This window comes from Chrysemys picta, chromosome 3 (genome assembly GCF_011386835.1).
Source record: "Chrysemys picta bellii isolate R12L10 chromosome 3, ASM1138683v2, whole genome shotgun sequence".
NCBI classification, from domain to species: domain Eukaryota; kingdom Metazoa; phylum Chordata; order Testudines; family Emydidae; genus Chrysemys; species Chrysemys picta.
The window spans coordinates 166,376,894-166,520,695 of NC_088793.1; the positions used below are offsets into that span (position 1 = coordinate 166,376,894).

The 143,802-nt window shown below is 43.8% G+C and overlaps 5 protein-coding genes across 13 annotated transcripts; 2 read left to right on the forward strand and 3 right to left on the reverse strand.

Moving 5' to 3' along the window:
• Positions 1–11,890: 11,890 nt before the first annotated feature.
• Positions 11,891–42,744, reverse strand: FLVCR1 (FLVCR choline and heme transporter 1). 2 transcript variants are annotated; one of them, XR_254584.4, is made up of 11 exons: positions 41,992–42,740; positions 28,964–29,108; positions 22,873–23,013; positions 21,827–21,894; positions 21,470–21,573; positions 20,063–20,173; positions 17,883–17,988; positions 17,520–17,631; positions 14,579–14,646; positions 13,654–13,738; positions 11,891–13,246 (listed from the first exon to the last, which is right to left on the reverse strand). XR_254584.4 is itself a non-coding variant. In XM_005278909.4 (10 exons), exons 1-10 carry the CDS (start codon positions 42,637–42,639, stop codon positions 13,172–13,174), a joined length of 1,578 nt encoding a protein of 525 aa, XP_005278966.3. In that variant the 5' UTR covers positions 42,640–42,744; the 3' UTR covers positions 11,891–13,171. The 2 variants fall into 2 exon arrangements, 1 of the variants encoding a protein (XP_005278966.3); XM_005278909.4 differs by lacking the exon at positions 13,654–13,738 and having other exon boundaries at positions 41,992–42,744.
• Positions 42,745–60,082: 17,338 nt separating this feature from the next.
• Positions 60,083–82,782, reverse strand: LOC101941041 (putative deoxyribonuclease tatdn3-A). Of its 5 annotated transcripts, XM_042860228.2 has the most exons (11): positions 82,570–82,674; positions 79,481–79,505; positions 76,070–76,102; positions 74,584–74,657; positions 72,526–72,607; positions 69,340–69,402; positions 68,442–68,551; positions 67,086–67,141; positions 65,859–65,971; positions 62,140–62,220; positions 60,083–60,427 (listed from the first exon to the last, which is right to left on the reverse strand). In XM_042860228.2, exons 2-11 carry the CDS (start codon positions 79,487–79,489, stop codon positions 60,284–60,286), a joined length of 765 nt encoding a protein of 254 aa, XP_042716162.2. In that variant the 5' UTR covers positions 79,490–79,505; positions 82,570–82,674; the 3' UTR covers positions 60,083–60,283. The 5 variants fall into 5 exon arrangements, with proteins under 5 accessions (XP_042716162.2, XP_005278964.2, XP_042716159.2 ...); XM_005278907.5 differs by lacking the exon at positions 79,481–79,505 and having other exon boundaries at positions 82,570–82,772; XM_042860226.2 differs by lacking the exon at positions 79,481–79,505 and having other exon boundaries at positions 60,246–60,427; positions 62,135–62,220; positions 82,570–82,782.
• Positions 82,783–84,683: 1,901 nt separating this feature from the next.
• LOC101939950 (putative deoxyribonuclease TATDN3) lies at positions 84,684–98,475 on the reverse strand. Of its 3 annotated transcripts, none has more exons than XM_005278903.4 (10): positions 98,325–98,475; positions 97,195–97,227; positions 92,691–92,764; positions 91,036–91,120; positions 90,317–90,379; positions 88,094–88,203; positions 87,647–87,702; positions 86,426–86,538; positions 85,299–85,376; positions 84,684–84,909 (listed from the first exon to the last, which is right to left on the reverse strand). In XM_005278903.4, exons 1-10 carry the CDS (start codon positions 98,382–98,384, stop codon positions 84,766–84,768), a joined length of 816 nt encoding a protein of 271 aa, XP_005278960.2. In that variant the 5' UTR covers positions 98,385–98,475; the 3' UTR covers positions 84,684–84,765. The 3 variants fall into 3 exon arrangements, with proteins under 3 accessions (XP_005278960.2, XP_005278959.2, XP_065445557.1); XM_005278902.4 differs by having other exon boundaries at positions 85,299–85,379; XM_065589485.1 differs by lacking the exon at positions 85,299–85,376.
• On the forward strand, positions 98,461–117,028 carry NSL1 (NSL1 component of MIS12 kinetochore complex). The gene is made up of 6 exons (XM_005278905.5): positions 98,461–98,734; positions 103,981–104,065; positions 109,620–109,750; positions 111,310–111,364; positions 115,024–115,091; positions 115,805–117,028. The coding sequence occupies exons 1-6, from the start codon at positions 98,507–98,509 to the stop codon at positions 116,078–116,080; spliced, it is 843 nt and encodes a 280-aa protein (XP_005278962.1). The 5' UTR covers positions 98,461–98,506; the 3' UTR covers positions 116,081–117,028.
• A 20,037-nt stretch (positions 117,029–137,065) lies between these two features.
• On the forward strand, positions 137,066–143,258 carry BATF3 (basic leucine zipper ATF-like transcription factor 3). 2 transcript variants are annotated; one of them, XM_042860233.2, is made up of 3 exons: positions 137,066–137,470; positions 140,004–140,108; positions 142,026–142,600. In XM_042860233.2, exons 1-3 carry the CDS (start codon positions 137,399–137,401, stop codon positions 142,239–142,241), a joined length of 393 nt encoding a protein of 130 aa, XP_042716167.2. In that variant the 5' UTR covers positions 137,066–137,398; the 3' UTR covers positions 142,242–142,600. The 2 variants fall into 2 exon arrangements, with proteins under 2 accessions (XP_042716167.2, XP_005278956.1); XM_005278899.4 differs by lacking the exon at positions 142,026–142,600 and adding an exon at positions 142,614–143,258 and having other exon boundaries at positions 137,085–137,470.
• The last annotated feature ends 544 nt before the right edge of the window (positions 143,259–143,802 follow it).

Here is a 143,802-nt window from a genome sequence, read left to right on the forward strand (position 1 = left end):
TAAGGAATCCTTGAGGGGGCCACTTAGGGATCCGGGGCAAAATCAGTACTTGGTCCTGCTAGTGAAGGCGGGGGCTGGACTCGATGACCTATCAAAGTCCCTTCCAGGTCTAGGAGATAGGATATCTCCATTAATTATTATTATTTATTATTATTACCTGAAATGGGATAAGTGATTTTGCAGCAAACATAAATGCAAGACGAACGTTATAATGAAGGTGTTTATTGAAAAGGACAGCACAATACTTATAATGCTTATACAGCACTTTACAAACATTAAACTACTTCATCTTCACTACACACCTGTGCTACACCCATGTTAGAGATGAGAAAGCTAAAGGCTATCTGAGCGTTAAGTAATGGTACTAAACATGGAGACACCCTGAGGCCACAAAGGAACACTGCTGCCAGAACCAGGATTAGAACTCAAGAATAACTATCTCCCAAGCCTGTCATAACATCAGACCATGGCTCTCACCAGTAAACCAGGTTTCAGCAATTCCTCATATAACTTATGAAAAAAAAAGCACAGCAGACAGTCTTTAGTTGCTGAAATTAATTTATTTCTGAAAGGTGACTTCAGCAATAACTGCTTCTTTAAAATGTTCATTTAGGGTAAAATAATTTCTCCCTCCTAATACCAGGCAATACCAAAATAGCTAGATTACAAATTGAAAACATTATATAGATAACCTACCTGTATATGGCTCCATCTTTGAATACAAGTTCTTTCAGTCAGGTAGTACATTCCCTTACAACGGCTGTGTTCAAGATTGCCAATAACATTTTACTGAACTGAAGTCAATTACAAAGTCCCTTTTTCATGTGATTTTTATTCAATATTTTGCTAAATACAGATACAACACAAAGAGAGTAAAAACAGTATGGAATTAGTTACAATACTATTATATACATCATAAAACAAACTTAGGATGCTCTTCTTTCCATTCCTCAATTATACACTTTTGTTTAAAATCAAATCCCTCGGGGATGCACATTCATTCTGTTGTCAAGCTGATGAATTTGGACCTTAATGAACTGTATGCTGTGATTATCATTTCTGTGCTCATATAAGGCTTCCTTAGACTAGTATTTAGAAAGTGAATCCCACCTCACCCACCTGTGCAGCATCAATTGCTTTGTAGACTCCAGTTTGCTGTTTCCATCGCTCCTACCACAGGAAGACCCTTATCCTGACTAGGGCCCTCAAGGTGTTACTGTAATACAATTTAAAAAATTTACCCAAACATTGTTAGAAATGCAAAATTTTCAGATCCAGAAAAGTCTTATAGCAGGATCCTGATCAATATATGGTATTGTTTCCTATGCTGACGGCATCAGAGCATGCAGGTAAATCACATTTTCAGTAAGCTTTCCACAGACTGGACAATATATCTTCAACCTACATATGTGGCATGCTCACCTCTCCCATACGTGCAATCAAGTATCCTCATGATCTAGGAGAAACACAAGAGGTTATCTCCAGCCCTATCAATTTCAACAGGCTTATTCAAGGGTCGTATTTTGGTCTCAGCCTTGTACGTGGAGCTCTCATGAAAGTCTCAGGAATGGCTCACAGGCCAGAATTTGGTTCTACATGAATTTTTGGTTAGTTAAAATACACAGCTATTGCTGGCAATGCAGTTTAAACAGAAACTTCCTACCAGCCTCCCCTGCTGGTATGTGCGTCCAGCAGTGCCAGTATTTGTAGCAATTATTTTTTAGGGAGGAATCCCCGAAGCAGGTTCCTGCACCTCAAAGCTTAGGATGTTATTGTTTTGTCTTCCAAAGGATGTTGTTTCATTGAAGCTCTAAACAATTGATTTTGATAATGGTTGGATAAGGCTGTCTCATTGTGATCAAACCCAGCAGGCAGGAAATCCACCAAGCTCCTGAGAAATCTTTTCTGCCTGGGAAAGAGGTGTTATCATAAAGCACCTGCATAGTTAATCCCTTTGCAAACTCCCTTGCTTTATGAAAGGGATAGAATTGGTTGATTTTGGATACACAGAGTCAACCTCCCTTGTGGAAAGAAACATAAAAGACTTTTTCACACAAGAATTACTTCAATTTACCAGTCAGGATGAACCCATGACCTCATTCATCCAGTGGGGTTTCTGGGGCTTAGCTTTGGGAAAGGCAGATGAGCTGGCAAATATGCATTTGGACAGTAGTGACCACCCTAATCATTACCTGTCCCACCGGGGGAATGTTTAAATAAGAGCACTGAACAGGAATGCAATATGAGGCCTATCACAGCAGCATTATATCAAGAATATGGTCCCTACATCACTGGGTAAAGAAGAAAAAAAAATTGCCAACTCATACAGCATGTTCTATCCTAGACGATCACCATGGCCACATAACCTCGGCTGGATAGCCAAGTTACTCCATGGCAAGGGGGAAGGATTCCACTCCAGTGGATAAAAGCCTCGTGTCTCCCACGTTCTGCAAACTCCATTAGCCTCATTATGTGAAGCATCTCCCCTAGATAACAGCCCTTACAAATAATTCACAACTATTTACACTTGTGTAGTCATCCTCACTGGCATTAAATTACAGTAATAAGAAGGGCTAAAGGTATTCCATTATGTAACAGACGATGTGCCCCTCTGAAATTAAAAGGCAGAAAATTTACAATGACGATAAAAGACAGAGAGGTATTTTCAGAAGTGCTCAACATTGGCCTAACTTTGCTCCTACTGAAGACGAATCCAGTTTCACCGTTGACTTGAATGGGAATAAAATGAAGCCACCGTAAGCTTTTTAATGGTGAAATGTTTCCCCCCACAGAACAACTTCAACTCAACTGGAGGTTCATTAAAACAGCATCTGCCTACTGCAATGCATGGAAATAATCTGAAATTTTTCACTGTAAGACTTCATAAAATGTATAGTCAACCCATGGAATTCACTCGCATATGAAATATTATCATGTTAAAGGATACACTAACAGAATTGGATTATTTTCTGACCATTAACAATATATATATTCTAGCTGAAACAAGATGAGGAATTTGAGTTTCAGTTTACAAACTAACAGCTTGTAGGGGTCAGGAAGGAAGATTTTTCCCTACCCATGTACAACATTGCATGCTAGAATAGGTATGGGGATTTTAACTTTCTCCTGAAAGACTGGAATTGGTCAGTATCTGAAGCAGGATATCAGAGAAAAGATATTTTAATATCCCAAGGATAACACAGACTTGGGCAGGAAGTAGAAACTATTTGATAATGGGATCTTCAGTCTAGCAGACAAAAGTATAACATGATCCAATAGCTGGAAGCTGAAGCTAGAAAAATTCAGACTGGAAATAAGGCATAAATTGTTTAACAGTGAAGGTGATTAACCACTGAAATAATTTACCAAGAGTTATGGTACATTCTCCATTGTTGGAAATTTTAAAATCAGGAGTGGATGTTTTTCTAAAAGATCTGCTGTAGGAATTATTTTGGGGAAGTTCTATGGCCTGTGTTAGACAGAAGGTCAGACTAGATGATCACAAATGGTCCCATCTGACACTGGAATCTATGAATTTGTTCAGACTCTTAATTTTTACATTTGTTTATTACATTAGAAAATGGTGAATGATGCATTTCTTATTTAGTAGATTAAGTTTTTACTTGTCATTTTTGTCAAGCTCTAATTGGATGGAAATTAGAATTCAGTTTCTATTTTTTTCATTATTAAATAAAAAAAACTATCTTAAATGTGTTGGTTACATAAGAAACAAAGTTTATCAAAACATGCCTTGCATTTATAACTGACTGATTATTAAAAAGAGGAAGTATTATTATTCTCTCAATCATGACTAGGGCTCATCAATGCTACGATAATGCAAGTTAATAATAAATTGTCTCTAGTTAGTGAATTGAACTCATTGTTTCTGGTCACAATTGTCCTTCAAGATTTTAGAAGGAGTAAATCTCATCCTCAAACACCCCATTTTTATTCAACACTGAAAGAAGAAAACAAGATTTCCTGCTTTTTCAACTCAAATCAGTTTCTTAATTTTGAATGAACTAGTCATTGAACTGAACTAGTTGAATAAACTGAAATGAAGAAAATATTCTCTATACCTGTAAAAGAGGCTAGTACTGTCAAGAGATGGTTTAGCACTTCAGCAAGCTCTGGTTTCTGGCACTTAGCCAGTGACTTCAACCAACTGAGTGGTTTAACTTTCTTTAATTTTTAAAATTTCATTTAATTGATTTTAATAGATTATAGTAAGTTTAGGATTTAATATAGGTTGACAATTTCAAAAATTATTTTAAATAGGTTTATTTTTAAAAAGAAAAATTTATTATCTGATTTTTCAAAATAGATTTTAATCTACAATGGATAGAATGCATCTTAAGCAGCCCTCTAGTACAACAGCTGATGGATTTCATAATAATAGAAAATCCTGAACTAAAAAAGATTATTTAGAAGACATAGTTTTTGGTGCTTATTTTTATTATTTGGTGCTTATTTTTACCCTCCCCCCCCCACACACACACAATTTTCCCCATTCTTTCCTTACCTTTATCAAAACAAGCATTTAAAAACAGTGACAGTATGAGGTTCAGACAAAAACCCACACAGTCACTCACTTTTGTTTAAAGATATTCTACCATACGCAGTATGGCACTAAATTGCATAAGAGCAGATCATGGAAACCTGTGAGATTGAGTCCACGTATGAGGAAGTGTTTCTGACACATTTTAGTTATGGTGGTCTACCCCAGAGGTATTTCAGTGACTGGCAAGTTGTTCCTCGCATATACACAGTTTGTAAAATACTTTGGGATGCATCTAGATTAGAAGTGCTACTATTAGGAATTATTGTGCCACCGAGCAATGGGAGAGGAGCCTCATCAGAACAGCATCAACATAAATGGAGTGAATTCTACAGACAAACAACTGAACTCAAGGTTATTACATTTTAGGTGTTAAATTCAATACTATAATTAAACATTATCAAATACAACAATTCAAAAACATAATGCACTAAAAGCATACAAAGACAAATCTAGGGAACCAACACAGGGGGAAAATGGGCTATGAGAAATTAAGGGAAATGCAAATGAAGGATCACCAATGGCCATACAAAAACCCATCTTCACCAATACACCCATATGGATCATACTAAAAAAAAAATAACTAGAGAAAAAATTAGGGGGTTCTGAAACTGGGTCATTTGACTGAAACATACGTTGAAGTGAGTGCCACACTACAGTGAAGCCTAAACTACAATAAAGGCCAATTGCCTTATGACCCACGGCCTCATGTACATGGGGACACTCAGGAAAGTTCAACTAAAGGCATGAAGTCAACGTGGATAATTTAGAGCACATTGAACCAGTGTGGATGCGCTCATTCGGGAGTAAAGTAGCCTTAGTTTCTGTAGCTTAATTCTACAGTGAACTAAGGCTGCTTTACTTTTGAATGAGGGCAGCCACACAGCGGTTTAATAAGCTTTAACTAGTGCATTGACCATAGCTTTAGTTGACTTGTCTGCACAAGGCCACTCAGGAAAGTTAAGACAAGCCCTAAAATGCAGTAGTGGAATCCCTAGAAATTGGATGAGATTTGAATGAAGTAATGGAAAAGGTGGCACCGAGGCAGTGAAATTCAGTTACTTAATAAATAAAGCTTTTGATAATCAACCTGTTAAGTGTGATACTCAGTAACTATAACTGTAGCTTTCTCTGATAATGTCAGCAGTGACACAGGTTGAAGGGAATGCAGATTCCGGTGAATAAAGACAAAATGATGCTATGGCCCTGGGGGAAGGCTGCAATCCAGTTTGAGAAGGTCCTGTTCTTGTAGACCTTGTAAAGTTCACGGACTCTAAGTACAGGATGCCTGAGAGTCAGGGTATGCCTACACTTACAACGCTGCAGCTGCACCACTGTAGCACTTCAGTGTTGACGCTGCCTACACCGACAAGAAGGGCTCTCCCATCCATGTAGGTAATCCACCTCCCGGAGAGGTGGTAGCTAAGGCCAGTCTATACTACAAATTATGTCGATGTAACTTACATCAGCATACAGCCACCAGAGTTATTAAATCGCTTGTGTGTGCACACACTTGGCAATGCGCATCCTCACAAGGAGTGCTTGCATTAATTCTATTATCAGTGTGGGGCATTGTGGGATGGCTCCTGGAGGCCAGTAACAGTTGATGTAAGCAACACAGTGTCTATGCTGACACTGCGTTGTCCTAATTACATTGACCGTGACTCTACACCGCTCGAGGTGGTGTTACTGAATCGGTGTAGAGAGGTACTTATGTCAGCGGAATCCACATTTAAGTGAAGACACTTGCACAGCTAGGTCGACGCAAGGCAGCTTACATCGACCTAACCCCGTAGTGTAGGCCAGTCCTAAATTGATGGAAGAATTCTGTAGCGCTGTCTACACTGGGGGTTAGGTTGGTATAGCTACGTCTTTCAGGGGGTTGAAATTTCACACCCCTGAGACACATAGCTATACCAATTTAAGTTCCTAGTATAGACAGACCAGCCCTAAATACTACCAAGGGCTTGTCTACACTTACATTTTATAGTGCTCTAACTTGCTGGCTCAGGGGGGTGAAAAGCACTTGGGGTAAGCACTTGGCGATCTAAAAAGCAGCCCACTTCTATTTAGGAACTCAAATATGGGCATAAGGCTCCCAACTTTCAGCTCTCAGTTTGAACACTTTAGTCCTTGGCTTTCTTAGGGTATGTCTACACTGGAAACTTCAAAGCGCTGCTATGGGAACGCTCCCGCAGCAGCGCTTTGAAGTGCCAGTGTGGTCGCGTGTGAGCGCTGGGATAGAGCTCTCCCAGCGCTCCTGGTAATCCACCTCCACAAGGGGATAGCGCTCGGAGCCTGTCTACACTAGCGCTTTAAAGCACTCAGACTTGCTGTGCTCAGGGGGTCAGCACTAGTGTAGACAGGCTCCGAGCGCTATCCCCTTGTGGAGGTGGATTACCAGGAGCGCTGGGAGAGCTCTATCCCAGCGCTCACACGCGACCACACTGGCACTTCAAAGCGCTGCTGCGGGAGCGTTCCCATAGCAGCGCTTTGAAGTTTCCAGTGTAGACATACCCTAAGAAAGCCGAGGACTAAAGTGTTCAAACTGGGAGCTTGAAGTTGGGAGCCTTATGCCCGTATTTGGGTTCCTAAATAGAAGTGGGCTGCTTTTTAGATCGCCAAGTGCTTACACCTCCCACTGAAATCACTGAAAGCCTCAAGTGCTCACCACATTGGAGTGGGGTGGGGTGACAGGGAGGGGGAATCAAGCCAGATTTATTTAAGAGGCTAACCTTAGGTACCCAGGTTTGACTATTTTGGCCAAAGTTAGCAGCTACACCCTGTAGTGGGGTGGACACCCGCTCCTGCCCTGGAGGGCTTGAAACCAGCCCTGAAAGAGGGCTGCAGGGGTTAAAAGCAGCCCTGCAGAGGGCTGTAGCTCTAAAAGCTGGGCTGATTGGGAAAGCGGCTGCAGCTGGGCCACGCCCCAATCAGGCCACAGCTGGCCTGTATATAAAGGCTGGGAGCCAGGAGACTCAGTAGTCTCTCTCTGACTGGAGAAAGAGATAGGCCTGGCTGCTGGGGACCTAGAGTGAGGCAGGGCTGGGAAGCCCTACCAGTAACTCCCCAGGCTGCAGGGCCTAGTCTTAGGCCCACCTAGGTATTGGGCTTGCAGAGGGGCAGCCTGAGGGTGGGTAAAGGCAGCCAGTCCAAACCCCTTTGCCTATGATGAGTGGTTGATACTGCAGTCTGCCCCAGTGAATGGGGGCTAAATGGAGACTGGGCAGTAGCCAAAACTGAGGTGAAGTGGGGATAGTGGGTGGGGAAACTCAGAGAAAGTGGGGTATTGCCAGGGGGGCAGTACCCAGACAAGAGCACTGGGGTTCTGTGAGGGACATGGGGGGCCAATGGCAAGCGGATCACGGGCCTGCAGAGGGCGGTCCTGGGTCAAAGAGCTAATTCCCAAGGACAACCAGCAGGAGGCGCCGGAGGGGTGAGTCTGTGCTGTGCTACACACCCCCTGCTAGAGAGCTGGCTATAAAGGGGGGTTTCAAGGCCCATTTGATTAAACAGAACCTGGGCATGAGGAGGATTCTCTTTAAAACTGTCCCTCAAAGGGCTCTAGACAAAACCAATAAAATCTGATATTCACAGATTGAGTAGAATTGCCTAATTAAAAAACAAACTGTTCCAGCAATCTGCTTGAGTCTCCATTTCATCTGTCTCATTTCAAACAATTTAGATAGACAGGTCAGATAGCAAGTTGGTATTTTATAGAAGCTCTTTTGTTTTGTTACCGGGGTCCATACATGTAATAGGCTTTATCTTTGCAAGGAAATATTTGGCAGATAAACTTTTATGCTCCTTTTTGGAGGTGCATTTAGTTCTGTAATTAATCCCTCATTACGTGGGAATATTTTCTTTTCAGGAGCCCAGCAGGCACTCTGGCATGTTGAAAACTGTCGGCCTTTTCAGAAGGCAGCCAAGCAATTTGGCTGAAGATAAAACAAAGGGAACAAGCTGGGCTAGAACATTTATTGGTAATGAACTGAATGCCAGAAGGAATGAGTCTAACCTCTTAAAAGGACATGCTGGCACAATGGAGGGAGGGGAAAAAATCAGTTCTTGGTCATTTGAACTTTCTTGACAGGTCTTTAGTATGGGTTGTGTCCTGCCGAGGGTCTCCTGTGGCAGGGGTTACAAAACGGCAGCACAGCCTAGGACTAAAACTATCACTGGGAGAATGGGGTTGTAATACTGAAGGTTTTTAATGGAACAAGTACACAGCAGCTGCAGACAATGACCAAGATACCTGCATTTTACAATATCTAGATTAAGGGGGGGAAATGAACTGGTGAAACTGCACCATTTGTGGAATGGCAGAAGCCAGCCAGAATTATGCAAGGGCAGCTTCCACAAGCACATTTCTGGAACTTTCAATTTGCTCGTGCAGGTCGGAAATGTTGGTATCACCAGATTGTATTTCAGTCAAAAAGCATGGGAGCAATTCACCTTGGAACAAGTAATTAAATCGCTGAGGGTGGCATAATGGAAGCATTGTGCCCCCATTCGCTCCCCAGTATCTCTATGCCAGCTGAACAATTTGATACCTTTTCCCCCCATCTCTCCAAAAGCAGGAAAGTGAGCCTGTTTCCATCCTGCACCATAACTGGCAAAAAAAGAGTGTGGGGCCTGGTTTGGAAGAGGGCTGCTTCAACACACGCTGATCTTATTCAAATACTGTCTATCTCTAATGCACAGTTCTAGTCCCAGCTCAGCCTGTGGTTTTGTTCAGAAAACTGTACAGACAGAGCATTTCTTATAAAGCTAGCTGACTCCCTAAAGTTGAGGGGCTTCTGGAAAACTGTGGTGGCCTTATGTAAAGAAAGGGCAGAGTAGATTACTTATCAGTGCCATTTACCCTCAGGACTGGGGGTTCTACACTTAGCAAGTCTAGAACGCACAACCCTCACTCTAACACTCCCTGGAAGTAATGTTGCAGGATATCCCCTCCTTATTTGCATATCGCCCTTGGTCCAGGTCAGGGTTCTCCATTCAGACATTGTGTAGGGAAGGAAGGGGAAGAATTTAAACTGTGTCTGGGAATAACCACTTGGGTAGCTTTTAGAGGCCATAGGCTCAACAATATCAAATCTGTAGGCTCTCACTGTAGGTCTTTTTTGTAGCACAGACAGGGGCTTAGAATTAATTTATGTGGTTCTTTATTTTGCAACTGCTTCAGTTACTGCTACTTTGTTTGGATAGTATCAGGGGGTAGCCGTGTTAGTCTGTATCTACAAAAACAACAAAGAGTCTGGTGGCACCTTAAAGACTAACAGATTTATTTGGGCATAAGCTTTCGTGAGTAAAAACCTCACTTCTTCGGATGCATCCGAAGAAGTGAGGTTTTTACTCACGAAAGCTTATGCCCAAATAAATCTGTTAGTCTTTAAGGTGCCACCAGACTCTTTGTTGTTTTTGTTTGGATAGAGATCGTGTTTTCAAATGCACTTAGTCCCATTTTCATCAGCAACTTGGGCACTTAAAAGTACAACCACAGAGAGTTTTTATAACAGGGCCCAGATAACAAAGAAGCATTAACTCCCTATCCCAAACTAGGAACCTTTGAAATCTTCACAAGAAATTAAACCCTTAAGATGCTAGAATGGATACTGTGCACTAGACTAGAATGTGCAGTGTTTAAAGGGGAAAGGAGGAGTCTAAACACTACAATTTCACTTAGAAAACTTCACAATACAAACATCCTCATTTTGTCCCTTCTTTCCTCCTTTGATCCTTCATTTTCCTCCTCCCTACCCATCAAATGCATTTGTTACTGTTAAATTTTAATTCCCTGCATTTTGTTGGGTTACGGCACAAACTGTTTGATTCACAAAGGAACTTATGTGAATAACTGACTCGTTGGGTGCCTAATGCCAACATTTAGGCACTGCTGACATTCACAAAAATCACTGCTCAGCTGCTGCCTAGCCCTGAATGTATCTATTCCCATAAGCAAGCAGGTTTCCACTAGGGGACATGTGCAAAGCCCCCTAAGTCCTAATGCTGCTGTTAAGCTGCTCAGAGCCCTACCTCATGCCTAAGGCCCACCAGGGATTCTCGAATGTGTCAGTCCCTTATCTATTGCACCTGCAGGACCCAAGGTGATAAAGCATGCCTAACCTGCACAGAAGACAGCCAGGGAGGCAGTGAACAGGTCAAAATTTTAGGGGTGGGCTGGCTGGCATATGTGCATCCCAGAATACCTAAAAACCCAATGGGTAGGGCACTCACATGGGATGTGGGGAAACCCAGCTTTGAATCCCCAAACCGCCTGATTTGGAGCAGGGACTTGAAAGCAGGTCTCCCACATCTCAGGTGGATTCCCTGACCACTAGGCTATATAGTCACTCTCGCTTTTGCTCTCTCCCTCCCAGACTATTTCATTATTAATACAAAGTGGAACAGCTCTAACAAAGAGATCCACCCAAGAATAGCCAATAGCCTAGCGGTAAGAGAGTCACCTGGTTGGTGGAAGACCGGGGGGTTCTACCTCCTGCTCCAAATCAGGCAGAGTAGAAATTTGAAAACTGGTCTCCCAGGTGGATGCCATAACTACTGGAATAGTGGCAATAATGGGGTGGCCTCTCTTGCTCTCACCAGTTTTTCCTGACAATGGGCTCATGTGGCCTAAATCCAGGAGAGGGGACACAGCAAAGAATCCCAACCTGAGATAAGTGCCTAGCAACCAGGATCAATGGAAGTTAGATGCATAAATACTGAGATGGAGCTGGGCCCTGAGCACCACCCCCTTCCTCTGCATTTCACTCCTGGCTAGTTTACGCGGGTTCCCATTCAGCTTGCTGCCTTCTGAAAATCCCTTTCTTAGGGATCTAACTCTCCCAATGCAATACATAGGATGCCTGGGCAATTAACTCAGGGGCTGTTATTTCCACTGGCAGCAGGATGCCTATTAGTTAGGCATTGCAACACCTAATTCCCCTTTATATTTATGGTCAATACTATGACTTGGGAATGGAAATATTCAGTAAATTTCACAGAAAAGGCGTGGGCAAAGTGATAAGTCACAGAAAGCTAATCAAACAAAGTTGTTTTCGTTACATCAACACATGCAAGAGCACAGTGAGGGGTGCTGAAAGGCGAGGCCCGGGGGAGTTACAGAGTGAGCTCACCTCACAGCAGCAGCTCCCCACTCCAGCTGTTGTGACTTAGTGCATTTAGCTCACACCAATCAGCTATGGTCCATCTGCCCCTCTGTAAATGGAGAAAGAAAGGCAGATGAGCCAAACCTGAGTAGCACTGTGATCCTGTGCACCAGGTCGCAAGGCCACTCTGCTTGGGGGCATAATCAAATATGTTTTACAACCATTTCCAAGATTTCACAGACTTTATTCAAATTCATGATTTCCATGATCACTGTGACAAAAATCAACCTTACTTATGACCCACAGTACAAAGAGCAGATGCTCCAACTGACGCCGTGAAGCACTTCCCTTTCACAATTTGTTTAAAGCTATACGGACTGAAGGACAAATGTGTTTTACTTCTAAGCAAGTTGTTTGCAAGTTACATGATAAACACAAGCATTTAACTAGAGACTATCATTACAGTTCATGATGCAGAGACATGGTAAGGATGGAAGACATTTTCTGTTAAGTCAGCAAATACACAGAGGAGGTGTTTAAACATGTACAGTGGAATTTCCCCAACAATGTAAGACAACACAGATATAACTTAGATTGAGCCAAGGCTCTTGTTTACAACGTTCAGCAATAAAGGCACAATCTTTTTGTAAACATGTACTCATCTCACATCAGCTATCTAAAGTAGCATTCAAAGCATTTTATGGAGGTATATCAAGTCATAGCACTCCATTGCCTACGAACACTTTACCTTTGTAAAAGAGTGTCAATATTCAATAGATCACTATTAAGTCTCCCCTGTAAGTATTATGATGAATTTATGCAGAAAGTGTTTCCTCTTGCCTGTATCGGGGTACCAACAAGTTTCATATACTGTGGTTTTCCCCAAGGCAATTAAAGCTTCAGATTTCACTCATTGACACATTCATGCCTGCAAATTTATTTATTTTTTGTTCTATGTATTGTGCTAAAGACAGAATCCCTCAAACAGGAGGACTGGTTTAAAATTTGCAACACTTTTATATTAAAAATACAGTTAAAATATCAATCCCTTTCAGTTGTGTGTCTGCTCAGTCCATCTCTCCCCAGTAACAGATTGTGCATTAGGAAAGTGTGACTTTGGGCAAATGAATTAACCAAATGTATTGACTTCATTAAAAACTGACCGGCCATTTGTTATGACATTTATATTTTGAGATGCAAGTTTCTTTACCATGAGGTTCTGAGCATGCACTGCTTTCGGGAGGGTGGACAACAGTCAAAGAAACCTTTACCAATGAGACTACCAAATTTGAAAAATGCTATGATAAATATTCAATATAAAGTTAAAACCGTTTATGCCTTAGGCAAAATGAATTGTGCATCTTCCAGTAATACTGCACGACTCTCACACCAATATTCTAACAAAATTCTTACTACTCATACGTACAAATCCAGTGATTATGCTAATCAGTGCAGTTCACTATTACATGAAACTTGTGCGTTTCTAGAGTATTTTCCTTCTGCCTCACATGGCTGATTCTGGCTGTTTTTTTAACACAGTGTTATTCTTTTCATGTTCTGTAGGACTGTCAACTGGTACCTGCAGAAAGAATTAAGGGATTAAGTAGTTATACAAATGAAGCGGTCCCTGACTTCAGTTTGCCTGGGAACAATGAGACTAATCATTAAATTCTACAGTTCATATAGCCAGTTAGACTATATTACTGTTTTAGAAACTAGATTTGGTGAATAATTAGTTTGAGTTAGATGATAATAGAAAGGCATAAAAAACAGATTCCCTTCCCCCTCCAATTTTTGATTAAAAGTCATATGGAATTTAGATCTCCTATAAATTATATAATTTTCCCATCTATATTACAGATGGAGTGTTGACATGGATCTTACTGAGATTAACATTCAGCTCATCCCCAGTGTATTTAAATACAATAGAGGAGAATCTTGAAAATAAGGAAATCCTGCTGTAACTTATAGGTACATGTGAATTACCTAAAGTAGGCAGAAAACTGGGTGATAGATGCTGTTACAGTAAGACTTCACAAAGGCATCTTCATTTCCTTGAAGGTCAAGAAAACTATAGGATGGAAAGATTTCAATGGTTTACCCTCATTTAAACAACTAGTGACTATGTAATATATTGCAAAGCTAACAGCTGGGGTACACATCTTGTGATCTACTAAAGAACCTAAAGCAATGCTTATTGCTCAACTTTCCCTCACTTCAAAAGGAACAAAGGGATACACCAGGGATTGGCAGCCCATCAGGGAAATCCACTGGTGGGCCGGGATAGTTTGTTTACCTGCAGCGTCCGCAGTTTCAGCCGATTGCAGCTCCCACTAGCCGCAGTTCTCCATTTCAGGCCAATGGGGGCTGCGGGAAGCAGTGGCCAGCACAGCCCTCGGCCCGCGCCGCGCCACTTCCCGCAGACCTCATTGGCCTGAAACAGCGAACCACAGCTAGTGGGAGCTGAAATCAGCCGAACCTGCAGACTCTGCAGGTAAACAAACCATCCCGGCCCGCCAGCGGATTTCCCTGACGGGCCGCGTACCAAAGGTTGCCAATCCCTGGGATACTCCAAAACCGCACTCAATAAATTCGTCATGGCATGAAACTCTACCATGCCTTTCTTTAAGACACACGTGGACCGCACTTAAAGGGAAGACCATTATATCACTGAAATGCCAAATATACAGCATGTACCCTAAGCCATGTAATCCTGCTAAGAGATATACACATATCAGTCACATAGAGAAATAATCAGATAACTGAGGGCAGGTCCTGAAGTGTATCAGTTGCTCTAGCTGAATTAGGAAGCAGTCACATATTGTATTTTGATGTTAAATACTCATGAAATTACAAGTCAAATATTTAAGTGCAATAATACAACCAAAATAAAAAAGGTTAAATCACTTACAGCTTTAAGGTCTGTGATCAAAATCCCGGAATTTACAGTGTGTCTCCGCAAATCAGATTTGATTAAGGCTGAAACAAAGAAAACATTTATAACCCCCAACTTTCCCATAACGCGACCATTCCAGGAGACTGACTGTACCACTATGGCACAGTTGTGGCAATTACTTTATCACTTGTTCAAAAGAGATTTCTTTATTTGCACTCTGACTTATTCACCTACCCATATTATTCACAAATTTTAAACTTGCCCCTCACAGAAGTCATTTAACAACAGTTTTTACATATGACATTTTCTTAGCTGCATTAAGCCATCGGTAAGGGTGTGGTGAATGTTGACGTTTTTGGCACATACTCAGCTGTTTACATGTGTACCGGGAAGTAAGTCCCAGGTATAAATTTGTGAACCAAACAGTAATTTCTCTAATCTGAGAATGTTAGAGCTGCCCAGAATGAAATCTTGTCAGACTGTTTGCATGTCTCTAAATCCCCACAGAAGAAGGCCCTCAGAATAGAAGACTTATGTACAGAATCTCTTTTATGAAAGAAAAACAGAACAGTTTCATTTCTAGAGGGAAAGCATCTACTTCCATGCCCCAGCCCCTCTCCCATGTTCCCTCAGAGTGCACAATGTCCATGGATTTCTTACTAAACATCAGACCACCAGAGAAGAATGCTATCAAGCCACCCACTGGGGAATGAAAGCATGTGAGTGGGATGCAGTATCCCAGGAATCACTCTCAGGTAGGATTCCTGCAAGTCAGTTCCTCTCTTCAAAGCAACATGCTTTGACATTCAAATGCATTAAATTACAAGTGTGGTCCAGTGAACCAACCACAGGCGCGAGATCAAAAATCCCACACACTAACCATGAATTTGACTTGTTGTGGCACATTGAGCAAGCCACTTTATCTGAGACATAGATAAGCTCCTGTCTATAAAACAAGCGTGATTTGCTTCAGTTTCTTTGCACCACGTTATATAAGTACTATGGTTATTACAGTATCAAAAATGTTCTGGATTACTACAAAAGTGAAGCAATGCTTATTCACTTTTATGAGCTGATACTGTATATAGGCTATAAAGCTTTAACAACCAAATTTCTAGTTCTTCATTGGATAATTTACCTTTAAAAAAGGTCTATAAGCCAAGGAATCAAACTCAAGCTAGTGAGGGGAAACTTTCACATACACATAAAATGCCATTATTTCCTCACTAGCCAATTGACATCCAGCATTCCTCATAATCAAAAGGTTCTTATCTTAAGCACACACTCAGTGGTGGGTATTTCTAATTGGCTAACAAGGTTAGTTTTTCTCCTTATTATATTCCATAATGGATGGTTTTGCCTTTAACAAAGAAGTTGCAGACAAAAAATAAATGTGAAGAATGCCAATGCCATCCAAAAATTTAACAAGTCATTAAAAAGCGAATGCCTAATCAGTTCTCAAAAGCCAGCTAGAAGATGACATGAATGTTTTGCACATTAATAGCATACCGTTAAAAACATTTTAAAAAAAAAATAAGTAATTTGTAAGACAATTACTAGTAGAATTGCTTATGCCCCACATATATAGGGCATCAGATAACACGAGATCTTATAAGACAGCCTTGCAAGCTTGTCAGTAACACCTACAGGCAAAAATCTCTTATCCCACTCAAATACCAATATGCACAAGAGCCCCATCTCCCAATACACACACTAGTGCACATGTGGATATGTGCAATCCAACACTCTAGGGATGAGGCACATAAAACTTTGAGCTTTCTTGAGCCATCAGGTTTGGGCAAAGCCCAACGATACATTAGTTGCTCTTGTTAGATTTCTAGAGGATTAGTTTTACAGATTTTAGCCAACTCCTTATTCTCATAATTTTGTAAGTAATAATACCCCTCTAGCAGTCAAATCTCCAGAGAATGAGATAGCTGCCATCACTGATGGCTAATACCATAACTAGGCAATTCCAACCCTTTTCTTATGGCAGCTGGAAGGAATTTGTGGTTTCACCTCCAAACTGGCAGATCAAGTTCATACAAAGAAACCTCTTTTTCGCAAAATAAAGCTTTGTGTTGTCTGTTTATACAACTATTGGATCGTTCTATTCTAGAAGAGTGATCATCCCAGGCAACTACTAGAGATAGTCATTCACTCCAAAAACATTAAAATCAATTATTAAAAAAACCTGAAGTTTTGCATAGGCCAGAAAGGACCATTGTGATCATTTAGTCTGACCTCCTGTATAACACAGGCCATACACACAAGGCCAAAATAATTCCTAGAGTATATCTTTTAGAAAAAACATCCAATCTTAATTTAAAAATTGTCAGTGTCAATTGAGAATCGACCATGACCTTTGGTAAGCTGTTCAAATGGTTTATTACTCTCATTGTTAACAATTTATTTGTTATTTCCAGCCTAATCTGCAGTTATTTGCTGAGCAATGTATTTGATTGGATCTAAAAAAAACCCACATATTTAAATAATCACTCTGGCTTGTAAACAGACAGACATTGCTGGCGAAACTAACTTCGCCCAATAAATCCATTTAACCAAATTTATCCAAAAATCTCTATACCTTAAATGTGCTTTTTCATACTTTGGATTTAAAAATAAATCCAGTTTAATGTACTCATTTAAACTGATGTATGTTTTTCTCATTTATGTTTACTGAAGATAGTCAAATGTTCTAAATTTATGAAGACACTGTAGAATTGCAGCCAGGAATATGACTGTATATGTAGTTGCGGTGTTGTCCTTAGAATGAGGTATGCATGCAGTAAATATGAATAACGATTCTTTAATCAAGAAATAATTTTCCATAGATAAGACAAGGATAAGAAAACGGTGTGTTTAAACTCTATTGCTTTGTTGGAGACACTGACTCAACAACAAAGAACAAAAATATCTACATAAATAAAGATAAATAGCAAATGTGATTAGTTACCTGTTAAAATAATGCCTACAAACATCCATGCACAGAGGAAAAGGTTTCCCGCACGAGGGTCATATACTGTTATGAGCTTTCCTTGAACCAGCGTAAAGAGAATCCCAAATATCTGTAATCAATCATCATAAAACATTTCAGATTTTATTAGACTCACTTAGTAAATCTCTTCTAATTTAGCTTATAAAAATCCAGATCAGTGTATTGCAGTTTATCTACCAGTCTAGAGACTGGTAAATAAACAAACACTATAGGAGCGCAATAAAATGCCAGTAGCCAAATGTAGGACTGTTTCCCCAAAAATTCAGGCAGAGAGGCTTTATTAAATGTTACCCTCATATACAAGAATAAGCCTGCAATAACCTGTGCTGAAGCATTAAGGAGTCCTGATGAAGTGCCTTCAGACTCTGGGTATGTAATTTCCACAGCAAACTCAAAGCCAAGCGGGAGATAACCTGTCATGAAGAAGCTGAAGGGGGGGGGGAGGGAGGAAGGACAAGAGTATCATAAGTGTGGCTCTAATCCATTGTTATGGATATAAAAAGCAAACCAGAACAAAGGTCATTTTAAAGTATCAGGTTACAGTGTCATGTGCTTGATTTCAAGAATTTATATAGTTTAGGGCTTAATCTGGCCCTCCCTAGTTATCTGCCCTTGTCTTACAATTTCATTCTCATATTCTTCCACCATAGATTCTAGTCCTGACACGTTTGTCTTATTCTCATTGATCTGGAAAAAGGGGTAAACACTGAGGTGGCAAAATTTGCAGATGAATAATTTTGTATCAAGATAGTTAAGTCGCAAGTAGACTGCGAAGAGCTACAAAAGGATCTCATTGGGTGACTGGGCAACAAAAATGGCAGATGAAATTCAATGTTGATAAATGCAAAGTAATGCACACTGGAAAACACAATCCCAACTATACATATAAAATGATGGGGTCTAAATTAGCTGTTACACTCAAGAAAGAGATCTTGGAGTCATTGTGGATATTCTCTGAAAACATCCACTCAATGTGTAGCTGCAGTCCAAAAAGTAAACAAAATGTTGGGAATCATTAAGATAGATTGGGAATCATAAGATAGATAATAAGACAGAAAATATCATATGGCCTCTATCTAAATCCATAGTACGCTCACATCTTGAATACTGTGTGCAGATGTGGTCGCCCCATCTCAAAAAAGATATACTGGAATTGGAAAAGGTTCAGAAAAGGGCAACAAAAATTATTAGGGGTATGGAACAGCTGCCATATGAGGAGAGATTAATAAGACTGGGACTTTTCAGCTTGGAAAAGAGACAACTAAGGGGGGATATGATAGAGGTCTATAAAATCATGACTGGTGTGGAGAAAGTAAATAATAGGCAGCAGGTTTAAAACTAAAAAAAGTAGTATTTTTTCACAGAATGTGCAGTCAACCTGTGGAACTCCTTGCCATAGGATGTTGTGAAGGCCAAGACTATAACAGTTCAAAAAAGATAAATTCATGGAAAATAGGTCCATCAGTGGCTATTAGCCAGGATGGGCAGGGATGGTGTCCCTAGCCTCTGTTTTCCAGAAGCTGGGAATGGGCGACAGGGGATGGATCACTTGATGATTACCTATTCTGTTCACTCCCTCTGGGGCACCTGGCACTGGCCACTGGATACTGGGCTAGATGGACTTTTGGTCTGACCAAGTATGGCCTTTCTTACGTTCTCCCATAACCATCTCTGTGTTTTGTTCCATGCCACCCTCTATATATAGAGCTCCCTTCTGGAGCTGGTCCACAAAGCCACTACCCTCTCTTCACTAAAATCCCTTTACTAAAAGGCCAATTTCTTGCAAGTGCAGGACTTAAACAGGCAATTTAGTCACCAAGCTGTTCATTTATGCAGAGGAACGGGATTGACCATCAGTACAGACACTAGACCTGCAACTGGGGATTGCTGTGGAAATTGGGCGAACTAAATGATGGAGGGCAGATGGGAACTCAGTGTACTTACTTTTTACAATTATAACTTAGACTTAACGCCTATCATCACCACAATTGCTTCGCTTATATATCCCTTTCCTCACCTCTCTGGGGTTTTTTAGATTATACGCTCTTGGGGGCAAGGACTGCATCTTCCTCTGCATTTGGGATGTGCCTAGCATATTTTGGATGCTAGGAAAATATAAATTGTACATATTAGCAAGTAGTATTAGTGAGCTCAAATGCCCAACCCCACTACTTTTGTTTATTTGGGGGGCTGATCCAATGACCATTGAAGTCAATGGGAAGACTCATTTGTTTCAATGGGCTTTGGATCAGGCTCTCATAAGAAAGCTAAATCTGGTCTTCATCACACCAGTGAAAATTGAGAGTAAATCTACTGACTTCAGCAGAGACTAGAATTTGGTCCACTCACCCATTGTATCTGTAGCAGAAGATAGGTTGTATGTATGGAAAGGGAGTTTTACAGGTATAGTCTTTTAGTTTAAAAAAAAGCCCTTAGATACCTTTAAATACAGTTTTTAACTAGAATTACAACCTGTCTTCCTTTCCCCTTTGATTCCTTACCCAAGCACTCCTCCAGTCACAAACACTATTACAAGGTTTCCAATGTCCAGGGTGAAAGTAAATATGGTCATTCCAACAAATGAGAGAATGTAAACGATTAAAGTAGTCTGTCTGCAAACAAAACCCAAGAGAAAATACCCATTGTAAACCAGAGAAGACAATACATATTGTCAAACATGGAACAGTCATATAAATATTACATATTCTCTTTGCTACAACTGAAATATCAGTTTTAAAAATCTGCTTCAGGTAATTCCAACTCAGATATATCATGCATTTCAGTGAGGCTCTGTCCGTCCCCTTCTCCTCATTCCCTTAGTTATATGGCTGCTTTATTCAAGCCACAATGGAGGGGAATGACTTGCTCAGATTCACAGAGGACAAGTAGTTACATCAGAAGATGACGTCAAGCCCTTTGTAGTTCCCTGCTCTATTGTATTCTCTGAACGACACTACTGGATTACATGCTATACTACATCAAATCTCAAGCAGCCAAATTGAACACTATTTCCAATAAAAGTGAAGAGTCAGATAAAAAACAAGCCAAATCTGATTAGAATGAACTATTCATTTTACAAATTGTATTACAGACTGAGCAACTGAGGCACACGCTTGTTTTATTAGCCAATCACATGCAGCAGAGCAACCATCCTACTGCATTACCATCCACTGGGGTTATTAAAGCTATTGTACATAATTTATGATAAAGAAACAGTCACTGAAATAAGAACTTCACTCTAAGACTGAGAGTTCTTGTTTTGAAAAATCAATATCCCCTATTTCCCTTGTACATGTTTGCTAAATGCCACAGCATGTGCATACTACAGAGCCTGTAACAGTGTTCTTCTGCACAGACATGCCCTGGATTAAAGGTTGTGTTGTGCTTATTTAAAGATCCAGCAGAGGATGCAAAAATTTGAATTAATAAATTAAGCTCCTAATTTACAATATGACAATGTGGTGAAGCCAGTATGCTCCACCAAAGGAAGGACTTGTTGGGTCAAAGCTGGAACAAGATAAAATGGAGAGCGGTGGGACTGCTGGAACCCAAGATGCCTTTCCTATTTTGCTAACATCATGCATGCATTCTCCAGCCACAGGGATAGACAGAAACCCCTACAAATTCACATCACACTATAGTGGACTCAGCCCAACCTTGCCAAAACCTCATCCTGGCCAGAAACCAATGAGATTGAGTCTAAGACTCTTACCACAGTCTCAGTCATGGCACTCCCTCAAGGACAAAGAAAAATCATGGACATACTGATTTTTTTTTTTTTTATCATTTCCCTTCTGCCTTCCACAAAGGTGCACTTGAATCTTTGCATTTTTATAGAAGACTTTTTTTTTTCCCTAACACAATTGCACATCCGCCTACCCCTGCCCATCCCAACTCCACTCACTTACTTGTATGTTTTGGTGTAATCCAGCCACAAACCGCAAATAATGGAACCCACCATTCCTGCTACCACCAGTGTCAAGCCAATCCTCCCAGCATTCACTTCTTCTCCCTTTCAACAAATATTTATATGGTTTTTATTAATGACTCACTTCCACTCAAGGAGTCAGGCTCTCAGGCCTCTTGACAGTTATAAGTACAAACACTAGTACTTATCACCTCTATAACTGTATGGAGCATGCAATTTTAAGGGACTACAAAGGAGACTCTGAATCCTTGATCACACAAAAATGCCTACAAAACATCTGGGACACTAACTCTACAGATATACAAATGAAAAAGCAAAGGATTCAAGAGAAACTTACCTTATAATATGTCACTATCATTTGGTTCAATAATGTGGAGACAGAATAAAATGCCCCAGTCATCATACCTGCAATAGAAAAACAACATGATGTACCCTCCATATCATAAGTGTCAATAATAATCAAACGTTTACATTTAAAGAAGCTACGTTCCCCACCAGGAAATTCAGTAAGTCACCAGCTCGATGTCTACTTATCGCACTTTTTTTTTTTTTTTTAAGATTTCTCTGTATCCTAAAGCGCCCCCATCCTCCCCCTATAATCTGTGCCCAGACTCTCAAGGGCTAGCATTCAAGCCACCATCTGTCTGGATGAGGAGAATTCGAATGATAACTTTAGAGATCTATGTTAGCTACTCCTTAAAAGGAGGCACGAAAATTAAAAATCACACATGTCTGAATGTATTTTACCTATTCTTAAAAATGATAATTAAGATAATAACTTAAAGAGATTAGAGAAGATATATTTATGTTTTCCTCAGTGGGTTTGCTTTGTGCATTTAAAAGCATTTTGTACACAGCTTCATTGTTCCCACAGTTTGTTTCCCTAGGTCTTCCACACATCAGAGAAAAACAAAGCAATAAGCAATAAAGCTACTTTCCTCAGCAAGGCTTGCTCTCCCAGGCTGTGTCTACACTAGAGACATTTACCATGCTAAGTGACATTTGTCCCCTCAGAACTACTCTCTCAATCATTTAGCAGCTATAAAGACTATGATTTGTCAAGGCTTCACATCAATTAAGCTTCAGTCATTCCAGGCCCAATTTGAATGCCAGAAGTGCTAGTACAAACAGTGTAAGTAGTCCTTCTACTATAGTGGGTGAAGGATGTCAGGAGTAGAGCTAATGACAGCCTTTCCTCTACCTGCTTCCTCCAAAAGTACCATGATGCACTGAATTCTGCTCATAGTTTTTGAGAAGACCACAGGCCACCCACAGTTTTTGATCTCAAGCTGCTAAACGAGTGATGGCATGGCAAAGATCAGATGGACTCTAGGAACGTATCTCGCCTTTATTACCAGCCTAAAGACAGAAGGCAACACTCACCATAACTGATCAGCAAAAGCACAAAAGGAATATTTCTGAACAGGTTAATTATTGATTGTTTATAAGAGTAATCTTCAGGAGGAATGTCCTGGAGAACTGCTTGAGCCTGGCTTGGAGGAAATTTAGGCTTTTCATCAAACACTAGAACAAACAGAAAAGAACAACATTAAAAGGATTTTTCACCCTACTTATCTTTATCAGTTTGCCTTGAGTAATGGCTTGGGATTTTATGTGAATACAAAATGTTCTGGTTTAAGGAACATTGTAAAGTAGATTTTTATGAAAGCATAAACAAACATCTTCCATTCTGACTTTATCCTCCAATGAGGGCTAGCCAGTCTGAACATGCCACCTCCATTCACTCTGGTTGGAGCGCTACTGACAAACATATCCTAGAGACATTTTTTATCTGTCACATGTTTGGGCCCTTAAAACTTAGAATATAATTAGTCCAAGCAAATGCCAAAGTCATGCTGTGGCATAAATTAATTGGCACACTATTCAGAGCACTATGTCTCTCTCTTTTCAAGATGACTGAACAGCTTACCCACACCAGCGTCAACATATTCCACTCTACTTGGACCTGGTCCATTTTGTAGTTGGAGTCCCAGAAGTAAACAAGCCAGTGAATCAGCACATTCCTAAATACACCTTGAGCTAACTTCAGTTCAGAAAGAAGATGCAACAGTTCAGATCCTGAAACTGAAGCATTAATATTGGTAAGCCTCCACCATAACTTCTTTTTAAAGAGCTTGTTTTCCTCCTGGTTGAGTGTAAAGGACCAAGATTAAGGGCTTGTCTACACAAATGATTAGTTTTCAGTAGCTGGGGTCTGAATCTACCCCACAATAGCCTGCTGTGAACTAAATGCCCATGTGGACTCTGCTCCGCACATAAACAATTCGTTAGCACTCTTTGATCTAGTCCTCTTTGAGATGGGACTAGATTAAAGCGCATTAATGAACTGATACGGTGGGTCAGCAGGGTCCACATGAACAGTTAATCCACAGCAGGGTAGGTTAGGATATTCACACCCCAGCCTGCTGCGAACTAAATGTTCATGTAAATAAGCCCTAAGAGTCCTTTACTCTGGATATACTTCAAGGGAGACCATTTTGTTTCACTGGAAACTTGTCAAGTTACAGTAACTCAGTTCTCTTCTTTCTGATTGGCCCCACAGATAACTGAAGAACAAAACTTGAGAAAATCTGATTTGTGTTGTTGCCCCTTACATTAAAGCTGTGATTTTCAACTTTTTCTCATTTGCAGACCTCAAAAAAATTTTAAATGGAGATGTGGACCCCTTTGGAAATCTTAGGCATAGTCTGCGGACCCCAGGGGTCCACGGACCACAGGTTGAAAACCACTGTTCTATAGTAACAACAATCTTTTGCAGACTGCTTAAATAACCCCTGCATTAGAGGACTGGCAAAAAAGAAACAGTGTTTAAACTGCTGATTGCTCCTTCTCATGCTCTATCTTGTCCTTGTACTAAAGAGGAAGTCAGCTGACCTTCCTTGAAAGCGTCTTTGAACCCTAGTTAGATGGGAGATATTCTTTTTGGCTAACATTGCTAACACAACCTATGACAACCTATATTAAGGTCTAAACATACTATAATATATTAAAATCGTTAAAAAAATAATATTTCATCAGTACATTTGCTGCCTACTTTTTAGAGTCAAACCATTCAACTGATGGAAGTCACTGGCTAAGTACCTGGAACCAGCGTTTGTTGAAGTGCTAAACCAGCTTTTGACAGAAGTAGCTTCTTCTGCAGATGCAGAGAGAATATTTTCTTCATTTCAGTTTATTCCACTAGTTCAGTTCAATGACTAGTCAATTCAAAGGTAAGGAACTGACTGGGAGCTGAAAAAGCAGGAAAGCTTGTTTTCCTCTTCCAATGACTGAATAAAAACAAGATGTCAGAGATCGACTAGCCCTAAAATCTTGAAGGACATGCAGACAAGAAACAATTACTTCAATTCACTATCTACAGACAGTACTTCCTTTGATTAATAAATCTGTTTGAATGCAAAACATGTTTTGATTAACTTACTTGTTTTTGTATGTATCCAGCATATTTAAAAGTAGTTTAATAAAAGCAATTTTAAAATGCTGTTTCTGTGCGTTTAACTGAATTTAAATTTCCATTCAAATTCAGTTTGCCACAAATCACAAGTTAAAAACCAAAAACAAACAAAAATCATCTAATAAACAAGGAATGTGTCATTCTTCATTTTCTAACACAATAAAAATATAAAAATTAAGAAAATCTGAACATATGTTACAGTATAAAATTGCTAAAATAAATGTGAATAGATATAGTTTAGTAAAAAGTAGTACCAAAAACTTAGGGTAAGGGTTATATTTAATAGCAAATCAACATATTTCAATTGTTACCAACCAATGAGACTCAGCTATTATTTTGGAAAATAACTAAAAAGTACAAAAGCAAAACAAGATTAGAAGTGATTATTTAAATCAAGGTTTTCTGCTTGCTGATTTATATCATGATTAAAATCAATCCACTCTGGAATGAAGCAGGATCACATTAATCAGATCACCTAGCCCTTAAGTATTTAGATGTTCTGCTTACAGTGGCAAAATGAAGGTCAATCTAGCTCCCTTATTTAGTAATAAGGCCGAAAGTGCATTGCTATGCTAACTCCATTATAGCTCAGTATTACAACATTTGTGACATAAGGTCACAAGATGGAAAAAAAAAAAAAATCACAACTTTGTGCAGAAGACCTGTCAAGGACCTCTATACTGTTTATGCACCATTTTAAAGGGCTTAAATGGTACACAGAGTCTTCATGCAGACCCTCTACAGAAGGATGAATTTCACCCCAATCCTTAAAGATTCTACAATACACAAACACAAGAGAATAGGGCAGGGGTCGGCAATGTTTGGCACGCGGCTCGCCAGGGTAAGCACCCTGGCGGGCCGGACCAGTTTATTTACCTGCTGACGCGGCAGGTTCGGCCGATCGCGGCCCCCACTGGCCACGGTTCGCGGTCCCGGGCCAATGGGGGCGGCGGGAAGCCGCGCCCAGCACATCCCACGCCGCTTCCCGCCGCCCCCATTGGCCCGGGATGGCGAACCGTGGCCAGTGCAGGCCGCGATCGGCCGAACCTGCCGCGTCAGCAGGTAAATAAACTCGCCCAGCCCGCCAGGGTGCTTACCCTGGCGAGCCGCATGCCAAACGTTGCCGACCCCTGGAATAGGGCAAGAACAGACTTTCAGTGGTACCTGAATTTACATGCTTTGGTATGGGTTTGTATCAGACCCTTAACAGTCTGTAGCATAATTTCTTTTATTTACAGTATTAAAAGTTGAATTTCTGTAAATATACCATTGGCTCCGGAGTTTCTTTAGGGATCTTTTGGATACAAATAAGCCAATGAACCCTTTAAAATCTTTCTGACCTTTGTATATATCTCTAAAGACATAGTAACACCATACTAGCTCAATATCCTCTGGATATAAAAACAGTGTCAATAATTGTTCAAGTGCCATTCAGCTGTATTTGATGCTTTAACATTTTTCCTTTTTCACTGTAGGTGGAACCACTAAAACAAAGCACATAAAGACTTACGAAATAAAGTCTAAACACAAATCCTTTCTAACTTGCTATTTAACAATACTTGAAAGTGTTTACATTTTAATCTTAGTAGGATTCAGTTCTCATTACTTTGATCTATTCAATTAGTATTTTTCCCCTACCACTTCCTTAAACTTTAGTCATCCTCAGGTTAGATAAATCCATACATTGATATTTGGCAATCACTAGACACTCAATCACCAATTTGCAGTATTGATCAGCAGCTTTCACATTGACTGTGAGTGAGAAACGTGAATTCAATATCGAAGACTGAAAAAATAAGAGCAGCTCACCAGCTTTATAAAACCACATCAGATGTTCTATCCATCCTCCTGAAGCTTTAGCAAACCAAGCCCTGCTAAAACCTCACAACTCCTTCCAATGACAGGTGATGAGGTTTTATCAAGAAAACAGGAGATAAACTATCTGGTGTAGGAGGAAATCAAGCTCAACTTTAGGTAAACGTTATACATGAGGAACATGGACATATTTGTCCATGTGGAATAAAGCAAAGGGAGTATATCACCTATGAAAGCCTGCAACTCATTCATTTATCATAGATGTAACTGACCTTGGGCTTGTCTAGATGGGTTAGAGCCTGGCAAGCTGGGGTGTAAATCTGCTGCACACTAGCATGCTACACACAGTCTGCGTGCCACGGATGCTGCCGCTGTGCCCTGGTTTCTAGCAACCAGCAGAATAAAGAACACTATCCCCAGGGTTCAAAAGGAGTACTCTTAACTCTGGCACCATTAAGCTGAGATCCTCTTTCTGAACACTTCTTTGAACCGACATCAGTCATTTAGGGAATCTCCTGGTGTTGGGATGGCTGAAGATTTTACAGTTGTCAACTGAAGGAATGGCAGAAAATCAAGAGACTTCAGTTATAATAACAAGTCCAAAAATAGACTAAGAGGGAGCAGAGCATGAAGACATGTTATCTGCTGCCAACAGAGATAACCTTTTCCATACCTGGTAGTAACACTGGAGGATTTTATGCAACTTTACTGGACACGCTAGATCAGAAGCTGATGTCTCATAATCCAAGCTGCAAGATGAAGAGACTTTGGCCTGGGGATGCAGAACAAGGCTGTCTTCCTGGGCTAGGCATTCTGAACACACCGAAGACAGATCCAGAAGATGCACATACCTCTACTACTTGGCCCAAACAGGAGGGATCAGAATGACACAGGCCTTGTCCTGTCTGATCACCAATGTACATACAAATCCACAGAATAGGAGGATTCTGCTCCAGTCCCAACAAGAACACATCTCTAAATGTGTTTCCATCGTTCTCTGCTCTGAAGCAAAACTGAGGGAGCTTTGCATTGCTACACCTGCAGCTAGCCACAGAAAAGGAAGATACTGAAGCAACTGGGGCCAGGCTCTTACAATCTCACCTGTGAACATTCAGTGCCTTGAGGGGATGCTTGTGCAATCCCAATGCCCACTGCTTTTTGAGCAAGTTCCCAAAGCTCAGCAGCACCTTGGAGCACAACCCACAAGAGGTAACATGCAGAAACCACCTCAAGTATTATCAGTGTACAATTTATAGAAGCTTATTCTCAATTTTTTTGCTCCAATGGCATTTCAACTGGTTTAAAGTTAAAACAGGAATCTGAGGCGAAGTCTACTCTTAAAACATCTTCTGGTGTTGTAACATCAGTTAGGGTTACTTGTGGCACCTTAGAGACTAACAAATTTATTTGAGCATAAGCTTTCGTGGGCTATATATATGTTCCATTCTATGCATCTGAAGAAGTGGGATGTAGCCCACGAAAGCGTATGCTCAAATAAATTTGTTAGTCTCTAAGGTGCCACAAGTACTCCTGTTCTTTTTGTGGATACAGACTAACACGGCTGCTACTCTGAAATCAGTTAGGGTTGTGATTTTTCTTTTTAAATAACGTTTTATACCAGCAAAAGCTCTAGCTTAGATGCAGTTATACTGGCCAAAAAAAAAGGGCTTTTGCGGGTACAGCTCATATAATTATGGGGAACTGGTATTCGCTATTCTGACAAAAGCACTTTTTCGTATAAGCTGCATCTATACTAGGAGAGTTTGCCGATACAGCTATTCCTGCAAACCTTTTTTAGTGCAGACTAGGCCTAAGTCTATTCAGGTCTTTTTCTACAGCTCAGGGCCAACACACAACATGGCATAGCATGGTTAAATGCAGGCAAACACTATTTTAGCCAAACAAAACTTGCACATGAATTCAACCTATCTACTTATACAGCCCTTACCGTTATAAGCAGTACCTCCCAAGAACAAAAAACAAGCAAATTTAATTCACCACTTGCTAAGAGTATCTCGACAGAAAGCAGATGTATGGTGTGACACACTGATAAGTGTATTCCAAGGAAAGCTAAGTCAGAGAGGCGGGGTTTTCAATTTTTTCTAAAAGCTAAAGGTCATGGAATTTAGAGTCACTATTAGATTGCTCTGCTCACACAGTCACTATACGAAATGTTTCACTTACCAACTCCTGTTAATAAGAATAAAAGTGTGGATACTGCTGCTGTTCCATAGAACATGATGCTGATATTATGCCCCATTAGATCAATATCATCAACTGTGTTTGGAACCAAAACTGGTGGTAACAAGAAGCCAATTGCCGTGCCAAGCTGTAAAAAGACAAACAAAAAACAAGTACATTTTCCTGTGAACACGAGCAATCAAAAGAACAAAGAAAAAAAGTCCTACACTGTGGAATATGGAGCTTATATTATAGCACAGAAAGTGATTAATAAGAATTACAAAGGAAAAGTGTTTCTGCATTGTACTGAAGGGCAGTAGTTATTGATCTGTCAATCTTCCTGACAACCCACATCCAATATTTCCATAAACCAGTTTTCCTACTCTTCACTGCAATGCTACAGTTGGAATGTTACACACTGACAAATAAATATATGGAAATCCTTCTTTACGGAGGAAATTTCATACGAGAACACTGCTTTATGCAAACACATTTACTTGGCCTGTCATTCTGTGACTGAATGTACAGTAGATCTAGACAGGACACACGTTTCTCTTACAGACCAGTCTTCACTCATTCTTGATCATAATCCTGCATTTGACTTCACAGCCTGATGTTATAAAAGGGAAGTTCAGCATTATATTTTCACTGCAGGATTAATCAGGAAGAGAAAGGCAACAGGGAAGGGACATGTAGAAACACATGCCTTTGTAGAAACACATTTTCAGTTACTATTAAGCCTAATACGAAGTGCCATAAAATACAAAAGTAGCACGTTTATGTTTTGGACCAGTTTCAATTCAGACTCTAATTCAAGAAAAATAGAAGGCTGTGATTTAAAATTTGGCTCCTGGTATGTAAAACATTTGAAAATTTCTGCAGGCGTAAGCATAGCATAGCTTCTTTAAATTTCTCTTGGTTTTGTCTCGTTACTTCAGCAAAAATAAACTATTTTCTTTTTCAGTAAAAAGTGAAACATTGTCCGTCAGGCTAGAAACCCCAGTGACTATTTCTAGTTTAATTTCTATAATTATGTCCGAAAATCTTTGTTAAAAAAATGCTAAGGATTCAAAGTCAAGCACTCAAGCGAGGAAATGCCAGAATTAAGGTTCCTTGTGCAATCTTAATACAGCCCCCATGTGCATATACATTATGATACAGTCTTTAATTATATGCTCATATGCTACTTTTTCCACAAGACCTGCATTAAATACAGAACTATTAATTTCTTTATGGATCTTTTTAATATTGTTCTTACTGTAGTACCTTAGGACCATGTTTACACTACAAACTTTTATCCCCACAATTTATATTGGTGTAAGGCTGCCAGAATTAGTATGACGCTGCTCGTGTGCATGCATACTCGGCTACTTGCGTCAGCACAGCACGTACTCGCAAGGAGTGTTTATGACAATGCAAAATTGGTGCACCAAAAAGGAGGTATCCCAGTGTGTCCTGCACTGCCATCTGGTGCGATGCCTTTTGGGAATTTTTTGCCATGTGTTATGGGATAGAAATGACTCACCCAGAGAACTCTGGGAGCTAGAGATCAAGTTCCCAATATGCAACATTCTCCATCCCATAGTACCATCCATCTCCCATAATTTTCGCACCTTATTTTAAAATCTCACTAACCCACACAGCATTTTTTTTGCTGTTCGCCATCTCTGACATAAGCATGGAGCCTGCAGAGCTCTACACTATTCTCATGAATGTTGCCAATACAGGACACTTGAACCTCTTGCACATGGAGGCCTAGAGGAAGTACCACAACATGGTGATTTCCCCAAGGACAGTCTGCTGAGGGACATAACGCAAAACAATTTAAGGTTGTTGGTGCCGTTCACCGAGCAGCTGCAGAGATGGTGGAGCACTGCTTCTGGACTTGAGAAACGAGCACTAACCGGTGGGATCACATAATACAGATTTGAGACGAACAACGGCTCTGAAACTTTCAGATGCAAATAGCCACATTCCTGGATCTATGTGCTAAGCTCACCTCAACTGTCCAGCATAGGGACTCCAGAATGATAGCTGCATTGACAGCAAAGAGAGTAGCGATCGCACTCGGGAAGCTGGAAATGAAAATAATTTTGGAAAATCCACAGTGGGAGCCATCATCATGCAAGTGCGTAGGACATTAACCGTGTCCTGCTATGCAGGCCTGTGACTCTGGGAAACATAAGGACATAGTAGATGGATTTGGAGCTCCTGAACTACAGTGGGTGATAAGATGACATACACACATCCCTATTTTGGCACCAGTCTACTTTGTCACAGAGTATCGTCACAGAAAGGGCTATTTTCCTAAGGTAATGCAAGTGTTGCTGGATCATCAGGAACGCCTCACTAATATCAATGTTGGCTAGTCAGGGAAGGTGCATGAGGCTCGCATTTTTAAGAACACAGGACTGGTCAGAAAGCTGCAAACAGGAACATTCTTCCCAACCAGCAGATTACCATTGGTGATACTGAAATGCCACTACTGATTCTGTGGGCCTCAGACTTCCCCATCTCATGAAGCCATACACAGGCCACTTTGACATCACCAAGAAAAAAGATTCAGTTATCGGCTCAGCAGGTGCAGAATAACAGATTAATGTGCATTTGATGGATCCCAGGGAGAAAAATATCCCAATGGTTATAGCTGCCTGTTTGGCCCTACATATCTGAAAGACAAAGGAGGAAAACCTGGCACCAGAGTGGGGATGCAATGGCTGTTTGCTGAGTTTGAACAGCCAGACAAAAGGGCCACTACTAGAGCTCAACTTACTCCTAAGGGAATTCTGCACCAAAAAATTAAAAGACTTTACACACAACATTTTAAAATTCTGCAAATTTTATTTGTCAAAACAATATAAATCACTCCAGTCTTAATTATGTTGGTAATTTATTTCAAAATACCTGTCAACAAGTATGTCTGTAACAAACAAAAAAGATTCAGGAAATGGTTTTAGACAAACAGATTCCTTACTAGACATATTAACACAGAACTTTGAGTAATAATTCATTTAAACTACAACACAGAAATTTATTTCCCACACCCCTCAGAAGCAGTGCAAAGGCTTGAAGGAGTCAGGAGTAACAGAGGAGCTGAGGAAAAGGGAAGTAATTGCTGGGGAGGAGCCTGGAAGTGAACCTAGAGGGTTGTTGGGTGTGGGTGGGAAAGTATGGAGCAGGGGTTTTATTGGGGGGGAGGGGTTGTTAGGGAACCTCCTCTATCAAGACCCTGGCTGATCCCTAGCTTCTCTCATTCAGTCAGGCACACCTGCCCCTGTGTCCCTGTACCCCCACTCCCCATTCAGCCAGGCATATCTTCACGTCTCAATGTCTCTCCACCCTCACGCCCCGTCCCCATGTGTCCCTGCACCCTCACTCAGCCAGGCATAGCTGCCCTTGTCTCCCTGCACCACTACTCCCATTCAGCTCCTGCCTCAATGTTGTCACTCCTGTGCTTACACCCCCATCTGCCCCCCACCAACCCTTCTGAACCCCCATCTGTGAGATTCCCCCACCAGCCCTGTGTGCCCTGCACTGTGTCCCCCACCACCCCCATATCCCATGCCTCCTCACCTGGCCCTGTGGGCAGAGCCCTGTAATGAAGGAAGCCTCTGCCCCTTTGTGACATTATTGATATAATCTGGGACCATATAGAACATGATAGCAACCAAAGTCCTGTAGTGGCACCAAATCTTGTATAAAGGGGGTCAAATGAGGTGTCTAAGACAAGGTTATGGTTTACTGGTTATGATTATGCTGTCTATATGGGTGTATTAATTTTGTAGTTGAAGTTATGAATATTGGCTCTATACCGTCTGTATTTCAAACTTATGCTATGCTTCTGGGAGATATCCCAGACAAGTTGGTGTTAGTTCTGCCTAGCATGCTTGATGGCCCATTAAGGACCATCAGCTATACAACTGACCCATTGAGAAAGGCAGGTACACCTTGTAACTCAAAGTATGCAGGAACTTGCCCATGTGACTCCAGACTCCATTTTGCTGTAATTTTCCACAGTAAGAACAAAGAGGTCATGGAAAAGACTATAAAAGGCTGATGCCTCGTCTCCATCTTGTCTTCAATCCTGCTTCTTATCTCTGGAGGGACTTTGCTACAAACTGAAGCTCTGAACAAAGGACTGATGACCTATCCCAGCTAGGGATGTATTCCAGAGACTTGATTTTGAACCTGCAGTTTATTTCATCACTGCTACAAGCCTGAACCAAGAACTTTGCCATTACTGTATGTAATTGATTCCATTTAACCAATTCTAGCTCTCATCTATCTCTTTTTCCTTTTATGAATAAACCTTTAGATTCTAAAGGATTGGCAACAGCGTGATTTGTGGGTAAGATCCGATTTGTATATTGACCTGGGTCTGGGGCTTGGTCCTTTGGGATCGAGCAAGCCTTTTCTCTTTTACTGGGGTATTGGTTTTCATAACCATTTGTCCCCATAACAAGTGGCACTGGTGGTGATACTGGGAAACTGGAGTGTCTAAGGGAATTACTTGTGTGACTTGTGGTTAGCCAGTGGGGTGAGACCAAAGTCTTCTTTGTCTGGCTGGTTTGGTTTGCCTTAGAGGTGGAAAAACCCCAGCCTTGGGCTGCGACTGCCCTGTTTTAGCAATTTGTCCTGAATTGGCACTCTCAGTTGGGTCCCGCCAGAACCAGCACAGTCACACCCCTCTCTTCCACAGCTGACTGATCCCACCCTTGAGCCAGCTGCCCTCTCTTCTGGTGCCACATCAGGCGGGTGGGTGAAAGATGTAATTGCAGCATGACCCCTCTCACAGCTTCCCTTCGCCTCTCCATCAGAATCAATTATTCCGCCTGGGGCGAGGAATCTGCAGGGGGCATTAATTCTGCACTTGCACAGAACTCCCCCAGGAGTAAGCTTTGGCTGCTGCTAGGAAATCTGTGGTGCTTGCTGTACATTTACAAGTGTCATGTGCTTTGAATACCAATAGGCATTCTTCAGTGTGTGCTGAGAACTACTAAAGATGATAAGTTTATTCTCCAAAAATAGAAATGTATTGAGTGTCAAAAATAATGCAGAAAAACAATGTATTTTTTCACAACAAGCAATGCAATACAATCTTGAAAACATAAATTAACAGAATACAACTTTGCTGCCTTTCCAATTTCAAACATTTCTGTTGCTTTCAGTTCACAGTCCCTTGTGACTTCACAAACACTAACCCCTGAGAACCATGATTAGTGTATGTGAAATTGCAGTTTTCCTTGCTATCCCCTGGCATGGAGTGGTAGGGATAGGATGCAGCATGAGATGCCATGTGATATGCTGGGAGATATAGGGAGCGGTTACCATGGAGTTCTCTAAGGACTGCACAGGGTGGGGAGTCTGAGATTTGGAGACTTGCAGGTCAACCAGGGTCTGCAGCATTTGGGTTTGCTGCCTGAGGAGAGCCATTATGTCCCTGTGCATCTACCTCTCCTTTTCCTGTTGGGATTTCCTCCTGTCTGCTCTCTCCTTCTCTGTGCCATCTGCCACACTGGCCCTCTCTTCATAGTCCAATGCAGCACTGGCTTATAAGATCTCACTAAACAGGTCTTCCCCAGTCTTCTTTCTCCTCCCTATCAGGGTGAGATGTTCTGTGGGCCTGGAGGGGGCACCCCTAAAGGCCACAATAGCAGAAGCTACATATAAAACAGACATGTATCACTGGCTACACAGTCACAACAAAAAGGCAAGTTTCAAAACTTCTTTCCCTCATTCTGATAAAAACTCTTAATAAGGAATGTTTACTGACCCTTCAGCTTTGGAGTGTCTCGGCACAGCACCGCCCTCCAGCCCCAGCCATGGTGAATATGCTAGTGAAGGCAGGGGGCTGGACTCGATGACCTTTCAAGGTCCCTTCCAGTTCTAGGAGATGGGATATCTCCATTATGAAATGAAATGACCAGGGGGAGGGGGGAAAATTCAGCTGCATGAAATAATAAGTTTTTGGTCCTTATTCCATGGGTGTGAGTATAGGGCAATGGCACTGAACATTGGCACTATTTTCCACAGGCAGTGGTGGATTTGCCGATATTCATTCTTGAGAATGACAAAGGCACAAAAAGCATAGCTGCTACTGGTGTCCTGAAGCTGCCCAGGCCCGTATGTCACTAGTCAGTTTACTGCAATGGTGCCAGACAAACTCATTGCAGAGTGGCAGGGAAAAGTATCCTACTGCAGAGGAAAAAACAAGGCAGCCATCCCCAGAAACCTTCAGGAGAGAATTGCTGAGTGTCTCCATGAAGACCTCCACTGAGATCTCTCAGGAGGATATAAGGGACATTGTGTGTACATAAAGTGTTCTGCATGACGACCCCCCACATAGCCCTATGGGGAAACAAAAAGCACATGCAAATGACACCTGTTTATTATACCCCTACCTCTTCTCATGCAAATTAAACAATGAAAAGTTAATGTGTGTGTCTTGTTACCTTGGGCCAGGTGCCCTCTTTAAATTTAAAGATTATAAAGAAAAAAATATACACACACACTTACCTGAGGTCCCTTCCACTTCATTGGGGCTCATCCATGCTCAGCTGGCAGGACTGGACAGACTGTGGTGCAGTCTCGAGCAGGTCCTGGCTCACGGCATGGCTGAAGTCCCCATCGCTTCTCTTCGCTGCTTATGGCAGGGGTCTCCGCCAAGGTGTCCATGATGGTGTGCAGGGTGCTGGTGGGGTGTCCACCAAATATGGCATGCAGCTCATTGACAAAGTGGTAAGTCTGTGGCTCAGAACCAGATTGACTGGCTTTGTGGGACACTTGCCACAATTCCTTCACTTTCCCATGGTGCGACTGCTGATCCCTCTCACACTCCTTTGCTTCCATTCCCCATGTAATCTGCTTGTATATGTCCATGTTTCTATACCTCGCCTATGGCTCTGCTTGCACAGCCCCTACTCCCCACAAGCGCAGGAGATCCAATACCTCCTGTCTATTCCAGGCAGGAATGCATCTAGTGTGTGGAGCCAGCATGGTTGGTTGGGCAGTTGCACACAAGAAGGGAGAGCTGCTAAATGTGCTCGCCAAGCTGGGCAATCAGGAAAAGGAACTTCAAAAATAAGTGAGGGATTTTAAGATGAGTAGTGGCTTCTGGTCTCCATGAACCCTAGGCCGCAGAGTTCACAATTGTGACCAGAGCAGTTGCTGTTGCAGGGAATGGGGCATTGTGGGACAGCTGCTGAAGAACTGTTGGGGTCAACACAGGTCATACAATGTCTACCTCAGCTACACACCAGTAGAGAAGATGGTTTTGCTGTGTCATCATAACAAGGCACTCATAACATTAGCAGGAGACATTTCAGTGCTTCCCCAAATATTACTGATTTTTACTGAAAAATTCGTAGGTTTTACAAAAGTGATTTTGTTTTTACTGATTTTCATATGAACTTTGGACCACACAAGTACATGAGAATATTTACTATGTTAAGAAAACACAATAAATTAGGTAGACTAATTAACAAATACATCAAGTGTAAACACAAGGGTGTCAAAGTAAGCCAATGCAGTGGAAGATACACACATGTACATACTGTTAACGTACAGGTCATGAAATAAACTGTGGCATTAAATGCTTTTAGAATCAGAACTGGAAGGGACCTCAAGAGGTCATCTAGTCCAGTCCCTGCAGTCAAGGCAGGACAAAGTATTATCTAGACCATCCCTGAATAGGTGTTTGTCCAACCTGCTCTTAAAAAGCTCCAATGATGGAGATTCCACCACCTCCCTAGGCAATTTATTCAAGTGCTTAACCATTCTGACAGTTAGGAAGTTTTTCCTAATGTCCAACCTAAACCACCCTTGCTGCAATTTAAGCCCATTGCATCTTGTCCTAGCCTCAGAGGTTAAGAACAACTATTTTTCTCCCTCCTCCTTGTAACAACATTTTATGTACTTGAAAACTGTTATGTCCCCTCTGAGTTTTCTCTTCTGAAGACTAAACAAACCGAAGTTTTTCAATCTTCTCTCATAGATCATGTTTTCTAGACCTTTAATCATTTTTGTTGCTCTTCTCTGGACTTTCTCCAGTTTGTCCACATCTTTCCTGAAATCTGGCGCCCAGAACTGGACACAATACTCCAGTTGAGGCCTAATCAGTGCAGAGTAGACTGGAAGAATTACTTCTTGTGTCTTGCTGACAATACTCCTACTAATACATCCCAGAATGATGTTTGCTTTTTTTGCAACAGAGTTACACTGTTGATGCATATTTAGCTTGTGATCCACTATGACCCCCAGATCCCTTTCTGGAGTACTCCTTCTTAGGTAGTCATTTCCCATTTTGTATGTGTGCAACTGATTGTTCCTTCCTAAGTGGAGTACTTTGCATTTGTCCTTATTGAATTTCATCCTATTTACTTCAGACCATATCTCCAGTTTGTCCAGATCACTTTGAATTTTAATCCTATCCTCCCGAGCACTTGCAACCCCTCCCAGCTTGGTATCGTCCGCAAACTTTGTAAGTGTCCTCTCTAGGCCATTATCTAAATCATTGATGAAGATATTGAAGAGAATCAGATCCAGAACCGACTGAGGGACCCCACTTGTTATGCCCTTCCAGCATGACTGTGAACCATAGATAACTACTCTCTGGGAACGATTTTCCAACCAGTTATGCACTCACCTTATAGTAGCTCCATCTAGGTTGTATTTCCCCAGTTTGTTTATGAGGTCATCCGAGACAGTACCAAAAGCCTTACAAAAGTCAAGATATACCACATCTACCGCTTCCCCCCATCCACAAGCCTTGTTGCCCTATCAAAGAAAGCTATCAGGTTGGTTTGACATAATTTATTCTTGACAAATCCATGCTGACTGTTATTTATCACCTTATTATCTTCTAGGTGTTTGCAAATCGATTGCTTAATTATTTGCTCCATTATCTTTCCGGGTACTGAGAGTAAGCTGTCTGGTCTGTAATTCCCCGGGTTGTCCTTATTTCCCTTTTTATAAATGGGCACTATATTTGCCCCTTTCCAGTCTTCTGGAATGTCTCCCGTCTTCTATGACTTTTCAAAGATAATTGCTAATGGCTCAGATATCTCCTCAGTCAATTTCTTGAGTATTCTAGGATGCATTTCATCATGCCCTGGTGATTTGAAAACATCTAACTTGTCTACGTAGTTTTTGACTTGTTCTTTCCCTATTTTAGACTCTGATCCTACCTCATTTTCACTGGCATTCACTATGTTAAACATCCCATCGCCACCAACCTTCTTGATGAAAACTGAAACAAAGAAGTCATTAAGCAACTTTGCCATTTCCATGTTTTCTGTTATTGTCTCCCCCCCCCCCCCCCCATGAGTAACAGGCCTACTCTGTCCTTGGACTTTCTTTTGCTTCTAATGTATTTGTAGAATTTTTTTCTTGTTTCCTTTTATGTCCCTAGCTAGTTTGATCTCGTTTCGTGCCTTGGCTTTTCTTATTTTGTCCCTCTGTACTTGTGTTATTTGTTTATATTCATCCTTTGTAATCTGACCGAGTTTCCACTTTTTGTAGGACCCTTTTTTGAGTTTTAGATCATTGAAGATATCCTGGTTAAGCCAGGGTGGTCTCTTGCCATACTTCCTATCTTTCCTATGCAGTAGAATAGTTTGCTCTTGTGCCCTTAATAATGTCTCTTTGAAAAACTGCCAACTGTCTTCAGTTATTTTTCCCCTTAGACTTGCTTCCCATGGGATTTTACCTACCAACTCTCTGAGTTTGCTAAAGTTGCCTTCTTTAATCCATTGTCTTTATTGTGCTGTTCTCCCTCCTACCATTCCTTAGAATCGTAAACTCTACCATTTCATGGTCACTTTCACCCAAGTTGCCTTCCACTTTCAAATTCTCAACCAGTTCTTCCTTATTTGTCAAATCAAATCTAGAACAGCCTCTTCCCCAGTAGCTTTCTCCAATCTTTTGCTTTCAACACTCTTACTTTTCTCAATTTGTTGCCTTTTTCTATCCTCCCATCCCCTAATATTTGCAGAAAATTAACTTCACAATTTTCTGGGGAATGAATTTCACCTGTTTTTTTATTTTTTGTTATAAACATTGATAAATTCCCAGAAAATTTTAAACAAAATAAAAAACTAAAAACTTATAAGCAAATGAAGAAAGTCTTATCATGGAAAGTCTTACACAATCTTAACTATAAACACCGATACCAGCTCCGCCTGTAATAACCTAGGATGCATATCTAATTTAGGTCACTATGAGCCACAGGAAGGGAAAATATTTTAAATCCCTGTTACCTTTTTCAAATTCACCAAAGGCCTGAGCCCGCACCAGTGAAGGTGATGGGAGTTTTACCATTTATGGCCACAGGCAAAACACAGTGGGGATGCAGGGGAGCAATGTTATGGGGGAAGTCTACATCCTCCGATCTTTACCTCTCCATCCCCCACACACTGGGAGACCTATTCACACAGGTTTCAGAGTAGCAGCCGTGTTAGAACAGGAGTACAAGTACTCCTATTCACACAGTGCAGCAAAGAAGATATGAGTATCATCATTACCAGGAGGCACTGGAGATGGATTGGCCATGCGCTTCGGCTGGAAATTGATTCCATCACCAGAGTAGCTATAAGATGGACACCTGAAGGCAAGCAAAAATTAGGCTGCCCCAAAACAACAGAGAGATGTGGAAGTTGAGCTGAAAAACCTGGGGCACAGCTGGGGAACCACTGAAAGACTTGCCAGAAACAGACAGGAGTGGAGGAGCTTCCTCACTGCCTTGAACGCCAGAGACATAATGGGTACTAACTAAGGCTGCGTGTCGGTCACGGAGGTCACGTGACCTCTGTGACTTCTGCAGTGACCGGTGCGGCTGGCTCCAGGGCTGCACGAGCACATCAGGCAGCCCCTGGGCAAGCAGCACCGGCCACTGCTGAGGCAGTTTGGGTGTGGGAGGGGCTCAGGGCTGGGGTGCGGGGAAGCGCTTACCTCAAGGAAGCTCCACAGAAGCTGCCAGAACGTCCCTGCAGCTCCTAAGTGGAGGAGCCAGGGGGCTCCGTACGCTGCACATCTTGCAGGTGCCACCACCACAGTACCCATTGGCTGTGGTTCCTGGCCAATGGGAGCTGCGGAGCCAGAGCTCATGGCAGGGGCAGCGCAGGGAGCCCCCACTGGCTTTCCCTCCCCCTAGGAGCTGCAGGGACACCCAGAGCCAAGTAGGGAGCTTGCCAGCCCTGCCAAACCTCCCCCTGCCCTAGCACTAATATGGGTTCCAGACCACCCCCCAGTCCCTGCGGTGCCCTCCCGACCACCACCCCAGTGCACCCACAGTCCCCCGGCCCAAGTGTTAGTTAAGGGAATATAGTACAAGTCATGGACAGGTCATGGGCCATGAATATTTGTTTACTGCTCGTGACCTGTCCATGACTTTTACTAAAAATACCCGTGACAAAAACGTAGCCTTAGTACTAACTAACTCACTCACTCTTATGGTGGGGTAAGAAGACTTCCAGTTGAACTTCCACAAGAGTGAAATTACCAGCTCCTCTCATGAATTCTCCAGTCGTCCTGGCAAGACTTCTGAGGCTCACCAAAGGACAATCCCAGTCTGTTCATCCTGAACAGGTTCATCAGACCAGGACTACAGCTGGTGAGAATGAAGACTTCTACTTGAGTTTAGGAGCATGAATGGGGCAGGCCTCTTGCCTACCCCGAGCATCCCACCTCCATATGGCGTCCCCCGTAGAAACAACACATGATGGTTTGAGATGTGGAGTCATGGATGTGCGCAGGGAATGGGGATAATCAGTTCTTAAAGGGATTTCACAGCTCTAATGCTAAGTAGTCTAGCACACGAAGGCGAGCCTTGATGCACGGATGACTCAACTCAGGACTGGATGACACTTTGCCCCAGGCTCACCCTCAGACCACAAACCCTGCCTACATCTCCACATGACTCTCATCCCCCACCATCTTCTCCCCCCAACACACAACCCTGATGCTGCAGTATTATAGTAGTATTTGTTATAGTATTTATTTTCTCTGCTTTTTGTTTGGGAAAATGATAGTCTCAATTATTTAACATAAAGCTAAATAGACCTTTCACCTCATTACAAGTCTCAACTAAAGCTTGTTTCTCCATTAGTTTTTCTTCATTGCTTACCTAACTTTCACTGGATTAGTGAAAAACTCTATTAAAAATTGAACCATGCTGTACATATTTGAAACAAGCTCTTTGTAAGTTACTTGGTGATGTTACCGCAGTTTTATTCTTTGATATGGTTTGTTTAAGTACTTGCCATATTGAATTATAAGGGACAGATAATTTAGCTTCTATAACATTTATTTAGTTTAAAAGAAATACATCAGCCAAAACCTCCATTAAATTATAATGAGCCTCTAAAACCCATGTGCCCTTGAAAACTTCAGAAAAGATGCTGGATTAGAGCAGTCAGGTTTCTGATAGTAATTACAATGCCAGCATTGAAATTACTATTAACTACAGTAGTTTAGATTTTCCCCTATGTAGGCCTGCCACACTCATCTGCAAAGAAAAAAACTCAGTTTGTGGGGAGGATGCACAAAAAAGTACTGGATTTTAAATCTCGCCTTCTTGTGATAAAGGATTTTGCTGTGTGCGTATCAATGGAAAATCTCTCTTGGATCTGAATTTTCCTCATTCAAACAACATCAACTCTGTATGATGTATTACAAAAGCGAGCACTCAAAAATACAACATTATCAAAGTGTGTCCCGTCCCTCCCATCAGCACCTTCTGAGATTTCCCCCAATTTCAACCAGATTCTTCTCTTCCCCTCCTTCTGTCTGGATTTCCTTCACCTTGATTTCTCCCATCTAAACCATGGATTTGTGGCTGCTGCACTGATGAACAGTGACCTACCCCTCGTCCCCCACGACTCAACCTGGCATTTCTTTTTTAAAAAGAAGGGCGCAAACCTGACTCCCACCTTCCTACATAACCCATTCCTCCCCCGATCTTTTGCTCCCTTTCCCCTTTAGCTCTCTCCCCTCCCCTTTGCCCCAGGTCCTCCCATGCTCTCCCCTCCGCTCACCTGGTTGCCTAGCACGGCCACAGCGCAGGCAGTGGACACCTCCTTAGGCCCAAACCAGACAGCGGCGATGCGGGAGGGCAGCCCCAGGATGAAGACCTGGGCCACAGCGCACACGGTCTGGGCCAGCAGGGTGAGCGGGTAGAGGTCCTGCCGGACGCTGGCACACTTCAGCCAGGCGCCCAGGCAGTTGAGGCCGGAGCCCAGCAGGGCGGTGAGGCGCAGGCCGCGGGTGTCCAGCAGCCAGGTGGCCGGCAGGATGAGCGGCACGTAGGCCACCATGTAGACCATGGAGAGCCAGTCCACGCGGGAGTAGGAGGCGCGGTAGAAGTGCGCGAAGACGCTGCTCAGGATGCTGTACTGGATCCACTGGAAGGCGTTCACCAGCGAGTAGAGGCTGAACACGGCCAGCACGGCCAGCCTGCGCCGGGAGAGCCGGATGGGCGCCCGCGCCACGCCCGAGCCCGGGGAAGGCAGCATGGCCTGCGCCTCCGGGAGCGCCCCAGCATCCGCCCCGGCCGCGTGGCTGCCGCGCTCGGCCTCCTTCCCCGGGAGGAACCCATTGGGCTGCAGCGGGGGCCCCGCTAGCATTTCCCCCTCCTCATCTTCCTCCTCCGCCCCGTCCCCAGCCACGGCCCCGTCCCCAGCCATGGCCGCGCCCTCCCCGCCCAGCTTCCCGCGCCGCTCGCCGGCTTGCAGGGAAAGAGGGCACCGATGCCCGGTGGGGAGAGTCCCTGCACCAGTCCTCTTGCGCACGCGGCTCTTCCCCGGCCCAGCACCTGTCCAATCACAGGAGAGGGGCGGAGCTCCTACTCCATCCTACAGCGTACCTATGGAGAGCGCCTGCGACCTCCTCTTGCCCCTCCCGCAGGCCACGTGTGCTCTCCCCGTGCCCGCGGGCACTAAGCCTGGAGCTACCCAATCCCGCCCGCTGCCCCCGCCCCTCCTCCCACAACCCGCTGGAGGGCGAAGGGCCGGGCCAGGGAGGTCACAGGAGGGCGGCCGGGGCTGGAGAGAGGGTCTCCCCCTGTGGGGAAGTTGGGAGCCCAGCAGGGAGGCAGGATCCAGCCCCCTGCCCCCCACAGGACGAGGGGGAGGTTCCAGCCGCCCTACCCTGGCAGCAAGATTCCCCAAAGAGAGGAGCCCCTCCCCGCATGCTCACGGTCTCTGCCCCATAGGGAAGATGGAAGTGATGGAGAGAGGATCCAGCCCATCTCACCCCCCCCCCCCCAACGACCACTTCTCTAGAGGGAGCCAGAGCCCAGAAAATGTGGGGAGAGGAGCCAGGGCCTTTCCCTGCTGAACACCCTCTGAACTGGGGGAGCCAGAGCCCAGATGGGGATGGGGGAAAGTGACAACCCCTCTTGCCTGCCGGCAGAGCTACTGTCCAGGACAACCCATGGTGGAGATGTGCTTCAGCAAGGATAGCCATTGACTGTAGTGTATATCCTGCCTGACTAGGAGTGAAGAAAGTCTGGCCCACAGGCTTTTTCAACCTCCCTGCCCCATCCAGGAAGATCCCAGTAGTAATGGAGAGGATCCAACCCTTTTGCCCCTGCAAGAACCCTCTCCCATCAGGGAAACAGGTTCAGGTTCTACCCCTCTGCCCTATTCCTCCCTTTGGGGAACTAGAGCCCCAAAGATGAGAGAAGGCATTCCTCTATACCAGGGGCGGGCAAACTTTTTGGCCTGAGGGCCGCATCAGGTTTCGGAAATTGTATGGAGGGCCGGTTAAGGGAGGCTGTGCCTCCTCAAACAGCCAGGTGTGGCCCAGCCCCCGCCCCCCCCATTTCTCGCCCCCTGAAGCCCCCCCCCCGGAGTCCTGCCCTCCTCCTCCTGTTCCCTGATGGCCCCCCCCAGGACCCCTGCCCCATCCACCCCCCTGCTCCCTGTCCCTGGAACCCCCACCCCTGACTGCCCCCCGCAATCCCATCCAACCCCTCCTCTCATTCCTGACTGCCCCACCCGGGACCCCGCCCCATCCAACCACTCCTTCTCCCTGTCCCCTGACTGCCCCCGGAACCCCTGCCCCTGATTGCCCCCTGGTCAGGCTGAGCTCTGCAGCTGCGCTGCCCCAGGAGCTCGCAGCCCTGCCGCCCAGAGCATTGCGCTGGTGGCGCAGTGAGCTGAGGCTGCGGGGGGGGAGGGGGGGGGCGGGACAACAGGAGAGGGGGTGGGGGCTAGCCTCCTGGGCCAGGAGCTCAGGGGCCAGGCAGGAGGGTCCCGCGGGCCGTAGTTTGCCCACCTCCGCTCTATACACTGAGCCAGAGCACAGCTAGAGAGAGATAGGATATTCTGCAAAATAATCTCCCCAAGACGCAGAGCCAGAGTCCAAAAAGCAAGGAACCACTCCTGTTATCTTATAGCACCCTTCCCTGCAAGAGGAGACAGCCCCATTCCCTCACACTAGTATTGCTAATCCCAAGCATTCAAAAACCAAGAGTCAGGGCTCGTCTACATGGTGCCACACTAATTAGGTTGTAAACTCCAATGTGTACTAGCCCATATGGACCCTGCTGGCATGCACTGAAAGTTCCCTACTGCATGTTAACATAGTACTGTTTGAACAGGATTACATTAATGCACACCACAGAACTTTCAGTGTGCACCAGCAGGGTCCGCATGGATCAGTTAGTGCACAACATGTTGATGTGCATTACAATTTATATCCCTCCCAGCTATGTGTAGAGTCCAGCGCAGATAAAAAAAAAATTGGATCCGCATCTGAGATAATTAACTTGTGTTTGACCCACTTTTTGTATGTATTCGCACCAGCACCCTATCTCATAATCTCACTGTTAGAGCCCTACACGAATCCAAAAATGTGGATCCAAGATCAGCAAAGATGGTAAACAGGCAATGAATACCCCTTACTCCCATCCTGATTTTTCACACTTTCTATCTGGTCACTCTAAGCCAACCACACATCATCATGGCAAATCCCAAAGAGATGCAGCCTCCTTGCGGATCGAGTGCACCCATATTGATCTCTAGCTTACTCCTTAAGGTAAACGGGCTGGATATTCAGTTTATGTCCATCATTGACAATGCTTCAGCAACCTTGTCACAGGGCTCCTGACCTACACCTGGAGATAGAGCACAGGAGGAAGGGGGAAAGAAGTCAACTTCTCCACCTTCCAAAGAACTCTCTTGAACAGGGAAAGCCATCTGCCCTGCTAGTGACACAGAAAAAGTGACAATGTAGCCAGAGAATGCCCTGGCCATCCTGCTGGAACTGTGATGGGAAGTTCTAGAGACATCGTTTGCTCCAGTCCCTGCTGCTGGTTCTTCAGAGAATCCTCCATGGGCATGTCTAGCCTAGGAAAGAGAGTTTCTAGGGAGAATCCTCATATTGGACACCCAGTGTTTAAACATTTGTAAAGTTGTTAATTCCGGTCTATTAGATGATAAGTGGTGTTTTTAAAAGTGTTAATTCAAACATGTTAGCTAATGTTTTAAAAAACCACTCCTTTTTTCCTGGTCTAACCAGAGCCTATATGGGCTGTGCATGGGGGTGATTGACAAAAGTCTGGGGAATGTTGCCTACAATCCCCACATAACCTCAGCAGAAATAGCACTGTATCCTCAGTGCTATACTGATGCTCTTGGCTGCAGCTACCCGTGCCAGTAGGGTGTGGTTCTTGGATCTGTACTCACTGACCTTCTGACCCCATCACCCCTCCGTGCTGTGCATTCCCCCACATAGCACATCACTGGATTATGCAAGGTGCATGGACTCCAATGCTGCCTACCTGTATCCCAGCTTCCCGCGCCGCTCGCCGGCTTGCAGGGAAAGAGGGCAGCGATGCCCGGCGGGGAGAGTCCCTGCACCAGTCCTCTTGCGCACGCGGCTCTTCCCCGGCCCAGCAGGCTCTCCGAAGCCACCTGTCCAATCACAGGAGAGGGGCGGAGCTCCTACTCCATCCTACAGCGTACCTATGGAGAGCGCCTGCGACCTCCTCTTGCCCCTCCCGCAGGCCACGTGTGCTCTCCCCGTGCCCGCGGGCACTAAGCCTGGAGCTACCCAATCCCGCCCGCTGCCCCCGCCCCTCCTCCCACAACCCGCTGGAGGGCGAAGGGCCGGGCCAGGGAGGTCACAGGAGGGCGGCCGGGGCTGGAGAGAGGGTCTCCCCCTGTGGGGAAGTTGGGAGCCCAGCAGGGAGGCAGGATCCAGCCCCCTGCCCCCCACAGGACGAGGGGGAGGTTCCAGCCGCCCTACCCTGGCAGCAAGATTCCCCAAAGAGAGGAGCCCCTCCCCGCATGCTCACGGTCTCTGCCCCATAGGGAAGATGGAAGTGATGGAGAGAGGATCCAGCCCATCTCACCCCCCCCCCCCCCAACGACCACTTCTCTAGAGGGAGCCAGAGCCCAGAAAATGTGGGGAGAGGAGCCAGGGCCTTTCCCTGCTGAACACCCTCTGAACTGGGGGAGCCAGAGCCCAGATGGGGATGGGGGAAAGTGACAACCCCTCTTGCCTGCCGGCAGAGCTACTGTCCAGGACAACCCATGGTGGAGATGTGCTTCAGCAAGGATAGCCATTGACTGTAGTGTATATCCTGCCTGACTAGGAGTGAAGAAAGTCTGGCCCACAGGCTTTTTCAACCTCCCTGCCCCATCCAGGAAGATCCCAGTAGTAATGGAGAGGATCCAACCCTTTTGCCCCTGCAAGAACCCTCTCCCATCAGGGAAACAGGTTCAGGTTCTACCCCTCTGCCCTATTCCTCCCTTTGGGGAACTAGAGCCCCAAAGATGAGAGAAGGCATTCCTCTATACCAGGGGCGGGCAAACTTTTTGGCCTGAGGGCCGCATCAGGTTTCGGAAATTGTATGGAGGGCCGGTTAAGGGAGGCTGTGCCTCCTCAAACAGCCAGGTGTGGCCCAGCCCCCGCCCCCCCATTTCTCGCCCCCTGAAGCCCCCCCCCGGAGTCCTGCCCTCCTCCTCCTGTTCCCTGATGGCCCCCCCCAGGACCCCTGCCCCATCCACCCCCCTGCTCCCTGTCCCTGGAACCCCCACCCCTGACTGCCCCCCGCAATCCCATCCAACCCCTCCTCTCATTCCTGACTGCCCCACCCGGGACCCCGCCCCATCCAACCACTCCTTCTCCCTGTCCCCTGACTGCCCCCGGAACCCCTGCCCCTGATTGCCCCCTGGTCAGGCTGAGCTCTGCAGCTGCGCTGCCCCAGGAGCTCGCAGCCCTGCCGCCCAGAGCATTGCGCTGGTGGCGCAGTGAGCTGAGGCTGCGGGGGGGGAGGGGGGGGGGCGGGACAACAGGAGAGGGGGTGGGGGCTAGCCTCCTGGGCCAGGAGCTCAGGGGCCAGGCAGGAGGGTCCCGCGGGCCGTAGTTTGCCCACCTCCGCTCTATACACTGAGCCAGAGCACAGCTAGAGAGAGATAGGATATTCTGCAAAATAATCTCCCCAAGACGCAGAGCCAGAGTCCAAAAAGCAAGGAACCACTCCTGTTATCTTATAGCACCCTTCCCTGCAAGAGGAGACAGCCCCATTCCCTCACACTAGTATTGCTAATCCCAAGCATTCAAAAACCAAGAGTCAGGGCTCGTCTACATGGTGCCACACTAATTAGGTTGTAAACTCCAATGTGTACTAGCCCATATGGACCCTGCTGGCATGCACTGAAAGTTCCCTACTGCATGTTAACATAGTACTGTTTGAACAGGATTACATTAATGCACACCACAGAACTTTCAGTGTGCACCAGCAGGGTCCGCATGGATCAGTTAGTGCACAACATGTTGATGTGCATTACAATTTATATCCCTCCCAGCTATGTGTAGAGTCCAGCGCAGATAAAAAAAAAATTGGATCCGCATCTGAGATAATTAACTTGTGTTTGACCCACTTTTTGTATGTATTCGCACCAGCACCCTATCTCATAATCTCACTGTTAGAGCCCTACACGAATCCAAAAATGTGGATCCAAGATCAGCAAAGATGGTAAACAGGCAATGAATACCCCTTACTCCCATCCTGATTTTTCACACTTTCTATCTGGTCACTCTAAGCCAACCACACATCATCATGGCAAATCCCAAAGAGATGCAGCCTCCTTGCGGATCGAGTGCACCCATATTGATCTCTAGCTTACTCCTTAAGGTAAACGGGCTGGATATTCAGTTTATGTCCATCATTGACAATGCTTCAGCAACCTTGTCACAGGGCTCCTGACCTACACCTGGAGATAGAGCACAGGAGGAAGGGGGAAAGAAGTCAACTTCTCCACCTTCCAAAGAACTCTCTTGAACAGGGAAAGCCATCTGCCCTGCTAGTGACACAGAAAAAGTGACAATGTAGCCAGAGAATGCCCTGGCCATCCTGCTGGAACTGTGATGGGAAGTTCTAGAGACATCGTTTGCTCCAGTCCCTGCTGCTGGTTCTTCAGAGAATCCTCCATGGGCATGTCTAGCCTAGGAAAGAGAGTTTCTAGGGAGAATCCTCATATTGGACACCCAGTGTTTAAACATTTGTAAAGTTGTTAATTCCGGTCTATTAGATGATAAGTGGTGTTTTTAAAAGTGTTAATTCAAACATGTTAGCTAATGTTTTAAAAAACCACTCCTTTTTTCCTGGTCTAACCAGAGCCTATATGGGCTGTGCATGGGGGTGATTGACAAAAGTCTGGGGAATGTTGCCTACAATCCCCACATAACCTCAGCAGAAATAGCACTGTATCCTCAGTGCTATACTGATGCTCTTGGCTGCAGCTACCCGTGCCAGTAGGGTGTGGTTCTTGGATCTGTACTCACTGACCTTCTGACCCCATCACCCCTCCGTGCTGTGCATTCCCCCACATAGCACATCACTGGATTATGCAAGGTGCATGGACTCCAATGCTGCCTACCTGTATCCCAGCTTCCCGCGCCGCTCGCCGGCTTGCAGGGAAAGAGGGCAGCGATGCCCGGCGGGGAGAGTCCCTGCACCAGTCCTCTTGCGCACGCGGCTCTTCCCCGGCCCAGCAGGCTCTCCGAAGCCACCTGTCCAATCACAGGAGAGGGGCGGAGCTCCTACTCCATCCTACAGCGTACCTATGGAGAGCGCCTGCGACCTCCTCTTGCCCCTCCCGCAGGCCACGTGTGCTCTCCCCGTGCCCGCGGGCACTAAGCCTGGAGCTACCCAGTCCCGCCCGCTGCCCCCGCCCCTCCTCCCACAACCCGCTGGAGGGCGAAGGGCCGGGCCAGGGAGGTCACAGGAGGGCGGCCGGGGCTGGAGAGAGGGTCTCCCCCTGTGGGGAAGCTGGGAGCCCAGCAGGGAGGCAGGATCCAGCCCCCTGCCCCCCACAGGAGGAGGGGGAGGTTCTAGCCGCCCTACCCTGGCAGCAAGATTCCCCAAAGAGAGGAGCCCCTCCCCGCATGCTCACGGTCTCTGCCCCATAGGGAAGATGGAAGTGATGGAGAGAGGATCCAGCCCATCTCACCCCCCCCCCCCACGACCACTTCTCTAGAGGGAGCCAGAGCCCAGAAAATGTGGGGAGAGGAGCCAGGGCTTTTCCCTGCTGAACACCCTCTGAACTGGGGGAGCCAGAGCCCAGATGGGGATGGGGGAAAGTGCCAACCCCTCTTGCCTGCCGGCAGAGCTACTGTCCAGGACAACCCATGGTGGAGATGTGCTTCAGCAAGGGTAGCCATTGACTGTAGTGTATATCCTGCCTGACTAGGAGTGAAGAAAGTCTGGCCCACAGGCTTTTTCAACCTCCCTGCCCCATCCAGGAAGATCCCAGTAGTAATGGAGAGGATCCAACCCTTTTGCCCCCGCAAGAACCCTCTCCCATCAGGGAAACAGGTTCAGGTTCTACCCCTCTGCCCTATTCCTCCCTTTGGGGAACTAGAGCCCCAAAGATGAGAGAAGGCATTCCTCTATACCAGGGGCGGGCAAACTTTTTTGCCTGAGGGCCGCATCAGGTTTCGGAAATTGTATGGAGGGCCGGTTAAGGGAGGCTGTGCCTCCTCAAACAGCCAGGTGTGGCCCAGCCCCCACCCCCCCCCATTTCTCGCCCCCTGAAGCCCCCCCCCCCGGACTCCTGCCCTCCTCCTCCTGTTCCCTGATGGCCCCCCCCAGGACCCCTGCCCCATCCACCCCCCTGCTCCCTGTCCCTGGAACCCCCACCCCTGACTGCCCCCCGCAATCCCATCCAACCCCTCCTCTCATTCCTGACTGCCCCACCCAGGACCCTGCCCCATCCAACCACTCCTTCTCCCTGTCCCCTGACTGCCCCCGGAACCCCTGCCCCTGATTGCCCCCTGGTCAGGCTGAGCTCTGCAGCTGCGCTGCCCCAGGAGCTCGCAGCCCTGCCGCCCAGAGCATTGCGCTGGCGGTGCAGTGAGCTGAGGCTGCGGGGGAGGGGAAATAGCAGGGAAGGGGGTGGGGGCTAGCCTCCTGGGCCAGGAGCTCAGGGGCCAGGCAGGAGGGTCCCGCGGGCCGTAGTTTGCCCACCTCCGCTCTATACACTGAGCCAGAGCACAGCTAGAGAGATGTAGGATAGTTCTGCAAAATAATCTCCCCAAAACGCAGAGCCAGGGTCCGAGTCCAAAAAGCAAGGAACCACTCCTGTTATCTTATAGCACCCTTCCCTGCAAGAGGAGACAGCCCCATTCCCTCACACTAGTATTGCTAATCCCAAGCATTCAAAAACCAAGAGTCAGGGCTCGTCTACATGGTGCAACACTGATTAGGTTGTAAACTCCAATGTGTACTAGCCCATGTGGACCCTGCTGGCATGCACTGAAAGTTCCCTACTGCATGTTAACATAGTACTGTTTGAAACAGGATTACATTAATGCACACCACAGAACTTTCAGTGTGCACCAGCAGGGTCCGCATGGATCAGTTAGTGCACAACATGTTGATGTGCATTACAATTTATATCCCTCCCAGCTATGTGTAGAGTCCAGCGCAGATAAAAAAAAATTGGATCCGCATCTGAGATAATTAACTTGTGTTTGACCCACTTTTTGTATGTATTCGCACCAGCACCCTATCTCATAATCTCACTGTTAGAGCCCTACACGAATCCAAAAATGTGGATCCATGATCAGCAAAGATGGTAAACAGGCAATGATTACCCCTTACTCCCATCCTGATTTTTCACACTTTCTATCTGGTCACTCTAAGCCAACCACACATCATCATGGCAAATCCCAAAGAGATGCAGCCTCCTTGCGGATCGAGTGCACCCATATTGATCTCTAGCTTACTCCTTAAGGTAAACGGGCTGGATATTCAGTTTATGTCCATCATTGACAATGCTTCAGCAACCTTGCCACAGGGCTCCTGACCTACACCTGGAGATAGAGCACAGGAGGAAGGGGGAAAGAAGTCAACTTCTCCACCTTCCAAAGAACTCTCTTGAACAGGGAAAGCCATCTGCCCTGCTAGTGACACAGAAAAAGTGACAATGTAGCCAGAGAATGCCCTGGCCATCCTGCTGGAACTGTGATGCGAAGTTCTAGAGACATTGTTTGCTCCAGTCCCTGCTGCTGGTTCTTCAGAGAATCCTCCATGGGCATGTCTAGCCTAGGAAAGAGAGTTTCTAGGGAGAATCCTCATATTGAACACCCAGCGTTTAAACATTTGTAAAGTTGTTAATTCCGGTCTATTAGATGATAAGTGGTGTTTTTAAAAGTGTTAATTCAAACATGTTAGCTAATGTTTTAAAAAACCACTCCTTTTTTCCTGGTCTAACCAGAGCCTATATGGGCTGTGCATGGGGGTGATTGACAAAAGTCTGGGGAATGTTGCCTACAATCCCCACATAACCTCAGCAGAAATAGCACTGCATCCTCAGTGCTATACTGATGCTCTTGGCTGCAGCTACCCGTGCCAGTAGGGTGTGGTTCTTGGATCTGTACTCACTGACCTTCTGACCCCATCACCCCTCCGTGCTGTGCATTCCCCCACATAGCACATCACTGGATTATGCAAGGTGCATGGACTCCAATGCTGCCTACCTGTATCCTAGCTCTGGCTCAGTGTAGTGAAATTCACTGGCCTTTATTGGAGTTACAGGATTTGGCTCATTGCAGCTGCCATGCAGAAGTGAGAAAAGCTGGTCCTACCTGGTAATTTAAGGCATAGGTGGGAGACAGCAGTTGTGATGGAACCATGACCAGTTGAATTGTCAGTTGCTAGGCAATATGGATCTTCACCAACTGCCCCTTGTTCCAAAGTCCTTGGGCAAACATTCCTTTGTTTTTTTCTCTCTACCACTGAAATTTGGCTTGGGCATCACACACATAGATCCTCCTCCACAGAAAATACAGCACTGCTGAGGCTCAGGTGTGTAGTGTTTTTATATTGTTAAGATATTTTTCTTGTAAGAGACTTTCACTTCCAGCCTCCCTATTATTATTTATTTGTATTGTGTTAACACCTAGGAGCCCCAGTCCTGGACCAGGATCCCAGTGAAGTAGGCACTATACAAACACAATTTTAAAAAACAGACCCTACCCCCAAGGAGTTTAGGGGAAAGATAGATTTTTTTTAAACCAGGCTTGAGTAATGTTAGAAATTTTAGATCAGCTTTTTGGAAAGATCTCAGAAGGAATTTAATCAAATAATATTCTGTAAGCTACCTTTGAGCTTTTTAGATGGGTCTAATAGTAACATTCTGTTTTAGATAAGAAACTATGTTCTTTGCAACAAATGTCCTTTAAGTTTTCACATTTTATGCACTGGCAGTTTTGACAAGATCAAGGATTTGAGCCTTGGTTTTTTGGCACTATTTAAATTTAGGTAATTATTACAGCTAGAATAATTCTATGAATATATACTGCATTAAAAAATTTTAACTCTCTGGCTACATTTGCTTTTCCAAAATACTCTAGCAAACAAGTTCTGGCATGGATGTTTGCTGACTCCATGACTTTTTAGTGAATATTGGAGAATATCCAGAGGAAGGGAATTATGAATTCATAGAACACAGATATGCATCAGAAACCTTTAAAGATTATGTTCATCCAATCATGGAGCAGAAAAAATACCATGTGACCTACGTGTCCAATCAATCCTTAAATATTTTTGAATATAAAGTACAAGTTGCTTGTTAATAAGCTACAAGCCAAAGAATTTTTTAATGTTAAGCTTTTCTCAAATTTATTCAAGGATTAAGCTGCTCACCAACAATTCAGAAGAGGCAAAATTAACTAAATAAATGATTCAAAACTAATACTTTGTCCAGCTCTAGGAACTATATTCTGCCTAAGTTTTCCCTGCAGTTTCAATTGACTTTTTTGTATTTATGAGACTCCATCTGAAGATTTCAAAGTATTGTTAATTAATATGTTATTAGACTTCTAAGGATTGATTCTAAACTCACTCTGGTTTTACACCAGAGTAACTCCACTGACTTCAGTGAAGATCTTCTTGAATTACTCCTGTGTAAATTAGATTAGAATCAGGCGCCTTGGATTTTTTTTTGTTCATAAGAAAATCTGTAGTTGAATAGTTTATTTCTATTTTGATTTGTAAAAAACAGATACAGGGTAAATGTTTCAAATGTACCTAAGTGACTTAGGAGTGTAAGCCCCATTTTCAAATCAAAGACACTTTTGCCAGTATAAACTGCATCCACATTGGGAGTGCTTTGCTGTATACCATACTAGTATACCTTCATCAGCAAAGCACTCATAGGCGATATCTACACTACAGAGCCTATGTCAGTATAGCTATGCCAACATAGCCTCCTAGTGTGGATGCAGCATATACTGATAGAAGGCCTTAGGTCTTGTCTTCACTTGCAAGCTATAACAGCAAATGCTTCTAGTGGAGACGTAGCTTATATAGCCAAAAGCATGCTTTTGCCAATACAGCTTATACAAGTTTCCTGAATAATATAAACTATACTGGCAAATAGACAGTTTTACTGGTATAACTGCATCTGCAGTATGGCTTTTGGTGGCATAGCAATATCTGTCAGGGTATGATTTTTTTACCACACTAGTAACAGACATAGCTATTGCAGCAAAACTTTTAAGCATAGGCCAAGCCATAGGCTCCTAAAGCACTTAAACTCATGAAAATTTTACTCACATATTTTAATCTGATTTAGCCAAATTCCGCCCTTGAATTTGTGTGTATGGTTCTCATTGAAGTTTGGGGAGTCCCCTATGTTAATCCGAGGACACAATCTTTAAAGCTCAAGAAAATACGAGACCTGATTCTGCTCTGATTGGCTTTTCTCCATTGTTACTCCACTGACTTCAGAGTTACTCCTGATTTACACCAGCAAAGCAAAGTCAGAATCAGGCTGTTTGTCACTGTGGACACATCATAAGTTTCACTTCCATGGCAAGCAGACAGAGCCAAATACTCTGTTTACATGAGGATTTGCTTGCTTTTTTACTAGGAATTCTGCTTATAAGAAAGACACCCACCTAGATACAATGGGTGACGCAGAGAAAAAGCGTCTGATTGAACTGAACATGACAAGGGAATCCTTGTGTATGGTGGAAGGAAAAGGTGACTCAACCTGGCTCAGACCTCAGAGGAGACACTTCCCTCAAAGTAATCGAAGTTCACTAGAGACCTACAGAGAAAAAGAGCCTGAGCTTGACACTGGCAGGAGCTCCTGGACAGCACTCACTCCTCTTCACCACAAGGAGAGGAGGCACTTTCCAGAAAGAAGTAAGTTATATGCATTACAGAGAAGAAACACCTGGGGCCAAATTCATCCCTGGTGTAGCTTCCTTGACCTCAGTGAATTTAGACCGGAGATTAATTTGGCCCACTATGACAAATGGAATATGAGGTTACAGGATAAATGTCTTCAGCTGCCACACTGGTACCTCTGTAATCCGGCACTCTCTGGTCCAACAACATTCTTGGTCCGGCATAGGCGCCAACTCCGTGGGTGTTCCAGGGCTGGGGCACCCACGGGGAAGAATTAGTGGGTGCAGAGCATCCACCGGCGTCAAGCTCCCCCCCGTGCCTCTTGCGTGCCGGCAGCCCCATGCTTACAAACTCCTCCTCCTCCCTCCCAGCACTTCCAGAGCACCACAAACAGCTGATTCACACCGTTCAAGCTCCAGGAGGTAGGGGGAGGACCTGGGACCGGCGGCTGGGACCTTGGGCGAGGGACCGGTGGCTGGGACCGGGGGCCAGCATCGGCACCCCCAGGCAGGGGGCCACGCTGGGCACAAAGCCTGGGGGTGCTGCAGCACCCCCCGCACCCCAACTTCCTGTGCCTATGGAGACCCGCTGGCACTCTGCATTGACCACCTGTGGTTTGGCAAATTCTCTGGTTCGGCACCCACCGGGTACTGAGGGTGCTGGACTAGACAGGTTCAATCTGTATAATTACACTGACTGAAATGGAGTTACTTCTTATTTACATCAGCCTGAGATAAGAATCAGGCCCAAGAAGTTTATTTCAGAGCAGGAGGCTGTTATCCAATGAGAAACTTTATTACGTAGTTTTATTCATAGGAAATCATTAGCCCCTGGAATTCCACAGCACTTCATTGGGTTTTTGTTTGTTTTTTTTTAAGGCCATAGTAGGGTGGCCAGATGTCCTGATTTTATGGGGACAGTCCAATATTCGGGGCTTTGTCTTATACAAGCATCTATTTCCCCCGCCCCCATTCTGATTTTTCACACTTGTCTGGTCACCCTAAGCCACGGGTAGAAGATTTGTATACCAAGTTTAAATTCAAGCTGTGTTTTTGAAAAAGCAAAGCTGCTTACCATCTTTGGGCTAAATTCTGCCTCGCTTGCATGGCTGTCAGTGAGACAGACCAGAATCTGTCAGGGGGGCTGGAACAATTTGTATAGTGGGGGTGCTGAGAGCCATTGGACCAAACTGCAAACCCTGTATACCAGGGGTGGCCAACCTGTGGCTCCAGAGCCACATGCGGCTCCTTGCACAGGCGCTGACTCCGGGGCTGGAGCTACAGGCACCAACTTTCCAATGTGCTACAGGGTGTTCACTGCTCAACCCCTGGCTCTGCCCCAGGCCCAGGCCCCGGCCCCACTCCACTCCTTCCCCCTCCTCCCCCCTCCCTCTCCCCGGAGCCTCCTGCAAACAACAAAACAGCTGATCGTGGCGGGCGGGAGGCACAGGGATGGAGGGTTAGGTGCTGATCGGTGAGGATGCTGGCGGGTGGGAGACACTGCGGTGGGGAACTGAAGGGGGGCTGCTGACATGTTAGTGTGGCTCTTTGGCAATGCACATTGGTAAATTGTGGCTCCTTCTCAAGCTCAGGTTGGCCACCCCTGCTATATACAGTGGAAGCCACGTCAAGCCAGGGGGTGCTGCAGCACACACACACCCCCGCACTCCTATTTCCAGCACCTATGGAATCTGGCCCTGTGTGTGTAAACAGTATAATACTTTGCTCTTCTGTAGGACCTTCCAAGAACTCAAGGCATTTTACAAATATGAATGAGCTAAGCTTCACAACACCCCAGCGTGCAGTGGTGATATTGTGGGTGTTCTCGCCTCATGCCACCCCCAAGGTGGAAGTATTTCAGTGACTGGTGAACTGATTTTAGTTCACTGCTACACTATATACAGTAATTTTATGAAGTGCTTTGAGATTCTTTGGAATGAAATGGGTGTTGTTCCATAAATGATCATACCACAAGTAATATTTTCCTTTTCTGGGATGATGGAGAACAAAACCTATTGGTTATTCACTGCCCATATATTTCATTAACACAGAGTTGAGATTGATTGACAGTGCCTCATACCCTTCTAGAACGATCAAGGGCACCTACATTTAAATCTCTGAAAACTAGAAAATAATGAGGTATGGTACACACCAACCCCACCCCCAATCTTACCTCTGTCTTCATGTCCCAACACACCAGTAACACACACACTAGCACCCTAGCCTTACAGGTGCTCGAGAACGCTTTGGGAACAGCACTATACAACAGAGTAACACTTTTTTGTTAAGGCAAAACTCAAGTTAGGTCTCGTTTAGCAAACAGGAGTTCCCTACACTTGGTCTATACCCAAATACTAAGTCAACTCCACACAGATGACCCCAGACTTGCAAAATGTTACTATCGGTTCACCCTTGCCTAAGGATTCCTTCTGAGACATTGCCTTCGCTTACCCCTCACTAAGCCCCAGACACTGATGTCATGCATGCCACCAGACTGCTGACAATCTCCATGGCAAGCAGACATTTTGTGCACGTCTACTATAATACAACCTATACAACTCAGCACTGAAATGATGCATGCTTGATCCTTCAAGGTACATGTACAGGGTACAAGGTACTCCTCATATCACAGTGGCAGCTCTAGCAACCTGCTCCAAGTAATCTTTCTGCCATTCAATACAGCTACAGCTAACAATGAATGGCAGTTGGAGTGCAAGCAGATAAATGATGTAGTGAAGATCTGTGGAACACAAGACAATGGCACATTCTTTTAGTCATTCCTCATGTCTACTTTAGTTCTGGTAACACCCTTTACTGAATCATTCCCAGTAGCTATTGCCAGTCAGGAGCAATAGGTGGAATGATAACACCACTTATATTAAAATTATCCAATACTACATATTCTGCTTTCATTTGCTCATTAGTCAGGCAGTTCTTATTAACACTAGTCAACTACAGACACTGTAAGACTAGAACTCATGGTCTCCTGGTTCTTAGTTTAGGGCACTTTCTCCAAGGACAAAGTGGATTTTGATGGGAGAACATATGGATCCTCCTGTTCCTTTTGTCTGTGTCCCATATGGAGGTTCAGGTGTGGGTGAGGCTCTGTTTCAGAACAAGAGAGGAGGCTTAGCTGGAGTTAGGAGCACGTGAAGTGCATTTGGAGTGTTTACAGTTTGAAGGGACAAGAGCTGAAGAAGTTCCAGGGTACATGTTCAAGCAGCCTTTTTTCCCCGAATGCTTATAAGTTGGCCATATTCCAAAGGATTTTCATTGGGACAGCAAAAGGCACCGCTAACCTCAGAACTAGCCCTCAGCTAAATGTCAGGTTCCTGTTCCAGACCACAAGTACTAGAGATGTTTTAAAATGTTAAATTTTTGATTTTTTTCCAAACAACCTATTTTTTGCTGAACTGTTTTTGCTCACGCTTCAAAAAATCCCAAACAACTGAATCTCAATCAAAGACCAAACACTGAAATTTTAACTCCAAACAGTTCAAGTTTGTCAGAGTTATAAAGCAACTGAAACGGCAACCTTATACATTCAGCTACTTCTACTGCTCCTCCTCCTGTAATATACATATATATTACTAAGAGAGGAATTGGTTTTCATAACTGTTTTCGTAACTTTACTTTTATCTTGCAGATAATGCCATTTTTGGATGAAGCACCACTTAAAAGCTGCCTTCTTGTTTGAGCTCAGGACATTTCACAAAATAAGGAGAAACCCGATATTACAGGGCTGCTTTTAAAATGAGTTTGGATATCTAACACTGCTAGAAACTGTTTCAACAGTAGCTCAGTTCCCAAATAAACTCATTACTAACATTCTAAAGTACATTTTAAAAACAACATAATGTACTTTTCTTCCTCAGGACAAGACTCAGAAATGAACAAAAGTTGATTCACTGGAACTGTGTCTAAGACTGTAAAATTTTGACCATGAAACCTACGGTTTATTTCTAAACTGAATTAAAATTATAATGTGTGTGTGCTGTGCAGATTGGATTTCCAGTTTATTTTATGTGCATTTTAAGCTGTACATTTCAGTCACTAGAGGTTAAAATTAATTTCCAAAGCATGTTTATATGGAGATATACCTCTCTCATAGAAATGGAAGGGACCCTGAAAGGTCATCAAATCCAGCCCCCTGCCTTTACTAGGGATTTTGCCCCAGATCCCTAAGTGGCCCCCTCAGGGATTGAACTCACAAACCTGGGTTTAACAGGCCAATGCTCAAACAACTGAACTATCCCCCCTACATTTAACTCCCTGTTACACTTTTCAGTGCACAGGATGCTTCACATAGCACAGGAAAAATGCATTGGACAGCTAGTTCCCTCTAAGTGATTTTTTTAAATTTAACAACAAATTTGGGCAACAGAATAGCTTTAAAACAAAACCCCTGACATTTCATATTAGCTAACAATCAGTTTTGTGCCATGCTTATTTAAAAAAAAATGACAAAAATGTAGTGAAGAGCCAGAGAATTTGTACAATATCCTGGACTAAGGGTGGGTGGGGAACAGATTGCTGACTGATGTAACCCTCCCACTCCCTCCCTGATCAGGACATTGATTGCCCAGCCTCCACACTACTCATCTGGTCACCGATCGCTTCCCACCTCCTGCGGAGGGGTGTTTGGAGCATAAGTCATTGAACGGGGGGAGTGGGCAAGTGTTGGGGGTTCCAGGCAACTGTCTGATCCACAAGGTGTAGAGCAAGGTAATCACTGGGGGGGGGGGGGGGAGTTGTCAGCCAGTTATCTCTAAAGCTACTTAGTTCATATGTAGCACATGTCATCCATAGATAAGTATCATTATCCCATTTTACAAATTGGGAAATGGAGATACAGAAACATGAAGTGACTTGCCCCAGGTCACCCAGCTGGTCAGTGGCAGAGCTGGGAATAGCACTCAGCTCTCCTCCGAGTCCACTGCCGGACCCACTGGACTGCACTGCCTCCAAAAGGCATGTGTTGTAAAAATACTGCAGTCCTCTGATTGACCCCGTGGTCCACCCGCAGCTCAGGGGAAGCATCTACATGACAGTGGTACAGCTGCAGGGTAGATGTGGCCTGGTACAAAACTGATGGGAGGTCAGAAATGAGGCCCATTGCATTTTCTTATCAACACTAATTGGCAAACAAAGATTTCTGAAAGCAACCCTCTGTGGTTCTGGAAAGCACCAGCTGGGAGAATGCTGTGGTCTCAATATGCTAATATGATGCAAAAGTTTGGCTCGAGTAGTAGAGAAAAGTGCAGCATTATAAGACGTGAGTCCAGGTTCAGAAGATTCCTCTTTAAATACCAATGGAAATAAGCATTGCTGGATTTTTTGATCTATGTAAAAGGCATGGAAAGTTGCAGTCTTGTTGCTATCTTATTTGCCATGTGTCTGCTTTAAATTATTAATCGTAACTGATTTTCACCTCATCAACTGTAAAATTGCCTGCCTGTATAAATACAATAGGTAAAACTTTATTGGGCTTTTATTCTTTAAGATGTCATTTTGGTAATACAAAAATTCCACATATACCCCTGTGATGATATCATCCATAGTATGAAATATGTACATGTACACTGTAAAAAATATATAAAATAAAGCCCCAAACCACAAACTACAGAGCAGAGCTGTGTTTCAGATGCTCTCTTTTTATTGTTGTTTGGCAAGCGTTCATTGTTTCAGCCGCTGGTGAACTTTGGGGAACAGCTTCAGGGCATTACATGTTGTTACTTCACAGACTGTTTCTACTGATACTCCTTTCACTGTAGCAATGTACTGACAAGAAATCCTGATCTGCTCTGGTTCATTTCTCTCCTAAAAGAGAATTGCCAACAAGGTTACACTATACAAGAAATTAAGTGAGATCAGCCTGGTTTACCCAGGGCCCATGGGACTGAGTCCCTCCCTTCCATTAATTACTTCAAAAAAGTCACCACTGGTATTTACAAATTTTAAACCACAACTAGGCTCTATGGTGTTAGCAACTTAGATAAGTTAGATGGAAGAGTCAGCCTGATACAGTGCAGTTTTGGATCGGACACGAGCATACATTTTAAAGACAACAGCTGGATCAAGCTTAAGAAATGCTACTTCCTTTATTGCTGAGAAAGAATAAATATGCAGCAACAGTTTGAAGTTCCTGAAACTTCTCTGTGGAGGTCCTCAGCAGGAAGAAATCTGCATTCTTTGAAGTTCTATATATATCAGCCTAGATCCTGCAAGATGTCGAGTGCCTAACTAAACCCAATGGGAGTTATTTATTTATTTAAAGTAATAAACATGATACCTAACCAAGGCTTGAGGCACTCTGACATCAATGATGCTACAATAAAATCCCAGCAGCATTAAGAAATCATTGCACAGGAACTCAGGCAGCCAGAGTTCAGAAACTCCTTTCCACCCTTTTAGTGTTGCAGGAAGCAAAACCTCAACCCTCTCCAAAAACCGTATCAAACCGATGTCTTTTGAAGCATGGCCAGAACGTCACCTAATTTGGACTATTTAGGGGAGCTAGTTCCAGAGTCTTGGAGCTCTCAGACAGATGCTCTTTCTTTTATAATGAGGGGAGATCCATCTCGAATGCCCCTGCTGACCACAGCTATTGCAGTATGGCACAGGGAGAGAGCCAATCCTTCAAGTAGGCCTGTCCCAGGCCATTAATGGCTTTATAGGTCATAACCAACACCTTAAACTCCACCTGGAAACCAACGGACAGCCAGTACTGATCCTGGAGTCATATGCTTCTGGTAAGAAGCCCCCCTCAGTACCTAACATCTCAACTGCCACTGAAGTCAACGAGGACTGATGACACACAAAAGATTTAAGCATTGTTCAGCCCCTTGCAGGCTCTGATTTATTAAAGAGACATTTTCACATTGATTTCAACAACAAAAATTAAAATTCCAACTAAAAGGGGGGGTTTAGTTTGGATGTAAACATTCCTGTGCAGTTTGGTACCCTGAACACTGGCTCTCATGCATTAGCACAAGATGGCAAAACGAGAAACTGACTCGTTCCAAGCTAAATGTAGTGCCAAATGTACACAGAGAGCATTAAATGATGACACATTTGATTTCTAAAATTTGTACTGTTAATTACCTGTGGTGGTAACAACAGAAAGAAGGAAACATTTATTTTAATGATCTGATTTCACATGACAGTGCCCCTTTGATCTCAGAGGTGCCTGGGGGTGGTGTTTGAGCTCTAGGTTAAACTGTGTATTGGTTAGTGTGCGTCAATGGAGCGACAGCAATGTAAACCCAGTGAGATAGCAAAAATTAATCCTATAGTATGTGCACCAAGAATTATTTTTCTCTCCTGACAACTTCTTTTGGCTTTTCTTTTTTAAATAAGAGAAGCTGGGACCTCTCTTTGCATCTCGCATATGGCTAGTAGGGCATTAGGGAGCAGGAGCCCCTAATGCATTATAGTGCATGAACCCTAAGAGTCAGTCACTTCATTTCCAAAACGCAGGTTGAAAGGATTTAGGATTTAAACTAGTAAACTACATACTTTACTTACTGTACCTCTTTCTTTGGGCCAAGAGAGGGTGAGTCGGTCTCCAAGCAAATGTTCTCTAGTGGAATCTGTCTTATTAACTTTGCTCGCTTGTAAAGACAGGAGAATAAAACAAGAAATAACACAGGTAAGAGTCCATTCTCATCACACTAATCAATATAGAAAGGAGCACACTATACATTCTGCACACACAATCAATTAATGGGTAACAAGTCTGCCTTATTGGCATTCAATAGGCTGTTTGACCCACTAGGGATAATTCTATGTCTCCAGTGAGCTGCAAACACAAAGGTTAAGCAGAGTGTCCTGGGCCAACAGAGCTTCTACCATACTACAAGGATTGTGAATATTCACCCCCCTCAAGTGTCTATTAATCTTTTCTAAATGCAAGCTGTCTTTAACATTCTATTAAGTACATCCACTCACCGAATGACACGGTACTGTGGTTGGGAAAGACAGTACAACAGCCAACCGGGTGCTGGGCTGGTAGTGTAGGAGACCCACAGTCAAGAACATCCTGTGGACTCCTGTTCTCATAACCATTAACTAATGACTTTAGGCAGACGGGGTGGGTTGTGGTTTTCTCTCTCTTTATCTAGGCAGTTATAGCATGCTCACTGCCATGGTATCTGAGCCCCTCTCAGGGCTGGTGTGGAAGGTAAAGGGATTCACTCCACCAGAAGATCAGAGAAAGGACAATGGGGCAGATGGTAGCTTGAATGCAGGAGGGCCCAGTCTCTCAGCACAAGAATTGGTCATTTGGTGTAGGAATCAATAAGTGATCAGCCTTGTGATTCCTTGGATGCTTGGGCCCAATCATCCGGCTGAGATGCACTGGTGTGACTCAATCAGTTAACACTGGTAGGTGATCAATCAGATCGATCATGGTTGTGAGCAAGTCAAGGCACTCTCCTCTCACCAAGTAGCTAGGTGTGCGCAAGGGACAAGGATAAACTCAACTGGCACTACGTATGAACAGGAAGGAATTTGGAAACCCCATCGTACAGAAATGAAAGATTAACTGCTTTACTGCTGCTGTACTAGGTGTATGCGAGGAGGGGAATGAACCTCAAATCCTGTCTTATGTACTTGGCATGTCTCATTCACACCGTCTGGTGTCAAGAGTAACTCCACTGGAGTGTCTCTGAGGTAGAATCAGTTTAAGTGAGTTCAGAATGAGGCCCCTAGACGACAGCCTGCAAAGAGCCTCCTCCACTCCAAAGTTTGAGATTCTTTAGATAGGATCACATTCATACCCTACTTCCTGACCTTCAGGGTCCTGCCCCCCTCCGCCTCCCCATGGGCTCTATGCTCTTAGACCCAGATCCAAAAAGGTACATAGGCACCTAATCCCCCGATGTAGGCACCTCAGTCTGTTTTATGCTTCACAAAACTCCCACCACACCCTGTGGGCACCTAAACTCAGGGACATTGGGGGAGGTGCACAGACTATCCCATAGTTCAGGGGTTAGAGTACTCTCCTGAGAGGTGGGGTAACCTCTGTTCAAATCCTTTCTCCCCTCTAGCAGAGGAGGGAATTGAACCCAGGTCTGTCACAATCCAAGTGGGTGCTTTAACCACTGGGCTAAAAGTTATAAGATGAGCCTGGGAGTGCCCCAGGTTTTGCATGGATTGAGGCAGGCACCAAACTCATTCTCACAAGAAATGACTTAAGTGCTGTAAGCACCTAAGTCACCAGCTGGCACCCTGGTGGCAGGGCAGGGTGTAGCAGGCTCTCATGCTTCAATGGCCCCGGCTGACAACCAGTCTGGTTCTGCAGTAGTCTGCTTCTTCTTGCGACTCAACCCTCCAGCTGAGTCACCTAGACGCCCACCCCTTCTGGAGTAAACCAATAGACCCTCAAAAAAGGAAAGCACAAAGTCTTGTGGCCTCTATGCCAGGTCTGGGGGAGAAGTAGGGGTTTCCAGCCCAGGGACCCTGTTTAAGTGGTTAAGGGCTTGTCGTTCAATCCCTCACCACTACCCTGGGTTGCCCCTACCTTTCCCTACTTGTCAACACCTTTCATAGCTCTGGGAACACTGCCATGAATTTGTGGCTCCCCACAACTTCTTCCCAGCTAGCTACTAAGGAGCTTCCTCAAAGTTGCTCCCAGCCTGTGAAATACAGCCCAGCTGCTGCTAAACAGTCCTTCCCATTTCCCTCCTTATGACAGGAGTCCCCCCAGCTCTCCTTCTTGGAGCTGGATTTGTAGCTTAGGCCCACTGCAGGGCCTCAGCCACCTTCTCCTTCAGCTAGTTCCTTTTCCCCAGTTAGTCCCAGGTTCAGAGGATCCAGCAGGCCAGCCTTCTCCTGCTGATCTTCTCTCCTTCCTAGTCAGTCCCCAACTGAGCCATGTTCAGGCCTTTTAATTCCTTCCTCCAGGCTTGACACCTATTGCAGGTGTAGTAGAGTTCAACTGATCTTAGTAACGAGTGCTACAGACAAGGCCTTTGATTGTAAAACTCCTGGCAGCAGGGACTGTCTCCCCCTATGTATCTGTATAGCGCTTAAGTAACCCACACACCTTCTGGGTGTGGTGTTCTGTTCTATCTAGTGGCACCGAGACCACTTAGAGAGAGAGAGATAAAGTGAGTCTGTTCTATAGCTCTAGCTAACAGCCCGTTGGCTTTTAGCTCATGAAGTAGAGGCTCATGCGCTAAGCTCCAGAGGCCCCAAGTTCGATCCCGCCCACTGACGACCAGGGTCTGTCAGCGTTACACCTCGCACAGCAAAGCCTCTAACTGGTGCTTAGGAGCATTACTGCAACACAAACAATATCACGACCAATTTAGTTCACAGTGATTCTGCCTTTGGGCCAGATTATGATCTCCCTTACACTGGCTGCACACTCATGCACTTTCAGTGGACTCACTCCTGATTTACATCCATGTAAGCCAGAGGGGAATCGGCTTTGTGTCCTTCTTGCAGAAGCAGCTTTGCACATTTTCTCTTGCCACCCTCCATCCCTGACCCAGTCCGTGCACCATGCCACATCGCCCTCCTCCTTATTCTAACCCCTCTTCCAAACTCACGGCAGTTAGTTAACCAAACCCAAAGGTCAGGGATTTAAAACATCAATGTGTAAAGATTATTAATGCCATTAATCCCGAATACCAGCTCTAGCTCCATCATCATGTCCCAACCATCATTCCCCAGCTAAGTGTTCTACTCTAGCTGTATCCCCATCATTGCTCCACGCGGCAATATAGTAAGTTAATTAATCCTCATTTAAAAAACCCCAACAAGAACTAAAAGGCCACATATGTTCCTCCCCCCATCCCTTGCTGAGCTATGTGTGATTTAGACTGTAAGCTTCCTTGAGCACAGACCTGACATTCTTCATTTGTCTTTAATTCTGCTGTGATATATATAATAGAGAAAGTGTCTCTTAGGAAGTATGGGTATCACATGTGCCTATTATACACGTTGGGCCCGATTCTCTTTTACACTAAGGCCCATCTACATTGCTCTGGAGGAGTAAATGTGCCCTAAAGTGGGTATAAATATACAAAGGCAATTTACTGCCAGAGTGGCATAAAGAGGCCTTAGTGGGCATGAGAATTCAGGTCATTGTATGCATGTCCCCAACGGTCATTCTTGCCCTCTGCCTCACCCTACCCACCCAAATACTATCTCCCAATATCTGAGCCAATGCAGAACGTCAGTTCTCGTGCAGTCCAATTAAAACTATGCTGAAGCAGATTCTGTGAACTTTCCAGGGACTTACCTGATCATTCCTTGTGACAGCTGGAGGAAAAGAAAAACAAAAGCCAGCTTGTACTCCTTCCAGGGCAACAGAGGGCCTGCCAGCAAAGTTATGAAGCAGTGCATTCCGAATACCTGCACCACACAGAAGAAACCCAAAAAACCTAAAGACACTAAAACCAGGCTGCAAGAGTTTAACAGCACCACGGTAAATATTTGTATCAAACTTTTTTTTTCTATTTTAATTGTACGAGAATTTAGTGCCAGCTCTCAGTCCTGAAGTCCTTTATTTATCCACAAGCAAAATGTGCATCAGCCTTGGCTTTGTAGGATCCCTCCCTGAGAAGTGAGAACATAATTGATTCCACCTGTGACCTCTCTACTAGGCCTGCCAACAAAGGTGCAGACTCTGATTCCTATGTATCCACTGGGAACCGGACCAAGACCACCAAATTCACTTCATATCAGCACCAGAGAGCTGTCAGTGGTAACAATTTTCAGTTGGCATCTGCCGGGGCCAGACTGGAGCCTGTAATTAGTGGTGAAAGGCTCCACAGTCGATTACCTACCTCTGCAGCCTTTCTGACCCCCAGCAGCTTATTTCTGTCCTGCTGTCACTAATTGTGTTTGTAATATGCACAGAGATGTAGATAAGTAAATATTTTAAACATATTTTAATTGTATCTTTCTTCACAAAATAGGCCAATTTTCAATCTACAGATCTGCTGGAAACAAATCGTAAAGAGAAATAAAGCTATCTGGAAACCGTACTCTTCTTGCTTCTGTTCAAAAGAGTGTGGTGGAAGTTGATGCTGAGACAGAGGTTGCTTTGCTTCACTCACTCCCTCCTCACTCCCAAAAAAAGTTACAATATAAAAAAGAAACAATTCTATGTTTCATCAGAGGTTTTCCACTCCGCAGAAACTGTCACTCCTTGAGCATAATACGTAAACTTGGCAGCTCTAGAGCATCTTCCACTCATAGTTTCCAGACTTTAATGAATGGAGTTCTATGACCCAAACGTGAGGTAGGGAAACATTATTAGCTCCATTTTACAAACAGATAAACTGAGGTAAAGGACTCAATTTTCTTCCCAATTACAGAGGTAAATCAATTGAATTATACTATACACCAGCGTATAACTTGTGTAAGAGCAGAAACAGGCCCCGAGAGCAGTTAAGGATTTCTTCTTGCAACAATCATCAGTACTGGTTCTAAGGGTTTGATCAGAATGGACAGTGAGACTTACCTTGCTCCTTAAGAAAAGCAATAGTTTGTCTCCCAGCCGAACGAGAATGAACGTTTCTGTTCATTACAAAACACATACTTTAGAGAAGCAGAGAAACACTGGTGTTTTTTTTTTTTAATATAAAGTGATTTCTTTTTAGAAAATAAGATATCTCTATTAAGGAGAAAACGTTACTGTTCAGGAAAACAAGAGTTACAACTGGCACTGCTGGCAAAGTGAAGAGATTTGGTTCTATTCTGAAAAAGCAACTACAGAAAAATGGCACCTTCTTCCTCACTAGGTCTGCTCCTCGTGTGTATTTAGTCAGATCTGCTGAATTTAGTGTCAAAAGTAAGGTGTTACTCTTGTTTGCCATGCAGAGCCAACACAGCTAAGAAAGAGCGAGCTGGATTCCTTTCCTACTACTGCATCATCATCAGAATTGTTTACTTAGTACCAACGAGTTTCACCGACATAAACTGAATGAAGACAATGACACTGCACAGTCACCGAGGGCATCGTGTGACCTGCAGAACTTTTATTACTGGGGATGATGCAAAGAAGAAAAGAACCCAGCTTGGTTTTCAAGTCAGGGGTTAATTCTGAGGGCTGGCAATTAGGAAAAAAACCCAACATCTTTTCACTGGTAAACGGAACACATTTGTTCTGGAAATCACTAGGAGAAAATAAACACAGCACCCTGCCACGCCAAAGTTACTTTCATTGAAACAAAGAAAGAATTACCTCAATTTGGACAACAAGGAGTTTAGATAAGAGGGTCTCTTTCTGCTGTGGTGGGTGCATGTGCCTAATCCTGCTCTCATTGAAGTCTGTGGCAAATCTCTCTCTGGTTGAAATCCTGGCCCTAATGAATTGCGGGGGAGTTTTGCCATTCATTTCAAGGGGCCAGAATGTCATCCTCTGACTTCATTTGTGCAGAAGTGCGACATAAAATGACGCCTTGAAATAATACAAGTTTAACCCCCGTTGAAGTTTTATTTGGGGAGCATAGCTCAGTTCTTATCCAAAAGATGAAATGTGTACAGATGGAAAACACACCCCCTTTCAACAACAACTCTTTCAGAAGAAATGCCAGCAAGTCTCCCACAATTTTAACGATGACTCAGTTAGAGAGGAACATTTATCAACCTTAATCTCCTGATACAGGCTCAGGCTTCCCAGATATAAGCCGCCTTTTATTATTGTTATTTTTTAACCTTAAACCATTGAATATTTGGATTATTTTTAGTCAAAACATTATTAATATGCTTTACCACCCCTCCTGCACTCCAGGAGCTGTGACTTAGGAAACAGGTGCTGAGCTTAGTTAAGATTTGTTAGATGAGGAAGACTTTGCTTGGAGGGATTCTGACTCACACTGGCAGGTCTAGTTGTTTAGCTATATCCAGCTGTAACGCAAAGACCTTTTGCTGCTCCTCACGTTGCTGGGATGTGGACACAAACCATGGAGTGAAGTCTAGACCGATCTGCAATGAGAATCAGTTAGAGGATGATAGAGTTTGTGAAATCTTAAGTAAACTTCAAAGTGCATGGAGGATTATTGCTTTCAATACATTAAACTTCAAATGCTGTAGGCCAGCGATTCTCAAACTTTTGTACTGGTGACCCCTCTCACATAGCAAGCCTCTGAATGTGACCCCCCTTATAAATTAAAATCCCTTTTAAATATATTTAATACCATTATAAATGCTGGATGCAAAGCAGGGTCTGGGGTGAGGGTTGACAGCTCATGATCCCCCATGTAATAACCTTGCTATCCCCTGAGGGGTCCCGACCCCCAGTTTGAGAACCCCTGCTGTAGGCTACTATGAGAAGCCACTATAACTGAGACAAGATTAGAAGGCACTACAATCTCTATATAAGGTATTGTACCTGGGGGTACAGTAGTACATGGATCCAGAATAAACTATATTATATAGAAGATAACATAAAAATGCTTTGCTAGGAAAAATCTATAGCAGCTCATTTAGTCTCCCTACTACTGTCCTAGCTGCAGGATTCTAGCATATCTATGTGGCCCGTCCCCAATAGTTATTCATAAAATGATCATCTCGAGCCTGATTCTAGTCCCACACCAAGAGAGGAGTTACGTTTTTTTGTTTTTTTTTTATAATCTCAGCAAATATGATTTCTGTCTATAAAAAGAAAAGTAAGCACCATAAACCACAGATTGCAATATATTGCACAGGCCTACCAGAGCAATGGCTGAGTCAAGAAAATCCCGATACTAATGAAATCAAATAAAGCACTCTACCTCTCCAATAGCCACCAGCTTCTCTTTGTGCTTCTCAAAGAATGGAAGGGCAGGTTCCAAGTCCTGTAATAAACCAGCTACAGCTCACATGCTTTGTTAAAATTTAACAGTGAGGTAAAAGAGGTCCTGGCATGTTAACGAAATTGCAAAAACAGGCATTAGTATACCATGGTGAGGACAGCAGTATAAGGCGGGTATTAAAATTATATACTGAATTGTCTAAAAGCTACTGAATATTTTAAGTACCCATTCTTTAAATACGACTATAATTAAAAATGAAAAGAAAGCCCAATCATTCTGCTGGGCTGCCCAGAGCCAGCCTCCCTACTGTGGAGAGTACAGGCTTGGGATGGGGCTTGGCTATAATGGCCAGAAGATGTGTTGATTCAGCACATCTTCAAGGCAGCCTCAGATGGTAGGGCTCCTGTGGAGTCCTGGGGGAAGCGTAAAGCTGCCCTGCTCCACTGATGGACTCCCCAACAGGGACAGCAGTGGGAATAGCATGGGTCCTCCCCTGAGCGTGAATGCCCCAGTATGTAACCTCTCCTGCTGCAATTTGCATCCCATGGGCCAGCAGAGATTAGTCAAGGCCACAGTTTGCAAAGTGCAAAAGCAGCTATATAAATAAAAGGCATCATTGTTATCACATAGGGCTTGTCTACATGGAATTTAGTACGTGTAAGCTCGGGTGTGAATTTACCAGGGTAGATAAAAATCAATGTTTTTTTTTTTAATCTGATTTTCTATAACAGTTCTTTTCTCCCAAAAGCATATCTAAAGATAGTTTTAATTAAGATACATGACAGCTCAAAGATATCTCATCATGGAATAGGGATTATAAATTCTAATTCTATAGTGAGACAATATATTCACGTAAAGTTTAAGAAAAGTTTTGTAAATGAGTTCCAATAGTTCATGGATTAGGGACCCAATCTTATGGGGTTCCACAGGCTTCTGTGTAGATTATTTAGGTTAATCTTTCTATCTACCCAATGGGACTCAGTGCTCAGTCTAGAAGATACCATCAGAGATGCTTAGTTTTGCAGTTCTCAAACTGTGGATTTGTGACTCTAGAGGTAACAAGCTTGTTAACAGCAAAAATGTTTTTAAATGAATAAATAAAAAATAGAGGTGAGAAATAACAGACCTCGATCCTATTGTCCCACTGCAAATTTGTGGACACAGAGTCAATCCCTTACCTCTCTCTAAAAGTGCAAAATTTCAAAAAGTTCAATGAATAGAAGATTGTTGGGGGCAGAATAGATCTGGACAAGGAGAAGAAGTCTGGAGATAAATGTGAGAAGCAAGGGACATATCCATGTTTTGTTAAAATATTATATGTTTGCTGTTGAAGAAAAAAAATCCAGAATACTTAACGTTGTTGTTTTAGTTTAATAAAACAATTTAAATGTCTGTCTGGTGATGTTCTTCTCCTAAGAGAGCATGGCAAAAAAATCCTCCAAATATTAATGATTAACCTGTTGAACTGGAGATCGTTCACCTCCCAATGACTTCATAAATATCTGCTTCAATTACCTTTGGTAAATTAAAGAACCAAACAATCATTCATTTTCTGATATAGCTGTAAAACTAATCTGAAAAGTTTTCAAAATAAATCACTGTTTTAAAAATGTATAGTGTGTACCTTCTAAAAATGAAACCTACATCTATCTCTAAGTTGAGAAGAATATGTATTAAGGTTATAACAACCAACAAGAATGCACTTTTATGTAGATATCCATGATTAAATCAAGTCTTCCCAACTAATGATTTAAATCAAATCCACCCTGACTGCTACAAGGTAACGTCCCATGTGGACACACTGCGCACTACGGCATCTTTGTGACCGACATGGCTAAGGGCAGGTCTACACTACCCGCCTGAATCGGCGGGTAGAAATCGATCTCTAGGGGTTCGAATTATCGCGTCTCATCGGGACGTGATAATCGATCCCCGAATCGACGCTTCTACTCCACCAGCGGAGGTAGGAGTAAGCGCCGTCGACGGGGGAGCCGCGGAGGTTGATTTGCCGCCGTCCTCACAGCAGGGTAAGTCGGCTCCAATATGTCGAATAGCGTAGCTGAATTTGCGTATCTTAAATCAACCTCCCCCCACCCCGTAGTGAGGACATAGCCTAAGACTACACTGCACAAGGGAACTATGACCATCATGATCACACAGCACCCTCTGGAGCTCAGTGAAGAAACTGCCTTTATGTCTATTGACAAGGTGCTGTGGTGATGGCTTATGCATAAGGCTAAGTTTTTGTTACAGTTATTTTTAGTAAAAGTCACAGGCAGATCACGGGCTTCTGGGGATTTTTGTTTATTGCCCATGACCTGTCCCTGACTTTTACTAAAAATAACTAACAAAATGGGGACGAAGAAGGGTCCAGCTCCCTCCTGGGGCTCCAGGGTTCTCCCCACTGCCCGGTGCCTTGGAGCTGTAGGGGTGCCTGCCCCAGGGCTGACGTGGAAAATGTGATGTGTGTCACGGATTCAGTGACTTCCATGACCTCCATAACAAAATCTTAGCCGTACTAAGTTATGCAAGAAGGAAGGAAAGCAGGATAAAATCATTAAAAAAAAGTGTCCTTGCTTGAAGTCTCCTTAAATAGCTTTTATCATCTGCTTCAAGTCCTGCACCTAACTTATTTCCGAGATCTCACCATATTTGCTCATTTTCTTACTTGTTGCTTCATCTCCAAAAATGGCAAAACAAAAAAATTGTAATAACTTTGTGGCCAGTCACAACTTCATAGCTGTCACTACGTTGCACAGCAAGGGCACTCCAAACTTCACAGGGAAGGAACTCAGACCTTCCTGCTTTGAAAGCACAGACCCTTACTACTTAAAGGAGAGTTCCCTCCAGCTGTTAACTAAATAGGGCCTATGATGCAGAGATGAGCAAATCTGATACTGTCCAACAGAGAGCAACATTAGACATACACACTAGCCAGTTTTTTTCCCAATAAATTGGTGATAATTACATTATCTTTATTAAAGTTGGGAACAGAAGAGAAGTGTCCATATTCACCCATGTGACAGCTGTAGACACAGCTGCTACCATGGCAGATTTCTGCCCCAGAGACTTGAAGAGCTACATAAGTGGAGATACAAATAATACCCACATGAAGAAATTCATTTGATTTAGCAAAATAAAGGCATGGGAAGCTAGGCAAGTCACCTGAACAGTAACACTGCGATGTCCATCTGCACTGCCCTGAATCGGATGAATCCCAAAACATGCCATGACAGACTCTGGATACCTTTAGCAGGGGGAAAATATGTCAATGGGATTAAAACATCTACCTCAGCAGTGACAGTAACATCCAGTGACTGTTTGATGGCCTGTGGGCAATAAGTAAGTGGTTACAGCCAAGTTTCTAGCAAAGAGGTGTCCTCACTCAGGGAAACACACATCACAATCAGCACTGAGTTGTCATTCTTAGCAGAAACACCAAGGACTGAACAGATTGGGAAGACTGAAATACCCTTTCACCACTAGAGATGGTCTCTCAAAGGCCTGTCTACACACATTTTTGTACTGGTATAACTATGTGAGTCAGGAGTGTGATTAGTTAGTGATACCATTATGCCAGGACAACCCCTATTGTGGACACATTTACAATGATATAAAAGTGTCTTACACCAGTAGCGCTTACTCCCCTTCATGTATGAGAACAGCTATAGTGGTATAAAGCTCCTTCATACTGACACAAATACATCCACCCTCGTGGGACTGCACCACTTTGACTATAGCAGTATAATCAGAATGGTACAACTTGTGTGTGTAGACAAGGTGGAGCTGAGGCACTTTGGTGAGGCAGCATAAGGGCATCTACAATGCCACCCCCACGCTTTGCCCATTCTTAGGAGAAATAGATGTCTCCAGGGCTGCTCCTTTACACACTCAATTCACACATATGCAGGTGATCAATAATGTTTAACAATGAATATCTGATCTCTTGATATTTCCATGTTTTACATTTTGCTTTTTTATAAAAACAAAGAAAAATACAATCTCACCCTTTGCCTACAATTGCCTGTAAAGTCAACATCTCTCTCTCTCCCCCACACACATGCACACACACTATTTTTATAAAGCAAAATATACTCTTTGTTAGCCTGTTCCAGCTCTCCAGCTTTCTGCCGTGGTAAGTCAAAAACAACCCTCAGGCTCATTTGTATGCAATAGCCTTGTTTAAAGAGGCCATATTGCAGTCCATTCTCCCTTAGAAGAGGAGAGAATGTTACTTCCCCTCGTGGAAGAATAAATGTATCTCGATTTTAGGTTCTCACGTCAGTAAGAGATATGGTCCGTTCCCCTGCCTTACAACAGAAACAGCTTGCTATTCAGCATGTACCCCTCCAATTAAAGGCAAAATCCTGCTCTTATATGCATGTGTGTCGCTCCCAGGGAAAGCCCTGTTCAGTATATTCTTAATTTCAAGTATATAGTCAACTTTGCCTTAAACTCCTTTATGACATCACCTCACTCATCATATGGCTGATATTCCACACTTCAGCAATTCATAATATCTAGCCCAAATGTTACAACTTCAAAACAAGCGGCTACTTTGGAGGGATGAAGGGGTTATCTCCCGCATCCTCCATACACCTGAAGACCATTACAATATCACCTCTTTGTTTCTTCTTTTCCAGGCTAAACATGTTTATGTTTTCGTCAGCAGACCACGATTCTGTCTCATTGCCTTCCCCGGTACTCACCCTGTAATCTAGATATTCTTTTTTAAATTAGATGCACAAAAGTTGCACTTGATTCTAAGAACGCCATTCCCAAGACCTTATGCAGAGAGATCCCTATAACCCAGTTGCTAAGGCACAGGACTGCGAGTTCGTGGGCATGGGTTTTATCCTTGGCTCTGAGATGGAATCACTAGCCCTGATTCCCCGCTACCCTAGCTCCCTGTGTTGTCATTTACACCTGCATCAAGTGGGTGTGAAATGCTACCAGATCAGAACAGTAGATTTACACTGACTATGCAGAGCCCGAGGCCGTGGAGAACCAGGGCCAACAGCACGATCATGGCCAATTCAATTAATCTCTCTGTGTTTCAGTTTTTCTATCAATAAAGCGAGGATAATGAGACCCATTCACCTCTGTCCAGAATCTGGAGATCTAGATATGACAAGTGCTATGGCAAGTGTTAAGTAGGGTGTTATTTCTTTGATCTAAAAGATGTCTTTGTACTGACATAAAGCATACAGTGAAATAACAAACCTTTCTGCTAGATCAAGAACCTCCTCAAATTCACTTTGCTGCTCTGTAACAGAAACAAAGGCTTGAACTCCAGCCTGGATTGAAGAAAAACAAACAAACCAGTAACTGTACTGGTGAAAGTTACACTTCACTCCTATTTTATGTACATGTTTCAGTTTATAAAGGACCTAGCTAGGAACTGTTCTAGGAGCACGTTCACTAAACTCACTTTAGTTAAATACATTATTAAATGAGTTGAGGGAAAAAATTAAAGTAGTACCAAAATAAATGACTTCTCATTTATTCAACCATGCAGGATTGAACAATATATTAGCCACATTGCCTCACTGCCCCTCCTAGTCCATCCCCATCTCAACATCCTGAGGGAATATTTTATCCTGAAGTTCCACAGATTCAGGACTTGTCTAAACTACCGCTTAAGTCGATGTAAGTTAAGTTGCTAAGGGTGTGTAACAACCACCCCCAAGCGACATAACTTACATCGACTTAAAGCTGTGTCTACACCACGCTACGATAACGGGAGATGCTCTTCCATCAAGTTAGCGCACCATCACCAGACATGCTAAATCAACGCTGCTGCATCAATGCAGTGATGGCTGATTTAACGTGGTAGTGAAGATAAACCCCAGAGCTCTGTTGCACCAAGGAAGAAAGCAAGCTCCAGAGACAAGGGCCCCTTAATGAGAACACCCTGATGGCAGGCCCCTCTCCCAAGCCCTGACAGAATAAAGCACTCGACTGCTGTTCCTGCAGCCAGAATTTGGGGAGCCCAAATGATCTATGCTAATCCTTCCAGTTGCTTCACACACACCTCCCAGTTGCTTCACCACTCAGTATTACCGCAGTCTTGGCCAATTTGAGTCAAGCAATCAAACTGGTCCAACCGGATGGGATGGGATTACTGATGATAATGACAGTCAGCCAAGACACTGCCATTCGAACTTTCTCCCTAGTCCTTCTAATGACCCTTTCTGCCCATTAGTGGGAGGTGTGGCAAGATGGAATAAAGTTCAATAGGCATTTCATATGCACAAGTGTAAAGTACATACTGATCTGCTCATTTGGCTCCACTAACAAATAAACAGATCAAAAAACCTCTCTACTTACAAATTGTACCTACAGAAAGTCTAACATGCTCATGTTAGTGCTACCCCGTCCTCATGCCATCACCTGCCTGCTTGCTTTACCTACAAGTTACATCTTGTCTTGACCTAGGGTCCTGCTCCTGCTACATCTGCAGCCCTCTGCAGCTGGGTAGAATCCCATTGACTATACTGCAGGATCAGGGCCTACAATTGTAAGCTGTTTGGCACAGGAGATGTCTTTTACTACATGCTTGTATAGAACCTAGCACAATGGGGCACTAATCTAGTTGAGGCTTCCAGGTGCTCCTGTAATACATAATAAATAAATCCTAATAATGCCCTGAGTAATGAATGAGGAATTCTGGTGCAGAAAAAGTAATAATTTAAAATAAGTCACTAACCTTTCTTGATTTTTCAATCACATCATTTATGTCCTGCAAGACACACATCATCAGTTATCAAGCAAAGCACTGAGAGACGTGATTTTGTTACATTTAAGTGAGGGATGTGTAACGGTTGCCCCCCCCCCTCGGGTGCCACCTGGAACTGAGGTATCACTGAGCCGCCCCCCTGACCCACCAGCCTGGGCTCCCTTTACACTGTACTGCTGTGACCAGCCTGCACTTTCACCAGCACACATACAGATAGGGACACACCCAGCTGTAGTTAGATGCAGACACTGTGATCAGCTCTGCATGGGAAGGCTCTAGCTAAGGAACTTTCCAGCTACGGGCACGCGCCCCGCTCTGGGATGTAGACCCAAAATTATACCGTCTTGCGCTGCACAGGGACTGTACAGCGTAAGCTCAGGAAATTTGCCCCCTCCCTCAATGTGGAGAAGAATATACAACAGCTTTCGGCCCCAAGTTATGACTCCCACACACTGGTTTTAGACAAAGCAAAAACAAGTTTATTAACTAAAAAAGATATAATCACTTAAAATCTAAAGGCATAGCAAACAGATCACCTAGCAAACAAACAAAATGCAATCTAAGCTTAATAAACTACATAGAAAGGATATGAATAGCAAATCCTCACCCTAAGTGATGATACAAGCAGGCTGCAGATTCTTAAGGGGCAAGCTGCATTTGCTTACAGCTTAGAATCCCATAGGCTAAACTCCCTTTAGCCTGGGTCCAGCACTTCCCCCAGTTCAGTCTTTGTTTCTCAGGTGTTTCCAGGTGTCTCTTTGGGTGGGGAGTCAGTGAAGAACCTCGATGATGTCACTCCCCTGCCTTAAATAGCCTTTGCATATGGTGGGAACCCTTTGTTTCAAAGCTTGGTTCCCACGCCAGTCAGTGGAAAAAACACTGATATCCCAAGATGGAGTCCAGCACCAGGTGACCTGGTCACATGTCCCTGTAGTGTCACTGCAGCCATGAGTTGGAGGCTGTCTGCAGCATCCTCAGGAAGGCTCCCCAATGGGAGATACACTTCTTCTAAGGCCTATTGTTTTCTCCTAATGGCTCATTAACCTGAATGGGCCCTTCCCAGCCAGCCAACCACTGAGAGCCTTTTGCCTAGTGGGCGCTCCCCAAATGTAAACACATTTGTAATACAGATATGTAGTCAATATTCCTAACTTCAGATATGAAAATGATACATGTAGACAAATAGGATAATCATATTCAGTAAATCATAAACTTTTAAATGACAACTCACATGTCTTATCTTGCATAAAATACATTAAGCCATAATCATATCATAATCATATATCTGTGAAGAACATGGGGTGCCATGTCACAGGATGGTCTTGTGTTGAAGATACCAGGCTGGGACTCAGGACATCTAAGGTTCATTAGTGGCTCTGTCACAGACTTCCTGCGTCACTTTGGGTAAGTCGTTTAACATTGCCATTTTATGTATGGGGAACCGAGTCCATGGCAATGACAAAGTTTGCCTAGCTGACAGGGGGGTTGTAAAACTAAATTATTAATAATTGTAAAATATTTTTCGAGTCCTGGGGTGGAAAGTGCTTGATGAGTGCAAAGTATCATCATTGTTATTTTACTATTTCACAAGAATTTTGTGGCAGAGCCAGGAAGAGAAGCCAGGTCGTCAGACAGCACAGACATCCTCCCTTCCTCTCCCAACCTTCTTGAAAGCTAAACATGGAACCCAGCTACATCTGTGCTGGCACCAACCCCCAGTACTTCCCATGACACTTTTGTGCATTATCTTGCTCAGATTCTGGGGCATTTCAAATCCTAATCTCACACTAGAAGGAGTCTGGGGCAGCCAAAACACCAATGCGTAGCCCTGAGTGCAGAAATTCAAATGGAGGTACTGGAGCCGAGTTCAGATTCAGCTACAGAGAACATCAACTATTATGGGGGGGTGGGTGTGACACTCTGTACCCCAAAGCAATACTTGGGCACCCCCATATTTACCACAGTGATATAATTATGATATGTTTTCTACAAAGTATGCCTTGTGAGATATCATTTTAAAAGTCTTGATCTGTTGAAAATCAGTATCCAGTTGGATTGTGTGTGCTGTCATTGTATGTGAAGTTATGAAGTTTGCCGTGAGTGTTACTAAAATACGTTGTAATGTTGGGAATACCCACAACCAGCCTTTCAGATACAACAATGGGGCAGCCAGATACCGATGATGACCCATGAAGGGGAATACACACTCACAAAGACTACGCCAAGAACTGTATACAGTGAAGACCTCTCAGAGGGAACACATAGACAATGGATACTACTTGACTCACCATAGCAAAAGATCTTTCCAGCAAGCTGGAAGAACCTATAAAGGAAGGGAAGTATCGTCATTTGTCCTCATTCCCCCCACAACTCAACACCTGGAAACATGTTTGGAGAACAAAGACTGAACTGCGGAAGTGGCCCCAGGTTGAAGGGGATTTCCAGCCTGTGTATGGAAGATCTGAGACCTACTTGTATTGTCTATCAAGGTGAGACACTGCTTGATTCAAATCCTGTCTAGTTTACAGAACTCAGATTGCAATTTTACTTTTTATTTCTTAGGTAACCAACCTTGATTTGTGCGCTTACTACTTATAATCACTTAAAATCTACCTTTCTGTAGTTAATAAATCTGTTTTATACTTCAAGCAAAACACACTGTTTAGGTAAAGTACTTGGGGAATCTGCTCAGGAACAAAAACTGGTGCATGTCCTTTCCACACTGAGGGAGGGGCACTGGTCAGGCTTCTGACCAGGGGAAGACGGTATAGCTTTGGGGTCCTAGGCTGGGAAGCTGTGGGGAATTGGCTTGAGCCTCTTTATTGTCGGTTCATGAGTGTCTGGCAAAAGCATTCATGTAACCCAGCTGGGTGTATCCCTGCCTGTGGATGTCTGTGTTCAGTGCAGTACCTGGAGAGATTTGCAGCTAATCACAGCACCACAGTGTGAGAGGGAGCCCAGTTTGGTAAAACAGAGGTCTCAGTGGTACCCTAGTTCCAGGCTGCACCCCGTCACAGTGGGCATATGGTTTCATTTGCTTGCCTGACTTGTTTAAAGAACACTATTTCTTCAAGGAACACCCATCTCAATGACTTCAGACTTCCGAAGCAAGAGCCCTGATGCTAGTAGCATCACTGACAAGCAAAGGAAGGAGAGGCCCAGATTCTCCCTCTATTTGGTTAATTCTGTAGCCACTTAGGCAGTGATAGTGATTCTTTTAATACAGAGACACAGCAGTGACTACCAAACGATAGCACGTTCTAGCTTGGTGTCACACACATACCCTTTGACTTTAATGGCAGCAGCAATTTTCAGGTTAACACAATGCTTTTTCAGAGTTAAATATAATTGCACAATGATATGACATTCATGTTAGCTCACCAAGTTCATCCCCTGTAAGCACAGACTGTGGTCCCCCATAGAGGATGTAGCAGACATGAGAAACAGACCAAAAAGATTATTAACTAAAAGGCTAGATGTAATCATTTCTTCTTAATCATACATCTATTTCAATGGAACCTAGATTGCACAATGGATGCATCATATAGATATGTATTTACTTTGTCCTTGGGGGTTTCAGGTCATTCATGCCATGACACAGAGCTTTTAATATTCTGGTCATTGGGGAGAATGACAATTGCCAGGTTATTTTCTTCTTCATCAGACACACAGCTAATTGCATCTGCTACATTAGTTATCAGATCTTGTGTACTGGCATAGAGTAGAACCTCAGAGTTACGAACACCAGAATTATGAACTGACCAGTCAACCACACACCTCATTTGGAACTCATTTATCACATGTCTTACATTCTACAGCTCTGTCTGGATTTAATTAGGGCCACACAGCCCCCTGGAAGCAATTGCACCATCCCATGAGTTATTTCAGACTCCTAAAGTGTCATTGTCTTGCGATCACACCAGTGTCATGCAGGGCCGGCTCTAGGCACCAGCAAAGCAAGCAGGTGCTTGGGGTGGCACATTTGCAAGGGTGGCAGGGATCCAGCATGGGAGCTGAGAACCAACAGAGAGCCCTGGGAGCTGTAGTTCCTTGGTTAGCTCCCTGCCTATAGAGCCAGCCCTGGAGCAGGGAAAGAACTACATTTCCCAGCATTCCCTTGGCAGCCATCTACAGGAAAGGGAGGGGGAGGGAGGGAGGTAGCTGAGACCTCATGCTGCAGCTTGCTGTGAATGGAGAGCTCAGTGCTAGAATGGGGTGGCACTGTGAATGGTAGGGATACCATATTTTAACATTCAAAAAATTGGACACTCCACTGGGGAGGAGGGTTAGCCCCGCCCCCTATCCATTCCCTCCCACTTCCCATCCCCTGACTGCTCCCCCCCGCAGAACCTGCAACCCATCCACCCCCCCCTGCTCCTTGTCCCCTGATCGCCCCCTCCCGGGACCCCTGCCCCTAATTGCCCCCCAGGACCCCACCCCCTATCTAAACCTCTCTTCTCCTTGTTCCCGACTTTCCCGTCCAGAGAGACCCCCCCACACCTTAACTGCCCCCCTAGGGCCCCACCCCCTACCTGTCCCATGACTGCCCTGACCCCTATCCACACCCCAGACCCCTGACAGCCCCCCCCGAACCCCGAACCCATCCAACCCTCCCTGCTCCCTGTCCCTTGACTGCCCCCCGGGATCCCATGCCCCCCGGCCCCCTTACTGTGCCGCTCAGACCAGTGTGTCTGGCTCCACGCGGAGCCAGACATGCTGCCGCATACACGCTGCTGCGCTCCTCTGTGGAGTGCGCAGCCCCGTCCCCCCCAGAGTGCTGCTGACACGGCGCGCTGAGGCTGCAGGGGAGGAGCGGAGGGAGCAGGGGAGGGGCTCTGGCTGCTGGAAGCCCCGATGCGAGTGGTTCAATCCGGCCGGGCCACCCTGTCAGCCGTGCCACGCTCTGCATTGGGAGGGAAAGCCCGGACCTTTTAAGAGTTTTAGAAATTCCTCCCGGACGATTATTTAAAACCCCAAAAGCCGGACATGTCCGTGAAAATACGGATGTATGGTAGGTAACCCTAGAACGGGGAACAAGTAAGCCCAAGGAGTAGAAGGCTTTGGCCCAGATATCCCCTTCAGAAGACATCCCCAGACTGGATTAGGGATACTGGTGTGACCTCAACTTGCAGCCCCCAAAGAAAGAATTGGGTGCACTAAATGGACAGTGCCCCTCTCTATCTGAAGCCTAGCAAGGGAGGTATGTGGATCCCACTAGAATTTAAAATGAAACGTAATAGAGAGGAGGCTCTACTAGAGGACCCGGGCAGCTTTAGATACAGTACCAGGCACATAGGAGGATTTCCACTTCTGAGCCATGGACGCAGAAATTGACTTTTCCTTTCCAGATTTAGCTAATATTCAGAAAGGGAATCTAGCACCTGCCTTCCCGATTTGAACACCTTCAAAATTCAGGAGTGCTCAAGCTCAATTTGGGCAGCTGTTACTTCATTTCTCCCAAATCAAATATAGTGATCCACTGTAACGTGCTGTAGAAAAAGTAGAATAAATTGAGCAAGAAATGCTTCCCAGTGGTTATTAGGACTGGAATTGCTATTTTCAACAGCCATTGCTTTTTTATTATTATTATTATTAAGTTTTAGTTTTATTTGTTTAAAAGGAAAACAGTGATATTCATTGGAAATTCCCCATAGAAACAAAGAATGGAACAAAAGAATAATAAAGGCACCTCAACTTTTCCTCATTTATGTAGGACAGTCTTATAATATGCATCCAGATAGCCTTCAATCCCACAAGCTGAAAATTGTTCCACTTTACTGCAGTTCTGTAACCATATGGGAACCAATCCTGTCTGTGTTCTGTACATATCTAAAATTCCTGCTGAATGACCCGCACTGGGAGCGAGTTACCAGTGACCCAGGGCTGGGGTGGCAAGAGGGTGCACTTGTGGGGGGAGAGCCCAGGGCTGGGGCGGCAGGGGGTGCGGGTGAGGATAGCCCGGGGATGCAGGGGGGATCCCAGGGCTGGGGTGGGGGGGCAGCCAAAATTTTTTTTTGCTTGGGGCGGCAAAAAGCCTAGAGCTGGCCCTGTTCATGACACAAGCAAGACCTGAGGAAGAGCTCTGTGTAGCCTTGTCTTGCTCACCAAGGGAAGTTGGTCCAATAAAAGCTATTCCTCACCCACCTTGTCTCACAAACAAGTTTGTAAATTGCAGAGCACAAGGAACCCTGCTCCTAATCCACCAAAAAGCTCCCTGAAGTGTCTCCACCACTTCTGTGCTATACATGGGGGTTCTGCCACTGACTCTAATGGAATCAGGAGCTTCTACAGTCCGAGCATACTCCAGGCTCAGTGACTACAAGCAGGTAGAGGGAATTCAGTCACTAGCCTGGAAACAGCTGTTGTTACAATAATACTTCCTATATCCAGGGCTGCAAAACCAATAACAGCAGCCCCAGCATAGGGCCTGTGTACAGAGTGCATCTGCTGACTGCAGTCTTCAGTCCTACCTGCCTGAACTCCTCGGCTGTGAGGTGGCAGTGGCAATCGATAAACCAGCCCTTCTCCATATGCAAAGGCTGCTGAAAGCACCCTGAGCAGGCAAGGCCTGGGCTCCTCCTCCTAGGCCTCTGACAGACAGCAGAAAGAGGATACGGCTCTTCCCTGGGCCGCGAATACAACCCCTCCCACTTCCACGATGACAAGCAGCCCAGCCTAGCCCGGGCCCCCTCCTTCTCTCTATGGTGCACAGGGAGTTCGAGTCTGGCGAGATCTTCCTCTACACGCACGTGCGTGCAGTTTTGCAGCATCAAGGCAGGACATTCCAGCCCCAGCTCTGCACTACAGGAGTATTTACAAACGGGACGTTTGAGTCGGGGGAGAGTGAGCCCTGTTGTGTCTCCCCCCGGAGTCACTTTCCAAACGATTATCATTTACTGAAGCCTCAGCAAAATGTGACAGTGGCAGTTTAGAAATCACGTTTCTTACAACAATCCGTTTCGACGAGGCTAGGAATGGTCCAGAAGCAGCGAATCTTGTTGCAATCTTCTCAGTCAAACGATGGAAGCTGAAGATTTTGAGTAGACTACACATTTCTTTTATACCCACAGTTGTAGAATGAGCAATTTCTTCTGCATTTTATAGGGTCTAATAATTACAGCCTTAGTCCTGCAAACCCTTAAGCCTGTGCATACCCATGCTCATGGGAGGAGGCCCTTTGACATTAGTGAGACCACTGGTGAATATTTACAGACATACTGAAGCCTTTGCAGGATCAGGGCCCAGACTGCAGGGGCAGCAGGTTTGTAGAAGTTTTGGTGGAGCCCAGAACCTGCCCCCACCTGCCTAAGGCTCTGGGAGGGACTTTGGGTGGGAGGAGGAGGTCTGGGGTGTAGGCAATTGGGGTACAGAAGGGGTGTAGGCTCTGGGAGGGAGACTGGGTGCAGAAGGGGTGAGAGGTTGGGCTCTGGGTGGGAGTTTGGGTGCTGGATGCAGGCCCCACTGGGCAGAGGGTGGGACTGCAGGAGGAGGAGTGGAGGGGTGCAGGCTCTGGGAGGGAGTTTGGGTGCTGGGTGCAGGCTCTGGGCTGGGGCAGAGGGTGGGAGTGCAGGAGGAGGGAGTTTGGGTGCAGGCTCTGGGCTGGAGTGAGGGTGCAGGCTCTGGGAGGGAGTTTTATCTTACTTAGGGCTCAATCCTTCTCTCACGGAACAACAAACAGCAAAACTCCTACAGACTTCAAAGGCAACAGGCTGTCTCTACTCCGTTGGCACCATGACTACAATTTGTCAATCTGACATCCATCGGTGGTTCACAAAAAGCCAGGGATGTCAAACAGGAGTTCAGAACCGTGTTTTGTAAGAAATCTTCCAGAATAATAAAAACAAGGCAGTTAAAAAAACTGTATATATTAAGGGAGACAAGATTTGACTTATCTACAGGGTGCATTAGTCCACATTAGAGGGGTGTAAATTCTAATGCACACAAGAGCATGTCACACATTAACTGGCCCATGTGGACCCTCCTGGCATACGCTAAAAAAGTCCCCTACTATGTGTTAATGTCCATTTCAAATGGAAACACCCTGTAGACAAGTCTTAGGTTTTAAAACAGTACAAACATTTGATACATGGAAGACATGGGCCCAGACCATAACACTGGGATGCAGATTTGAACTTGCCAGAGTTTGGAGCATTCGGATACAGGGTTTTGGTTCAGGTCAGGTCCAGCTCTGGTGTAGAAGTTTATAGTGACTATAGACTGGGATAGGAGAACAGATTCTCCCTCGCTGTCCTGTTTTAACACAGTAACTCCACAGAGACCCCACATTCTGCCCCCTTATTTGGCTGGGCCTTAGGAGTAACGATTAGGGTACTATGAAGATAATTTCTCTGACTATTGGGACGACATCCTGGGCCTGTTGAAGTTTATGGGAGTTTGGCCCTTGACTTCAATAGGGCCATGATTTTACAGTGTTTAGTTAAGTCAGGCAGCTATAATATTAATTCACCAATATGAGAGAGACCCTTCTTCCATATTTATTTAGGTGACTAATATGAATCTATATCTGGACCAGATACCGGAAGGATGTATATTTGCTGAATTATTTGATAGTAAAATCCTGCAGTTAGGACAAGACAGATTTTTTTTTATTGCACATGTTAGCTGTTGGGACATAATGTAATTGCAAATTTTAAATATGTCTGGGTCTATTTCCAGAGAAATTTCTGAAGTTTGGGAAACAGTTTCAGTGCATTCTGCGTCGTCACTTCTATAACTTCTTCCACTGGGATTCCTTTCATTTTGGCAATATACTCTGCAGCAATGAAAATATTCTTTGGTTCATTTCTCACCTGCAATGTACAAAAACAGAGAATAAATTAAAGAATCTGAAATTACATTAGTGTCAGATTCAATTTATCTTCAGAACCAGTTGTTGCAAATGGTTTCAAATATACCACTGATCGGGCCTTAAATGTAATTTCTGTTATATTTGCTCATCCTCCACCAGTCTCCTCTCAATCTATTCCTGCAATTGGCAAGAGTCTTCTCCTGTGTAGTCCCTGCCTTTGGGAACTGGCTCCTTGTATCACTCTGCCTTATCAACCTGCTATCTCTTTTCCAATTTCATCTGACAATGTCTTTCCTTCCTTGTCTCTGCCTATTCAACTTTTGCCCTCTGTTACAGTCCTCAGTAAGCTACATTTTTAGAAATGCAGAAGTGGAGAAACCAACAATTTACCTGTTTTTCAGGACCTAGTGCAGGAGAGTCGGTTTCTAAGCACATACATTCTAAGGGCAACATTTTCACAAGCTTCTGCTTCTTAAAGGAAACAAGAAAGCTATTAAATGGCTCATTCACTCAAACTAGGAAAAAAAAGCAGAGAGAGAGAGAGAGAGAGGTATGTTTCATGTTAAAGGCATGGCAGTAATACACCGTGGGGATCTTGTAAATATATTTTTGCTAATTGCACAATTAGGAAGTAGTAAAAATGGTCAAGAATACATGAACTACTTTTTAATAAAGTCTCCATAATATACACAATGCCACCCCTAGTGAAGCACTCAGCCCATTATTATCTATTAAATCAAGTAATATTATTGCACATAAAAAAAACCCAACAACCTACATTAGGGTTGCAAAGTAAAGCACTCAAAAGCTCAGATATACCAGAATCAAAGTTGCCTGTGCAACCCTAATTCATCCTCTTTGTGCATATGTCTTATGATACAATATTTAATTACATGCATACTATTTTTTCTCCTCCAATCTTGTCCCACCTCCCATCCCCAGGGTTCTTGTCCCAATCTATTCCATCATCGTAGTCTGGCTCTTGTCCCTTCTGCATTCAAATCAGGCAGCTGCTTCCTTCTCCAACTGCCTGGGCCCAGCAGGGAGTTACTAGAGCACAGGACAGGCAAGCTTCCCTGCTTTCATTTCAGGTGCCTAAACCCAGCACAGCCTGCAGCAATGCAGGGAAAGTCCTGCTTGGCCTGTGGCTGTAGTGTGCCCAGTGTGGATGGGATCTTTGAAGAATATAGCTGCTAAAATTTAAAGTCTCTGCTGAGCATGTGCAAACTGCAGTTTTTCGTAGACATATAACTTGGCCAAATTAGAGTGGATTTTCACAGGAACAGCATAAGGCTCATTCCTGACACACAAGTCTCCCCCTGCCAAATTCTGAGTCCCTACTCCAAAGCAAGGGAGCACTAGAGCTTTCCAAAGAAAAGGTCACCAGAAGTTTACATATTATAGGGTTTAAAAAAAAAATCAGCCTAACAGAAAGTAATATTTTCTTTGTGATAAACTGAGGGTTACAGGCTGCAATCCCCAAATACTGAGATAGGACTAGTCCCTTTGAACTTTACCTGTTCACTTCTTATAATGGAAGGAGGAATGGAGAAGAAATATCCAGCCTTCACTCCTTCCATCGCCACAGATGGCCTCCCATCAAATGCATGAAGCAATACCCTTTCAGCACCTACAGAGAGCCAAACCAATTAGGAAGTAACTATATTCGTGATAGGACTATGTCGACACCTCCTAGTACTAGAACCCTTGGTCTCGCTGTACTCTAGGATTACAGTGCTCTGGAGAGGAGCAGAGTCAGAACTGCTCCTGTGATGCCAGCACAGTTGGTGCTTACGGTGTCAGACAGATAGCTTATAGAACAAATCATGTGAAGGGGCAGGACGTGGAGAAGAAGAGCCTGTTACGAGAGGAGCCATGTTGGGAGATATGATTGGGATTGCAAGCAGAGACAGTCTGGGGAGGGAAGGAGCTAGATAGCACCATGGGAACAATTCTAATCTCCTTCTCTTGAAAGCATTACAGTCTGAGGAAAGTACAGTCGGGCCAAGGAGTTTCTGTCAGCAGCTGACATCATCATTCTAACATAATAGAGACAGACAGAAATTATATTCACTTTCCTTCCTTTCTTCTTTTTACAGGTTTCCCCCCCTCCCATTAAGTAAGGCAAATTGGGCAATAATGAAAAGATGAAAAAGAAGACCTATTAAATCACCGAGTCCATTCCCCTACCAGTGCAGGATTCCATCGCCCAGGAGTGTGAGTATTTGATATTAAATTGATACAACACTTGATCTTAGTTCAAAACATAAGAGATACCAGAGCCTTAATTTTTTTATCTATTTTAATAACGCCATGATTCCACTTCATGAGCTCCAAGACTTAAGCTATAAAAGTATCATATCAGTTAATTGCCTGTAACACTCTTTGAAATGTATTTAAAATGTCCACCTTTTAAAAATAAAAAAAAGTAGAATTTCAAATGCCAACCTAGAGAATGTGATATTCTGAACAGACGCTGAGCATGGATATGGGTCTGTCAGAAGGTGTATTTGAACTGACAAACTGCTAGTGGCTAAGGCAATCTGAACAGTTCCTCAAACAAACAGTAAATCCCATAAATTAAAATTACAGTACTTTGAGAAGGACCTCCATAACTGTGCCCATCCAGCTTTGTGTAAGCAAACTGACATGCATGATAAGGAGATATGGTAAAACCAAAGAAAGGTTGCTGAAAAAAAAATGAATTTTTAATAGCATGAAGTGACCCAAAAAAGTACCTTGTTCTTTTAAGAGGTTAATGGTTGGTCTTCCAGCTGAACGAGAATGGACGTTTCTAATGAAGAAAAGAAAAACTAGTATTAGGAAATTAAGCAGAGTATTTTTTTAAATAAGATTAACTGATTTGACAGCAATTTTTATAGCACCATTCACCAAGAAAGATTCCCTAAGAACTTTACAAACATGTATAAAGAAATCACTTCAGCCATCATGAAAATACAGTAGCAACAGTCTAAGATAAGAAGAGAAGAAGACTACAGTATGCAATTGAAACTACAGGGGATAACCCAAGTAGGCACAATGTAAATGTAATTTGGCCAAGACAATGAAGGCAATATCCTTACTTTTCTAAGTGCTCTGGGCTCTTTAATAACTACAGATATGAAGGAATTTGATTTTAGATCTCTTCTGAAACACAATAACCTGTCAGTATAAACAAGACCTACAAAGGTAAATCCAGTCTTTTCGCTAATTGAATCTGTTTGATCAAGACTTGTCTTTGTTCTTGCTTCCGTTCATCAGTGCTGGCAAATCTGGGAGTGAAATCTAGTCCAACCTACAGCACAAGAGGAGACATAAGAAAGTTTCACCAACCTGATTCCTTTACATACTAATCTGCAGTTCAGTAAAGAAATAGTTTTTCAATCCTGCCAGTCAGTTTTAAATGTATACATTTGGGAAGGATTGCCATTAAAATGAGCTCTATAGGAAATGGTCTGTTATCAGCTTAGATTCAACATTCAAACACTTTAGGAGTTGAAAATAAATTGAGAGACCCAAGAACTTTATTCAACATTTTAACTAATAGATGACTTTTGTGCAGCTATAACCGTTGTTTAACAATGATTTCCAAACTAAAACCCCATATCCAGAATCCTCTTAATTCCAAGGGAAATTCGGATTCAGATCTGAATCTGTAGCTCAAGCCCATTTCTAATGAAGTCAACCAGCTGTATAGTATTGGAATTAAATATTTTCAGTTGATTTTTAAGGTTGTGAAAGGTTCACAGCTGTACCAACCGAAGTCCTTGCCTTATCTACAGAACAGGTGCAACATAGCAAATTTACCTATACTGACATGTCGGTGTGACTCAACCCTGCACGGTGTCAGAGGGTAAACCAAAGGGCATCCAGGTGTAAGAGGGTACTTCATATTTATTTAATTCTCTCTGCTAAGACTGCAGGCAAGATTGTCATTTGTTGTGGTGGTTTTGAGATATGACCATGTGTCTTGCAGGAAGTGGGCTCAGACACCAATCACCAGTCATACAAGCCACTGTACAGCTATTCGCCTTCATGTCCTGTAATAAACTGTCATGTAGCATTACCTGTGCTCTAATATTGCTCTGCTGCATTCCACCCTGAATTTCAGTGGCGATTCGAGTGAACACTATGAATTCCCTACCTATTATACTGTGTTTTGAGGGTCAATAAATTGACATTTTAGTTTTATGTCAATACATTCATACATACATGATTTCTGAAGCGCTGTGGAATCCACTGAGAGGAAGTAATAACAGCTTTACTAACATTAATTAAGCAAGCCTCAAACCACAACAGCATATAAAACCACACCACTGTTTAGGACAGGAAGTAAAGGAGATTCCCAGCCAAACAAAACTGCTGAGGCAAATTAGGAAAGCAGAATGCAAGTACTTCAGTGGGAATTTTGCCAGGACACTGAGGTGAGCACCTGTAATGTTATGAAAAGTGCAATGGGATCTTTAATGAACCAAAGTCGTCAGGACTTGGTTTTATATCTCATCCTAAAAACAGCACCTTCAGCAGTAGTGTTCCTGCACCATACCTCAGTTCAGTACTGAGTCAAAGGTAAGAGATCAGCAACTGAATCACAGACACTGCTTTCCACAGCCCCTAAATGGTCAGTGGAGATCTCCCATCCAAGTACTGACCCAGCTTGACCGCACTTTGCTCTCAAGATCACCGCACAAGTTGGCATGGCTGCAGGTGAAAGATAGTATGTATATTTAAGATACTTCATACCACGTCTACACTATTAACTAAATATAAAATAAAAAGTAGCTAATCGCTTTTAAAACCTCCTCCTTTTCATTCAACCTGTACTGTCAAGTTCCATTGGCACTTTCCCATTGGGTTGAAATCAAAATATTGAGTTATTCTTAGCAGGAAAGAGCAGCTGCAAGGAGTAGGATGGGTCAGGAAACTCTAAAAATGAAAAGTACAATTGAAAAAACTTGAGAGAAAAAGTGGGGAAACTGGAAAGATTGGGGGCAGGGGAGAAGGAAGATACAAAATGCTACTGCTGTATTTTTCTCCTATTTTTTTCAGGCTATTCCCTTACTGCTGTGTGAATGGAAATTCCCGTTGCCAATTTATTTATTTGAAGGGCATTAATAGCAGATTCAGAAAAAAATTCTCGTTCAGATGAAAAATTAGCATTGCAAAGTAAGTAGCAGCAGTGGGGAAGAGGGGGAGGGAGACGACTGGGGAGATGCCTCAGGGAAGTATATGAAGGAAAATATTTTCAGTGCTGGAATGACAGGTCAGGTTCTCCAGCTGCTCAGATTATTAGTATTACTTTTTGTTTATACAGAGCTGATCATGTGCTAAGTGCTTGTAACTCAGAGGACCTATGCTGGCAAAAAAAAAAAAAGAGGATTTAAACAAAACACAGAACTTCTACTTACCTCTCCAATTGCCAACAATCTATCTTTATAGAGTTCTATAAGTGGCAATGCAGCATCCAGGTCCTGCGAGAAGAAAATAAAAGAAATTAAAGAAACAACCCTCTATCCTTGCAAAGCAAGAGCAGGATGAATTCAGTTCCACTGTGATACAGAACCACTTAATCTGTCATCTGTGTACCTTGAAACGTGCTCCTACAGTAGGTTGGAGGGAAACGGGGGCAGTCTGTCAGGTTTAAAGATCCTGCAAGACCATTCTGCCTTAAAGTTTATTTTTTAGATGAGTGGAACATGTAATTACCTCTTCAAGACAAGATCTATTAATATCCTGTACATGCCAGCTGTTAGTCTGAGTGCAAACAGTCACCAAATATGGTCAGGGCATGGACACAGATGTATACATCTCTCTTTAGTCTTCCACTCCCCATGGAAGTGGAGGGACAGCTAAATGTGCATGTTCATTATGTTGATTGTAAGCAGATCATCCGCTCCACTGTAGCCCTCTGTAAAATAGAGAGCCAAATTACTTCAGTAGCATTTTGCTTGAGTATTAACAGAATCAAAGATGAGTAAGGACCTCAGGATTTGATCCACAGTGTTTTCTGTATTATGGCAACATGTACAGTATAGGTTGGATTTATTTTAAATGTCAAATGAGTCAATTCTGAATGCCTGCTGCTTGGCCCAATCTGGACAAGTGGCAATTAAGAGTTTATTTATACCTTTAAAGTAACACTGCATTGTTCCTCTGGGGGAATACCTTGAACTGGATGAACTCCCAGACATGGCAAGACAAACCCTGGGTACCTAGAAATGAGAAATATATTAACAATGGGAAACATCACAAAGCATGCTACATCATGACTACTGTAAAGAACTAGAGAAAAAAGTATTAATTAATCAATTAAGGCTACAGTACATTCCTTGTCATCCCAATAACCAGCAATCCACTTGAGCAGTAGCACATCGTATGCCCAGTGCCAGAGAATGAAAGCCAGAGTACCTGGGTTCTATTCTTGCCTCTGACTGGACTTGCTCTCTGACACTGAGCAAGTTACAACCAGGCTTTCAAAAGTCCTCTCTGATTTTTGGATGTCCAACTTGACACATGTAGTGCCTGATTTTCTAAGCTGCTGATGACTCACAATGTACATAAATTTGGGTGTTGAGCACGTCTGAAAATCAGACCATGAGTGTTGGATACGAAGAAATTGAAGCAACTGAAATCATTAGTCTCTCTGAAAATTTTAGCCTCAACATCTCTGTGTGCCAATTTCTCTCCCTCTGTAAAATGTGGGAAAATACCTCCTTCACAAGGGTGTTGTGAAGTTTAATTAAAGTTTATAAAGAACTTTGAGATCCTCAGTTAAAAGGAACTACAGAAGTGAAAAGCATATTATTCTCTCATAAAAATACTGCTACCTTTCAATTACAAGTTTCATCTTGTGACAAGTTTTTGGAGATGCACTTTTTATGCATGCAGAAATCCAAATAAACAAGATAATACAAAATAAAGACACCTAAAAGCAAACCTAATACATGCCAGCAGGATTCCAGCTTAAGATGCCTTTTTGTGCTTGATTTTTTTGGTTTTTGTCACAACTCTAATACCTGCAAACAGGAAAGAGCTCAGAAAGATTTTAGATATTGCAGAGAGCTCCCAACTCAAACACCCTACATTTGATTATGCACAGAAGAGTCAAATAGAAAAAATGCTTAGTACAATACTATTGACTCTGAGAGGCAGTGTGGCTAATGGTTAGTTCAGAAGACAGGAGTCAGGATTTCTACATTCTATTCCCATTCTGCCCTGACTCACCATGTACCTTGGGCTACTCACTTAACTTCTCTGTTCCTCAATGTATCTGTCTGTAAAGTTGCATATCCTAGCTCTCTAACAAGAGGATTATGAACCTTAATTCATATTTGTAAAACCCTTAGGAATTTTTGGATGAAAGGCACTGGAAAAGTGAAAAATTATTATTATTATTGATTCACCAAGGTCTCATTTATTAATTATTATTATTTATTTGTATTGCAGTAGCACCTAGGACCTCCAGTCACAGACCACGACCCCATTGTGCTAGGCACAGTTCAAACACAGAACCAGTAGACAGTCCCCGCCCCAAGGAATTTACAGTCTAAGTAAGGCCTTGCTGCATCCCATGAACAGCCATTAATCCTGCTCTGTCCTTTGGGTACTGCCCATGTGCAGTCGCAACTTGTGTTTTCTTTTTCTCCTTTTCCATAGAACATGCTTTCCTTGATGTTTTGAATCCCATGGCACCAACCTTATCAAACTGCTCTGCAGTCATTTAAAAATAATTATTGTTTTAATCACATGCAAAGAAGACAAAGTCGCTGGAATAAACAATACCTTTCCGAAAGCTGGATAATTTTTTCAAATTCTCCTGAGTGTTCAGCAACTGCCACAAGGGCGAAAACTTTAGCCTGAAACAACAGGAAATAAAATTGCTGTAGCATAGAGGAACAAATGGATATCCTAGATTAACTTCCTAGCTTGACAAAACTTCCAAGCTCTCTCATAGTCTGCATTTAATTGATAAAAATTAGGTGGGGAATTTCATGTATAATGAACCCTTCTCTGGAAAGCCTAGTGCTGGGGTTGCTGGGGTGGGATTTGGGAGAGAAGGTTTAAATTCCATTTGTTCCTAACAACCAGCCCTGTGCCACCTACTGGTACAAGTACTGAAAAAAATAATCAGAATAGTTTTCAAAAATGTCCATGAATTCAGAATTTTTTTAAGACAATAGGGCATTTTTAAAGGATAGGGTAGGTTAGGTATTTAAGAGTCCAAAACCAATCAATGAGCCCTGTGCTTTTTGGCACATCTAATGTAGGTTAAACGGGGGGAACGTGACATCTCTGGGTTTTGGTAATGGGCTATGGAACATTTCAACTCTAGATCACTGTCTCAAATACAACTAGATGGAAGCAAAATCATGCCTGTAAAGTCAATGAAAAGGCTTCAGTTAATGTGAATAAGAGCTAGATCAGCAATAAGTGAAAGTTTGTTCTATCTGATGGCTTTCATTGTGGTCTAGTAAACCAACACATTTATTACTTATTGCCTTGTGGCAATCTCAGCACCAAGGACTGAAAAGCCATAGAAACTGAAGTACCCTATTGCTCCTAGAATTGGCAGCTCCAAAGTCAGGATGAGAAATGCCAGCATCATACTACAGGGAAGTTTGCAGGGTTGCTGCTCCTACTGTAACTCTTCTGTGATAAAGGATTTCAGTTTACTACACTAGCACTAAAGCAACCTGTACCAACATTTATATTAATTATATTAGAAAACCCCATTATTAAATGAAACACACTCAATTTTGACTAATAAGTAAGACAATGAAATAAGAAAAAATAGGTGAATTAGAAACCCTGCCCTCCTAATAAGGATTCTTCCATAGGATCCATGAAGAAACAGAAATGACAGCTGATTTTCCTGTCCATACAACGGTAGCAAAAGCATCTTAACCATAAATAGTTCCTTTAAGAACCATATGCTACATACAAATGTATGGCCTCAGAAAAATATTATGTATTCAACCAGATTTGTCTTTCTCAAAATATAACCCCAACTACTTTGTCTGCAAAAGACTGGACCTTGATTCTGCAAGCTGCTCCACATGGAGAAACCACTGCACCTGCCCAGAGTCGGTTAACTTCACTGGGGCTGGGTACAATCTGGGAGGTCCTTTAAGGCAAGCTGGGCTCAGCCTTGCCTCTAACCAAACACCTATCCTCAAGATGACTGTGATGGAGACTTAATTATGACTAACCCGAGCTGCAAGGAAGGAGGGGAATCAGAGAGAGGACTACTTAGATCTGGGAACTCAGTCTGGCGAGGAGGAAGAGGGGTTTCCTTTCTGGGGAAGTCAAGCTGGAAAAGATCTACGGGAAGTATGTGGGGGTGAGCAGAGGCCCTTGGATAGGGCCTATAAAAAGCAGGGAGATTCCTGAGATGTGCTGGTGCTGCCAGAGTACCTAACAAGGCAAGGCAGTGGGGGAAGCCTGCTGAGGAGATGTAACATAGGAGAAACTCTGTAGGGCCCAGGAATAGGGACAAAAAGGCAGAGAACTTCAGTGTAGCCTAAGAGGTGCAAAGTATTATTAGTGAAAATATTTATTTGGACTTAGTTGGACCTCTTGTTACCTCAAAAGGGGAATGAATTTTTCAGTGATCTGGAGAGGACCCAGCCAGACAGGCCCTGGTGGGGCCAAGGAAGTGATCATCTCTAGCACCTCCTGGTGAAGACCCCAGTATGAGTATCCATGCATGAGGGGGAAACCTTGAGGTGAAGACATGCAATTACAGGGCTCCATTCAGGCATGAGTTGGCCCACAAAGAATGGTAGAGAAGTCAGTGGGGCTCTATGGGGGTACAGTGGCCTGGCTGTGCAGAGCAGTTTGCAGGATCAGTCCCCAAGTCACTGAAGTTTCTGGACAAAGCACAGCCAGGGGAGGCTTTTACTTTATTCCTAACAGTCCCTAAGCCAGGCTGTTGTCTAGCTTGTCCTTGTCAGATGAAATAAACACAGTCACTGTCACAGATGACTTGAGAGCTGTGATGTAAGCACAGATCTGTAAATCAAGATCTTCCAAATTTTAATCTCAGCTCTGACACAGACTCCTATTGTGAAGATTACTTCATGTTTGTATAGATTTGAAAGTGCTGAATATTCAGACTTCACTAGGCTTTGTATAAATTCCACATTTAACTACATTTTGTGTTGCAATCCTGTATTTTACAGTATAAAACTTTGTGCCCAGCTAACAGGAAATGTGCAATGTTAGCAGAATTGAAGTTTTTTCAGTATAAGGCAAACACAAGCTCATGCATAACTTTAGAAATGGGGGTAGCCTCATTGACCTCAATGAGGCCACTCATATGCCTAAACTTAAGCATGTGTGTAAGTAAAAAGAAGAACAGGAGGACTTGTGGCACCTTAGAGACTAACAAATTTATTAGAGCATAAGCTTTCGTGGACTACAACCCACTTCTTCGGATGCATATAGAATGGAACATATATTGAGGAGATATATATACACACATACAGAGAGCATAAACAGGTGGGAGTTGTCTTACCACCTCTGAGAGGCCAATTAATTAAGAGAAAAAAAACTTTTGAAGTGATAATCAAGCTAGCCCAGTACAGACAGACAGTTAGATAACAAGTGTGAGAATACTTACAAGGGGAGATAGATTCAATGTTTGTAATGGCTCAGCCATTCCCAGTCCTTATTCAAACCGGAGTTGATTGTGTCTAGTTTGCATATCAATTCTAGCTCAGCAGTTTCTCGTTGGAGTCTGTTTTTGAAGTTTTTCTGTTGTAATATAGCCACCCGCAGGTCTGTCACTGAATGACCAGACAGGTTAAAGTGTTCTCCCACTGGTTTTTGAGTATTTTGATTCCTGATGTCAGATTTGTGTCCATTAATTCTTTTGCGTAGAGACTGTCCGGTTTGGCCAATGTACATGGCAGAGGGGCATTGCTGGCACATGATGGCATATATCACATTGGTAGATGTGCAGGTGAACGAGCCTGCATAAATACCACCCTATACCGGAAACCTACTGACCGCTACACTTACCTACATGCCTCCAGCTTCCATCCAGGACACACCACACGATCCATTGTCTACAGCCAAGCTCTAAGATATAACCGCATTTGCTCCAATCCCTCGGATAGAGACAAGCACCTACAAGATCTCTATCAAGCATTCTTAAAACTACAATACCCACCTGCTGAAGTGAAAAAACAGATTGACAGAGCCAGACGAGTACCCAGAAGTCACCTCCTACAAGACAGGCCCAACAAAGAAAATAACAGAACACCACTAGCTGTCACCTTCAGCCCCCAACTAAAACCTCTCCAGCGCATCATCAGAGATCTACAACCTATCCTGAAAGATGATCCTTTACTCTCACAGATCTTGGGAGACAGACCTGTCCTCGCTTACAGACAACCCCCCAACCTAAAGCAAATACTCACCAGCAACCACACATCACTGAACAAAACCACTAACCCAGGAACCTATCCTTGTAACAAACCCCGATGTCAACTCTGTCCACATATCTATTCCAGTGACATCATCATAGGACCTAATCACATCAGCCATACCATCAGGGGCTCGTTCACCTGCACATCTACCAATGTGATATATGCCATCATGTGCCAGCAATGCCCCTCTGCCATGTACATTGGCCAAACCGGACAGTCTCTACGCAAAAGAATTAATGGACACAAATCTGACATCAGGAATCAAAATACTCAAAAACCAGTGGGAGAACACTTTAACCTGTCTGGTCATTCAGTGACAGACCTGCGGGTGGCTATATTACAACAGAAAAACTTCAAAAACAGACTCCAACGAGAAACTGCTGAGCTAGAATTGATATGCAAACTAGACACAATCAACTCCGGTTTGAATAAGGACTGGGAATGGCTGAGCCATTACAAACATTGAATCTATCTCCCCTTGTAAGTATTCTCACACTTGTTATCTAACTGTCTGTCTGTACTGGGCTAGCTTGATTATCACTTCAAAAGTTTTTTTTTCTCTTAATTAATTGGCCTCTCAGAGGTGGTAAGACAACTCCCACCTGTTTATGCTCTCTGTATGTGTGTATATATATCTCCTCAATATATGTTCCATTCTATATGCATCCGAAGAAGTGGGCTGTAGTCCACGAAAGCTTATGCTCTAATAAATTTGTTAGTCTCTAAGGTGCCACAAGTCCTCCTGTTCTTCTTTTTGCGGATACAGACTAACACGGCTGCTACTCTGAAACCTTTCATGTGTGTAATTAGCAAACACTTTGCAACTATGCAAAAATGCCAGTATAGTTACCCACCTTCTTTGCTTCTTCCAATACATCCTCAATATCCTGAAAGAGATTATAATGTTTTATTGGAAACCTGAATTAGAGAGGCGAACAAGACTTTTAAAATGACAAGTGTCTACTCTTTTAAGGGATCTGCAAATAGAGCAAGAGCTGAAGGGCTACAGTGGAAAAGTCAGGGAGTGATGCCACAGGGCTGGAAAACACCCATCTGTGAGATGCAAACCTTCCACTTGAGGGAAAAGCAGCCCCAGCAATCCTTGAGCAGCCCCTCACACCCCAAAGCAAGGGCCCCTGATGTAAAGCACTGGGGGTGGGGAGAAAGGTGGAAGGGGTGAACAAGGGGCAGGAGGGGGTGAAATCCAGATGGGGGAGTTAAGAGAGGGGAGCAAGGGTTAGAGTGTAGATAGGCTGGGGGGGTAGATCAAGGGACAGAAGGGGGTCCCAGTGGGGCAGAGGGTGACCAAGGGGCAGGACAGGGGGGCTGATGGGGCAGGGTCCCAATAGGGCACGAAGGGAAGGTGACCAAGAGGCAGAGAGAGGGTCCTGATGGGGGGGGGTGCTGGTGGAATGGGGAGGAGGGTGACCAAGGCGCAGGGTCTGCTGGGGCACGGAGGGGATGACGTAGGGGCGGAGGGGGGTTCTGGTGGAGTGGGGAGGGGGGTGACCAAGGAGCAGGGTCCGGTGAGTCACGGAGGGGCGGGACGGGGGTGCTGGTGGAGTGGGGAGGGGGGTGACCAAGGGCCAGGGTCCCGACGGGGCACGGAGGGGCGGGATGACCAAGGCGCAGGGGCCGGTGGGGCACGGAGGGGCGGGGCAGGGGGGTGCTGGTGGAGTGGGGTGACCAAGGGGCAGGGTCCAGTGGGGCACGGAGGGGATGACGTAAGGGCGGGATGGGGGTGCTGTTGGAGTGGGGTGACCAAGGAGCAGGGTCCGGTGAGTCACGGAGGGGCGGGGGGTGACCAAGGGGCAGGGTCCCGACGGGGCACGGAGGGGTGGGGATGGGGGTGACCAAGGGGCAGGGTCCCGACGGGGCACGGAGGGGTGGGATGTAGGGGCGGAGGGATGACCAAGGCGCAGGGTCCCGATGAGGCGGGGGTGAGCAAGGGCCGCCCCCACCCCCACCCCGGACTGCTCCGCACCCGCTCAAAGTCCGGCGCCGCGAGGTGGCAGTGACAATCCACCGGCCCCACAGCCCCCATCCCGAGCGCCCTAGGCCGGAACGGCTGAGTGGTGCCCGGTTTCCGCCCGGACAGGTGATCTGAGACGCCGGTTCATGAAGGGCTCGGGCGGGTTCCGCTTCCGGTGGTTTGGAAAGCGGGAAATGGCGGCAAGCCCGGCCCGGCCAAGAGCGATGGAGGCGGCGGCGAAGGGGCCGGAGCCGCGGCCGCCCTCCCCGGCCCTCCGGGAAACGCGCGTCCGCTGCTGCTCGAAGCGCTGGGTGGGCGAGGTGCTGGGGCTGTGCGCCCCGTACGTGCGGGCGCTGGCGGACGGGCAGCCCGGCGAGCTCGGGGCCGAGAGCCGGGAGCGGGCGCTGCGGGACGCGCTGTGGGTAAGAGCCGCCGCGGGGGTGAACGGGAGCCGCATGCTGCGCCCGCTCGGGTGGGGGAGGCTGGGCCCGTCTTAAAGCGGGGCTGGGGCTGCCCCGACCGATCCCCTCGGGCGGAGCCAGGAGGCTGGCAGATGCCCCTGGTGAGGCCGAAGCCTCAGCCAGCCCGGAGGGCCCAAGGGCCACAGTCCCGCAATTAAACGTCCACCTCTGTGCGAGCCGCCTCCGACCTGGGGGGCTGGAGTTGGTGAGAGCAGCCACAGAGTCCTAGAAATAGAGCTCTGGAAGGGACCTCCAGCGATCACCTAGTCCGGCCCACTGTGCTGAGGTAGACCCTAGACCATCCCTGACAGGTGTTGGGAGGTTTATAAGAACATGTTAGACACCGATGTGGATTCCACGACCTCCTTTGGAAGCCTGTTGCAGAGTTTAACTACCCTTATCATTAGAAAGTTTTTCCTACCATTTATTCTAAATCTTCCTTGCTGCAGATTACACCCATTACTTTTTGCTCTGCCTTGCCTGGATCTGGAGAACAATTGTTCTCAGTTCTCTGGAGAACAGCCCTTGATGTATTTGAAAACTTTGCAGGTTCTTTCTCAGGCTTCTTTTCTCAGGACTTAAGGTTTTCTGCAACCTTTCCTCACAGGTCAGGTTTTCTATATCTTTTATCATTTTTATTGCTTTCCTCTGGATTCTCTCTAGTTTGTCTACATCTTTCCTGAAGTGTGGTGTCCAGAACTGGACACACTACTCCAGCTGAGGCCTCACCAGTGCCAAGTAGAGCTCCACAGTTAACTTCTGTCTCTCGGGGAAGGTATACACTAGAAGCGCTATATGGGTGCAGCTACAGCACTGTAGCATGTGTGGTGAAGACGCTCTAGGCTGACAGGAGAGCGCTCTCCCATCAACATAGTTTTCACCTCTCGCAGAGGTGGAGTAATTATGTTGGTGGGAGAGCGTCTCCTGCCAACATAGCACCGGTATGAACAGCGCTTAGGTTGTTGTAACTTGTATTACTTGGAGTGTCTTTTTCACACCCCTGAGCGACATATGTTAAATTGACTTAAGCGATAGTGTAGACCTACCCTTCCATATAACACTCCTATTATAATGCACCCCAGAATATTCACATTTTTTGCAACTGTATGACATTGTTGACTCTCGCTTAGTTGGTGATCTACCATAACTCGCAGGTCCTTTACAGCAGAACCACCACCTATTGCAATTTTGTAGTTGGGCATTTGATTTTTTTTCTTTCTAAGTGTAGTACTTCGCACTGTCTTGACTACTTAATTTTGTTGATTTCGGACCAAATCTTAAATTTGTCAACTCCATTTTGATTCTAATCTAAGAACGATGATAATACTAGGCACTGCTTCAGTGCTTTGCATCCCTTCTCAGCTGCTTTTAAAGACTAGAGGGGGAAATGTCTCTGTGTTTCAGCCTTTGTCTTGTACATTTTAATGTGCTTTGTGTATTTAATGTGCTTTTGCGGATACTGACTAACACAGCTGCTACTCTGAAACAGAGACCATTGACGACTTTGGGGATCCAAACATGCTCAGGAATCTGCCTGTGTGGCTCACATTTCAGAATTGGGGATTGGTCTTGTTTCCCCTATTGCTTCTATGGGTCTTTCATGCAGGGACAGGAAAAGGACAAAGAAAAAAAGGAGAATGTGATTGTAAGTCCCTAAAAACTTGTCAGAAGAATACAAGGGAACATCTAGTACCTGAAACTAATTTAACTCACACTTTTTTTTTTTTTTTACACTCTAGTCTACATTGCTGGTATCCCCTTAAATAGGTTAATGAAGCAGAAAAACCATCCAGCTTTTTTTATTTTTGTGGTTTTCATGTTCTGAAAAATGTCATAGACCAGGCGTTCTCAACCTTTTTCTTTCTGAGATTCCTCCCCCCCCGCTTCCCCCAACATGCCCGGGGACAAGGGCCAGAGCTCTGGGCCAGAGGTGGGACCCTTGGGCATAGGCATTGTTTGACATCTATTTTGGGGAGGCAGGGGCCGGCAGGACTTTGGCCAGCTCCGCACAGTGAGGTCCATGAAGGGAGTGCCACCTCCACACCCTGACTCACCTCAGCAGGCCACCCACCTGTCTGGGGCTGTGTGCCGGTTGCTGCTCCCCGAGGGCTCTGCCTGCCCCGGAGCTGGCTCCCCGCCTGGGCAGCTGACCAGCTGCGTGAGCAGTCAAAGTGGGCTGGGAGCTGAGAAGGAGCCGCAACCCTGGGCACCAGCAGCAGACAGCGGAATGCCACGGCTGCCCACTTCATGGCACCACCAGCCAGAGGAGCAGCTGCCCCGCACTGCCTGGCTCTGGCTTCCCGCCTAGGATCTGGCCAGAAGGTGGGTGGGGCCTGAGGGGAGATGACAGAGAGGAGGAGGTGTGGGGGGAGGACCTGCCCACTCTGGGTAAGGCACTACAGTTTTTGAGGGGAGGGCAACACACTTGTGCCCCCTCAACTCTGCCCGTGGGCTCAGGGCTTCTGCCTGCATCAGGACTTCAGCCGCACTGCTCCTGGCCTCAGCGTGGGAGGAGGCGGAGCTTGAGGTTTCAGCTCCATGCTGCTCTGACTTCAGGTGGGGGGGAGAGGAGAGCTTCAACCCTGAGGGGGGTGCCCCCTGCTTCAGTGGTGGGGCCCTGCTTCCCTTCTGAAAGGGCTCATGGACCCCCAGGGGGCCACAGACCCCAGTTGAGAACCGTTGTCATAGACCATAAAGAAGTGGCCAGTACCCAACCTCCACAATAGAAGCAATCTTCTTTAGATGTGAGAATTTGTAATTGTCTCACATGGAAAAGAAAACCTGGCTTCATTGTTGAATTTGTATGGGTTCTGAATGAGCTTCTTCATACCTATCTTCTATGGCTTATTAATAACACTACATTAAAAGAACATTAAGATAGCAAAGTCAAGCGCTCAGAAATTAGGTAATGCTAGAATTAAGGTTGTCTATGCAACCCATCATGCTTGTTTGGTCTGAGGCTAGCACCTGTTGACCATCTTTCCTCTCTCTGATTCAGCCCTCTTTGTGTAGACTTCTGCTCAGGCCTAAAAATTGGACCCAAGCCAGGCCAACCTGAACCCAAGAGAGTCAAATAGTTTTCTGACCTGACCCCAACCAACCCTTCCCTTCCAAACCCAAGTCAGCGCTGCTACCACTGCCCACTTCTGCCTGTGGGGTCAGCACAGCGGTGTGCCCTGCTCCTGCTGTCCACCATTCCTTGCTGTGCAGCAGAACATGAGGGGTTTCAACTCCTCGGCATACTCACTCTGCAGCATACGCTGTGCAGTGATGTGACAGCAAGAGCAAGGCATGCAGCTGCCGATGTACCAGCCCCACTGGCAGGAGGAAGAGAGCCAACCTGGCCTGAGTCCAAGAGGGTCTGTTTTTTCCTTACCCAGCTAGACCCAGACCTGACACTTTTTGGGTCCTGTTGTAGGGCTCTACTCTTGTGTGTATACGTTATGATACAGTCTATCATAGGAACATATACTAATTTTTCTACAGAACCCCATCTCATTCAGTGCATGGGATGGACTATGCTCTGGGAATGAATCAGGGTTGCATAATGAATGACACCTCATCCCCCATTTGTTGCAGAAATGTAAGGTGTGTAGTGAATGTGGCAGAGGGCTGCAGGAAGAGAAGGGAGGGTCCTGTGAACCCCCTATGTCTGTCACATAGTTCCTACGTTATGCCGGGCAAGACACTTAAACCAAACTTTTCACAGGTGTGCACTAATTTGTTGCTCATTTTCTGGATACCCAACTTCCGACATCAAGAGTTGGATTTGAAGAAGTATCAAGCACTCAGAACTACAACTGAGATCAGTGGGAGTTCTGTTCCGATCATATAAAGTGTTATAAAAATTAGGTCCTAGGTTTCTCAGTTTGGGCACCCAAAATTAATTGATCCCTTGGGCTTTAATTTCTGTACCTTAGACCTATATATGTAAAAAGGGGATGATAATGCTGTGTGAAGAGCTAAATTACTATGGTGAGAGCACCATAGAAAAGCCCAGGAGGACATTAATTTATTCTGTATTCAATGCAGTGTTTGGGTAGTGTGCAGTAAATAAGGCTGAGGGGCACACTTTGAATGATGAAGATTAAAAACTACCCATTTAGTATGCACCATCCATTCTGTGCAGGGAACGAGAGAGGGGCTCTGTGTAAAGTAGGGGATCCTGTAACTAATGGCTGTATCATAACGCATATGCACAAGTGGGCCAGTTTAAGGTTGCACAAGCTGTAATTTGGCTGGATTTGATTGGATTTTCACAGGAATAGCAAAAGATAGGTAACCATGGTGTCAGGGACATACCTACCAAATATTCTGTGCCAAAGCTCAACAAAACATTTTTTTTTAAGATGGACAAAGCATATATTTTTCCCTAACCTCGTTCTTGGAAATGACTGAACCATTTTAGCTGAAACATATCAAAAAATTCAGCCTGAGTCAGACACCTGGAATGAAAATTTTCATTTCAGACAGGTTGTTTGGCAAACTTATGTGCAACTGAAAAGACGATCTTATAATCAAAAGTGTAGGATAACCTATAGACCAGTGGTTCTGAAACTTTTGTACTGGTGACCCCTTTCACATAGCAAGCCACTGAGTATGACCCCCCCCCCTTATAAATTAAAAACACTTTTTAATATATTTAACACCATTATAAATGCTGGCGGCAAAGCGGAGTTTGGGGTGGAGGTTGACAGCTTGCGACGCCCTATGTAATAATCTCACTACCCCCTGAGGGATCCCGACTCCCAGTTTGAGAACCCTTGCTATAGACAAAGGTAGCTGCATGGCTTCCCTCCTTATCCTCACTAAGCCCAGGAGAGGAGGCCAGCACTTCTCCTTACTCTGCAGCAGCTTCTGCCCCTGCCAGACAGGGGGATGGGTTACAGCATGCTCTCATACTTCCCTTCCCATTATCCTTTCCTTCTACTTTCTTTCAGTTTTTTCTTGCCAGTCCCCTCTTCCTGGATGTTTGGAACAAATGACCATCCTAAACCAAGAGACCACATTAATGTGCTTTAAACTTGTGTTAAGGTACCACGTGGGGGTCTCACACACACAAAATAACTCAAGGGAACATGGATGGAGTCCTTGCCTGAATGAAAATGCTGAACAAGTTCTTTAAATTCAGTTGTCAGCTGTGTTATATTACATTGGTAGGCTAGAAAGCATATTATTTTAAATATTTTGATCTGAATTTCTTACAGAACTTTGAAACATCAGTTCAAGAGAATATTACCATTAATGGACACCCATGGCATGAAACTTCAGATGAAGCTGAGCTTCAGAATGGTGTGTGTTTGGTTTTTAATATAATGTCTTCACTTTAGTCTAAGCACTTAATATATTAATCAAGCAATTGTTCCTCCTGTTGTTGCTAATATATGTGATGCCTAGGGAAGAGAACAGACTGAACCCAAGCCTGTGTGTGTTCAGATTAATGATTTACACCTTTTCAATTAAAACCTTTCCCCTAAAACAACCTCCATATATAAATTAAAGGAGGAAAAATAATCCTTGAACATATAAATTCCTGTGACCTGGAAACAAACGGGGTGTTTAAGATAACTGAATTTGTTCTGACACTTACGACTTCAGATTTGTTAGATACTCAGTTATCAAGATGATGGGTGATTTATAAATAATAGGTAAATGACATTTCAAAATAAAGAAGTTTATATAACCAATGCTCATGGTAATTATCCTGCAGAAGGGTTCATAACAAAAGGACTAGTGCAATATTTACAAAATAAGATTTAGTTTGAAAAAATAATCATTTTACATGATCACTTGTTACAGTCCCATTCACTTAGTCTTGTTTCTTCTCTTATTTTTACTATCTGAATTGAATAGGACAAATGGAAGGGATATTATTTTTAAAGCTTTAATAAGCAATAAATCAGATTTAACAAAAAATGAAACTAATGTTCTTCCCAGTAAACTCACAACCTTTTTTTTACTTTGCAATTTTTTTAAATCATGACACCCCAGCCTATGATGTAACTCTCTCACAATGATAGTAAGAAGAGAAATAGAGTAACAGTTAACATATAATAGAGTATTCAATGGATGCAAAGTAATGAACGTCCCACCCCTGCAAAACTACCAGCCAAAGATTAACGACAAGCTAAATTCCTTGTGCATCCTAGAGGAGCAAAATTGATGTTGGGTAGTACTACTGTAATTTCCTATACTATCTTGATGGTTGTTTGGTGGTATCTCAAGCCAGTTCTTGTGAGAAAAGTATGTTTACATCACAGGGATTGGCATTCTTGATTATATCCAGAGACACAAGAGTGGGTGTAATGAATAGATGAATGGGAAAAATGTTTATTTTGCAGTGTAACAGTGTTGCACTCACCTCTTGCGAGCACCCCCTGGCTGAGTGCAAGAGCCTGCACTCTTTCAGTTTGTGGTGGGTCTTCACTGACTCAGCCATCCACCCAAGTCATACATATTCTGTCAGTGAGATAAAAGCAACACCAAACCCCTTTTGAGGTACATGTTCAACAGGGGCCTCTCTCAGTGCCCTCTCATGTCACTGTTTGTCCCTGCTCCGGAATAGAGCAGTGCCTCAGGACTCCTTCCCTGGAGGCAGTGTCTTCACCCTCTTGGGGTTTCATGGCTACAGCTCTCCAGCTGGGTCACTATAGTTTAGTTCCCCTCTCTGGAGTTCCTCACTGTCCAAGCTGCTTCCCCCAGTGGCTGTGTGTGTGGGGTGGGGGGGAGGGGCTGTCCACTACTCCAGGTACCATCCCAGGGATCCTGTAGATAGTTATCTGCTGTGTCCCTTTATCTAAGGCTATGTCTACACTACCGCACTACTGCAATTCCAGCTACGTGAATATGTACCTTAGGTCAAGTTACCGCAGGGGGTCGGCGGGAGAAATTCTCTTGTCTACTTGCCTTACTCTTCTCGTCGGGGGTAGAGTACAGGAGTCAACTGGAGAGCGATCTGCTGTCAATTTGGTGGGTCTTCACGAAAATTAACTGCCAGTGGATCAATCTCAGAGCCTCGATCCCAGCTGTAGTGTAGTCCTGCCCTAAGTCACGCTGCTGCTCTGATTCCCTGGGCCACTTCGCCACGGCCCTGTGCCGTCTTCACCCTTACGTCAGGACCTTGTCCTGATGGAGTTCCCACAATCAGCTCAGGGCTCCTTCTAGCTCTCCCTGGCTTCTGACAGCACTACCTCATCCGAGGTCCTATAGCTCTATCAGCCAGCCACACACTGTCTACGCTCCTACAGCTCCAGCAAGGAACTGAACTTGCTGTGGCCCTGCAGTTCTTCTTATACTGACCTGTTGGAATCTGAGTGGCTGCTTCCCACACAGCCATTCTAGGCAGCTTGGAGGACCTCTCTACTGGCCTTTTCTGGGGTGGGATGTGGCAGGATCACAAGGCCTCCAGCAGGGGGCCTCTAGGCCTAATCCACCCTGTCACATGCAGTTACTGCTTTTAATATCTTTTAATTTGTAATAATGGGGATTCTTAGTATCCTCTAGTGTTCACAGAAGACAGTTAGTGTGGTTTGGTTGCATATACCTGTTAGTGAGTGTCAGGTATTCTTCCTCACATGCAACTGCTACCCTTGGTTGAGTGAAATTGAAAACACAGGTATGGACTTGAATGTGGAAGAAGAGTTCCCTGAGCTGCTGCTTGGTCAGCAAGCTCTATAAACTCTACAACTGATGACCTAGGCTTAGGAAACACTCCAAGCTATGTTCCAGAATCACTGCCTCTTGGCAGAAAGTTTGGAACTGAGAAAATGGATTCTGTTTTAGAGAGTCCTGACTTAAACCATTGTAAAACTAGTATTTTTCAAGTTTGCATCATCTTGGAAACTTTCTTTATGGAAGGATATTTTTGTTTCTGTTTTAATGTGGATCACTTTTTATTGGAATACATTTTTCTTTATGGAAAACTTTTTCCCCATTTTAAAGAAAATCAAACAAAAAAAGTTTGAATTAAAAAAAAAATCTGAAAATTCTTACCCACTTTGGATCATTTTGAACTAATGTCAATTTTAGTTTCTTATTGGAATATCAGTGGAAACATGCCAGAAGTACTCAGCTCAGCATTTAAGTTTGCAGTTAATACACTTCTAGGAAAAATATTTATTTTAAAATGTAAACTATTGATTTTCATTACAGCTGTGCAAAATCTGTTAAAAAAATTCTTATTTTATAAGTCTTGTGAATTGTGTGTATGTGTAAATAACCCACTTATTTTGATGGGAAAACAAGGTTAGAGCACAACATTGGTGGTTTGCTCTCAACAAATCAAAACTTCAGGGTCGGATTTAGAGCTATTCCACTTTCTATAGATAAGTGCATATTGTACCAGAGACAAACGGATTATATAGCCAAAGTAGAACAGTTCCAACCAGAAAGATTGAAAGAGGAATTCCCTCTTGTACCCCAAATAGTCGTCAGCCTGGTGGTCAGGGCACTCGCCTGACGGGGAGGTGTCGGTTATTTTGTGAAAATGTTTGGAAGGACTTGGTTTTGTCCCAGTGCAGAACAGGAAATATTTTGAAATCTCATAAATTTTCATGGAATGGGAAAACAGTTTCCCACCCAACTCTATTGTTTTGCCTATTGGCATTTCTTCCACATCCACTGATGCTGCGCAGATTGACCAGTAGAGGGTGCTGAATATCCATTTTTCCCTAATACACTAACATCTAAAGCAGAGGTCGGCAACCTTTCAGAAGTGGTGGGCCGAGTCTTCATTTATTCACTCTAATTTACAGTTTCGCGTGCCAGTACTACATTTTAACCTTTTTAGAAGGTCTCTTTCTATAAGTCTATAATATATAACTAAACTATTGTTCTATGTAAAGTAAATAAGGTTTTTAAAATGTTTAAGAAGCTTCATTTAAAATTAAATTAAAATGCAGAGCCCCCCGGACCGGTGGCCAGGACCCAGGCAGTGTGAGTGCCACTGAAAATCAGCTTGCTTGCCGCCTTCGGCACGTGTGCCATAGGTTGCCTACCCCTAATCTAAAATGGTCTCAGCCTTTGGATCACATGCATTCTAGAATACAGGAATGTAACTGTTACAAAACGGAAGGAAATGGGGTTAGGGTAACTAGTTTTTATAGTGTGTAATGATAGATGATATGACTTTAAATAACATAGACAGCTGGTTAAAGTTTGTTTGAAACCTCAGACAAATCTAATAGTATTTAGTTTTAAAAATTGTCAAGTTTAATTGCAATATTTGAGAAGCTAAGAACTTATTATAGGAGACACATACTGCAAACACTCCTCACATAATACTTCTCTCCTTACTTTACAGCCAAAGGGAAAAATGCCTTGCATATTTTGTCTGATACTTTTAAGATTTGCTCTTAGAAAAAAACATTATGTATTACAGAAAGATCAACTCATAAGTGTGTGGTGTCTGTATGAGTACAGAGGTAAAATATATATTTTATATTTTTCATTGCATATCTCAGTGTCAGGATTACCACTCTTCAGTCCCTCAGAAAATGTAATTTTTTTTTTTTTAATGTAGTGAAGAATAGCAGCCATTACTGCTGGAAGAAGAGCATTGTCTCAAAATAGCCAGCCTTTGTTCTAAGTCATAGTATAGTTACGGCACACCTTGTAATAATTCTCAAGGAGTTCAAAGTTTGTCTGAAGTCTAGAATGTGTCTTCAGGCTGAATACATGTCTGAAAAGGCTGCCACAAATATCAAAGTAATGGGGTTTAGTAGATCTGACAAAATACTTGTCAAGCTTGAGGGCCTGATTCAATGCCCATGGAAGTTTTTTCCATTCGGTTTAATGGGCTTTGGATCAGTAGTCACTTCTAATAGCTAGTTGCTCCAACGTCTACTATCTTTGCTGAAGGGAGCTGATGAGAACTAGCATCTTAGGACTTGTCTACTCACAGAAGTTGTACTGCGTTAACTATACTAGTATAGTTATAGCAGAACAATCCCCCTAGGTGGATGCAATTATAGTGGTATAAAGGAGCTTATATTAGGCTAGCTTACTCGCAAAAGGGAATAACTAGGCGTTGCCTTGCTATAAGTACTTTGGAATAAAATCCCAGCCTTGACCGAAATAGTTATACTAGTATAAAACTAAAATATGTGTAGCCCATCTCTTAACAATAACCAATGCTCTCATAAATATGAAGCTTCTCAGAAGGATTCAAGGCATCCAGGAAATTAGTATCCTGTGTGAGATGCAGTTGTAATATTAAGCTGACTTTCAGTCTTAGAGTTCTAGAAAGCAGTTGCTTTTGGACAGTCCCACATCATGTCTGTCTGTGAATCAATCTCTATTTAGTGAAGAATAGCAATATTCAGTGTGGAATCTGAGCACTTAGCACATGTACCTTTAGCAGCTTTATACTTTCAGGATGGTGTCCCTGTATTGTATACATTATGAGGGGATGGGGCATCCCTCATGTTGGCTCACTTTACATGATTTAGGCTGATGGATGCTAACTTCTCCAAAAAACAGGAAACACAAACCTGACCCCACCCTCTCTCTGTAACTAACTAAATTTACTTAGATTGTAAGCAGTTTGGGATAGAGATCATCTTTTCATTTTACATTTGTACAGTGCCTAGTGCAGTGGGGCCTGATCCCTGATTGGGTTCTCTAAGCACTGTTCCAGTACAAATAACACCTGTTGAGCCAGCTGCCCTGAAATAGGGGGTAAGGAGACTAATTGCCATAAGAAATTTTAATGCCTGCTGTTAGGGGGAAGGACTGACCAACATTTTGCTTTATTTTTCTTTAGTTTCCTGTAATAATTTTGTATTTTTTAAAGACACTTAAAATAACTGTGTATACTATGTCACCTTGTTTTTTTTTGTGAATTTAGGTTCTGACATCAAAATCCTCGAAGATCAGTTTGATGAACTTATAGTAGAGACAGCTACGAAGCGTAAGCAGTGTCCCAGAAAGATATTAGTACATGTAATCAAAACCATGAAAGCAGAGCAAGAAATGTTGGTAAGGATCTTAATTTGGACTTTGTAAAGATGAAGTCTTAGTAATAAGACTTTATCACACTTTACTATTAAATCTTTGCTGAGATATGCAGCAAGACTGTTCGGGTTTTTTTTGTTAATGTTTTCAGGTTACAAAGTGAATGATAATTATGATTTACGGTAGTCCAAAAGTAATTTCCCCAAAGAGACCCCTCCTGCTTTTGTTACTGATGGTCCTTTCAGATTTTGCAGTAATACTAATTAAATTATTCTGTTCTACCTAAATTGATCAGCAAAAATTACAAAGTTGTTAAAATGTGGCATCACTATACATCACTTTCAACCACTTTTGAGCAATAGCTTTTTATATTTTCCTCATCTTTGGCTGTAAGGAGTCCTCATGGGCAGCACAACTCCCACTACCATCACTGTCTCAATATATGTGTCTCAAGGCAGTGGCTTCATATAATAGCCCATAACAATGAAGTTCCAGGGCTTCCTTACACTTTTCTCCAAAAAACACTCCTCCTGAAGAACAGCTACACCTGCTCTGCACAAGTGTGTCAATCTCCCTACATCTGCCAAAGGAAGACTGCCTCCTTTAAGGATCTTCAAGTCAATCCATTAAAAATGCTTGAGCAGTGCAAGTTGTATACTTCCCTCAGTTGGGACTGTTGCCTTCTGTATTTCCAGACTAGCTAACGAAGTGTGTGAGCCACAAGAATTTTGTTCCAATAGTGACTAATAACAGAAAGAAGTGACTCTCTTATCCTGGTCTGCTCACAATTTTGAGAGGTGACTTGTAGTGGAGAAAATATTTTATGGGTCAGACTTGAATATAAATGTTACTCGCCTTTCCCTTGTATTATAAAGACTAAAAACATTTTCTAACTGTTGAAGATGTTGGTATTGAAATAAGTTTCTTTCCTCCCTCATAGCCTATCTTTGCTCATCACTCAACCTGAAGTAAAATCATAATGCTGAATCTACTATTACATTAATTTCTGCTACATCTACTTGATGTCAGAACACAAGATTCATGGCATGGTCAAAACAGCAGGAGAACCTGAGTTTTGAGGGAGAATGTTCTTATTCATACACAAATACCTGCAAAGATAGAACAGCGGAAACTGACAGTGATTGGCCATATTAATAGCTTTCTGTATAAATGTTCCCTTTGTTCCAAGTTTGTCCAGGCTCCATGAAGGGTTCCCTAAGAGTTGCTCTGCAGTTCTGTTTCATAAATCATGTAGCAGATGGCAATGCTTCTCCCAAAATATCTAGATTTCAGCTAAAAATCTTGCTTTCCTCTGCACTAACAATGAGTTTAGAGTTTGGCAAAATAAAGCTTAATATGGTGTGTTTATACATTTAAATAAGAAATGGGCAGACAGAGCTAATTAGATCACTCTTTCTAACAGTTCTCTGTATTGGATGTAGAACACTAATCCCACTAACCATTTTTCTTACAGTAGTAACCCATTGTGCTAGGTACTGTGAAAAACATGGTTTAAGTAGTGTCTTAATCTAAGGAAATATTTCAGAGTGAAAAATATTTTGAATTTATTTTTGTGTATGCAGAAGCTCTATCGGCCTGTCGTAAAGCAAAAAGAGAGAAAGCCTGAGCCCTCTCAAGGTAAGTGTTTCTCATGACAATGCAAATGTATAGAGAACATTACCTAACGGAATCACCGAATGCAAATTTTTTAAGAAACGCCAATAAAATTGTTCTCTTTCAAGTGTGACTTTCAGACAAAGATTTTTAACCTGTTCATTCTGTGGGCATAGTTATCCGAGCGAGAACTTGGTTATTTGAATACACTTCTATTCTGGATGTAACTGTGCAGACATAGAGCCTTGTGGTAGCTGAGCATACTGTTACATTGCTTTATTTGCACGCATCTAGTTCTCTTGTCCTGAACCTTCATGCTATTACAGGCTGTGCTTCAGGGCAAAAATCAGCCACTAACAAATGATGGGGGTTTGGCAAATATTTTCTGTGGGTCAGGTTATCCAATAACTGTCTGGGGCAGAGTTTCTTTCTCTGTCCACTGTTGTAGACAAGATACCAAACTCGATGAATCACTGTGTTCCTATTCATGTCTTATGAGAATACCACTTGGTTCTCAACATTGGTCAGTAGGCAAGCAATTGCTAAGAACTGGCTGACCTGGGAAAGAAGCATAAAGTACACATTTTTGGACATGCTTTTATCATTCAGTACTGAGTGGCACAGAGTTGATTTTCGTCTTAAAAATTATAATAAACACTCATGTCACCTTTTAAAGTACAACGTCAATGGGACACATGAAATATAAATTGTAACTGTTAAAGCAGAAACTAACTATTTAATCAGCGTCCTAAGTTTACTAGGTACTTTCTAAACAGGACACTGTCTCTGTCCTAAGGAACTTACAGTTAAGAACAAATAAAACATTAAGGGCCATCAGTAGGATGCCGTCTTTCAAGGCTTGTCTTTACAAGCTGGATTATCTTCACTACCCTATTTTAAAAGCGTGTTGGTTTATTTCTAGCATTTTGAATGCAGTAAATCATACCTTGTGGTTACAAGGTCCTCAGTGTGCTTTGGCAGCGCAATGTCATTCACACAATATAAAAATATTTAAACAAATAGAAACATTAACTAGAACTGAGGGGAAGTTTTGATAGAAGCTTTCAATTCTCAAATTGCTGATCTGACTTTACTTTAGGCAGTGTTTCCTTTTTGTAACTGAGAGGAGACTGCTCTGAGGAATGCCAGTTTTTGTAGCTAAGATGCCAGCAGGCGCTGTAAAGAACTTCACTTCATAGTTGAAGTTTTTTTTCAGTGGTGGGGTTAGTATCCACATCTGCAGGTTTAAGCATGGATGAACTTTTGGAACGTCGGCAGTCTTTATTTTGTTGTTGCTCTTTTTAAACAAAGCAACAGCAAGTTATTAACAAAAAGCACGTCATTTGTGCTGAATTTTAGTATTTGCATAGTCTCTGGGAAGTTAATGCATTCCAGTTTAGTAAGTGCAGTGGCCAGAAACCAAAAATGTTTAGATTACTCAATACCTTTCATATCCTTTTTTCATTTCCCTATGTTTTGGAAAGCCTAGAACAATGAGGAATATAATGCTCTCCATGTAAACCTAAACTTTAACCGATAGTGACATGTTAAATGTACTCAATGTGCCATTGTTTCTGATTACCTAGAGGGGTCTCAAGTAACTGCTTTTGTCTTCTCACTCACAATTTGGGGGAGTCCTTACTTCGCTCAGCCTTCCATCACTCTGTATCCTGTCATCAAAACTTCCTATCGGAGATGTACTGTCCTTTTGGATGAGTGTCCATTCATAGTCCACTGCTCTTTCTTTAGTTAGAGGGATTGCTGTGCAAATATTTTTCCTCCCAAGGTCTGAATAATCCTGCCTTTTTAACATCCTTTGCCATTCCTGAATTATGCTGCCTGACACCTGGATAGGGAATCAGATTAAGTCTCCCACTAGTAATACTCTTCCCGGGGCAGAGTGCTCATTTTCCTGCTATAGCAGACGAGTGCAGGATTGCTTTTGATAGACTGTTTGTTGAGAAGCATAATAGGTCTATTATTTTAGCTTGCAAATTATTCCAAATTTTTTATTTTCCTACTCGGAGTGATCACAAGAACTAATTTTACATAGAGATTCTCATCCTGTTATTGCCACAGTACGGTAAAATGAAAGTGTTTCCTGCATTCTGCATCTACTGTGCAGCTTAATTTCTTCCAAACTTCTCTCTTCTTTCCAAATTGATCTAATAGAACACCTTCCCATTTTGTTTATAGTGAGTTCTTAATTTTTCTGGAGTAACACTTATCACTCCAGTTTTGCTGGGTGGGAAAGGTTAACTGTAACTCTGAATGCTGAAGGCAGCAATTCCAGTTGTATATCAACAACAAAACCTTCTCTCAAATCCGTTACTTTTGTCTAACTTTCCATTACTGACCTCTTCACCTTTGTTGTCTTCTGCCCTATCTTATTGTCTAATATAATGAAATCTTTTAAGCTTCATAAACATGTCTTGAGGTTTTATTTGTTGTAACTGTCTTCCTTCCTTCACCACCTCGTTGTTGATGTTGTTTCCTGTGTTTATCTAATTTAGGTTGCAGACCTTTGGGGCAGGGACCTTGTATCTTGCTTTTCCTGTCTGCACCTTGATGAGGCCTCTAGCAACATAAATGACTAGGAATAATAATGGCAACATATAAAATTTAGCACAGAGAATCGTAATTTTAGGGGTGGAAGTTGGTAAATGACCATCCACATCCAGGTTTTTAGAGAGTAATATAGGCTATAGGTGAGTTTAAAGACATTTATGCAAGTTCATACTATATTTTCAGTTAGTAAGTCTAACTTTATACAAATTGCTTATAAGTATTGTGCTGCGTGTATGGTAAACAGCAGCCTATCTATACTGGTGAATAAGAAACAATAGAAAGTGCCTCTGGACTTTGTGGTTTCATGGAGCACATTTACTTGCACATGTTTATCAAGAAATCCTAAGATGCATACCATTACTTAGCCTTCTCTGGTCTTTTTAAAAATGTTTAGGAGGCTTCAGTCAAGGAGACTTTGAGAACATGGGGCATATTGGTTATTTCTCACAAGGTAGCATAAAAACTGAACAGATAGAAGTAATACGTATGAAGAGAAATAAATAGCAAAATATTTCTCATTTTGTACGTTCATATTCAAAGACCCTAGAACCAGAGCCCTTAAAAAAATCTTTAGTTCAGTTCAAAATTAGTTCAATTACAACATCTGCAAATGTATATAAATAACAGCTCATGGAATTGTGGGAAGATTACTTGTAAACATTTGTTGTATATTTTTCCTAAGTGAATAAAGCTGTGACTGGCTTGTGGCAACCCTTTGAATGTGGAAACCATATTCTTCTATAAACGCTAAATGAGAAAAATGGGTTGTACAATATGACATGAGGTAGTACTGGCTTGATATATTGCCCCAGTCGTTAAGTGACGGGAAACCTGAGGGCTGCTTATTTTTTTCCCTGATACTGGATAACCTATCAAACTATTACTAATGGGAATCACTAAATTTACAAAGCAGTGTATTCTTTTAGTTTCCTGTTACATAAAATACTGAATCACAAAATGCCTTAGAAAGCAACAAAGCAGATATTTAATCATTTTTAAAAGTATTTTTACAGTTGGTAATATTCTCCTGCTCTTTATTTAAAAAAAAAAAAGTTTTTTGTCACTTCATAATTCTGGGGGAATATAACATTTTTGATGTTTGTGTTTCTTTGCAGCTTCTCACATGGCAAATCTTAGGCAACTAACAGGGGTCACATCCAAGCAGATTAGTGAAGCAATGAAGGTAAGATTTCTATGTGCCTGTTGGGAGGAAATCTTTCATTGTGATTTTTGTCACATAACATTTAACACATTTTCCATCAATGCTGTAAAACAGCCTTATGAAGCAAATATTCTAACTAGCCAATATATCCTTTTTGTACAAAAATTTGCCACCTGTATTTGTAAAATTACTGATTCTACATCTTTATCAGACATAATTGCAGTAGAACCCTTGCTTTGGACTAAGTTTCCTTTAAGATTCACAGTGAAAGACCTGTAGAAGTATTTTTGTAATTTGGAATATCCGCAGTGTTGTAAAGATTTAAAGATTTCTGTACCTGCAGTGTCTGGAGGATTAAACCATCATTTTAGAAGAATGGTACTGCCTCTATAAACTAAATGGCATTTTATCACTTTGGTAAGAATTTTGAAATGAGCTGTAGTATTTCCACCATATTTATTCTTGATAAACTGTTCATATGTTCTTCTGCTTAGTCTTTAAACTTGCACTGAAATTTCTTTACATGAGCTGCTAATGCAGACTCTTGCTATTATTGGTCTATGAGTTAGTGTTGGTAACTCAGAACTATAATTCCAAAAGATTGTGTTAGGTGGGGTTTTTATGGATGTCTGATTCTAGTTAACATGTTTTTTCTACCCATAATTAATATGAATAATGTTAGTTTAATTATGTAACTTGGGATTGGAGATGCTTTTTTTTTTTTTTCTTTGTAGTCCCTACCAGCATTGATAGAAAGAGCAGAGGGATTTTCCCAAGCGTTAACTTTGCAGCCCATCTTAGAACTCTGCAAGCTTCGCCAAGAAGTCTTTGCTGGCTGTAAGGCTAAGGAAGAAAATAAAATCCAAAGCTTTATAACACAAGTGGAAGTCACACCAGCAGAGACTGCTGCCAGTAAAAATTCTAATACTATCCTGAAAAGAAAGAGAACCACAGATTCGCCACAGATGAAGTACTACCCGCTGCGACGAAGAATTACGTTGAATACATGAAAGTTTTTCTTACACTTACTTTCAAGCTTGAAAATCTACTCTCCCCATTTCCACAGTATAGTTTAACTGTGTTCTTTTCTGACAGTGAATTACAGGTTTTTTTAAAAAGAGAATTCTTAGTGGCTGTGTAGCCTTTAATGTTTTTATATTTTTTCTCTTTACTGTTGCATCCTAGTCATGTGAAAATGTGTACATTAGCAGTGATGTTCATCAGAGTGCACTCAGATCCCCACAAATTTTTCTCTGTCCTTCAAAATAGTAAACTCTATAGATTAGCCTATAATTCTTTCTATATTCTTTTATTGTAGGGATAAACTCTGGTCTTGATCCTTCAGTTGCTTGCACAACTGCACAACTTTATGCATGTGAGTAGATCTATTGTGTCCAATTTGGATTATTCATGCATAAAGCATGTGTATAAAAGGATTGGAGGATTAACCTATCGTATTGCTCCCTTAAATATAGCTAGCTAGATAGCTGTTGGTTTCTTTAATTGTTGATGAAAAGTAATTTTAAAACACATCAGTCTCTATATAGCAGATATAGTTTTCATTTATGAAATTTGTGTGCAATTGCAAAACTGGTCTTTTTTTAGTACAATTATTTGTATTCTAAATTTGGGTGGATTTGGCTTATTTTTATTATAATCCATGTTTTTATGTAAACATGGAATTTTAATAAAATGTTATATATTTACCTGTAGTATAGCTTTTGAACAAAAACCAGGCCTTTTCGGTCTTGTAATCTATAACATATCGGCATTTCCATGTAATCCTAACTACAAGTGTCTAAATGCAACCACTTTGGGATCCCTAGAGGATACTTCTTCATGTTAGAGGATCTCCAAGCAATGTTGTGTATATATGTATCTGTAAGTAAAATATTTTTGACTAGACTTCTAAATCAATGTAGAGTAAAATTAAATTAATATCAAGCTAAACTATCCAATATCTGAGTTTCTTCATATTATTACAGAATAACTAGAAGATTGCGGAGTATTAAATTGAGCAGCTTGCCTTAATAATTTATATTTCAAATGTTTTAGAAGTCAAAGCTATTAATATAACTTTTTCCTGGCTTCTGATTATATACACTTGCAATATAAACTTCTCTCTCTAACATGTAAAGTGCTTTCTCATACTGAATAACTTTAATAACTCTTCATTGGAGAATTTCACAGATCAAAGAGACTCAGTAAGAAGGAAAGAATAGGCCCCACTTAACCTTTCAGAGACAGAAAATCTTTAAGAAAAATGTCTGGCAAATTTTAGTTTAAAATATTGTGACTAATAAATATAAATTTAGTACAGAGTGAGAATTTGTATGTTGAACATTTGTACATAAATATTGTTTTTATTACTTGTATATTTGTAAATAGACATTTGTGCTATTATACAAATAAAAGTGTAATTAAAAAAATACTATGTGAAATCTCAATTTAGTTTATTTACCACTTCAAGAGTAACTATCTAATCTGGAATATGTAGTGACTCTAGTCGGTTACCTTTGGAAACTACTTTCAGATTTTGTCTTAGGTACTAGTAGGGTGACAGATAGCAAGTATGAAAAATTGGGACCAGGGCACAGGGGGTAAAATAGGGGCTTTGTCTTGGGATCCTAACATCAGGACAGTCCTGATAACACCTTAGGTGCTGGTCCCATTCTGGTTCTTATGTGTCCTCTCCAAACCACTGCATAACTCAGTATGAACAGAAGTATCTACTTGAGAGGCCCAAGACTGGGGGGATTATTTTAGCATATAGAATATAGATAGGAAAGAAGAACACAATCCACCTGCATTGTGCACGGTTGTGTGCTTTTTTTTTTTTATTGGTGGGGATGAGAAGACCAACCACCCCATTCCTTCACCCAAACATTGATCCACACGTATTCTTCTCAGTTCCTTCTGCCCCTTTTCCCTCAACCCCACAGATAAAACTCCTCCTCTTCTACTTGTAAAACCGATATGTGAGTACTATTTATTTTAGGATTTTTTACTGGCATCCATCACTAGTATCTAAGCATCTCCTAAGTTAATAGAATGGCGTAAGAAAGTCTCTAGTTGGTTTCAGGGAGCCTTTGGCTCTTCTTCCTTAACAATTGTAGTTATGCACCAACAGTGTGTTTGATTTGTACAATCAACAGACTTGACCCCTGACCCTAGAAACAAGAATTCCAAAAGGCAAAAATCAGGTAAACACCTTAATAGAACCTGAGCAAGGCATCTTGGAGCTACTTTTATAAACAGAGCTGAAGATGGCATCATATTGACAATGTTTGAAGGCTCCATGAAAGGTGGGATTTCAAGAGGGATATGAATGAAGTGAGTATGGATGCTTGGTGTTCTGCAGCATGGAGAACATTCCAAACACAGGATGTGATGTGGAGGAAGACACAAACCTGAGTGGTAGGGGAAAAGAGGTGAGGCTGCCAGATTAAGCAAAGTGGTTAAAGGGAAACTTGGTAAGAAACAAAAATATCACTTCAAATCTTGTGGGTAGGCTCTGTGTCTGAACAGGGATGCTCTATGAAGTTCAGGATATCTGATGACAACCATGGGCCAGACTTACAGGAGAGGACATGACAGAGGCAGAACGTCCCAAAAGGCTTCTCTTTGGAGTGGATGGGATAAGGTGAACTATATGGTACACATGTTGCTGTTTATAAATATGGAAAGCTTTTTAATGCGAACCAAAGACTGACCCTTCATGTACTTTTGCAGTGTTCCTTGTGCATGACCTCAAGTGTTCTGTCTTTGCATATTCAGATCAAAAAAGAAAAAAGAAAAAAAGCTTTGTTTTTCTTTCTAAGATACTTTTTCCCTTCAATGAACTTTCCATAGAAATCTGCAATGTTGCAAGGCAAGTGTCGGAAGTGTGCACTTACTGAAATGTCACAACAGTCAAACTTTTATTTTTAACTTAGGGTAAATTGGTATTGCATCAGGAGACGTCTGGCAGTTCTTAATATAGCCTCTGAATTCTACAAGAGCTACCTACTCCATAAAGGAAAGACTGCTCTTAATAGTTTAAGTTCTAGCCACCTTTCCATTATACATTGGATTTTTGACCCATTACCTTTTTCATTTTAGATGTAATATATCTTACATTGTTGCCACTCTCTCAAGCAGCAGCAGATGTTGGGGACTTGCAGATCCGCTCCCATTGGAGGAGAAATCAGTGATGCAGTGTCTGGGTTTATTTTTATTGTAACTTGTTTTATTTACACTTTATATACTGGTTCTTGAACAGAGGTGATCACAAAGAGCATGTAAGTAAATTCCTTTTTCAGAAATCTCTACCCAGTGCCCAGTTCCTAAGAAGCAATTCCCCAAGGATTAGTCTAGTTGCAGAGATTAAGAAAGAGAGCAAACTCTTGCTGATTGCCACAGCTCCCCCAAAGAAAACTATACCATCAAATTAACAATACAGCATTTCTGCAAGGACTGTGTACTGCTTGCACACTAACGCTTGTCAACATGTTGAGGTAGTGTGTGGCAAGCCGGAGTGTGAATCTACAGCCTACTGCTAATTCACTGTGTGGGTCCTGCTAGAGCACACTAAAAGTTCTTCTTTAAGTAGATGCAGCTTAGGTGTGCGCACTGAAGCTGGAGAAATTTGTGTAGCGGTACTGATAGAGGGGTGGCCATATCCCCATCCCTGGCTATATGAGGCAGCACTGTCCTTACTCTCCCCTCCCTCAGTGCCTTCTTACCACTCATGGTTGGAGTTAGAGCGCTGTGTAGTGAAAAATTGTGAAGTTAAGAACTATTGCTTTGTGTATTTCCTAGTTGTATGTAGTTAGTAGGGAATCTGTTGAGTCCAGTACTGATGAGTGATGCTGGCACTAGCTGTTTTCATGCTAGCAGACCATCTTTGCCTTTCCATCCCAACCTCTCCCTTGGTCCAGGACATAGTTTATAGTCTCATTGGTTTATTGGCTGCTGAACTGTTGGGTCTGTCGGCACCGCACCCCAGTGTTCACTTTCTGTAGTCTGTGGAAGCAGAGCTGGTGCTGGGCTTGGTGCCAGGGACTTCCTCGGCACCATTGCATTAGGCATCATTGATATTACTGTGGTGGCTCTCCCCTCACTGCACTTCGGCATCGTCACGTACTTTGATGCTACTGCTGACTTTGGGGTCGGTGCCACTCCCAGCACTGGGAACAACGGACGTGTACTCAGTGCTGACAGTACCATGTCCACTGTCAGCACCAGCGGGCTCCTTCTTTTTGGGGAACGGATAGTCAGACCAGTTACTTACCCCTTCAGGGCTGGCTCCACCATTATCCCCAGAAACTCAAAACTACTTGGCGTCAAGGCTGGGCTCTTCCTCCTCTTGTTCTCCACTGCCTGGCCCTCATCAGGGGCTGTTTATGGAGCACAGTGGGTACCAGGATTGGTACTCGTCTCACTGTTGGGATGGGGGGCCTTGGCCCAGCACCTACTGGCCACGAATGTCTTACCGTTATGCCTAGTGATCTCCAAGACTGCGCTGAGCATTTAGGCAGAGTTTCTGTGGATATCCTGCAGCCGTCTGCTCCTGGGAAAGTGGCCCTCCCTATAAATGATGTGCTAGATCCTGCAAAGGTTCTTTGGAGCATGGCAGCTTCAGTACCACCTATTGTGAAGCACATAAAGAAACACTACTTAGTGCTGGTGCAGGAATTGGAGGGCTTTTACTCCCAACCGGTCCCAAATTCCCTGGTAGTAACCACAGTGAATGATAGAGCCCAGCAGGGTGGATTAAAGGACAAGGAGTCTAAAAGATGGACTTAATGGGTAGGAAAACTTCCACCACCTCCTCCCTGCAAATACAGATTGTGAACCAGCAGGCATTGTTGTCCAAATACAACTTTGTAAAATGGACTGCTATGCCTAAGTTTGTAGACAGGCTGCCTGAAACCTCCACAGAGGAATTTTGGGTGTTGATCACTGAAGGCTGCTTGGTGGAAAAGATGTCGCAATCACTTCATCCAGAGTTATGGCCTCCATGGTGACCATTAAAAGGAAGTCCTGGCTGCAGAATTCGGGCATTGTTCCCAATGTGCAGCAGGCTGTAGAAATCTGCCCTTCAATGGCTCGGTGCTTTTTTTGGACAAGACTGAGACTACTCCTTCAGGGATTCCAGGGCTACCCTCTGTTCCATGGGGGCGTATGCACTGTCACTGCAAAGGCACCACTATGGTGGTCAACAACAGATGCAGTGACATCTGCAATGCATCTTTGGGCAGCCTTTTCCTCTTCTAAGACAGTGGGACTACCCCAGAAAGGGGCATAGGGCCCAGAGGAGAAGGAAGATGGGTCCAGGGTTCGGACAGTCCACATACCCTTCCCCAATGTCCCCCAAGCGCCCATTTTGATTCCTTGGTCCAGAGCAGTGTCCCAGCCATCCTTCCCTTTACCCCTCTTCTAGTCAAGGACAGGATGGCTTTGCTTTTATGATGTTTGGGACTGAATTACAACCGACAGCTGGGTCCTACGCACTGTCAGTTCGGTCTATGCTATCCAGTTCCTCTCCACTCCTCCTCCTCCTCCTCCTCCCCACCTTTCCTCTCCATCCCTCTTCAGAAATCTTTCTCACAAGATACTACTCCTCGAGCATGTCCATTCTCTACTGGCTTTGGGAGTGGTGGAGGAAGTTCCTCTGGAACACCGGGGTCAGGGCTTCTATTCCCAGAACCTACTGGTCCCCAAATCGAAAGGCGGGGTAAGACCCATTCTCGACCTTTGCAGACTTAATAAATATATCAGGTACATGAAGTTTGGAATGGTCACCCTATCATCTAGACTCCCCACGTTGTCTCAGAACGACTGGTTTGTTGCTCTGGACTTTCAGAATGCCTGTTTTCATGTGGCAGGTTTGCTGAACCACAGAAAACTCCAGTTTGTCATGGCAGAGTGCTATTTTCAGTACACAGTGCTTCCTTTTGGCCCCTCTTCTGCCCTCTTCCCCTCCCCCCCAGGTTTTTACCAAGTGTATGGTTGTCGTGACGACGTACCTCAGAAAGAGGGGTATTCATATCTTCCCATATCTGGATGACTGGCTGCTAAGGGACAGGTCCATAAAGGAAGTTCTTTCTTTCTCACGTATGCATTACACTGTGCGTACTTGACTGTCTGTGGTTCATCCTAACAACCAGGAAGTCAATGTTGGTTCCCACTCAGAAAATCAAGTTCATTGGGGCCCTAATAGACTCTACAAGTTTGAGAGCATTTTGCCAACCTACCATTTTCAGACGATTGGCCACCTTTGCCTTGATCTGCAGTCCAGCATTCCATGACAGCTCAGATATGCCTGAGGCTCTTGGGCAGAGGAGGATTAGGGGTTTGTGGGGCCCTGGGCCAGAGCAAGTGGGGGCCCCTCCCCACCCCTTCCACCCGCAATCCCTCCCACCCCGCACTCCTGCTGGGGAAATGGGGTCTGGGCGTGGGGGCTTGCCCCCCTGCCTGGCACTCCTGCTTGGGAGCTAGGCGGGGTACAGGCACTTCCCTTGCCCACCTGGCATTCCTGCCTGGGAGCAGGGTCTGGGTGTGGGGGCTTCCCCTGCTCCCTGGCAGGAGCGCCAGGCGGAGCAGGGCAAGCTCCTATGCCCTGAACCCCCTCCCTGGCAGGAGTGCCAGGCGGAGCAGGGCAAGCTCCCATGCCCCAAACCTGCTCCCTGGCAGGAGCGCCAGGCAGGGCAGGGCACAGGGTGCCCATTTTTCCAGGGGACCCGCAATTGGCTGGGACCCCTGGGCATGGGCCCCATTGGCCCAGTAGCTAATCTGACATTGCTCTTGGGCCACATGTGTACTTGCATGCAGGTGGTCCATTTGCAAGGTTGCAGCTTTGCCCCCTTCAAATGTGGCTTAGGACGATTTACTGTCCAATTCTTCACTCCTTGGACAGATTGGTCCATATCCCTCAGTTGGTCCTGGACTCCTTGCAATGATAGATGTTTCTGGAAACTGTATGTCAGGGTGTTCCCTTTGTCTGGACCCTACCAACCAGGTCTGTTGTCACTGACGCCTCCCTAATAGGCTGGAGAGCACATCTGGGGTCACTGAAAGTTCAGGGTCTGTGGTCGGAGCAGGCAACCTTACTGCATATCAAAGTGCTGGTGCTTCAGGCCATCTACAATGCTTTTGTCACGTTTCTTTGAACCACATTAGGGGTTGAGTGGTTCACATACTTACTGATGATACCACTGTGATGTATTATGTGAACAGGCAAGGGGGAGCACACTCCAGAGTGCTCCGCCAAGAGACGCTCAGGTTGTGGCAGTTCTGCATTGACAAAAGTATCACTCCAATAGCTGACCCCTTGCCTGGGGCCCAAAATGATCTCATGGACCATCTCAGCAGGAATTTTTCCCTGAGTCATGTGTGGTCCCTGAAGACAAGCAGCCTGTGGGTCATCTTTGCAGCTTGGGCTATTCTGACGATCAGCCTGTTTTCTGTGAGAGAATAAAAATGCCATCTGTTCTGCTCTCAAGGGGCACTCAGTCTGGGCTCCCTCACAGACACCTTCCATCTCAGCTGGCAGTCGGCTCTTCTGTATGCATTTCCTCCAATTCCATGGGTCATCCTCAAGTTGAAAGTGGATCAGGCCAAGCTCATCCTCATTGCCCACAGCATGACTGACGCTGTGCTGGTTCTCTGATCTTCTTGCACTGTTGATTCAGCCTCCCATGTTTCTTCCTCTCCCTCCTGACCTACTTAAGCAGAATCATAATCACACCTTGCATCTTGCTGCATGGCTGCTTTATAATTGAATGAGGTGGAGGAAGAGTGTTGTTTGGCCATTCAACTGTTTCTACTCAACAGTAGACAGTTCTCTACCAAAGTTGCCTATTCGGCAAAATGGAAGCAGTTTTTGGTGTGGTCAGTGGTCTGCAGAATTCAACTGACGCTGGCCGCTATTCAGGACATCCCGGAGTACTAGATGCATCTTCAGACTTTGGGTCTTGCACTTAGCTCATTGAGGGTGCATCTGGCAGAAACTTCAGCATTTCATCTCCCCATTGATGGAAGATCAGTCTTTTCCAATGCCATGGTAGCAAGAGTCTTAAAAGGGCTTCTTTGTCTCCACCCTCTGGTCTGAGAACCAATTCCTCTGTGAGACCTTAATACGGTGTTGGCATAATGGGACCTCCGTTCAAGCCTCTGTCATCTTGTCCCTTTCTGCTTTTGTCAGAAAACTGCATTCCTGGTTGCAATAACATCTACTGGGAGAGTCTGTGAATTGAAGGCTGTGAACGCAGAGCCTCCTGATACAAATTCTCCCAGACTTTATGGCCACACCCAAAATTTGTATCTAAAGTGGTCTGAGTTTCATTAGAACCAGATGGTATATTTACTCGTGGTCTTTCCAATGCCACATTCATCTTCAGAGGAGCAGCATCTTTATGCATTAGATATCAGGCACTGTCTAGTCTCTTATCTGGACAGGACTAAACCATTTTGTGCTTTACCTCCTCTGTGTCCTATGCGGATCTTATGAAGCGGCAAGTGGTCTCTTCCCAAACAGTCTCTAAATGGATGACATCCTGTATCAAGTCTGCATATAAAATAGCCTCAATCACACCTCCTCAGCAGGCGCGAGCTCATTCTACAAGAGCGCAAGCTACATCAATAGCGTTCAGTGACGTCTCAATATTGGATATTTCCGGGGCTGCCATGTACTTTTACAAACCACTATGCCATTACTGCATCTTCCAGAGCTGATGCAAAATTTGGGAGGGCAGTTCTGCCATCCCTGTGTAGATAGACTCTGAGCCCTGCCTCCTGTGGGTATTCCTTGTGAGTCACCTAAGTGAAATACATAGCTGCATCTACTCAAAGAAGAAGAAATGGTTACTTACTGTAACAGTGGTGTGATGCAGAGATGTAATGCAGACATGTATTCCATGACCTTCCATCTCCTCTCTATCGGAATCTAGTGTGTGAAGGAACTGAGGGGGGGTCAGGGCGCTGCCACCCCATATAGCCAGGGGAGGGTGGATATGCCCATGAGGCACAAGCACTGCACGTTTATGCATAGGCAAAATTCTCCAGCTCCATGTGCTGAGTGCACACACCCCTAAGTGGAATACACGTCTGCATCACATCTCAAAGACCCACAGTTACAGTAAGTAACCGTTTCTCCCGTAACATGCTTTCTGTACTTTTAGGTCAAATACATTATGGATCTTTTATAGACAAGTCATTAGAAAAAAAATGTGTAAGACCATTAACAATGCCATCTGGTGTTCTGCTGTCCTAACAATACTTTTATATGGCAGGAATACCAGTATTTTTCATTGAAAACATTCTTTGTTTTGCTATTTTTTAAACATGTCACTAAGATGAAGTTAAGGTTATTAAGACATAGGAATTTTGTGTGTATGTAAGTGTAAAAACATTACTGGAACTTTGAAGTTTGAAATAAGGTGTAAAATTTAAATTGTTTTAAAATTACTATAAACTTTGTAAAAAAAAAAAAAAATTAGTCTGAAAATATGGAATTATGTCAAACTTAATTCTGCCTCCCTCCAGAACAACCATTGCATGTGCATTGCCTATGATGCTTCAGTATTTCTCTCTGAATACTATAGTATGAATAGTTTGCAAGTTAACTCTTTGTAAACAAATTGCTGCTAAACTTTCACAACAAAACTTTGTATGTTGTGTTGTAAACCCAAATGACTAGTCTTTCCTTTCTCTTTGACAAATTTTCTCATGCACATGTGCTTCTGCTCAAACAATACTTCCAATCCACAGCAGAAGTTCCTTATATATTTTCTTACGCACTAAACAGAAGCTTGCTCTCTAAGGAAGTTTTGACTCCCTTCATTTCCTTTGTTGTTGTGAATGAAGGAGACCTTATGCAACCAGATCTCTCAAGGGGATTGTCTCTTGCAGTATTGTCTGTCCTTCTGGAACCTCTTGGAAACTCTCCATTGTCAGAGCTCCAAAGGAGTGGTAGTCTGCCAGATTTGGTATGGGTTGACTGTCGCAGGGGACTAACTTCTCTCCCTATTATGTTCACAGCCAGAGCCATCCCTTGGGTAGGACAAATCAGGGCAACCGCTCCAGGCCCTGTGCTTTGGGCCCCCATGAGCCGGTGCGATTGGCCAGCGGGGTCAGTCCCGGAAGAGACAAATCTGTCACTTCCACCCTGGGCCCCGCATTCCCTAGGGATGGCCCTGTTCACAGCATATATACACAGGAGTTAGATAAACACACAAAATGCTCTTGCTGAAAGTTTGTACCATAACACTACTTTTTCTCATAACTCAGAACCCTAACCCCTAAGAACCCCAAAACAGCTCACCCCACCATACTCTAGGCTGGCTATCTGCAGACTGGCTGCACAAGAGTGATGCAGATTGCACACTTCTTACTGAGCCCCCTACCCTGCTGGCAGGATCAGGAAACCACTTGCACATACAATGAAAGCTTGCCATTTTGACTCAATTTTAAATACACCACTCTCCCCAGCACTATTGTCCCTGATAAACAGATCGGGTATTAGTGCAGTGCTAACTTTTGCTGGATCCCCTCTGCAACTATATCTCTACCCCCAGGGAGGATCAAAATCAATGACGGCATAACTCCTGGAAAAGATGTGCTGGTGGAGAAGCAGGAAAGCTCCATAGAGGGAAAAGTCCAGTGTTTCTCTGCTTCCTCAATAAATGGGGCTTTTTTCCCCTGCAGACCCACAGATATTAGAGTTCAATTCCCCTCCCCTGCCCCACACACACACACTCACCCCCACCCTCACCCCATGCACACCAGGACAATCCCTTGGAAACTCCTCAGAGTTCTCTGCCCAAATAACCTATGTGGATTTCTTCAAAGGCGGGGATAACTTTGTCCTCTGTTTTAAGACAATACTAAAAAGAGTGCACCTATAATAATGCTTCAGTGTGTTTGATCTTATTCTTTTACCTGTAGCTCAGAAAACCATCATACAGTTTGGCATAGCTGGCATTCTCTGCTCAAACTTGGAGTCCAGGACTACAGTGGCAGTAGTATAGCCAATGTCTGTGAAGGTATATTGACGCAGTTACATGTGTGAAGCATAAACACTGCTTGCTTGAAACAAGCATGTTTCATGTCTACTACTTGCAAATTTTAAGAAAAAAATGTTGCAGTGGAGAACAGGTGGTGAGAATAGAATTGTTTTAAAGTCAACACTCTCATCTCTTTATGCAGTAAAGCAGCCTTCATAGTGGGTTTGGTAATTCCCAAACAGCAATTACAGATGTGTTGAGCCCTCCACCCTACAGTGCACATCATCTCGCAACCTCAGATTGCATCAGCAAGAGAATTACTTGTGTGCTCTCTAAAGTATGAATATTTTAAAAGTAAAGCTAGTAAAATATTGACAGTTGAGCACAATTCTCAGGAGGACAGTTGGCATCAACATTGATTATCTTAGATTCATGAATTTTAAGTCCAGAACAGAGCAGTATGATCATCTAAACTGAATTCCTGCATCATACAACCCAATAATTTCTACAGGAAACCCAAAACTTTTGTTTAATCCATTTTACCACGCCCTGTAACTTAACTGCTAAGAGGCTCCATAACAAGTCACTGGAGATCAAACCAGGAACCACAATCCATGTGGTGTTTAGCTGCCCACCAAACAAATGTTCTCTGGCTCATCCTTTTTGGAGGCCAATTGTAAAGATCTTTGGCAAACAGCAGCAGACTGGCAGTGCTGAGAAATCAATCCTGCTGCCAATTGCCTTTGACAATCTGCATATAGCATTACACACAACTTTCCCACAACATTTCAGTTTTTTCCTACATTTACTAATCTATCCATGTGTTTATATTGATTTTGGCTTACAAAGGGCTGGATGCTCTTTTAACAAGTAAACATCTGCTACAAAGTTTGTCTCCATCAGTAGAACGTGGTTCATTGCTTCAGTCTATCAGCCAAATTTAAAAAATCCATCCTGCCCACCAAATATGCTATTGGCCTACAGTCTCTGTACAATGTGTACATAAGCAAGATCTGAACAGCTCTGCCCATTTGAGTAGAGCTAGGGGAGCATGAACGTGTTCCATATCCTTGGCATTCAGAATATCCCACCCTGTTGTGGAACAATCTTTTAAAACGTCATTCTGAAGAACTACATTGATTTCCACAATTATTAAAATATATTTTCTATTTTCCTTCTTAGAGCCACAATTTGTTTGTTCCCCTGTTGCATGATTTTAAGTGAAATCTGAAGGCCTTGTCTGATCTTTATTTCTCAATTTTTGTTTTTGAAATATTATAAAATAAAGTATTTCAAATTGGGATTTGAAACTGTAAATCTGAACTGGATTATAGTTGCCCGCCATATAATTCAGGGGCATTTCTGTTATGATTTGGGCCTTGAGCCTACTCTCAGGTAAGTCAATGGAAGTTTTGAACTGACTTACGAAGTAGCAGGATTCTTGTGTGCTTAGCCAGAACTCCTAAAGAAAGAGGATTGAATATGTCTACATTGACAAAAAAAGATTCTCCTCTAGAATTTACAGTGTACTAGGTATGTAATATTAAAGTTTTTCCCCAAATTTAACCAAACCAAATTCTTCAGTGCAATTAAGGATATGTCTGCACTGCAGCTGGGATGTGTAATTCCCAGCTCAGGTAGACAGATGTGCCCTAGTTCTGCGTGAGTTAGCATGTTAAAAATAGTGTGGCCACAGTGGCTCCAGCCACTAGTCTCCCAAGTACCTAGAATCGCAGCTGGGGTTGTACTTGGATGGCTAACCCAAGCACCGCTTGTGCCGCTGGGGCCACTCTGATCATTTTAGGTGCTAGGTCAACTATAGCTAGTGCTTGTAGGTCTACCTGAGCTGGGAATTACACTTCCTAGCTGCAGCGTAGACATAGCCTCAAATGTGTGTAATTTCTCAATTACAGATGCATCTACTCTCCTCTTATGCACTTGTATCTTCCAGCGATGGCAATGGAACTTGTGTGTGCACAGGGAGAACCGAATAATGAAATTGTTTGTGTGTCAACTACTGTATATCACCTTGCATTTGGCTAGTGCCGCTCAATACTTTTAGCATCAGTCCTCTGAGGTTCAAATGTTGAGACACCTCTTAGGCTCTTTGATATAGCTGTGTGCTGTCGCAATGCCCATTTTGCAGTTGGGTAAAATGAGATAGGGGATGTTTAAGCTGCTTGCCTGAGCAATACAGTAAGAGCTGGGACTTAGAACACAGGAATTCTCTCTCCCAAAGTCTGCTTAACTCCCATTGAAATCAATTTTGTTAGGTGTCTCAATACTCTTGAGGAGCTGGATCAAAGTGACTTACCTAGAGCAGGGAGTTGAGTCTGGGTCTCCAGGGTCCCAAGCTAATGCACTAACCACTGGACCAGCCTTCATCTGACTCCCATGGACTTCCATGAGTCCTGGATCAAGTCCCTAGCCTTAATGCTTTATACTCCATATAATTGAATTAATATTTTACATTAATTTCTGAGCTGTATTACTTGACATTAATTTAAATTGTATGAATCACATGAAAAGATCTGGGAATACCAGAAAAATGCAGAAGTACCCACTTAAAAATGTAGACCTATCCAATTAGATCATTATGATAGATTAGCTGAGGCTTTACAACTACAGCATCTATTGGGGGTTTTTCTTGGGCTTGAGTCTATGAATTTCATAGCTGAACAAAATAATGTATGCTATTAGTAAGATATTTAGATATTTCATCTAAATATGCACTGGATGTTCATAGACATTTTAACCTGTACAAATATCCATTGCCTAGTTTTAAAGAGGTATGGGAAGAATCAATATGTTAATGTCTGAAAAATAATTTGAAGATGAAAAGAAAAGTGTAAGTGTTAAAGACTAGTGCTCCATAATGTTGTTAAAATAGTATTTGGATAATAAACATGGATTAACCTTTTAATCTTGAAACAAGAGGATTGCATGTTTTCAGCAATCAGACTTGATTTGAATCTAAATTAAAAATGTGCTAAGTACTTCCTATAAAGGGGTACAATGACTAGTGCATGTGAAAAATGACTTTTCAAACATCTATGACTAGACAGTATGTGCATAGCATTTGGCCCACATTTATCTCTGGTATAACTGCACTGAAGTCCACTCCACTTCTGACATCAGTGTTGTTACACCAGGGATGAATTTATTCCACTATGCACAGGGGGTATGATCCAAAGTCCACTGATGTCAGTGGAATCCCCTCCATAGAGAATATGTGATAACGTGGGAGGTTTCGCTGGGATGAGTTTGAAGTGTCTGTATTACCCATGTGGGGTGAAGCCACAAGTGAATTATTCAGATTATCCCAAATAACAGTCCATACAAAGGTAAATACCACATTGCATCTCCATATCCTCAGTATCCACCCCTCATGTTTAGAAAAACGACTTTAGAAATATTTGAGTTGTTTCATATTCCTCCACTCATAAAGCCAGTCTGCCTTAGGTACCACTAGACCAACTGCACTGTTCTCTGAGAAATAAGAAAATTAATCATACATTTGGAAACCTCTAAAAGTACCCTAAAATAGCTTTTCTCTCTCTCTCTCTCTCTCTCTCTCTCTCTATATATATATATATATATATATATATATATATATATCTGAACCTACTGAAAATAGAAACAAATGTAGGTTTCTCTTTGCAAAGCTGGGAATCTTCCCTTTCAGTCATACCAAGCTTCCATGTAACCTTGAGGGATCACAGAATATCAGACCTCAAACCTGTCAGAAGTTCAAGAATTAATATTGCCCATCCTGAGCCTTGGATTAGTGTATTTTGTGGGGGAAAGAATTTGGGGGAAACAGAGAAACATTTTTCTTCTGGTTATTTTTAAAAGAGAAGCAAAACTGTTGACTCAGATATTCAGGGAGGAGTTTGGAATGTAAAACCAAATATATCTTCCTTTTAAGTAGCATGGAACATTTTGCATTTGTAGTAGTATCATATCATCATCAAGTTTCATATATGTCACTATGAAGATATGTTAAATTTAACCTCTTGAACTTTTGACTTGTACTAATAATTTTTCAAGAAAAACATTCAGGGAGCTATAGCAATGCATGTGTTGATGAAAGGAGAGTCTCGTGAATAATGAGGCCAGAGGTAGCTTCCGGGCATAGCAAGATATGGATTGTCCCTACATCATCTTAGGCTAGATCTACACTTGGGGAGGGGGGGGAATCGATTTAAGATATGCAAATTCAGCTACGCGAATAGCTGCAGCTGAATTTGCGTATCTTACCTTTAACGACTTACCCCACTGTGAGGGCGGCGGCAAATAGACCGCCGCGGCTCCACCGTCAACGGCACTTACTCCTCCTGACGAGGTGGGAGTACGCGTGTCGATTCAGGGATCGATTTATCCGTCTAGATGAGACGCGATAAATCAATCCCCGAGAGATCGATTTCTACCCGCCGATCCGGGCGGGTAGTGTAGACTAGCCCTTAGTCTTTCTAGCTAGACAAGGTGCAAGAGGTAATATCTTTTATTGGACCAACTTCTGTTGGTGCAAGAAACAAGCTTTCGATCTCTTCTTGTCTGGGAAACTGAGGCCTTGTCTACACCACCAACTTTTGTTGAAAAAAGTGATGTTGATGCTCAAAAGTCGGCATAATAAAAATCAGAATGTCATATTCACACTCGCTCCCTCTGTCAGCACAGCATGTCCACAGTTGGGGCACTATCATTGACAGTGTGAGCAATGCACTATCAGTACCTATCCCACAGTCCAGCTTCACGCCTTCTGTCGCTAGGTGTTGTGGGAAGGCGGAGCAGATCTTGGCACATCTTGGGACCAGGCTCAATGTCCCGTGATACATTGCTTTCTGTCCCAAAATTCCATGGGCTTTCTTTCACGGCATTTTTCAACGGCCCTTCTTTGCTGTGTCCCCCGGCATCTTTGTGAGAAGGGATGGATCCCTCATATGCTCTGTTAACTGTCATGAAGACATCGCAGATGGCAGTGCAGTTAATCGTGAAGTTCCTAACTGAAGAAGACTCCCAGTTGCCTGACATGCTGTGTGATATGGATAGGAGCAACTTTAGATTGCTTTTGGCATTCACAAAGCAGGAGCATAGGGTAGACCATCGCTTTTGGGCTTGGGAAACAAGCACTGAATGGTGGGATCGTATCATCATGCAGGTGTGGGATGATGAGCAGTGGCTACAGAACTTTCGGATATGGAAAGCCACCTTGGAACTGTGCGCAGAGCTCGCCCCAGCACTACGACGCAAGGACACCAGAAGAAGAGCTGCCCTCTCAGTAGAGAAGCATGTAGCAATCACTGTGTGGAAGCTGATGACTCCAGACTGCTACTGGTCGGTCGCGAATCAATTTGGAGTCGTGAAGTTGACAGTTGGTGCTACATTAATGCAAGTGTGTAGGGCAATTAATCGCATCCTGCTACAAAGGACCATGACTTTGGGAAATGTGTATGAAACAGTGGACGGCTTTGCAGAAATGGGTTTCCCTAACTGTGGAGGAGTGACAGATGGCACAAGCATTCCAATTTTGGCAGCAGACCACCTTGTGACGCAGTACATCAATAGGAAGGGGTGCTTTTCCGTGGTGTTGCAGGTGCTTGTGGATCACCGTGAGAGTTTCACTGACATCAACACGGGGTGGTCTAGAAAGGTGCATGACGCATGTATCTTCAGGAACACCGACCTGTATTGAAAGCTACAAGCGGGCACTTTCTTTCCAAACCAGAAGATTACATTGGGAGATGTTGAAATGTCATAGTGATCCTGGGAGACCCAGGGTACCCTACAGCCCTGACTTGTGAAAGCTTACACGGGAAACCTGGACAGCAGAAAGGAGTGGTTCAACAACAGGCTGAGTAGGTGCCGGATGACAGGGTGCCTTTTCCAGATTAAAGCTGTGCTGGTGATGCCTTTATGGCAGGTTAGACCTTAATGAGGATAATATTCCCATGGTCATAGCCACGTGCGGTATGTTGCATAATATTTGTGAAGGTAAGGGTGAAAGGTGTGCTCAGGGGTTGAGTGTTGAGGCAGACCGCTTGGCTGCTGATTTTGAGCAGCCAGATACCAGGGCAGTTAGAGAACCCCAAGGGGGGGGGGGGGGCAATTCGAATCAGGGAGGCTTTGAGGTAACACTTTGAAAATGAGAACCAGTAATGTATATCTCTGTGATTGGTGCTGCAGTGTTACATTACATGTAGTTTTCCTAGGAAGCAATGGTGACATTTGGGGCCTTACAGTCCAGCAAGCATATGAATAAACTGACCTTGTATGTATTGGTAGTGCCTGCTCTCTCAATTTGTAGAAAACAAATAAAGATGAGTTACCATTCAAAAACTTTGTTTTTATTGCACAAGAAACAACACACACAAAGATGCTTTGTGGGAAAGGAGGTACCAGGGAAGGGCAGACTTTCATAATAAAAGTTGGACCTACACACAGCTCTGAAAGTTGTCCAAGGGGGTGGAGCGAAGGCAAAACCGAGAAGTCCCAGCAATTGGAAAGGATTGTGTGGGCGGAGTTGGGGGGGGGCATGGAAAAGAATTCTGAATGTGTTGCAGGGAGAGCGGGCACAGATCTGCTCACTCTGCAGCATTATTAAGGACTTCAGCATCTGCGTTTGCTTCTCCATGACTTTAATCATCCGCTTACTAGCATCCTTAACACACCTGATTTTCTTTTCTGTCCTGTCTTTTGGCTTCCCACCACTCCTTGCATTCCCTTTTCTCTACATTGGAGGAGTGCAGTACCTCCCAGAACATGTCCTCTTTGCTCTGTCTTGGGCACTTTCTTAGCTGACGGAGACACTCGGCCGGTGTGTGTTGGGAGGGGGTGGGGGTGTTCCTGAAGGCCATATCTGCCGAAGCACAAGGAACAGTGCACAGAAGCGTGATTGCTAAATTCATGCACAGCATTGAAACGTTTCAGTAAAATACACCTTTTGCAACATTCAATTACTTTCTCACTGATCCTTGGCGAGAACACATCTCTGCGAACACCCAAAGCATGGTGAGTGTTGGCGGGGGCGCTCCACATGGGGAAAAGAGCACTCACTCTGCAAGGGTTGTGGTGCAGCTGACTAGGGAAAAAATTCTAAAATTCTCCCACACTTTTCCACAGGCAGGGGTCATTCTAGCAGACATCTCGCTGCTAAGGGTAAGAAGGGAAATGAGGGTACATCTGCTACATGCTTGTGACTTCCACCCTGCTCCCTATGCTGCTCGCCTGTGTGCTGCTTTGGTCTCTGCACAAGTGATTGCTGAATGGTGTGGGAAAGTTTCTTACAATGCGGGAAGGAACAAAGCTGCTCTGACATGGAACCTTTGGCAGAAGATTACTGAGTACCTCCAGGAAACTTTCCTGGAGCTCTCTCTGGAGGATTCCCGTGAGATCTCCGCGTGCATCAACACCCTGTTCCGCCATACTGATTAGCTACACAGGGAAATGTCCACCTCACGGAAACACAGCCAGCCTTCCACATGTCTATGCTCTGAACCCACCTCTGCACTACACAAACCAAGCTGCTTACCAGGTGTCTCATCTCTTCTGCTTCTTGCTCACCGGCGCCAGGGTTTTTGCAGCCCCAAGCAGCGCAAAAAAAAAAAAAAAAAAAGGGCTGCGATCACGATCTGCGGCAGCAATTCGGCGGGAGGTCCTTCGCTTCGAGCGGGAGTGAGGGACCATCCGCCGAATTGCCGCCAAATAGTTGGACCTGCCGCCCCTCTCCGGAGTGGCCGCCCCAAGCACCTGCTTGGCAAGCTGGTGCCTAGAGCCGGCCCTGACCGGAGAGCAACTGCTGACACTGGCTAGACACCTCTGAAGTGGTGAACAGTTCCTGGCTGCCTGCCCCACGGCCAGACCTTGCCGGGAGCTCCATATCATCATCTAACTCCACCTCTTCATCAATGACTATGTTCTCCAGGTTAGTTCATTTTTCTACCTCTTCCAGGCCCACCGAAGTATCCACAGGGCTCTTGGTGACGAAGGTGAGGTTGCCACTGAGGATACCGTCCAGCTCCTTATAGAACCGGCAAGTCTTAAGTGAAGTACTGAAGTGACAGTTTGCCTCCCTTGCCTTATGGTACGCCTGCCTCAACTCCTTTATCATCGCTCTGCACTGCAGCATGTCCTAATCATGGTCCTTTTCACACAAGCCTCGAGAAATGTGCCCATAGGTATAGGGTGATCAGATAGCAAATGTGAAAAATCGGGACTGGGGTTGAGAGGTAATAAAGCCCATATTAAAAAAAAGCCCCTATAAAATTAGGACATCTGGTCACCCTACATAGGTATCCCTATTCCTATGGCTCAAGCGTAGCTGGGACTGCACAGCCTCCTCTCCTCATATACTGAGCAGATCCAACAGCTCTGCAGTGGTCTAAGCGGAAGCAGGAGAACATTCGCTGCGATAACCAGTCATGTTTACCTGGGAAGATGCGATGAGATCTCTCCAGGTTGAGCAAACAGGAAATGGAATTTCAAAAATTCCCGGGGCTTCTAAGGGGGAGGGGCAGATGGTTGTTTTCCTAGCTGCAGCCTAGCTGAGTTCAAACTGCTGACCAGAGCGATCCCGATGGGCATTGTGGAACACCTCCTGGAGGCCAATTAAAGCGATAAAATCAAACGTGATATCTACACTGGCACTTTGTCAACAAAAATTTAGAGGAAAAAGCTGTAAGGCTGTGTCTACATTGCCACTTTCTGCACTAACACTTTAGTCGTTCAGGGGTGTGAAAAAACACCCCCCTGAGCGACAAAAGTTTTAGTGCTGAAAAGCACCAGTAGAGACAGCACTTTATCACCGGGAGCTGTGCTCCCAGCAATAAAGCTACCACCCCTCGTTCGTTTGGGGTGGTTATTTTTTATCAGGGGGAGAGCTCTTCCCCCGGCGGTGATAAAGCGTCACTACACTGCCCATGTCACAGCGCTGCCGCGGCCGGACTGTAATGTGGGCAGTATTGACATACCTTTAGTCTCTCATTGGGGTGCCACAAAGGTGCCACAAGTACTCCTGTTCTTTTTCATTGGGGTGGTTGTATTTTGTTGCCAAAACAGGGCATTTTTACTGCCAACAGTCATATCGCAGGATGTACGCAATCACCGTTTTGTCAACAAAAGCTGCCTTTTGTCAGCAAAACTTTGTAGTGTAGACAGGGCCTACAAAGTGTCACAGCTAAATACCAGAGTTGAACAGATTGTTTAGTATAAGTAGTTAACACATCGCAAGGGTCCCTTCAAAGTGAATTGGCCTGTTAACACCCCTCCTGTGGGAGGGAAGGAAAAGGGGGAGAAGGCAGGCAGCTGGGAGGGTTATTAGTGCCTTATACATTTGTATAATAAGCCATAAATCCAGTGTGTCTATTCAGTCCATGTTTTCTAGTAGTTAGCAAAGTTATGGATTGAAAATTCATCCTTCTTGCTAAGCATTTATACTGTTCTTATCACTGTCCTGTTGGCAGGCTAGACCCTTTTTATATACAGGAAATGGTTGGTTTCACTGTCCCCCTAGAGAATCCATCTAATCCAGTGTATGGCTGTGCCGGAGGGAGCGTATTAAGGATTGTGATCCTGTTTCCTCTTCCTCCTTCTAGCCCTTAAAACATGTCATTGTAGAAATGGGGCTAAGTCCAAACCCCGGACCTGAGCACCCCCTAAATCCCTGTCCCCCTTCAGAGCGGGACCTGAGTTTTCTCTCTAAGGAGCTGAACTAAACCCTCCCGTCAGCCCCCTCTCACATGTTCTCTCTTTGCTAGGTAGTTAGTGGGTGGGGAAGTTTGGCTCCCATCGCCAAGGAATCGCTTTATGGTGCTGGTCTCATAGCCTTCAGTTCTTATTTCCCAAATTGCCCCCCGGGTGCTAGGGTATCTATGGCTCGGAGTATCGCTCTCACGAGCCCCCCGAGGCGTGCGAGGGAAGGGAGCTCTGGCCTCCCCCCGCCTGGCTGTGCTCCGCAGCCCCTCTCGCTTCCCCACGCAGCCACCCTTGCGGTTTAGCAACTAGTTCCCTCCTAAGTTTCAAAGGGCGCCACGTGACTTCCATGAAATTGACAAGTGAGCTGCTGCTGCCGCCACCGCGAGTGCGGGACTCCCAGGCTCTGCCTCCCGGAGGCTGCGGCCGCGGCCGGATCCGGGAAGAAGAGGCGGCTCCTCCCCGGAGGCTGGGGAAGCACAGAGAGCGTGCGAGCCGCTGCAGCCAGGTGCAGGCTGCCGGGATGCCCCGGGCCGGAGTTTCCCCCTAGCGAGGCTGGGGACAGGAGTGCGCTGGCAGGGGCCGGGGTGCGGGGAGCGTGGCTGCTCTTTGGGCTCCCGCCGCGGCCCCGGCCGCTCAGCAGCTCCCGGGATGTCGCTCGGTGTCCCGGCTTCGGGCAGCGTCCTGCAGCGAAGCGCCTCTTCCGATGGGAATCAGCCGCAGGTACCGGGCAGGGGGAGGGTGAATCAGGGTCCGAGTGGCGCAGCAGCCGGGGCTTGGGGCGGGACACCAGCAGGGCAGGAGCAGGCTGTGGAGAAGCACGGGAGGGCGTGGGCAGGGAACTCGGCAGCCTTTCCCTGGTCTCATCCCATTTCCCGCCTCTGTACAAAGGTAGCTGGTGCCCCTCAAAGTGCGTTGTGATGAGCGCTTAGTGCTTGTCTTCAATTTGGCACCGACTCGCCTCGGGTCCTTTCTCTCGCTCTCTCTCTTAATTTGAGCAATTGCTGCTTATTCTTTATGGACTCCCTGCAAATCACATCACATAAGGAAATGTTTTCCTCACAACCATAGATAGCATCCTTCACCTCCACATTCCTGAGGCTGTAGATCAGGAGTCCAGCCTGGGGATCACTTTTGACAGGACCATGTCCTGATCTAGGGCGCAGCTGGAACTGGGTCCCAAATACATAATGCTGAGTCCCCTATAACATAGTGACCAGAGTCAGATGGGAGGTGCAGGCGGAGAAGGCTTTTCTCCTCCTCTTGGCGGGGCAGATTCTCAGGATGGAGCCAGGATCAGGATGTACAGGTAGGAGACAGGATGATCAGAACATAGGGTTGCCGGTTTTGGCTGGACATATTCCTGGAGGTTTCATCACATGATATAACCTTTAATTCAAGATTAATCTTGAATTCCTGGAGACTCCAGGACAATCCTGGTGAGTTGGCAACCCTAAGAGAAATGGCTGCTTCCATGCTTCCCAAGATAAAGAGCAGCATCTCGTTGATGCTGGCATTGGTAGTCCTGACCTTGTCTTGGGACACTAACTCCTGCCTGGACGTGCCTGTGCTGTAATCTCTAACCCCATAGGGAAGATGCAGAAGAGAACAGAAGATGCAGAAGAGATGCCCTCTTTCCATGGATCTGTAATTACCATGGGCGCTCCTCTTGCCCGCTCTAGCCCTTTCTTTCATGAAACCACACACAGACATATGTCTCTCCTGTACATATCTGACACATGGGGTGGAATTCATCACTGATGTGACTCCATTTATTTCAATAGTGTTACCTCAGAGATGAGTTCAGTTCACGGACTTTAGCCGTCTGGATAGCAGTGCATTACAGCTCCTACCAGGACAGCTTCTTCAATCGAGGACATGCAGTTTTAAATACTTTCTGCTCTGTTGTCTAAATCTTCCTTGTAAGAGAGGAAACAGTGGTTAACTTGACAGAGTAAACATTGCTAGGAGCAACAGCAGCCACCGCCAGCAGCCTTAACACTGTCGTTGACATGCTGGGATGAATTCTGTGTCTTCTTTCCAAACCAAGATGAAAGGCAATTGATCCTGTCCTATTACAGAGCTGTAGGGAAATATTTGCAGCATGCTTAGGGAACTCCTCCCCTTGCTCCCCAATCCTAGCTCACTCTTCTGCAGATTATGCTGCAGCTTGGTGATGAGTGTGCTTTCTCTGGACTATACAAATCTTATTGTTGTCTAAGTCAAATGTCACTTAGATCTGCAGACAACTGTTGCTGGGCATTGTTAGCTAGCAGGCAAGCTTATTTACCCGATTTCTTTAATATATATAAAATTCTGCTCCAGCCTGAGAGGAAGCAAATGAAATTTCAGACCAGATGGAGAATTTTTCAGGTATGCGAGGGAGAGTTAATCATTGGGTTTATAATGGAAAGCCTCCCCAAGCTTCCACAAACCATGATCAAGACTCCATAATGAAAACAGAAAGTTATTTTCTAGGTTGTGAGTGGATTTTGTGTATGAACAACACAGGAAAACATTAATCCAAAATAGGATCTCTTACTAAGATATTTTATATAGGAGATTTTCCTCTCTAAAAAGCCAAAAACATCTGTGATTGTGTAAATTTCTAAGACACGGTGGCATGTGTATTATATGCGATTTATGTAATCAACAAGGTTGTTTCTGGAAAACCACATGGTCTACTGGATTAAGTGGACATAAAACACTATTATTCTGATCGGTAGAGTTTTATATCTACTTTTCATACACTGGTATAAGTGGCTACAAGATACAGGCAGGGATACTGGAATAATTTTTATCGTGGGGAAACCATGTATTTGGTTATTATTACTACTTCAAGCCGGGGGTGCTGCTGCACCTACAGCACCCCTAGTTCCAGCCCCCTTGATGCAGGGTACCACAGAATCAGGCCTCTCTAGTTTTTAGTCCTCGTTGTGCCACTGACTTGCTCAACAACCCCAGCTCCCACAGATGTCAATAGGAGCAGCAAGTGCTCAGCACTTTTGAAAATCAGGCCACAAATCTCTCCATGCCTCAGTTTCCCTGTCTGTGTAATGGAGATAATGCTACTTACTGACCTTTGCAAAGTGCTTTAAGATCTGTGGATGGAGAGGATTATGTAAGAATGAAATATTGTTATTATGAAACACACCAGATTGTTTGCTTATTTTCACTAAAAGTTATTTCCTTGCTTTTTGAATCTCAGTGCACTTTTTAAAAAAACAACAACAAGGTGTTTGGTTTGGTTTTTCAGAGTCCCGAAGAGGATGATAGGAAGATAAGACGGAGAGAAAAAAACAGAGTCGCTGCCCAGAGAAGCCGGAAGAAACAAACGCAGAAAGCAGACAAACTCCATGAGGTGAATGGGTATTTCGTATGTTGCATTGCCTTTTGAGCGTTGTGTGCAGAATTTAACAATACTATGCATTTCTTAAACAGATCTGGGGTGGTTTTCGTACTAATCCAGCATGAGGAAGTTTGGGTTTGGTGTAAAAACATATGAATTACCATACTGACCATGCTGGTGAGCTGTCTAGTCCAATATTTTCCCTACGTTGAAACATCTGGAACTTGCCAGTGGTGCTAGAACCTTATACTGAACAATTAAGGAATAAGCTTCCCATGGGGAAGCTTCTGCTAACTCCAATAAGTCACTGAAATCTGAGGGTTTAGATACCTGATATATATTTTATCCTATCTTAAACTGTGGATGTTCCCATTGTGCATATAAATGTCTGATCCTTTTTGAAATCCTATTAACAAGCCCTCAGCATCACTAATATAATATGGTAGCCCTACTGTCTGTTCAGTTGTAAATCTAACAGGGCAGGCATTGTCTCTTTTCTGTCTTTGTACAGCAGCCAGCACAATGAGGCTTCTAGCTTGACTGGGGCTTTGGGCACCACCATACTATAAATATTTACTACTATGCTACTAATGCTTTTATGTAAGTGATGCAGCTCTCAGGGCCCAATTCAGCACAGAATTATCTCTGTCTTCTACATTGTGAAAATAAAATTTATCCACAGAAGACAATTTTTCATGATGTCTTTTGTCCTTGCAAAACACTGTGAAGTGCAGGAAATACTTGTAATGGGGTCACCATACCTAGGTTCCATTATACCAACTTCTAGAGATAAAATGCCAAATGTCTGCGCTTTTCTTCCCCTGGTGTCTACTACAGAATGCCTCCAACTCTTCTACAATTCATTCCCATAGGCAGTCTCTGCTCAGGTAAGAAGCAGGACTGGAATAACAAGGGTGTGGGTCAGGATTGACGTGGGTGCAAAGCAGAGCAGTGTTTAGAAACCAGCATCGAACCTGCCTGCATATTTGATTCTTCATAGTGCTCTTGTGAGCATTAAATTCAAACACATTTTAAAGGGGGAATAATAAAGATAATTTCAGAGGGATATTTTACACTTGCTGGATTGTGGGATATTTTCATTTTTTAGTTAGGAAAATATGATGAGTGATTATTTTCTTGCTATATAAGTACAGTGGTCATGGTGGTTGGACAGCTTGTGTTGATCTAGATAGGAACTTCTGTGGAAGTGTTTGCTAACCCACATTCAATTGAAAGTGAAAATCAGAGAATAACTGAAGTTGCACTGAAACACTGGTCCCACAGCCTTTTCATGCCGATCAATATAATCTCATTGTTTCCTTGTATTCCCTCATCTGTCTGCATCCGTCTGTTGTCTCGTCTTATATTTAGGTTGTAAGCTCTTTGGGGTAGGGACTGTGTTATTGTTGTGTGTCTGTACAGCACCTAGCATAGTGGGGGTACTGGTCCATGAGTGGGGCTCCTAGGCGCTATACTAATACAAATAATAATAATTAGTTAATAATAATGCCCCTCCAGCATATATACCAGTTCAGTTTATATTACAAGGTCTCTAGCAAGTTACTCAAGTCCCAGATGAGCAGCAGATGATAGCAGAAAATGAGGGTCTCACAGATGTTTTTCAATTTTGTAATCATTAATTTATATAGTAGATAATGTAGAAGGAAAGTAGTGCTTAGTTTCATTCTGAAACATAAATGCAGATGTAGAGCTGAGTTCGCTGCTATCAGGGCCAGACTTTGGGCTCAGTAGCTTCCATGGTATTACATGGCCAATCTGGGCTTTCCAGCCACACAAGTCATTGTACAGCCTGAAAGGGAAGAAACCCCAGGCACAGATTTAGCACTTAGGCAGTTGCCCAACTACTCATGTTTCCCAAAGCAAACCAGGATTCTGCCCAGTTTAACTTGGGTACTTTTGATTTTTTAGGCAATACAAAACTGCCTTTTGCAGCCTACAGAGGATGTATCCTATGTGGAAGGATCTTTGGATGGTGTGGAACTCCTAAACCACCCCCATCCCTTCAACCTGTGCAGAGGACATGGCTGGGGAAAGAAGCTGGGTGTTCTGGTCACAGCCCACACTCTTGCAATCACTGGTTGCCAGAAGGGTCCCTTTGGGCCTTTGCTAGCGAGCACAACCTAGAGCACCCTTAGGCTACAACAATTTGTGATGGGGGAACCAGAACAACGTAGATTAGCCCAGGATCAGGAGAATGCAAAGGTGGCTAAATGCTACCTTCGCAATCCCCTCCTGAGTGGGACTACATGCTTCGTGGCCACAGCTCAGGATCTGGGCCCACAACTGTAGCTCAGTAAGAACATGGATAGTAACAGTCGCATTGTTACAAGCATCTGTATTTATTAGGCTAGTTTAGTATTTTGATTCTTATGTTAGATTTCAAAAACATTAAATAAGCAGAAACAACAATTTATTCTGCTATCATTTGATTAAAAACAGGTGAAGGCACTGAAAGGAACGTTTTTATTAGCAGTGGGCTTCCTTTTTTCATTCCAGGAATATGAGTGCCTTGAACAAGAAAATACCTCCCTGAAAAGAGAGATTGGGAAGCTAACAGATGAGATGAAACACCTGAGCGAGGTGTTGAAGGATCATGAAAAGATCTGTCCTTTATTGCACTGCTCCATGAACTTTGTGACCATACCCAGGCCTGATGCCCTCACCAGTTGCCTGCCAAGATGAGAGCTCCTCCTTATTGCCTTTAAATGCTGGTTATTGTTGCACGTAAATGGGAGAGATTTAAAGATCCAGTTTCTTTTTTTCACCACAATGCAGGTATATCCCTCTTGCAGAGGGATGGACTTTATCAAATAGGCCTTTACATCTCTAAATCCTCTGAATATCAAAAAGGTCAGTGTGGGGAGAACAAGACTGAGCTACAATTTATTTTCTAGAACCTGTAATACACTGTTTCATGTTCATAAATGGCAAAATATGATACAATCTGCTTTTACAGGATGGAAACTCTGGAGAAAAATAGCGGTATAGGCTAGAATCTGATTTACCCCACACTCTGCTGGCTATTATTTCTGAGTTGTTAGATTGTCATCCATAGATCTTATATATATAATATTCTGGCTGCTCATTTTTTGTTTACACTGGGGTTTGGCTAATAAAATCAATGTGCTCTTTTTATCTTTATGGTGTCCCCCACCTTCTTCAATATCCAATGCCTTTCGAACACCTTTACATCTGCTCATTTGTCAAATCCAAAGTCTAATGCTAATCTCCCTGCTTTCAGTGTGCCTTATTATTTGCTGATCACCAGCTTCAGGATGTTTGAAAAGCTTTATTGATTTCCCTTCTGAAGCTTGTGTAACAACTGAGTGTAGATCATCTTCACTTCCCTAATCACCCAAGCCATCAATCCTCAAAGAGTTTTATTCTCATTCTTGCATGAAGTGTGCCCACTTTCCAAGGAGTAAATGCAGAACAGGCAGTTTGGGGTCCAGATTCATCCCAGGAGCAAAGCCACTGTAGCCAGTGGAATTCTGCCAGAGGGAATTCCCTTTGGGTTTTTTTGTTTTGTGGTTTGTTTGTATGTTTTGTAATTTACTAGTTGTCCTTTTCCCCATTATCCATTACACATCTAGAGCTAGATTCACCAGGGAGACTTAGGTGCCTAACTGCCACTTTACGTGCCTAAGCCCAACATTTAGGTGCCACTAGCATTCACCAAATCCCC

Excerpts from the sequence above, each read along its gene's own strand:
- FLVCR1 (XM_005278909.4), bottom strand. The coding sequence starts at position 42,639 with ATGGCTGGGGACGGGGCCGTGGCTGGGGACGGGGCGGAGGAGGAAGAT. Across the intron at positions 29,109-41,991 it reads TGGCCGTGCTAGGCAACCAG|CTTGGCACGGCAATTGGCTT; the intron begins GTGAGCGGAGGG and ends GTCTTTTTACAG. Across the intron at positions 21,895-22,872 it reads GCTTTTGCTGATCAGTTATG|GTATGATGACTGGGGCATTT; the intron begins GTGAGTGTTGCC and ends TTTCTATTGCAG.
- LOC101941041 (XM_005278907.5), bottom strand. The coding sequence starts at position 82,629 with ATGGAGAAGGGCTGGTTTATCGATTGCCACTGCCACCTCACAGCCGAG. Across the intron at positions 69,403-72,525 it reads ATCGCAGTGTTACTGTTCAG|GACTTGGAACCTGCCCTTCC; the intron begins GTGACTTGCCTA and ends GGTTTATTACAG. Across the intron at positions 62,221-65,858 it reads CTGTCACAAGGAATGATCAG|CGAGCAAAGTTAATAAGACA; the intron begins GTAAGTCCCTGG and ends TGTCTTTACAAG.
- LOC101939950 (XM_005278902.4), bottom strand. The coding sequence starts at position 98,384 with ATGGGGGCTGTGGGGCCGGTGGATTGTCACTGCCACCTCGCGGCGCCG. Across the intron at positions 91,121-92,690 it reads ATTATCCAGCTTTCGGAAAG|GTACCCAGGGTTTGTCTTGC; the intron begins GTATTGTTTATT and ends TCTCATTTCTAG. Across the intron at positions 85,380-86,425 it reads CCATTATAAGAAGTGAACAG|AAGCAGAAGCTTGTGAAAAT; the intron begins GTAAAGTTCAAA and ends GTTTCCTTTAAG.
- NSL1 (XM_005278905.5), top strand. The coding sequence starts at position 98,507 with ATGGCGGCAAGCCCGGCCCGGCCAAGAGCGATGGAGGCGGCGGCGAAG. Across the intron at positions 104,066-109,619 it reads TGAAGCTGAGCTTCAGAATG|GTTCTGACATCAAAATCCTC; the intron begins GTGTGTGTTTGG and ends TTGTGAATTTAG. Across the intron at positions 111,365-115,023 it reads AAAGCCTGAGCCCTCTCAAG|CTTCTCACATGGCAAATCTT; the intron begins GTAAGTGTTTCT and ends GTTTCTTTGCAG.
- BATF3 (XM_042860233.2), top strand. The coding sequence starts at position 137,399 with ATGTCGCTCGGTGTCCCGGCTTCGGGCAGCGTCCTGCAGCGAAGCGCC. Across the intron at positions 137,471-140,003 it reads CCGATGGGAATCAGCCGCAG|AGTCCCGAAGAGGATGATAG; the intron begins GTACCGGGCAGG and ends TTGGTTTTTCAG. Across the intron at positions 140,109-142,025 it reads AAGCAGACAAACTCCATGAG|GCAATACAAAACTGCCTTTT; the intron begins GTGAATGGGTAT and ends TTGATTTTTTAG.